Source organism: Nuphar pumila, chromosome 1 (genome assembly GCF_984573655.1).
Source record: "Nuphar pumila chromosome 1, dmNupPumi1.hap1.1, whole genome shotgun sequence".
NCBI classification, from domain to species: Eukaryota; Viridiplantae; Streptophyta; class Magnoliopsida; order Nymphaeales; family Nymphaeaceae; genus Nuphar; species Nuphar pumila.
Window position 1 is genome coordinate 92,220,384 of NC_143249.1, and position 123,893 is coordinate 92,344,276.

General features: G+C 38.4%; 2 pseudogenes across 1 annotated transcript; one reads left to right on the top strand and one right to left on the bottom strand.

The window, feature by feature from the left end:
* The first annotated feature begins 22,349 nt into the window (after nucleotides 1-22,349).
* LOC149849063 (pyruvate dehydrogenase E1 component subunit alpha, mitochondrial-like) lies at nucleotides 22,350-85,046 on the top strand (annotated as a pseudogene). The gene is made up of 6 exons (XR_016432001.1): nucleotides 22,350-22,598; nucleotides 77,266-77,470; nucleotides 78,082-78,148; nucleotides 81,637-81,714; nucleotides 84,647-84,712; nucleotides 84,790-85,046. The product of XR_016432001.1 is annotated as a pyruvate dehydrogenase E1 component subunit alpha, mitochondrial-like (transcript).
* A 7,760-nt stretch (nucleotides 85,047-92,806) lies between these two features.
* Nucleotides 92,807-94,237, bottom strand: LOC149849064 (putative galacturonosyltransferase-like 6 pseudogene; annotated as a pseudogene).
* Nucleotides 94,238-123,893: the final 29,656 nt, after the last annotated feature.

Sequence of the window (123,893 nt, forward strand, 5' to 3'; positions counted from 1 at the left end):
CTGAAAGATAAGCATTTTGATCAAGTCTCATGGGTGAGACAAGATCAGCCTTTTGGAATGACTCAGGTTTAGCCCTTAACCTGGATGGGACGAGGATAGATCAAGATAATTCGGATGGGGAAAGGAATATAAGTGAACCTCGATGGGACATTTTTTAGAGAAATGCCTCGTGAGATGAAACTTAAGTATGATCCTTTCCTGGATAGATGTACAGAGCATGGATTCCTTTGTGGGGAAAAACCATGATGGGACTGGAAGGATTACCTCGTCGAAATGAGGTTCAGGTTTAAACCAAACCTGAAAGGAAGATACCTCGTGGAACGAGGTTAAGGCTTAACCCTTAACCTGAAGGGGACGACCATACAGAATCCTCGAACGAAGGAAACCGTGATGGGACAACAAAATGCATCGCCAAAGCGAGATTCAGGTTTAACCCTTGTCCTGAGTGGGAGAAACTGTACGGAATCTTCGGATGAAGAAACCGTAATGGGACTAGAAAGGATATTCAGTCGAAGTGAAACTCAGGTTTAACCCTAACCTGAATGGAAAGATACCTCATGGAGCGAGGTTCAGGCTTAACCCTTAACCTGAAAGGGGCGACCACACGGAATCCTTGGGTGAAGAAACCATGATGGGACTCTCAGAATTTGGACGAACAAATCCCAAAAGGGGTTTGCGAGAAGGGAAAGATCAGGGATTCCCTAAAGCTTGGAAAGGGGATGATCTGGGGCGTCTCATTGCTGAGACTAAATCAGCTTTCTAAAACAGACGACCTCTCGCAGAAGTTTTTTGGGAGATACCTCGAGGAGCGAGGTAACAGGTTTAATCCTTAGCCTGAATGGATACAGAATCCTCGAGGAGCGAGGAAACTGTGATGGGACCTCTAGACTTTGCACAACAAGTCCGAGAGGGGTTTGCAAAAGGATGAAAATGGGTGTCCCTAAAGCTTGAAAAGGGGTTGTTTTTGGGTGCCTCATTGCTGAGACTGAAAATAGCTTTTGACAATAACAGACCTTTTGCAAAAAGTTCAGGTTTAACCCTTATTCTGAGCGGAAACTGTCTATGGCAGGACAGTGGGGAATGCAGGGAAGCGTGCGAATCTGAGAGCGCTCAGATCAGATGGAAGGAGAGGACTTTTCAGTCCTAAGGAGGGATGACGCCAGGATATGTTAAAATGAACATCAAACTCTTGCTTCATGTTGGGATAATGAGAAAATACTGCCAATAAGATGCCAAAATTGTAGTTGATTCAGAAATGATTAAATTTTGCATATATGTGTGAAAATATCACCTCTTTCTACCTAGAGTATTAGCTCCAATTGGGCTAACTCTGTAGAATCAAGAATTAAATTTAAAATTTTGTTGTTGTTGAGCTTCTTCAAGGAATATATCAATTTCCTTGATATGAAAAGAGAGGAAACATTCTTAGCTTCATAAAAGCAATTGAGTGAAAAAATATTGATGAAAGAATTTCACATAGATAAAGATGATTCCTGACCGTTCAGGCAGTTTGATATCCTGGGTATTTTTCCCTGATGATCTTTTCGCACTCTTTTGAGTCATGGAGTTTTCTTGGGCTTTTACATCATCCTTCATTTTGGAGATGTCCTGACTTTTCTCTCTTTTTTGGGGAAGGGTACGTCACAAACTCCTTCATCTTGGAGATGCTCCGATCCTTCTTTTCTTTCTCAGGAATTAGGCTTAATGATATTGGCTCATTGGTCAAAAAGGTCTCTGGATGATAGCAGAAATTAAATATCTTTTAGGGTTTTGTCAGGAGGTTCATTGCAGTCGCCTTCATCTTGGCGATGATTTAAACGTTCTTTAAAAGGATCCGTCACAAACTACTTCATCTCGGAGATGATCTAAATCTTCTTTGGCCCCGGGGATCTAGCTCGCATATTTTGTATTCATCTTAACGACAATTGAGAGATCCCTTTTGCGGATATTTGATTGCAGCCAAATGACTGAGGAGATATGGATTGGGTAGGTTCTTTTACTGCCCAGGGTATTTCCACTGCCTTACTGCAAGAAGAATGATCTTTTAAGAATGTGCCATAGCTATGATCAATATCAGTTCACTTATGGCTTTTTAACATCATTGAATTTTTCCTTTGCTGGTCATATCAAAGTTTTTTGTTCATCCTCTTGGTTGACCAACAGAAAAAGCTTGAATTCAGTTCTTATTTTGCAAAAGTCTTGCTCTTTTGGAAATAATACTAAAGGTAGTTTGAGGTAATTCTTTTATGATGAAAACTTTGAGATCAACAATGGTTTTTTATAGCAAATTAGCAAAATATTCTAGAAATCCTTGATGAAAGAAACCGCTTGACATTGAATTGACATGTCCATGACAAAATTCTCCTCTCTTTTTCCCCAAAAAGAGAGACTCAGGCTTATCCCTTACCTGAATGGGAAGTTGGAAATACTTCTCTCTTCCCCAAAGAGGAGGTGTTTGCAAAACAGAACCTTCGAAGAGAAATTAAGTTTTCGTCAAAACTCCCTATCTCTAGGCTTCTCTTATGGAAAGGCGGTCGAAAACAAAGTTGAGAAAGTATCACAGAGGAACGAGTCCATCACACTCTCCCTAGAAGAGGGCCCTCTGTAAAGGGGTTTGCCAAAGATGAGAAAAACGGGGGCCACAAAAAGAAACGAGCTTCTGTCGAAGCTCTCCCTGGAAAAAGGGTTCTTTTGTGTAAAGTTGGTTGTTGTTTTGCAAACTGTTTGCGAAAAAAATGAGTCCCTTCAAACTCTCCCTGGAAGAGGGTTCTTGCGAACGAAAGATGGTTGCATGCGAAAAGGAACGAGCTCCTTCGAACTCTCTCTGAAGAGGGTCCTTCGCAAGAGAAAAGGATTGATTTTTTGATAAGATGATAACCCGAAGGTTGAAATTGAGAATTTAGAGCTTGAATTGTTGATGATTGGTTAGTACAAAGATTGAACCTGGAGGGCTAACTTGATCAGTCAACCAGACACTAGCACGAGCACTAGATATACCAGTACTGGATTTGGAAATGTACCAGCATGAGCACTGGGTTTTGAAAAACACACCAGCACGAGCACTGAATTTCGAAAAATGCCCCAGTACGAGCGCTGGGTTTCGAAAATGCATACCAGCACTAGGTTTCGAAATGCGCACCAGCACGAGCACTGGGTTTCGAAATGCACACCAGCACGAGCACTGGGTTTTTGAAACTGCACCAGTACGAGCACTGGATTTTCAAAATGCGCCAGTACGAACACTGGGCTTTCCCATGGAGAATTAAGAAAGAGATCGACATCCAAAGATACTTGAGAATTAAGTGAGAATGGTTGTCGGTTGTTTCAGGATTATCCCTTATCCTAAAGGGGAAGTTCAGGTTTGTCCCTCAACTTGAAAGGAAAAAGGCAAGGAGAACTTTGATCCAATACGAGCATTGGATCCAAAAGGAAGTCCGAGTCGAAACCCGGAACTTCAGAAATAAGAATATACAAAAGGGAAAATCCGAGTCAGAACTCAGTTTTTTCAAAAATGAAGATAATGAATGAGAATTGAGTTTGAGAACTCGAATTCCCGACGTAGCAATTGGTTCCAATATGAGCGTCGAATCCAAAAGGAAGTCTGAGTCGGAACCTGGAGCTTCAGAAATAAGAATATACAAAAAAAGGAAAAATCTGAGTCAGAACCCGATTTTTCAAAATAAAAGAAAGAATGAGAATCGAGTTTGAGAACTCGAATTCTCGACGTGGCAATTGGTTCCAATACGAGCATTGGATCCAAAAGGAAGTCTGAATCGAAACCCGGAACTTCAAATGAAGGATAAAAGGGGAAAACCCCAGTCGGGACTCGGATCTTCCAAAAATAAAAATAAAATAAAATAAAAACAAAAAACTGAGTCGAAACTCAGACGGGAAGGAAATAACTCCTACCCAAGAGTCAGATTTTAGAAGGATTGACAAAAAACATGAATAGATTCTGACGATGAGGATGAGGAACTTATTCAAGGTCCTTGACCCAAGATGGCCTAAGATCTGAAATGTTATTTGTGATGGTTTCCAGGATCATCCCTGATCCTGAAGAGAATTTGACAAAGTCTAAACAGATTGATAGAAATTGATAAAGGATAAAAGGATTGATAAAAGAAATAAATCAATGAAATTGATAATAAGGATTTAGTAGAAATTGACAGAAATTTGAGGAAAATTTGATGATAGAAGAATTTAGGACTATCCCCCATCTTGAAAGAAAATAAAGGGCCTCGCGGGACGAGGTTTAGGTTTTCTCCCTTAACCTGAAAGGGAAATACTCCATTGGAATGAGGCATCAGGTTTGTCCCTTAACCTGAAGGGGTTAAAAAAAGAAAGAATACCTCATTGAAAAGAGGCATTAGGTTTATCCCTTAACCTGAAAGGGTTAAAGAAAGAAAGAATACCTCATTGAAAAGAGGCATCAGGTTTATCCCTTAACCTGAAAGGGTTAAAGAAAGAAAGAATACCTCATTAAAAAGAGGCATCAGGTTTATCCCTTAACCTGAAAGGGTTTAATAAAGATTTGATAAAGTTTAGTAAAAATCGATAAAACTTGACAAAAAATTGACAATAAATTGATGAAAACTTGATTAAATTGAAGAATGAAATGAATGTAATTTAATAAACATAACAAGATTAACCAAAAAAGTTGATAAGATTTTTAGAAAAAGATTCGTCTGATCCTGCCTGCATATGATGAAAGAAGACAAGTATAGATCAAAATAAAATGCCCCAGTATCAGGGAGAAGGATGTGAGAATTCAATGAAAGATTATTGTTTTATTGAAAAAGACTTTTGAAGAGTACAAAAGGCCAGGATGAAACAATTCAAGTGTAAAATCTCTTCAAATGTAGAGCATTGATAGGATCTGGCAGTTCCACCCCATCTACGTTGATCAGGCAATAGGAATTGCGAGGCAGCGCTTCCTTAACCACATAAGGGCCTTCCAAATTGGGTGACCACTTGCTCTTCGGCCGATGCTTGAGATGAGTTGTCGATCTGAGCACAAGATCATTAACTCGGAATCTTCTCTCAATAACTGACTTGGCATAGTGCCAAGCTATCCTCTGACGATAGGCTTGAGCGTGCTCTGCTGCTTTGAGCCTTTTCTCGTCCAACAGATCTTGCTGTACCAACCTCTGCTGCTGATATTGATCAAGCGGAAGTTCGATGAGTGATGCAAACTTGAGTGCAGGCTTCTGAACGTGGAGAGGTAATACCACCTCGGTCCCATAAACCAGCTCCGAAGGAGTAGCGTTGGTTGGGGTCCGAATGGTGGTTCGGTATGCCCAGAGTGCATCATGCATCTTCTCATGCCAATCGCGGCCCGTTTCCACAGTTCTTTCCAGAATGCATATTAAAATCTTGTTGGTGGCTTCTGCCTGGCCATTCCCTTAAGGATAATAAGGTGCTGAGAAGTGATGATGAATCCTAAACTTCGAGCAGAAGGTCTTCATCTTCTCATTCTTGAAGTGACTGTCATTGTCTGACACAATATCATGTGGGACGCCAAAGCGGCAAAAAAGATTCTTATGAATAAACGAAACCACATGTCGGCCTTCTAATATTCACAGAGTCACGACCTCGACCCATTTGATGAAGTATTCTGTAGCTGCGAGAAAGTATATGTGGCCATTAGAAGCTGAAGGAGTGATCGGACCCACTACGTCGAAGACCCACATCGAAAAAGGCCAAGGAGAAACCACGGACTGCAAGTATGCGGTTGGCGCATGAATGGATGGTGCATGCATTTGGCATTTCACGCACTTCCTCACAAAGTGATGGCAATCCTGCTGCATGGTTTTCCAATAATACCCTGCTCGGATAATCTACTTGACGAGCGTTTGGTAGCCGATGTGACCACCATAAATTCCCTCGTGTGCCTCTCGGATAACTTCCATGGCTTCAACTTTGTCTAAGCATCTGGCGTACTCAGAACTGAACCCATGACGGTAGAGAGTATCAGGGAGGATGAAATAACGGGCCGACATGCGTTGGATCGCACGTTGCTCTTTTCTTGGCATTTCCGGTGGAAGTTCACCAGTTTCGATAAAGCTTTTGATGTCTTGGTACCAAGGCTTCTCTTTTTGAGTGGCTTGGTTTACTTGCTCAGCTGGAATGTAGGCAGGTTGATCGAGTCTGCCAATCTCAAAGGAACGACAGGATTCGCTGTCTTTGAACGACAAAATGGAGCCTAAACAGGCTAGGCCATTGGCTATTTGATTGTATTCCCTCTTGACATGACTGAGCTGAAATTCCTCAAAGTTGCCTATGAGAGCTAAGGCAATCTTCTGATAGGGAATCAACTTTGAATCATTTACTTGCCATTCCGCATTAACTTGACTAACAACAAGTAACGAATCGCCAAAGGCATGTACTCTCTTGACGTTGAAATCTTGCAAAGTCTTGAGGCCTTGTATTAGAGCTTCATACTCGGCCATATTATGAGTACATTAAAAGTTGAGCTTGAGAGAATAAGGGATCATCTCTTTTTCGGGAGTGATCAACAAGATCCCAATCCCTATGCCGAACATATTTCTAGCTCCATCAAAGAAAAGGATCCACACTGGAGATTCTTGAATATTACAGATGCGATCATGGGGAAAGTCGTCTTCCGCCTTGATCTCTTCTGTCAACGGGAAATCTGCCAACTGATCTGCGATGGACTGACCCTTGACTGACTTCTGAGAAACATATTCCAAATCGTATTGCATCAGGAGGACTTGCCATTTCGCAATCTGCCCAATAAGGAAAGGCTGCTCAAGGATGTACTTGAGAGGATTGAGTCTTGACAAAATTTTGATTTCTGACACCAACAGATAATGCTTCAGCTTCTGACACATCCACACTAAGGCTAAACATGTCTTCTTCATCTGAGAGTATCTTTTCTCATAATCGATGCAGGTCTTGCTAATGTAGTAGATGGCGTGCTCTATCCGGCTGCCTTCCTCATACTGCACAAGAAATCCGCCACAAGCATTTTGGTTGACAGAAATATACAAGAGAAGTGGCTTTCCAAGTTTTGGTGGCTTCAGAATAGGTGGATTGAGGAGATACCGCTTGATGCGCTCAAATGAAAGCTGACATTCTGGTCCCCACTCAAATTTCACTTTTTTTCTCAGTAAGTGATTGAAGGGTTCGCATCTTATAGCCAAATTAGAGATGAAGCGCTGAATTGACTGAATGTGACCTTGAAGGCTTCATAGTTCCTTCAGATTGGTGGGAGGCGGCATATCAATGATCACCTTTGCCTTGGCAGGATCCTCTATGTCTTTCTTGCTGATCATGTAGCCTAGCAGCTTGCCTGACTCTACTCTGAAGACACACTTCTGCGGATTGAGTCTCAACTTGTAGAAGATAAGTCTTTCAAAGACTTGGCCGAGAGCATCTAGATGATCCTCTCCTTCTTTGGATTTGACCAAAATGTCATCCACATAGGCATCCATGTTCTTGTGCATCTGGTCATGGAAAATAACTGCCATCGCTCTCTGATAGGTTGCCCCAGCATTCTTGAGCCCAAACGGCATGACTGTGAATGTACAGGTTGATTTAGATACTTTAGCCCATTCAGTTGGATTATTTATTGACTATGAGTTAGGCAGTATGAATTAAACTCTCTTTTTCTTTTAATGGTCAGGTGTTTAATCCTCTGATATAGCATTGAATTCATGTTTTATCATCTCATTCTAAAAGATGTGCTAGCTAACTGGTCTTGTTTTCTTGTATCGTAGGCCAGCTGAAGCATGACTCGCTTCAGATATTCTCCTAATCTTATGCTTTCTTTAACAGACATTTAGGGGAGGAGCTGCATTTCTGTTTACATAATTTTATGGGCTCAAATTCTATAACAGATGTAAGCCCAGCGACAGAGCTTGAGATGGTTGGGACAAGTTTATATTGTTAATGAACAAAGAGGAGGGATCTCGTTGGCTCATGCTCTAATTTCTAATCCGGAATGTTGTGAGATAAGCCCACTGCTGCAAATGTTTATAATAAGATTGTGATTATTGTGCGTGTCCATAACATTGATAATTGGAGCATTTGGATGTAATTTTGCAAGAGAATTGCCTAGAAATTCAAAGGTGAGTCTCAAAGTTTCTATTAGTATTGCAAATCCACCTTCTTTGTTCTTGCAATCGGCTTCATCATGTTCTATTGATGGTTGTAATCATCTATACAGGTCGTTAATTCTTTTCAGCATCTCATTCCTTCGCACCACAGCATACCATCAGCACCCTCCAACACCTGATGTAGCAACACTGTGTATATGCTCCCAACAGATTTCCCCTCCCCTTTAATTTAGTTGCTTGATTTAGCATGTCATTAATTATTACTGTGAAAACAATTGGTTTGATAGCAGCATTTTCTGTAATAAAATATACATATATATATATATATATATATATATATATATATATATATATATATATATATATATATATATATATATATATATATTCAGTACATCGTGTAATCATGACCACCCATGCCATCCTTAAATCTTCTCTTACAAACACAAAAGGCAATCCTGATCTAAGAGATAGTTGGAATTATTGGTCTCTCACATATTCCATGTTTGATTGTTTGTGGTTTAAACTTTGGAGTAATTATTTGTGTACATTCATGTATCTGTATTTAAGCATGAACAAGTAGATCCAATATGTTATTTTATTTGCAATGGTTAGATTACAAGATGGAGATGGCGTAAAAATTCTATCATGACTAAGCTTGCTGGACTGGGTCGCTATGGAGGATCATTTTTAACAATCATGTACCACTAAACAACCACACCAGATAACTGTCATTAGCCCCTTTACTCTCCCTATTTTCCACACCCATACACTGTTATAATCACCCAGCACACACCAAATCACGCCAGCACTTTCAATATCACACAGCTTCACTTGTTGTTGTTCGTGGTGTTACTCCTCACAGCACATTATATGGTTGAGTGCCTGTAAACAAGCAGTCGTCTGCTGCCTCATCTCATCATTTATTGCATTTACAGCAACACTTCTACATTGCTGTGCAGTTCCCACTCATGGCACATTGTCGCCATCTTCAGCATGCTGCCATCATGGCCCTGCTGCAAACCACCAGTACCATCTATACTCAGCACCTTGCTGAGTTTTCACAGTGGTTCATAATGAACCACTGTGACTTCTTTTCCTCTATGGTAGTTCAACAATGGACTACCATAGTGGCTGTGTTTTCACAGTGGTTCACAACGAACCACTGTGCCTTCTTTTCCTTTATGGTAGTTCAATAATGAACTACCATAACTGTTATGTTTTCACAGTGGTTCACATTGAACCACTGTGTCCCCTTTCCTCTATGGTAGTTCACCAAGAACTATCATCGCTGTCATATTTCACGATGGTTCACAATGAATCACCTGTCTCTTCCTTTCTATAGTGGTTCATCAGGAACTACCACGTTTCGTGATGGTTCACCTTGGACCATCCTAGCTCTTGCTCTCATCCATCGCTTATACCTTCTCATATATAGGCTTTCGTTTGTTTATGGCATTGCCTATATATATATATACCTATATTGTAACGCCTCGAATTTCCAAAACAAAGCTAAGTTAAAATTTTCATGAATTTTTTTTTTTTTTCTTAAGCGGAACTTAGAAAAGCTTTTAGCAGTGGAATCAGACGATAAAGAGTCGTCAGTTTTAGAAAACCTCAGCACATTACAGGTATGTGGCCAAGCAACTCATTGACCACCAAAGTGTTCCATTTTATCGAAAACCACATGTTTATTACAACATGACTGCTTGAAAAAACAGTATAGGTTCAATAAAAGGAAGCAGTACAACTCTATCTAGAGAAACCCTGGAACTCGATGTCGCCTTGCTCCGCATATCACCACACAGGTACAACACCTGAAATTCCCATAAAATGGGGTCAGAACCACTGATGGTCTGGTAAGCATGCAGTCATACATCCATTCAACTCAAGTACAAATAATGACCACTCAGGGTCGCAGTTTGTAATAGTGACGCTCAAGCCTCCAAGACTTAGCGTATATCGCAAGAGCCTCCTCAGGGCTATGAGTTGAACATTCGCTCAAGTCTTCACGACTTGGCTTTGACCTCTTCTGGGTCTCAAAGTGACGTCTAGCTCAAGTCTTCATACTTGGCACATCCGTATCCCACGCATCTAAGGACAGCTCCTCGAACTTCGCTTAGTCGTGCGGATACAATACGGGTCTTTGCCCAGTCGGTCCAGTAGTATACCGAACATGACACCTTCACAAAGGTTATGCAGGACTGACTCAACAACGGCCATCCACGCATACATTCAAGCATCGCTGAACCTAAGCTAATGCATTGTTTCGATATTTAACCTCTTCCACCCTTGGTACGCGGGCGAAGCATTGTCCGGGCATCAACGCGACGTTCTGGGGGTTGATTATTCTATGTATTTTAGATACCCCAGATGCCTGTTGACCCTATCCATAGTAGGGCAGTGTGTTTCAACTGGGAGAACCCTACTAGGCCCATATTCGGATGCATCCTCTACTTGCAGTAGTTGGGTTCAATCCTTAGATCTTAAGGATAACCACGACCCCAAAACCCATGAGTGACTGAGGCCATCGTGGACTCTATCAAGTCCAAAGTAAAATACGTGTCACTCAAGGTTGTACCATCACTGTCATTCCACAGTGAGCATAATTCCTGAAGGGGTCTGCCAGTCTTACAATTACTTGGACAGAATCTGCATGCCATTTAGGCAGCCCGTGCCTTAGCACTACGGGAGTATGTACCCGACCCCATTCAGTCCGCCCCAACACAGTCATTACTGAGGGGGTACCCCTAACACGATTTTCAACCGCGGGGCATGTGCAACCTTAAGTCTTATTCATATGCATGCAGAACACCACTCTTGGCACTTCAGCCACCACGAGCATCACACCTCTTTGGGTGGAAACAACACACTCTGGCTCTTCGGCCCTTACGAGTCTGGTTGCGTAACCGTTCTCAATGAGCATGCATATGACTCGATCTAAATAGATCGGCTACTCGGCGTATTTTTACGCAACGAGTCCAAACCTAGCCAAGGCGCAACCTCTACTCCGGCTCAGCGGCCCTTACGAGCAAGGTGCCCTCGTAGGCACAAGGATACGAGCCGTTTTGGCATCGTTCCATCAACGGACATTATTATGCCATTCAACTGGTTTCGGCAGCTCTTCTGCCAACCATTTCGTCAGCACCTCCCCTGCTCTACCGGCAGCGGTGCGACGAACCCTTCTACGTTGTAGAAGGCATACCATGAACTGGGTAGCACTCTGCTATATGTCAGAGTATCCTGCTACGTTCTTTCTGAGCTATCAATAGCTTCTTTAGAAATTTCTGCAGCACTTCTTCTCTTTTACGGAGAAAGCGTGCATTTCTTTTATCCATTTCAGCGGCATCTCCTCTCTTTGGCGGGAAATCGCTACGCTTAATTCGGGAAATGGATGCGCACCATTGTGCGTACTTTGCATCCGTCAAGGTTGCAGGAACCCTGGGTCATAGCCAGGCCGTACGTAATTGACTTAGTTTTTACGTAAAGAGCATTTTGCCAAAAACCGAAGCCTTTCCAATAGGGGCTTCATTCGTCAAGTAGAATCTTGAACGAGAAGCGGTAAGGGAATCGCATTGGCGATTTGGAGTTTGATCTCCATTTGAACGCTCATTTACGCGCCATATATGTAGTATAAGCAGAAGCATGTGCTTTATACAGCGGCGGCGTAAAGGAAATGCATATACTATTGTTCAGGGTGTGTAACTGAACGAAACATTCTACATATATAACAAAACATGAGCCTTGGCGTCATTCAACGCGACGGCGTAAGTAAATGCATAATCAGAAAGTGCGTTAATCGGAAAGTGCAGAAAGCAGGGAGCCTTGGCATCATACGACGCGACGGCAAAGGTAAATTACATAGCCTGTGCGATATAGGACGCATCAGCAGAATCAGCAGATATACACCTAGATCTGTATCCAACGATAGTTACGAGGCGAGCGCGTGAACACCAAAGTGTCCTAGAGGGCTCAACCAAGAACTAGGGTGAGATACTATTTTGAAGAACGCATATACTGCGCATTCGAACATATATCTCCGACGATAGTTACGAGGCGAGCGCGTGAACACCGAAGCGTCCTAGAGGGCTCAACCAAGAACTAAAGCAAGATACTACTTCAGAAAGTATATGCTATATACAAACAATCAAATACTTGAGAGAGATGGATTAATGAAGCGAACTTACTTCAAATTGTGGAAGAAACGGCTCCGGGTTGCTTCTTTGGCTTCGAGCCTTCCTTCGAGAGGTCAGACTAAGTCAGATGAAGCTGACTTAGTTGAGAAAGAGGTAGAGTAGGTCAAGCTACTCAGCCTAAGTGGTTTGAACCAAACAGGGTTCGGTCCAAGTCAACTGGGTTCAGCAGGTTCGAACTCAGCTCAAGTAGGCTAAGCCTGGGTTCAGAAATCCAAACCGGAATCTAGACCAAAAAAGGACTTTGACTTTAAACCCAACTAGGTTCAAGTCAAGTCAACTAGGTTTGGACCAGGTCAAGTGGGTTCAGACCCAGGTCAGGTGGGTTAGGATCAGGTCAGGCAGGCTCAGGCTAAGTCAGGCAGGCTCAGACCAGGTCAGGTGGGCTCAGGTGGGCTAGGCTAGGTAGGGGAGGTTTAGGAGAGAGAGAGAAGGCAAGAGAGAGAGGGGGGGTCGAAATTATGAGACGAGAGAGAGTGGGGAGGGGTATTTATAGCCCAAGACCACCTCCTCTTGGGAATTTTGATCCCCCTTTTGCCCCTTAGCTTTATTTTAATTCCTGGAGGTTCCTTTTGAGGTGGGGCCCACAAGATATTTCCATAGGATATTTTGTGGGTCCTACAAGATATTTTCTGAGGAATATTTCTGTGGGTTCCACCAACATTTCCGTGGGTCCCGCAAAAATTTCGGGTTTTCGGCGATTTTTTTCCGAAAAATTCTGAGTACGCCATTCTCTTCGTATTGACGTAACTAAGAAAGTTGGCTCGAAGAAATCCTTTGATTTCGTTTAGGTAGGAAGTTATGGCTTCCAAAGTGTTTGAGCATATATTCGCAAAGCGACGAATATCTTAAGTATAACTGGCTCGCAGGAATTGATTCGTTTCGCATTCTGAGAAAGATGCTATTTTTACCGGTAAATGCCTCATGAATTTTATTCAGATATTTTCTGAAAAATTGTGGGTCTTACATCATTACCCCCTTAAAGGAATTTTGTTTGCGAAATTCAGCTAAGAGTACAAAGCGAAGAGTTCAGGATATCGGCGCTGTTCCAGGTAAGGATTGAATTTCAAATTCAACCTCATGAAGTGGCAGAAGTCCTGGCAATTCCTCAGGAAACACATCGGGAAACTCACGCACTACTTCCAAACTCTCAAGGGGTTGGTCGTTAGATTTTTCCACCGAGAGGCTCAACAGGAAGGCCACACAACCCTTCCTAAGGTATTTTTGTACCTTAAGTGAGGATATGAGCTTTTTCTGTGGAACTGGTTTGGATAACCGATATTCCATCTTAGGCAATCCGGGTCGAGATAGAATCACTCTGCCCTCGCGGCACAGAAACTTGGCATTATTCTGAGCCAACCAATTCATTCCTAGAATGACATCATACTGTATCATATCGATCATGATGGTGTCAGTAGGCAAGTGTTGCCCTGCTATCTCAATATCCAAGTTTTTCACACACCAGATACATTTGGTGCGTGAACCCAATGGGTTATACACTTCGATCATTTTATCAATCGGTTGCACCGAGGCGTGGAGTTGTTCGGTGAAATCGTCGGAGATAAACGTATGAGTAGCACCACAATCATACAAGACGTAAGCTGCATGTCCATTAACAGGTATGGTGCCTTCAATCAGGTCACTATTTTTGACTTGTTCAGTCGTTACAACATATACACGACCTGCAGCAGGCCTTTGTTCTACTCTAGGTGGAGGTCGTTGAAACTGAGAACGTTGTGGTGCTGGTCGAGAGGGTCTGGCATTACTTCTCTGTTCATCTGCAGCCTTCTTGGCACAATCCCTTATAAAGTGACCCATCTTGCCACAATACAAGCACCCACCAATGTCACGAGGACATGGCTTTCCGGGGTGGTTCACACGACACCTTGGGCAGCTGAAGTTGGACTGCTAACCATTCGGAGTTGTGTTCTGCCTTGGCCTCACTACTTGTTGAGTGTTGTTCCCTCCTTAGAACTTCTTTTGAAAGGGTTGTCGTGAACCCTGGCCATTTGGGAACGTCCTTTTACGATTCCCACCATTCACTATGGGCTTCTTTGCTACGATCACTTTAGATCGCGCCCAATCCTCTTGGATTTTTGAAGCTGCTGCCACTGCAGCCTGAAAAGTCGAAGGCATGCTCGTTACCACCCTCGATCGTAGCCCTTCGCGCAGACCATTCACATATTTGTCGGCCCTTTCTTGGTCTGTTTCGAACAACCGAGAGCAATAGCGCTCTAGGTTCTGAAATTTAGTGGTATAGTCCATCAGACTCATACCGCTCTGCTCCAACTTCAGAAACTCCATCTTTTTCTTGTTTCTGGAATGCAACGGAAAGTAGTTATCCATAAAAGTCCTCCGAAAGTCAGTCCAAGAAATGACTTCGACTTGTGAGAACTGGATAAGTTTAGTGGTATCCCACCACTTCCGTGCATTGTCTTTCAACCAATACGTGTCAAAGTTGGTCTTCTTCTCCTCTGATACTCCTAGTACCGAGAAGGCACGTTCTGTCTCTTCGATCCAACTCTCTGCGAGTTCTGGATCGGCTCTGCCAATGAAAACTGGCGGGTTAAGATTGAGGAACTTCTCATAAGTCACTCCTCCCAGGTGCTCGTTTCGTGGTGCGACTGGTTCTGGCCTCGTTTCACGGATGGCGGTAACCAGGTTGTTGAGCGTTTCTAGCAGGAATCCTTGAGTATGGGACTCCTCGCTCGGCATGGTTCTCCTCGTCGTAGGAGCCATTTATCTATCACATATAAGCAACGTGTTTTAGTTTCTCAATGTATATATCGAAGCAAAGCTTTATTTACTTAATATACATCACATTTACACGAGCAGTGCCTTAAACAAAACATCATGCCGCACTGGCAGACTTTTAGGCCTTGAGAAACTATATACATGAGTCTATTGACTCCAAAACACTACCAGTCTCTTCTAGGAACAAGATTTTTTTCTTGACCCAAACAACCCGAAGTATCGTTTGCTTCCACATTGCCTTGGTGCAGGCACTACTAGTTTTGGCTTGGGCAGCACTTCCGCACTCTCAAGCGAATCTTGTGGGTAGATCAGTGATGCCGGTCCACTTGCCCATTCAGTGGCATCATGGCTCAGGGACTCCGAGACCATAATGGGATGATATAGGTTGTATCTCTCTCCTTGGCCATTCAGGCTCGGCGTTTGTGAAGCCGCTCTGTTCCCCCATATAAGAGCACTATCATTCGAGGAATCTGAAATCATAATGGGATTATAGAAGGAGTTGTTGCATCCCTCATCCCGACTGTGCAAGCTATGCGTACATGATGCCTGTTGATAGCCTTGCGATTAACCGAATCCCTCAAGGAAGTTCAAGTCAAATCCTACCATAGACGGTAGTTCATCAGAAGTTGCTGGGGTACGGCTACTCCCTCTACTGGAGTAATGTGGCCCACTAACATGCGAGGTCTCATCCCTAAGACCAAGCGATCCCCGCCGACCCATATCGACGGTACATTTCATTTGGCATTCATTGAAGGAATGCCCTTCTTTGTCACAATATTGGCAGTCTTGGACTTCATACGGGCATACCCACTCATTGTGCATGATCTCGCAACGATAGCAGTACCCTCGCGAGTCATTAGTTGCCATCTATACAAAGATGCACCCAGATTAGAATAAAAAGTATAAAATATACTTACAGTGCGATATCGTGACATGACGGATCTTGAATCAGGTTTCTCAGACACATGCTCTGATACCAATTCTGTAATGCCCCGAATTTCTAAAACAAAGCTAAGTTAAAATTTTCATGAATTTCTTTTTTTTCTCTTTGCAGCGGAACTTAGAAAAGCTTTTAGCAGCAGAATCAGACGATAATGAGTCGTCAGTTTTAGAAAACCTCTGGCACATTACAGGTATGTGGCCAAGCAACTCATTGACCACCAAAGTGTTCCATTTTATCGAAAACCACATGTTTATTACAACATGACTGCTTGAAAAAACAGTATATGTTCAATAAAAGGAAGCAGTACAACTCTATCTAGAGAAACCCTGGAACTCGATGCCGCCTTGCTCCGCATATCGCCACGCAGGTACAACACCTGAAATCCCCATAAAACGGGGTCAGAACCACTGTTGGTCTGGTAAGCATGCAGTCATACATCCATTCAACTCAAGTACAAATAATGACCACTCAGGGTCGCAGTTTGTAATAGCGACGCTTAAGCCTCCAAGACTTAGCGTATATCGCAAGAGCCTCCTCAAGGCTATGAGTTGAACATTCGCTCAAGTCTTCACGACTTGGCCTTGACCTCTTCCGGGTCTCAAAGTGATGTCCAGCTCAAGTCTTTATACTTGGCACATCCGTATCCCACGCATCTAAGGACAGCTCCTCGAACTTCGCTTAGTCGTGCGGATACAATACGGGTCTTTGCCCAGTCGGTCCAGTAGTATACCGAACATGACACCTTCACAAAGGTTATGCAGGACTGACTCAACAACGGCCATCCACGCATACATTCAAGCATCGCTGAACCTAAGCTAATGCATTGTTTCAATATTTAACCTCTTCCACCCTTGGTACGCAGGCGAAGCATTGTCCGGGCATCAACGCGACGTTCTGGGGGTTGATTATTCTATGTATTTTAGATACCCCAGAGGCCTATTGACCCTATCCATAGTAGGGCAGTGTGTTTCAACTGGGAGAACCCTACTAGGCCCATATTCGGATGCATCCTCTACTTGCAGTAGTTGAGTTCAATCCTTAGATCTTAAGGATAACCACGACCCCAAAACCCATGAGTGACTGAGGCCATCGTGGACTCTATCAGGTCCAAAGTAAAATACGTGTCACTCAAGGCTGTACCATCACTGTCATTCCATAGTGAGCATAATTTCTGAAGGGGTTTGTCAGTCTTACAATTACTTGAACAGAATCTGCATGCCATTTAGGCAGCCCGTGCCTTAGCACTATGGGAGTATGTACCCGACCCCATTCAGTCCGCCCCAACACAGTCATTACTGAGGGGGTACCCCTAACACAATTTTCAACCGCGGGGCATGTGCAACCTTAAGTCTTATTCATATGCATGCAGAACACCGCTCTTGGCACTTCGGCCACCACGAGCATCACACCTCTTTGGGTGGAAACAACACACTCTGGCTCTTCGGCCCTTACGAGTCTGGTTGCGTAACCGTTCTCAATGAGCATGCATATGACTCGATCTAAATAGATCGTCTACTCGGCGTATTTTTACGCAACGAGTCCAAACCTAGCCAAGGCGCAACCTCTACTCCGGCTCAGCGGCCCTTACGAGCAAGGTGCCCTCGTAGGCACAAGGATACGAGCCGTTCTGGCATCATTTCATCAACGGATATCATTATGCCGTTTAACTGGTTCTGGCAGCTCTTCTGCCAACCATTTCGTCAGCACCTCCCCTGCTCTACTGGCAGCGGTGCAACGAACCCTTCTACGTTGTAGAAGGCATACCATGAACTGGGTAGCACTCTGCTATATGTCAGAGTATCTTGCTACGTTCTTCTTGAGCTATCAATAGCTTCTTCAGAAATTTCTGCAGCACTTCCTCTCTTTTACGGAGAAAGCGTGTGCTTCTTTTATCCATTTCAGCGGCATCTCCCCTCTTTGGCGGGAAATCGCTACGCTTAATTCAGGAAATGGATGCGCACCGTTGTGCGTACTTTGCATCCATCAAGGTTGCACGAACCCTGGGCCATAGCCAGGCCGTACGTAATTGACTTAGTCTTTACGTAAAGAGCCTTTCCAATAGGGGCTTCATTCGTCAAGCAGAATCTTGAACGAGGAGCGGTAAGGGAATCGCATTGGCGATTTGGAGTTTGATCTCTATTTGAACGCTCATTTACGCACCATATATGTAGTATAAATCGATTTTCACAAAACCTCTAGATTCTTTAGAAATCGATTTTCATTTTCCTCAGAAGTACTTTCATCATGATTCACGATTTTCCAAGTGACATTTTTTCCAAGAATTTTCCAAGTATTTCAATTATTCTAAGCAAACATCATGTTTTCAAATCTGCATTTTCAGAAATTCATAGCATATGCCTGATTCTTTGTGCATTTAGGAAATAGAACACGATTTAGACAAGTTGAGCAAAACTAAGCACACTCTTGATCCTTGGTTCAATTACCCCTGGTAAAGGCGCCAGGAACGGTTGAACCTCGTACCGACAGGCGAGTCCCATTCTTCAGAATTATCCCGCATTTTAAAAACGGAGGCGATTTATTTTCAAAAACTTTTTCAAAGGTCAGTTTGACTTGCAAAAGTAAAAAATTTGCGATGATAACACCTACTCTTTCTCTTTCTCAACCAGGTCGAACCCATCTGACCTAGTCTGACCTCTCAAAAGGAAGATTGAAGTCATCAAAGTCATTGGATTCTTCCGGAGCCGTTTCTTCTGCAAATTGAAGTAATTTCGCTTCGTTGATCCATCTCTTTCAAGTATTTGCTTTTTTGTATATATCATATACTTTCTGAAGTAGTATCTGACCCTAGTTCTTGGTTGAGCCCTTTGGGACACTTCGGTGTTCAACCGCTTGCCTCACAACTATCGTCAGGTATATATGTTGAATACGCAGTATATGCATTCTTAAAAATGATATCTTACCCTAGTTCTTGGTTGAGCCCTTCGAGACACTTCGGTGTTCACCCGCTCGCCTCGTAACTCTCGTTGGATGCTGAACTGCGTGTATATCGTCTGGTGACCGTCGTCGCATCTTATATCGCCAAGGTCTTATAATTTACCTTTGTCGTCATGTCGTATGATGCACTCCCTACTTTCTGCAATTTTCAATTATGCATTTACATTACGTCATCGCGTCGTATGATGCCAAGGCTCCCTGTTTTCTGCAATTTCTAATTATGTATTTCTGATTATGCATTTATATTATGCTGTTACGTTGAATGACGCCAAGGCTTCTGCGTTTTGCATATATATATATATATATATATATATATATATATATATATATATATATATATGTGTGTGTGTGTGTGTGTGTGTGTGTGTAAAATATTTTTTTCGGTTACACACCTCGAACAATAAGTATATGCATTTCCTTTACGCTGCCGCCATATAAAGCACAAGCTTCTGCTTATATTACATATATGACGCGTTAATGAGCGTTCAAATGGAGATCAACTCCAAATCGCCGATGTGATTCCCTTACCGCTCTTCGATCAAGATTTTGCTTGACGAATGAAGCCTCTATTGGAAAGGCTTCGCTTTTTGCGCAAAACCGCATTTTCGTAAAGACTAAGTTATTTGCGTATGGTCTGGCTATGGCCTAAGGTTTCAATCAACCTTGATGGATGCAAAGTACGCACAATGGTGTGCATCCATTTTTGGGTTAAGCATAGCGATTTTTCAGCCAAAGAGGGGAGATGCCGCTGAAAATGTTAAAAGAAACGCACGCTTTCTTCATCAAAGAGAGGAAGTGCTGCTAGAATTTCTGAAGAAGCTAGAAATAGCTCAGAGAGAATATAACAGGTTACTTTGTCATACAGAGGAGTTGTTACCCAGTTCGTTAGACACTTTCTACAACATAGAAAGGATCATCGCACCCCTGCCGTTGGAGCAGGAGAGGTGCTGACGAAATGGTGGGTAGAAGAGCTGCCAGAACCGGTTAAATGGCACAATGATGCCATTATTGGAACGATGTCAGATTGGCTCATCTCCCTGATACCTGTAAGGGCACCTTGCTGGTAAGGGCCGTTGTGCTAGAGTAGTGGTTGCACCTTGACTAGATTGTGGGCTCGTTGCATAAAAATACATCGAGCAACCGATCCATTATGATCGTGTCATATGCATGCTCATCAAGAGACTGATATACAACTAGACTTGTAAGGGTCGCAGAGCCAGAGTACGTTGTCCACCCGAAAGAGGTGAGATGCTCGTGAAGGCCGTAGTGCCGAGAGTAGAGTCAAGCATGCATATGAATAAAATGAAAAGACCCCATGGTTGATGATAGTGTTAGGGGTACACTGAATGGGGTCCGATACATACTCCTCAACGGTTGCCCTATAGACATGCATTAAGTAGCTTGTCAGATCGGCAAACCCCTTCAGAATCTCTCACCGAGGAAGACGGTGATGGTGTAACCTTGAGTGACTTATATTACCCTAGAACCTGATAGAGTTCATGATGACCTCTGTCACTCAGAGGTATGGAGGTCGTGGTTATCCTTAAATTCTAAGGATTGAACCCAACTACTGCAGTAGCAGAATGCATTTGAATACCTAGTAGAGACTTCTTCCGGTATGATTGTATCATCCTACTAGAGGGATGGGGTCAACAAGCCTCTGAGGTATCTGAAAATACATAGAATAATCAACCCCCAGATCATCGCGTTGGTACTCAGATATACCTCCCTTAAGCCTAGGGGGAGGGGTTAATTATCGAAACAAAGCAATAGCTTAGGTTTAGCGTTGCCTGAATGTATGAGTGGATAGACGTTGTTGAATCAGTCTTGCATAACCTTTGTGAATGTGTCAAATCGGCATACGACTGAACCGACTAGGCGAAGACCCATGTTGTATCTGCACGACCAAGCGAAGCTCGAGGAGTTGTCCTTAGATGCGTGGGATATGGATGTGCCAAGTATAAAGACTTGAGCGAGAAATTCAAATCACAACCCTGAAGAGGCTTGCGCTAAGTCATAAAGACTTGAGCGGATGTTCAACTCATAGCCCTGAGGAGGCTCTTACGATATACGCTAAGTCATGGAGACTTGAGCGTCGTTATTGTGAACTGCGACCCTGAGTGGTCAATGCATTTACTTGAGTTGAATGGATATGTGATTGCTTGCTTACCAGACCATTAGTGGTTCTGACCCTATTTTATGGGGATTTCAGGTGTTGAACCTGCGTTGCGATATACGGAGCAAGGCAACATCGAGTTCCAGGGTTTCTCTAGATAGAGTTGTACTGCTTCCTTTTATTGAACCTGTGTTGCTTTCCCAAGCAGTGATGTTGTAATAAATATGGGGTTTTTGATAAAATGAAACACTTTGGAGGTCAATGAGTTGATTGGCCACATACCTGTAATGTGCCCAGAGTTTTCTAAAATTGACGACTCATTATCGTCTGATTCCGCTGCTAAAAGCTTTCGTAAGTTTCGCTGAAAAGAAAAAGAAATTCATGAAAATTTAAACTTAGCTTTGTTTTGGAAGTCTGGGGTGTTACAGAATTGGTATCAGAGCCTATGTCTGAGAAACCTGGTTCAAGATCTGTTGTGTTTGTGATATCACACTGTAAGTATATTTTCTTTAAACTTGCTAATTTGAGTGCATATTTGTATAGATGGCAACTCATGACTCACACAGTTATTGCTATCATTGCAAGTTCATGCACGATGAGTGAATATGCCTGTATGAGGTTCAGGATTGCCAGTTTTGTGGCGAGGATGGGCATTCTGCCAATAAATGCCAAAGGAAATATACTGTTGATATGGGTCGATGGAGATCAAACGGTCTTAAGGATGAGACATCGCGCATCAGTGGATCGCATCACTCAAGTATTGGGAGTAACAGTACCCCAACAACTTCTGATAGATCGCGGAGTCTAAGAGACTTTGATTTGAACTTCCTTGGGGAAGTCAATCGCTCACCAAGCTATCACCCGGCATCACATATGCCAAGCTTGAATAATCCGAATGAAAGAGGGGATTCCTTTTATTCGCCAATCATAATTTCAGACTCCTCGAGTCTTGATACTGCTATTTGGGAGAGTGGACCGGCATCCCTCATCTACCCCCAGGATTCGCTTGAGAGTGCGAAAGTGTCGCCGAATCCAACTCTAGTGATACCTAAACCAAGTCGATGTAGCAACCGATGGACTTTTATGAGTTCATACTCGTTAAAGAAATCTAGTTCTTAAGAGACTGGTGATGTTTTGGAGTCAATAGACTCATGTATATAGCTTCTCATCGCCTATGTCTGTCAGTGTGGCATGACACTTGTATATGAAGCGATGCTTGTGTAATGGAATATATATATAAGTAAATAAAGTTTTTACTTCCCTATATACATCAAGAAACTAAAAACAAGTGTTTATGTGTGAATAGATAAATGACTCCTATGACGAGGAGAACTATGCCGAGCAAGGAGTCCTATACACAAGAATTCCTGCTGGAGACGCTCAACAACCTGATTACAACCATCTGTGAGACAAGGCCAGAACCAATCATACCTCGCAATGAGAAGCTGGGAGGAATAACCTATGAGAAGTTCCTCAAACTTGACCCGCTAGTTTTCGTCGGTAGAGCCGATCTAGAGCTTGCAGAAAACGGGATTGAGGTGACAGAACGTGCCTTTCTGGTATTGGGAGTACCAGAAGAGAAAAAGACCAACTTTGGCATGTATAGATTAAAGAACAATGCACGGAAGTGGTGGGATACCACTAAGTTGATTCAGTTCTCACAACTCGAAGTCGTTCCTTGGGAAGACTTTCGGAGAATTTTTATGGATAAAAACTTTTCATTGCATTCCAGAAACAAGAAAAAGATGGAGTTTCTGGAGTTAGAGCAGGGCGGTATGAGTTTGATCGACTATACCACCAAATTCCAAAATCTAGAGTGATACTGCTCTCAGTTGTTTAAGACAGACCAGGAGAGAGACGACAAGTATATCAATGGTCTACGGAAAGGGCTGCGGTCTCGAGTTATAACAAGCATGCCCTCAACCTTCCAAGCTGCAGTAGCGGCAACTTCAAAAATTCACATGGATTGGGAGCGATCCAAAGGGGTCATAGCAAAAAGGTTTGTAATCAATGGTGGGAACCATAAGAGAACGTTCTCAAGTGGCCAAGGTTCACGACAACCCTTTCAAAAGAGGAGGTTCCAAGGTGGGAACGTCGCTCAGCAAGTCATGAAGCCCAGGCAGAATGTGGCTCCCAACAGTCAGCAGTCCAACTCCAGCTATCCGTAGTGCCATGTGAACCACCCTGGGAGACCATGTCCTCGTGACACAGGTAGTTGCTTCTATTGTGGCAAATAAGCCACATTGCGAGACAATGTGGTAATAAGCTTGCGGATGAGCAAAGGAGGAATATCGGATCTGTCGGACCCCCTCGACAAGTGCCACAACGCCTCCAGTTCTAACGACCACCACCTAAAGTAGAACAAAGGTCTGCTACAGGTTGTGTATATGCTGTAACAACTGAACAAGTCGAAAATGGTGACCTGATTGAAGGCACCGTACCTGTTAATGGACATGTAGCTTATGTCTTGTTTGATTGTGGTGCTACTCATACTTTTATCTCTGATGATTTCACCGAACAACTTCACGCTTCGATGCAACCGGTTGATAAAATGATCGAAGTGTACAACCCATTGGGTTCATGTACCAAATGTATCCGGTGTGTAAAAAACTTGGATTTAGAAATAGCTGGGCAACACTTGCCTACTGATGTCATCCTAATTGATATGGTACACTACAATGTCATTTTGGGAATGAATTGGTTGGTTCAGAATGATGCTAGGATTTTGTGCCACGAGGGTAGGGTAATTCTATCTCGACCGGGATTGCCTAAGGTGAAATACCGGTTATCCAAACCTGTCCCACAGAAATGACTCATATCAGCTCTTAAGGCACAAAAATACCTTAAGAAGGGTTGTGTGGCCTTCCTATTAAGTCTCTTAGTGAAAAATTCAGATATCCGATCCCTTGAGAGTTTGGAAGTGGGGGGAGTTTCATGATGTATTTCCTGAGGAATTGCCAAGACTTCCGCCACTTTGTGAGGTTGAATTTGGAATTCAATCCTTACCTAGAATAGCGTCGATATCAAAGGCCCCCTATCGAATGGCACTAGCTAAACTCAGTGAGTTGAAATGTCAGTTGGAAGAACTGATGGAACAAGGGTTCATCCGTCTGAGTGCATCACTGTGGGGAGCCCCGGTGCTATTTGTAAAGAAGAAGGATGGATCTCTTCGGTTATGCATCAATTATCGGATGCTTAACCAAGCAACTATCAAAAATAAGTACTTGTTGCCTTGGATTGAGGATTTATTCGATCAACTCAGAACAGTGAGTGTGTTCTCCAAGATCGACCTCAGGTCTGGGTATCATCAACTGAGAGTTAAAGAGAAGAGTATACCTAAGACTGCCTTCAGAATGAGATATGGCCATTATGAGTTCGTAGTAATGCCTTTCAGACTCACTAATGCGCTTGCTGCCTTCATGGATCTGATGAATTTGATATTCAGACCATATTTGGACAGCTTTGTCATTGTCTTCATTGATGACATTCTCGTATATTTAGAGAACAAGGAACAACACAGTGAACACTTGAGAATCATCTTGAAGACCCTTCAGGATAATCAACTCTATTCCAAGCTTTCGAAATGTGAATTCTGGCTAGACAAAGTGATGTTCCTTAGCCATGTAATCTCTAAAGATGAGATCGCAGTGGATCCTGCGAAGGTGGAAGTTGTGATAGACTGAAAACAGCCAGAGAATAACACTGAGGTCCGTAGCTTCCTTGGACTTGTCGGATACTACCGGAAGTTCATACAAGACTTCTCCCGAATCGCCGTACCCATGACGAAACTGTTGAAAAAGGGAGTCAAGTTTGAATGGAACGACCAATGTAAGGAGTGCTTCAAAATTCTCAAAGAGAGGCTTACTACTGCCCTTATCCTTACTCTACCTTCTGGTCAAGGAGGATTTATAGCTTACACGAATGCCTCAGGGATGGGTCTAGGTTGCGTATTGATGCAGCACAGCAAGGTGATCGCCTATGCATCACGACAGTTGAGAATACATGAGAAAAACTATCCAACCCACGACCTTGAGCTTGTCGTGGTGGTGTTCGCGCTTAAAATTTGGCCACACTACCTGTATGGAGAGAAATTTGAGGTCATGTCAGATCATAAAAGCTTAAAATACCTCTTCTCTCAAAAGGAGCTCAATATGCGGCAACGGTGATGGCTGGAATTCCTCAAAGACTATGAATTCACGCTTTTCTATCACCCTGGAAAGGCGAATGTCGTAGCAGATGCCCTTAGTCGCAAGATTGTTGGCACTCTCGCCAGCCTCGTAGTACAATGGAAGCTAATGGAGGATTTCGTCAACTGGAGGCCATTCTTGGCTGATTTAGGCAAAATTTGATTATCATGCTTGACAATCCACATCGAGATCCTTGATTGAATTGTAGCCAAATAATTCAAGGACCTCCAGTACTTGGAATTAAAAGCTCGTGCTGAAAAAGATGACACTTTCTTCCATTTGAAAGAAGATGGAGGAATATGGATGGAAGAAAGAATATGGGTTCCAAATAACCCTGAGCTAAGAGAGGAAGTACTCCGTGAAGCTCATAGTAGCAAGTACACTATCCACCTTGGAGGTACAAAAATGTTTCGAGACTTGCCGAGAAAGTACTGATGGAGGAGTATGAAAAGAGATGTGGCCACGTTTGTCTCAAAGTGTTTGATCTGCCACCAAGTTAAGATCGAACATCAATGACCTGACGATAAAATACAACGGAGCGAAATTCTAGAATAGAAATGTGAGGATATTACGATAGATTTCATCGTAAGATTACCTCGATCTAAGAGACAACACGACTCGATATGGGTGATTATAGACAGACTCACCAAGTCTGCTCACTTCCTGCCAATCAACACTCGATATTCAATAGAAACGATTGGCAGAAATCTATGTTCGGGAATCGTCAGACTCTATGGAGTGTTGATATTGATCATATCTAATCGTGACCCGAAGTTCACCTCCCACTTCTGGGAGCAGCTGCAGAGAGCCTTGGGGACAAAACTTAAGTTCAGTACAGTGTTCCACCCCCAAACTGATGGGCAATCTGAGTGAACCATACAGACTCTTGAGGATATGCTAAGAGCCTATATGCTAGAATGAAAAGGTGATTGGGATTCCCACTTAGCGTGGACTGAATTTGCTTATAATAATAGCCACCACGCTAGCATTGGGATGGCACCGTATGAAGCCTTGTACGGACAGCCCTGTCGATGACCAATCTATTGAGGTGAAGTGGGTGAGCGAACCTTGGACTCGCCCATTATGTTGCAGCACTACACTGAGCAGGTCTATATGATCAGAAAGAAGCTACTGACTGCTCAGAACCGATAGAAGAGCTATGCAAATCAACAGCGTAGGGAGCTCACTTTTGCGGTTGGAGATAAGGTTTTTATCAAGGTCTCCCCAACCAAGAGTGTGTTCCATTTTAGAAAGAAGGGGAAGCACAGCCCCAGATTCGTTGGTCCTTTTGAAATTTTGAGTCGGATCGAAGAGGCCGCCTACCGAGTAGCATTGCCACCGTAATACATGCAAATACATGACGTATTTCATGTATCAATGCTTAGGAAATATGTTCATGATCCTTCCCACGTCATCCAACATGAAGACATTGAGATTCAAGAAGATATGACGCTGGAGGAAAGGCCAGTAAAAATCATGGACTGACGGGAGCAAGTGCTAAGATCGAAGGTCATTACACTTGTTAAAGTGAGATGACAACATCATGGAATCGATGATTGCACTTGGGAGCCCGAATCTGATATGCGGGACAAGTATCCCCAGCTATTCACTTTGTACTCTTAACTGAATTTTGCGGACGAAATTTCTTTAAGGGGGTAATGATGTAAGACCCACAATTTTTCAGTATGATTTCTAAATAAAATTCATGAGGCATTTACAGGTGAAAATAATATTTATACTCGAAATACGAAACAAATCAAATTTTACGAACCAGATACACTTAGGATATTCGTCGCTTCACGAATATATGCTCAAACACTCTGGAAGTCATAACTTCTTACCTAAACGAAATCAAGAGATTTCCATGAGCCAACTTTCTTAGTTACGTCAATACGAAGAGAATGGCGCACTAAGAATTTTTTGGAAAAAAATTGCCAAAACCCAAAATTTTTGCGACACCCACAGAATTGTTGGTGGGACCCACAGAAATATTTCTCAGAAAATATTTGATGGAACCCACAAAATATCCTATAGAATTTCTATGTGGACCCCACACCCAAGGGAACCTCTTGTCTTTATTTTAAAGCAAGGGGTGGTTTAGTAAATAGGCTAAACCTTATCCTTTAAAAAGATGAGGCTTATCCTTTAGAAAGCCAAGGAAGCTTTGCCTTCCTTGGCTTATAAATAGAGGAGCCCTCTGTAAACACCTCAAATTTTCACTCACCTCCCTGACATCCCCCTCAATTATCACATCTCAGTTCTCCGAAATCAATGAAGGTCAAAATGGTCATTTTCTGAGATTGAACCCTGCAGAAAGTCCTAAATTCCATGCTCGAGTCTCAAAATTTCTCTATTTAGACTCAGAAATATCTTCAAACTGCAAGATTTTCAAAATCCCATGCTTGACAAGAAGTCAGAGTTCCCAATTCCTGATTCAGAGGGGCATTTCAGGAAACATGTCTTTGCATAACATTGCATGAGCATTTCATATCATTGCACTACACAGCATGTCATTTTGAGATCCAGAACTCCTGATCTTCAAAATTGTCAATCCAGATTTGAGTTTTAAACTTTTCAAAATTGATTTTAAAACCCTGGATTTTCAAAATTACCAATCCTTCCTATTTTACCCCCAGGGCTTCGAATTATAAAAGATTTCTCAAGAAAACGATCTGAATAGTCTTTGATATTGATTTTCAAAATTTCGTCAGTTGGAAAGAAGGGGACGCAATTTTAAATTTAGAAGACCTTATTTCAAACTTTTACAAAAAGGGCTCCGAATTTCTCCGCATCTTTCTAAATTTTGCCCTAAAGAACCATTTTCTTATAAGATTTGAAACCGAACCAAAGTTCACTTCGTGTTTTCCAAACTAGCCTACTATTATGAAAATTCCAAAAAAAATTGCTTGGCTTTTATTTCAAATAAATGACGTGGGACCCACCTCGAAGTGGTGTCACACTCAAATTCTCAAATATTTCTCTTATTTTCAAAACAGTGCCCATCCGGAGGTGGCACCAATTTATAAAACTCTTTCTTTAGTTTAATTTTCAACCCTATTTATTTTAATAAAATCATCAGTGGGTCCACACATAGGTGGCGCCTCACTAAAGCTCCTTGCCAAGAAAGAAAAGAAAAAAAAACAAATTTATTTTCAAAAGATTTTCAAATCAGGATGAGGTGGCATCACCCTGAAATACCCATTTTTTATTATTATTTTATTTGTTTCATTCCTTCACTCGTTATTTTTTTTTTTAACAGTCCTAAATGGTGCCACAGCCGGATCTTCCTAAAAAATTGTTTACTTTACCTAAACATTAGGTAAAATAAACAAAAAAAAAATCAAAGGCTAGGAGGTGTCCCCTCTCAAATGGCGACATTTTAAAATTTTCAAAAGTTAGTTTTGAGATTATCAAAACCTTTCAAAAATGAAATTCGAAAATTTTCAAAATTCCTATTTTTTTGGCTGAAAGGATCAATGTTTTAAAAAGGGGCTTTGGCCACCCGAAAGGGGGGACTTTTCTTCGACTTTTTCTCTCCCCTTCTCACGAATCCCTCTGGTTTCCCCCTCTGTTTCCACTCCTCATTCGGCTTCATCAGAACCCACGACTTTCCTTTTCCCCTCACGGTTGCCGCCCCTTCAACCGAATGACCCAGGAGGGTCTAACAACTAGAAACTCTTGCTGGAGGTTTGCTGCCTTTCCTGAAATCTATCAAGTCTGCTCACCATCAAGCAAAACATCGTCTGTGACCCACAGTCGGAGATCATTCGGTCTGGGTAAATAGGTGAGAAGCTTTTGCTCTATTTGCGTTTATGTTAATTAATCATTCTATTTGTTTTATGCATGCTGTAAATCCATCATTTTAGAGGATGATATTTAGTTTCTGGGTTGCTGCATACCTTAAAGATCGATGATGCTCTACCATAGCATCACCGATCTCTCTGAAGACGTTATCTTTCTCACACCATGTTTTTTTTATAGACTGTCTCAGTGTCACAGCCCCCTTTCGGATGTCATTTCTTTCCAAAGTTTTTTCTTTTTTATTTTCCTTCTTTCTCTTTGCTCCTATATGGGTCATCTCATGCTGCATTTCAAGAAGGTTACAAAAAAAAATGTTCTTCTTTTCAGAAATGTCATTTTAGTTAGTCCCTGTATGTGCAGGGAATGAGATTTTAAGTAATGTTGTCCTCTGGTTTTAGCATCTTCTAATATTCCTTTGTTTTGATTTTTTGGATTTTATCATTAACAAGGATGTTTTCCAACTTCGTTGCCATTACTGAATTCTCAGATATAGTAGTTTGACCAGTCTGTGGCAAAACCACATAATCGATATCCGAGAGGGTTTATCGTACAGTAAATGATGCCCTTAACCAAGGCATTACATCCCAATTCAACACTAATCTTGAATTTTCTTTATGACATCTCATTACCTATCGCAATAATCATTGTTGACATCTATATATGTTAGCATTGTGTAGGCTGCTTTCAGAAGTTCACATTTGATCGGATATATGGCCAGTTGTCTATCACAAAGCATTGCTCACATTATTCACCTGATTATGTTTTGAATTGCGCACTATCAGTTGATTATCATGTGTAAGCTAAATCGTGATTGCAGAAAAACTCCCATCATCCCCAAAAGGCTACAGGCGATAAGCACTCGAATAGTTGGCATTGCATTTTATATTCTTTCATTGTAGATTATCCATTTGCTCTCCTTCTTACATTCTTACCCCATCAGTTGTCTGTATACTCTGTGGTAGATAGTGTGTTTCATCACTGTACATTGTCAGCATGCTACCTGTGTTATTTTCTGTTATTTAAGTTCACTCACAGTTGCATCCTGGGCTCTTCCATGGTAGCGTCTTGCCTTATTGCAAAGCCCATTCCCTATAGCTGTTCTTTTAGTACCTAGTAAATTGGATTTCTTATTCATTGATAATTGGCAGACCTGTGTAGGTGAGCCTGTGTAAATTTTCCTGTTGCATTTTATTCTGATATTATTAGTCCCTTTTCTCTTCTCTTACCTAATTATTCAGGATGTTTTGACATTGGTTTATGATTAATTTAAAAGCTTTGATCAACTGAATGTGTAACTTTTGCATGGAGTTTCTTCGTTGAGGTGACAGGTATAATCGGTTATTACATTCTTTATGTTGGATATTAGCTCAAGGTCACCCGAATTACCCATACTATCTCATGTCGCTGGTCGATAGTCCCGTCAAGATTCAAAACTGTGACGTTTGCTGTGTAAAATGTCAAATTTGGAAGTTGCATGTCTCCAGCCGCCTGGTTCTAAATGATCATTAGTCTGTTTGTTTGTTTGAATGATAGATACTTTTGATAAAACCAAAATCTTTTTTTTTAGTAATATGTTTCAACTGTTTCTGCACCTACGTCGATTCTTTGTCAATACATATGTGTAAAATATTTGACAAAGCTTAGTGTGTTCTCAGATGTTGTTTGTGAAAATCGTGGCTTTACACATCTCTTAATATAATCTCTTCTTCAACATCAACAGCCCTTGTCATGTTAGTGAGCTAGTTGTTCATGAATCAATCCTGATGTAATGATGCTAGATGAGAGTGAGCCAACTCTTGATAAAAGTAAAACCGCTACAGCAAAATGAACTACAATTGGTTTTCTCGTTGTTTTTGTTTTTTTTTTTCTATTGCCACTGTTTTTTTTTTAGAAAGGATGGTACTATTGTTACATAATTGTTATAACCGAATGGTCTGTCATTGGTTTTATCGTTGTGATTGTTATTACTATTGTTGTTGGTGCCATTTTGTTCTCATCATCATTTGCTACTGCCCTGCTTTTTTTTTTTACCAAATAAGAGCTTCAGCTTATTCTGTGTACCTGCTGTGTTATAGATAGCACATGGATATGATATATTACTATGTCACCTACTATATAGATATGTTCCCCATACGTCAATCATCCCTTATCATACATATGCTTCGCTTATTGCTTGCGAGTTACCCCCATTATATGTAGATATTGTCTAATTCCACATGTGTATATGTCTCATTGATTCAAACACTATTATATATTATGACATTCCATAGTATATCCTCCTGTTTCTAGTCATCCATATTCTAGCATGTATCTCATCTGTGCAACATAGGTGCAAATAAAATTTTTTTTAGACTTGCAATTATAAAAACATATATATACGTATATATATCTTCATGTAAATATATACATAAATATATATATATATGTATATATATATTTCCTTGGGTATCTTGTATGTCCACTCCTCGTATTAACCCACTTTTGCAGGTAAATTAGGAGGAAGCTGATTCTTTTAACTCTGTATTTTTTTTTTTTTTTTGCTTTATGTCAGAGATGTAATAATCAAATTTGGAATAATATTTACTTTTACTGCTTAGACTAGGATGCATATCATGTAGTTTTATTTATGCAATATCTTGATTATGTGGTTCATGCATTTTATTTCAAAATCACTGTGGATGAACACGAATGGCACGAGCACCAACTCTTAGAGAGTTGATGAACTCGGTGGAGTCCATATTTACGGCCCTAGTCGGAATATGGACGAGACCCAGATTTAGCATCTTTCTACTAGTCACACAGAGCCTACACTCTTAGGCTATCTTCAAAAGTGCACATCATATTTCCAATTTTTGCAAAATATTGTGAATTAAATCAATTGAACTCTGAACATGTTCATGGCCACAGTCAGAATATATGAAGAATTTACTTTGGCTTAATACACATTTTTCCTCAGAAAACCTTTTCGGTTCATCTGCATCATGGCATCATTTGCTTTTCTCATGATTTTCTCAAGAAAATTTCATTCCAAGGAAATCGATTTCTCAAGAAACTCTGAAAATTTTCAAAGTTGGATTTCCCAAGTCAAGTTTTCCTGTGATTTTCCTAAAAAAAATGTTATTTTCTTAAGATTCATTTTCAAAAGGAATTTCTTATCTTTCTCAAGAATCAAAATCAATTTCAAGTCTAATACTCTCAAGATTTCAGTTTCCTGAGTTTTGCTTTTCCTGCTCCTAAAGATTTTCCTATTAATTCCCAATCATTTTCCAAAGAAAGTTTTCAAAATTGGAGTTTCCCTGACAAATATTTTCCTTTTCAAATGTTTGTCTTTTCTCAAGAATTCTCTCCACTTTCTCAGGATTTTCTCATATCATCATAAACTTTCTGGTGATTTCCAAATCCTTTCATCTGAGTTTCCTGAGAGATTGATTTCCTGAGAAATGCTTTTCAACTCCAAATGTTTTCTAAGCATACATCATATTTTTTCAACTTACATTTTATAAAATCTCATAGCACATGCCTGAATTCTCTGTGCATTTAGGATAGAACACAATTTCGATGATTTAACTAAGTCAAGCATATTTTTGGTCCTTGGTTCGATTACCCCTGTTAAAGGCGGCAGGAATGGTCGAACCTCGTACCGACAGGTCGAGCCCCATCCCATGGATTTTCTCGCTATTTTCAAAAATGGAGGCGAGTATTTCAAAACAATTTCCAAAACTCTGGTCAAGTTTGACTCGCGAAAGCATTTTCCTCTCTTTCTCGCAAGGAAGGGAAGACGAAAAATTTTTGCGACGATAACAGGTTTGGCGACCGTGATGGGACCTGTCCTTGTCTGATCAAAAATGTGCTTGGCTTAGTTTAATTATCAAAACTGTGTTCTAAAAAATGTCAGCTCTTTTACTTTCTGATATCATGTAAACCTAGGAGCCTAGATTCTGACCTAGCTGACATCGATTGCATATAGACTAGGCATGGTTTGGTAGGACCAGATTGAGGAGAAATTTTCATGCTCACGTAGACTTAGGTCTAAATACAACTCTCCTCAATTTAGGATCTGAATGCAAACAATGTATGCTTCTACAAAAGTTTTCAAAAATCTATCTCTCTAGGATTTAGAGCCTTCTATTTCTTGCATGTGATCATTTTTTTAAACCTCCCTTACCTAATTTTACCCGGTCTTCACGTTGCTGGGCTCTCTTCCAGAACCCTTGTTCGGGACAGAGCCTCACAACTGGGCCACTTATTTGGGTTAACACCCCCCCTACCATGTACCGCGGGCCACAGTCCGAAGTATATCGGTAGGCGCTCAAGGATGTTGGAAAACCTTACCTTAGAATCGGAGTTGAAATTATATGCCATGTACCTTAGATTTTGGTTCGGGTATATCGGCATAACTGGATTGGACAAAGATGATCTGAACTTAGAGTTAGGATTAGGGTCCTACAGCTGTTTTCAAAATGATGTATCTAGAGTCAGCCTTTTAGGGAGTGTTGTGTGTGCATAAATGTTTGTGCAGGATGTGATTATTTGTTACCTTTATTCCTCTCATATTTTCCCCAAAATATTTTAAATATCCATATTCTCATCTTTTCCTTTTATTTTCTCAAACCCTGGATGATTTTTCCCAAACATCTAATCTCTTTCAAAACTCTAAGTGGTTTTCCATTCTCCCGTTCTACTGGATCTTGAATTCCAGCTGCATTTTATATCTTGCTCGCAAAATTTTTCAAAATTTCCTATATTATCCTAAATCTAATTTTGAGTCTTTCTCTGTCTTCAGTCCGATGGCATCCAGTCAAGTCAATCTTATCTTTCCTGAAGGTCACATCTCCTACGAGGTGCGACAAGGTCGTCCTGAACATCGAGCCCTTAGCATCGGAACTTTCATTCCCCGGTGGTATTATTTGTGGCTCAAAAGCTTTTCTCACATGTTCCCGGACCATTTGAGCGAGTGTGGATTAGAATTGGCATCAGCAGTCGGAAAGCAGACGGTGAATGGCAACCTGATTCATGCAATGGCGGAACGATGGAATCCACGAACCTGTACCTTCTAGTTCCCATGGGGAGAGATGATCATTTTAATTGATGAATTTTCAAAAATTATGGGATTACCAGAACCAGCCGGTCAACCAGGAGATCCATTAGAGCATCAATTCCTGATCAATGTCAAGGGTTTGGATCCCCGAGACTCATTAGCTTGTATGACAGGCCGCCGATCTTGGCCCTTGATCCAGTTAGACGAAAATGAATATGTCAATCTGCTTGAGTTGTACCATCAATACGGGACCTTCGTTGAAGTCAACTCACTATCAAGGACAGCTAGAGAAAGGATTCAGAATGCAATGGTTCTATGCACTGTAGGATTAGCCCTCTTCCCAGATGGACAAAACTACATGGACATCAGAATAATCCAGCTTATGCGAAGATGGGGAAGTCGATGGACCAGCCGTCTCTCCATAGCCATGGCAGCGCTCGCTTTCCTGTATCGGGGTCTGACTCGCTTCTCACTTGGAGAATCCATTTTAGTTGAAGGATACATCTATGCACTTCAATCCTGGTTCTTCCAACACGTTCCAGCCCGAGCAAATTCTTTTAGATACAATGGCCAAGAACTCCTCCCAGTGGCGCAGTACCGGTCCATGATTGACAGCATTCAAGAAGATGACATAGTTTGGGACTACTTTGATCAACAATTGTCTCCTCCCAGATATACGTACACTTATGGCAAGCGGTTCAAATTGCTGAGACCATTCTTCTGCACTTATTACCAACCAGAGCGGTGTGTTCGCCAGTTCTCCCAGAGGCAGCAGTACGTCGAAGCCCGATTGCTATCAGGAGCTATGGCAAAATTCGATCTCACTTCCGCACAATGGTCTGGGGCATATCATTCTGCTCGCTATGGTTGAGATTCCTTTGTTTCTCTTAAAATCTTTCTTGGTCCTAGAGTGTCTGCCAACTATCATGAATGGTGGCAAATTGTTTGTCCTCCACCTCTTTGTCAAGATCAATAAAAATTCAAAATTCATCATTCCAATAAAAATTTTCTCTCTCTATTATGGTTTGACGACCTCGCCTAGGTAACAAGGCACATTTTCGTTGTTCATTTTCCCTTGCAAAAAGAATGACAACACAATTGTCATGATTTCTGCGACGACTCAATCCCTAGTAATGGGATATCTTTTTCAAATTGTCTATCATATTTTCAACAAATATTTCTTCCAAAAACCAATTCCTTCAGAATCTAATCAGGTCTTTGCCATGCAGAGAGCATTCACAGCATTTGATGGTTCGGACAAGATCAGGCAGAAAAACAACGTCTTCTCAATACTTGTCAGCTTCAGAAGAAGAGATGGGCTCCCCGCGATCCGACAGGAGTCAAAATCAGCAACAAGAGGATGATGGCATAGACCTGCAAATGTATGCCATGTTCCGAAAGATGATAAACAAGATGATGAATGAGCAGCCCGAGACCAGTTCAGAAAAGAATCCATTTAGAGAGAAGTTCCACGGGCACAAGGATAAGAAGGCTTCCAAGAAGCAGGTTCAGCCAGAGGAAATTTCAGATGAATCAGAATCAGCGGAAGACGTCGATGAAGAGTATGAGGTGCCTCCGGCATTTCAAAAACATGGCCGAGAACAAAGGAAAATCCGCAAATCAAAAAGTCAGGTCACAGAAGAGCCCCTGCAGACACAATTCAGGGAAATGGCCAGAGTGGTTAAAGATCTGCAAGCCCGCGACAAGGGCAAGAAAGTCTTCACTAGCGAGGACTTTTATGATGGCTTAGAAGGTGATGAAGACCTGGAGAACCTTCCCCGTAAATTCATCAAGTTCGATGGTTCTGGCGACCCGAAAGCTCATCTCGCCACATTCTTTGTTGAGTGCTCAAGGTTCAAGAGGGACAACAGAGCACTATTCCTATGTTTTCCCCGCAGCTTGGAAGGAGTTGCAGCTAAATGGTATGCTGAGCATATCAACCCCATCGAGCTCAAGGAGTTCGATAAAGTGGTGAACTTGATTATTGAACGCTTCTTGTTCAACACAGAGGTGCTCCCGACACTAAGTGATCTCTGCAATCTAAGGCAGAATGAAAATGAAAAGGCGCAGGATTTTATTCATAGATGGAGGTCAGCCTGTAATAAAATGAGGGATCCTATATCAGAAAGACATGCCTTATCCCTAATCCTCAACAACTTTTTGCAACCACTAAGAGGATTAATCTCCACCGTATCATCCCGTACTTTCATTGAGCTGATCGAACAAGCTGAATGGCTCGAGCTGAGCGTGAAGAATGGAGTCTATGAAGGCTTCACGTTTTCCAAGAACAACCCTTAAGGTGAACAGAAGAAGAAAACTCATTTCACCTATTCTGCCAACAACAACAACAACAACAGCAGTGGAAATCATTACAAAGGGCAGAAGAAAGATTACTGCTATGGCACAGGCAATTCTAACAACAAAAGAGATCAGAAAGTAAAGCTTGCTCCTCAATATAACAAGTCTCCTCAACAAGATCAAGGGCTGAGACTGCGTGAGAAGACCAAACATGAAGGATGGAGCTATGACCGAAAATTCACTCCTTTAGACCAATCACTCGAAGATGTGCTCGAGTACATGTTGTCGAAGGAAATGGTCAAGTTGCCAAGACTGGCCGATCTCCCTGTGCCTATGGGGAAGTGGAAAGACCAATTTTGCAAGTTCCACAGGACAATGGGACATGATACTGAGAATTGTTTCATTCTCAAGAACATTGTGCAGGACCTTATTGATAAGAATCTATTGGTGGAAGGAGAAGAAGAAGAAAAAATGGATATTCTCAACCAACCATTTTCGCTGCACACTACGGCAGTAATCACTGAACAATCATTCCAGCCTCAGGAGCACATCAAACCATGCTTCGCTCAAGATCTCCAAGTACAGCATCAGGTCTTAGTACTGCGACAAGCAGCACCAGCCACCAAGAAGGTGGACATAATTTCAGCTTTTGATAAGCTAAAAGTGTCAGCGGAGCCAGTCAAAGTATTGCCTACAGCAACCAGTCAAATTCCAAGGTTGCCAAAACATTTTCTCAAATCCATCCCAAAAAAGGGAGAAGTCTCAAATCAAAAGCCACTGACTGCTTTGTCCAATATTTCAATTGTGGACTTGACCAAGAATTTCCGCAAGCACCAACAAGTATTGGATGATTTACTCAGAAAGATTAAAGTCAAACCCAGTACCACACCCGAAGACATGGCACAAATTGTGAATTCAGCCATGACAAATGTGCCGATCACTTTCTCGGATGAGGACCTTCCAAAGCCTCACTCCTTTCATAATAATGCTCTGTATAATGTCGTTCGAGTAAGAGGAATGACAATACCCCATGTGCTGGTTGATGGAGGCAGCAACCTCAATATATGTCCCGAAATGACAGTGAAGGCACTAGGGATCAAGGAAGAAGAATATATTCCAGATCCTATCACTGTATATGGGTTTGACAACCATGGTCAAACAGCTAAAGGCAAGATATTTCTGGAAGTATTCATCAACTATTCGGTACATTCAGTGCTTTTTCATATGGTCAATGTGTCACCCACCTACAATCTGCTGCTCGGAAGGATATGGATCCACAATGCAAATGAGGTACCTTCCACTCTTCATCAATGCGTAAAATGGTCCAAAAGTGGAATGATTACAACAGTATTGGGAGAGGACCCAGAAGAAAGGCTCCCGCAGCCCATGATCCCTCGACCATCATTTATAGCAGACATCCCTAGCATTAGGGAAAGTGAAGAAATCAGTCTCGGAGAAAGTCGAGAAATATTCCAGACAACACCAAAATTATCTTTGCACACTGTAGCCATGACCCGATGGAGAGGTCCTGAATTCTTCAAGATTGGAGGTCGGATCAACTACACTGCCATCAAAGATCATCTGTTGTTCCCACAATTCATAAAAGCAAAAAAGGGATTTATTTACTTCTGAAACATGGTTATCAACCCTTCAAAGGACTGAGCAAAAATGAAGATGGTCGTATCGAGCCAATAATTCAAAAGCATCGTCCCCACAGAGCAGGACTAGGGTTTTCCGGCGGAAGCTCACCAAAGAAGACTATTTTTGTCAAAGGGGAACATTGAGAACCATTTGTTATTTTCTTTCTATTCTTTCCCAAATAAATGTCTCATTCTATCAATGTCTTTGATCAGTTCAAAATCAATAAAAATTCAAGTTTCTTTGTCTATCTGGGTGTCATCTGTCTCCTTTCCGTCTATCTCCTTATTTTATAATTTTAATGCCATTTTATGCATGGTTCTTTTCAAATGATTGTTTGTCTTATGATGGGCAATTTTCCCTGAATCAAATTTCTTATCCAAAATTTCATAATGTCTTCCCGAGCAATCAAGAAGCTCGTTCTCAATCCAAAGGCTTTCTAGAAATAGGCAGCAATTCACCAAGTCAAAGCAAACACAAAAGATGACAAGGTTGTAAAGCAATCAGATGATTATGCAGAATTTGATCAGTCTCTTTAGGAATTACCAGAGTTCGCCTCATTTCAGAAGCAGGACGAACCATCTGCTCTAGTACAAGATCCAACTGAAGATGTCAATATCGGTTCAGAGGACAATCCCAAAATTCTCCAGATCGGAACCAGTCTGAGTCCGGAAGAGAAGGAAAGGCTTACAAATTTTCTCAAGCAACATGAAGAAGTGTTCGCATGGACATATGAAGATATGCCAGGTTTAGACCCCAAATTAGTCGAACATCGCCTCATTTTGAAGCCAGATGCTAAGCCAGTTAAGCAGAAATTGAGGAAAATGGATCCCAGAATAGAACAACAGGTCAAAGAAGGACTTGAAGATCTGCTCAAAGCAGGATTCATTCGAACTATTGACTACCTAGATTGGTTAGCCAATATTATCGTTGTTTCAAAGAAAAGTGGCAAAGTGGGGATTTGCATAGACTTCAGAGACCTCAATAAAGCAACTCCGAAAGATGATTACCCACTTCCAAGCATTGATCTTCTAGTCGACAGCACGGCAAGACATGCCATGTTCTCTTTTATGGATGGATATTCCGGCTAGAATCAGATTAAGCTGGCCGCCCGCGACCAATCAAAGACTTCCTTCACTACGTCGTGGGGCACTTTCTGCTATACAGTTATGCCTTTTGGGCTCAAGAATGCAGGAGCAACGTATCAACGAGCAATAGCCATTATCTTTCATGATCAAATGCTCAAAATCATGGATGCGTATGTCGATGATATTCTCGTAAAATTCAAAGAGGAAGAAGATCACCTCGAAGCCCTTGATCAAGTTTTCAAATGACTTATTCTTTATAAATTAAGGCTTAACCCCCAAAAGTGTGTTTTTGGAGTCGAATCAGGCAAACTGTTGGGTTTTCTGGTCAGCAAAAAGGGAATTGAAGTTGACCCAGCCAAAGCAAAGGCTATCATTGATATGCCACCCCCAACAAATCTCAAAGAATTGTGTAGCCTTCAGGGACGCATGCAATTAATTCGGTGATTTATTTCCAACCTGGCAATGAGATGCGAACCTTTCAATCACTTGCTCAGAAAAGGAGTGAAGTTCGAATGGGAACCAGAGTGTCAGCAATTGTTCGATCGGATCAATAAATATCTTCTCAATCCTCCAATCTTGAAGCCGCCCGAATTGGGAAAACCCCTTTTATTATATATCTTAGTCAATCAAGTCGCATGCGACGGATTCTTGGCGCAATACAAAGAAGGCAGCTTGATAGAGCACGCCATCTACTATGTGAGTAAGACTTTCATAGACTATGAAAAGAAATACTCTCAAATAGAAAAGACATGCCTAGCTCTGGTATGGATGTGTCAGAAGCTAAGACACTACCTGCTGGCATCTGAAGTCAAAATTTTGTCCAAACTCAATCCTCTCAAATACATCTTGGAACAACCTTTTCTCAGTGGACGAGTCGCCAAATGGCAAGTCTTACTGATGCAGTATGACTTAGAATACATCTCCCAGCAATCAATCAAAGGACAAGCAATCGCAGATCAATTGGCAGATTTTCCTCTGGCAGAAGAGGTGAAAGCCGAAGATGATTTCCCAGACAAGCAAATTTGCAATATCCAGCAATCTCCAATCTGGAATTTATTTTTCGATGGTTTCAAGAATATGGCTGGAATAGGCATTGGGATCTTATTAATCATTCCTGAGAAGGAGATGATTCCATTTTCTCTCAAGTTAGATTTTCAATGCACCCACAATATGGCTGAGTATGAAGCCCTGATCTAAGGACTAAAAATTCTACTAGACTTCAATATCAAGAGAGTGCATGCTTACGGCGACTCATTACTCGTTGTCAATCAAGTCCGAACCGAATGGCAAGTCAAAGATCAAAAGCTATTTCCCTATCAGAAAATCGTTTCAACTCTTGTCAGCAAGTTCGAAGAATTTCAGCTCTTCCATATCAAGAAAGATTTCAATCAAGTGGCTGATAGCCTAGCCAGCCTAGGCTCCATTATGGCATTCAAAAATGGAGAATCTTGTCGCTCTTTTAAAATCGGCAGACTTGACCAACCTGCCTTCCTTCCAACAGAACAAGTAAACCAGGCTGAGCAAAAGAAGAAGCCTTGGTATTACAATATCAAGAACTTTATAGAAATCGGTGAATTTCCTCCTGAACTCTCAAAGAAAGAGCAGTGAGCCATTCAGCGCATGTCTACTCGATATTTCATTCTGGCCAATATCCTTTATCGTCACGGATTCAGTTTAGAGTATTCCAGATGCTTAGACGAAGATGAAGCCAAAGAAGTCGTGTGAGAAGCACACTAAGGCATTTGTGGTGGCCACGTCGGCTACCAAACCCTTGTCAAGCAGATCATCAGAGCAGGTTATTATTGGAAGACTATGCAGCAAGACTGTTACCATTTTGTGAAGAAGTGTGTTCAATGTCATATACATGCACCTTCTATTCATGCTCCAGCAACATATCTGCAATCTGTTGTCTCTCCATGGCCATTCTCTATGTGGGCCTTTGATGTCGTAGGTCCCATCACTCCTTCTGCTTCAAATGGCCACAAATACTTCCTCGCCGCAACGGAGTATTTCACCAAGTGGGTAGAAGCTATCACTCTCCGCACAGTGGAAGGCCGACACGTGGTCTCTTTCATCCACAAGAGCATCCTTTGCCGTTTCGGCATCCCACATGACATCGTGTCAGATAATGGCAGTCATTTTAAGAATGAAAGAATGAAGACATTCTGCTCAAAGTTCAAAATCTATCATCATTTTTCCGCTCCCTACTATCATCAAGGGAATGGTCAGGCAGAAGCCACCAACAAAATTTTAATTCGTATCTTGGAAAGAACTGTAGAAACAGGCTGTGATTGGCATGAGAAGATTCACGATGCACTATGGGTCTACCGGACTACCATTCGCACTCCAACAAATGCTACTCCATCAGAATTGGTCTACAGAACAGAAGTAGTATTGCCTCTACATGTTCAGAAGCCCGCTTTGAAATTTGCATCACTTCTACAATTATCTCTTGATCAATACCAGCAACAGCGACTGGTACAGCTAGACTTGCTCGATGAGAGAAGGCTAAAAGCAGCCGAGCACACTCAATCGTATCGCCAGAGAATAGCCAGGCAGTACGCAAAGTCTGTCATTGAAAGGAGATTCAAAGTCAATGATTTAGTACTTCGATCCACAGCTCTTCTCAAGCATCATCTTGGCGGCAAATGGTCGCCAAATTGGGAAGGTCCCTATGTCGTTAAAGAAGCATTACCCCGCAACTCATATCGGCTCATCAATGCCGATGGGGTAGAATTGCCAGATCCCATTAATGCTCGACACTTGAAAAAGTTCTATACTTGAAGCATCTATTCTTCCTTTGTAATTCTCCTATTTTCTTCAAATAATGATCAAACTTTCTTTTCCCAGTTACACTGGGGTATTTTTAAAAGTTTATTCTGTATGCAGGCAGGGTAAACAAATCTCTCATTTTACACACTTGTGCATTCATGTGCATCAATTTGCATTCATTTGCATTCAACTGCATTAATAACAATCTGGTCAGTATTGGGATTTCAACAAACAGTCCCATCACAATTCCTAAACTGTTATTCAAAATTGAAAAACAACCATTAATACTGAACTAAAATCCAGTGCTCGAACTGGTATTATTTCAAAATCCAGTGCTCGAACTGGTATATTTTCAAAAATCCAATGCTCGAACTGGTATATTTTCAAAAATCTAGTGCTCGAACAGGTACATTCTCAAAATCCAGTGCTCGAACTGGTACATTTTCAAAATCCAACTTTCAAGTTGGTCTATATTTTCTTTTGAAAAACCGAGTTCCGACTCGGGTTTTCCTTCAAATCAATTTTTTTTTCTTTTGAAGACCTGAATTCCGACTCAGGTTTCCCTTTAAATTACTTTTTCTTTTGAAGAGCCGAGTTCCGACTCAGGTTCTCCCTTAAATTATTTTTCTTTGTTGATCCGAGTTCTGACTCGTGATCTCTTTACCTTATTCGAGCTCAGATTCGAGCTCTTCATTTTCCTTTGTTGATCCGGGTTCCGACTCGTGATCTCTTTACCTTATTCGAGCTCTGATTCGAGCTCTTCATTTTCCTTTGTTGATCCGGGTTCCGACTCGTGATTTCTTTACCTTATTCGAGCTTAGATTCGAGCTCTTCATTTTTCTTTGATGATCCGGGTTCTGACTCGTGATCTCTCTACCTTATTCGAGCTCTTCATTTTCTTTTGTTGATCTGGGTTCCGACTTGTGAGCTCTTCACTCGAGCCATTTATTCTACTATGCTGATCCAAGTCACTTCGTTCCTCAGGGTCAGTCAATTTCTCAAAATTGACATTTTGCCCATCAATTTCCAATTTAAATCTTCGGATCATTCAATTCCCCAATTTCGACATTTCGGTCAACCAATTTCCAATTTTTCAAATTCAATTTCTAAATTTCGACCTTCGGGTCACTCAATTTTCAATTTCGACCTCCGGGTCACCCAATTTCCGATTTTTGACCTTCGGGTCACTCAATTCTCAATTTCGACCTTCGGGTCACCCAAATTTCCAACAATCAATTTTCCAATTTCAACATTTAGGTCAATCAATCCCAATATCCAATTTCAATCATTTTCTCTTGCGAGAGACCCTTTTCATAGAGAGAGTTCGAGGAAGCTCGTTCTTTTCGCATGCTATCCAATTTGTTCACTTAGCCCCTTTTCAAGGAGAGTTTGAAGGGACTTGCGTCTTTGTGAACCGTTTGCAAAACAATTTCCAATTTCACACAAGGAACCCTTTTATAGGGAGAGACTCAACGGAGACTCGCTTTCCTTGTGGCCACCCCAATTTTTCTACTAGGCCATTTTCGTCATGAAGGACCCTCTTTTTAGGGAGAGTGTGATGGACTCGTTCCTTCAGGACCCAATTTTCCGACCTCACTACTATCGACCCCCTTTCTATAAGAGAAGCCTAATATTAGGGAGCTTTGACGAAAGCTTAATTTCTCTTCAAAAGTTTGTTTTGCAAACACCTCCTCTTCAGGGAAGAGAGGAGTAATTTTCATTTCCCATTCAGGTAAGGGCTAAGCCTGAGTCTCTCTTTTTGGGGAAAAAGAGAGGAGAATTTTCGTCGCGGAGTTGTTGAGCCGGATCTTAAATGCTCTCTTTCACTAAGGATTTCAAGAAAATTTTGTCAATTTGTCAATCAATTACTTGTTGATTTCAAAAACTTTATTCTACAAATCATTACCTCAGTCTACCTTCAGCATTACTTCCAAAAGAGTGAAGCTTTTGCAAAAAGAGATTCAAAATTCAAATTCTTTCTATTGACCAACCAAAAGGATAAACCCTCGATATGGCCAGCAAAGAAAATTCAATATTGTTGCAAAGCCATAAATGATTGATATTAATCGCAGTCAATGGCACATCTCTAAAGAACATTCTTGCAAAAATGAGGCAGTGGAAATATCCTGAGCGCTAGAAAAAGAGAGAATTCACCCAAGCCTTATTTCCTCAAAATCACCTAAGCTGCAATTAAATATCCGCAAAAGGGATCTCTCAATTGTCGTCAAGATGAAGGCGAATTAAGTGAGTAGACCCCTGGGGACAAAGAAGATTTGAAGCATCTCCAAGATGACGGAGTTTGTAACGGATCCTTCCAGGGAAAGTCCAAAGCACTATCGAGGTGAAGGCAGATGCGATGAACCTCTCGACAATCCCTAAAAGATATTTAATTTCAGCTATCATCCAAAGATCTCAAGCCAATGAGCCAATATCATCAACATGACCCCGGAGGCAAATAAGGATCAAAACATCTCCAAGTTGACGGAGTTTGTGACGTACCCTTTTCAAAAAGAGAGAGTGAGAGGAAAAAAAAAGAAAGAAAAGTCAAGACATCTCCAAAATGAAGGAGAATGTAACAGAAGCCCAAAAGAGCCCAAAAAGAGTGCAGAAAGATTATCATGAGAGAAGCTCCCAGGATATCAAACTGCCACATCTATCAAGAATCTTCTTTAAATTTGTGAAATTCTATTATCAATATCCTTTCATCAATTGCTTTCATGATATTAAATTCTCTCTTTCCTGTTCATATCAAGGAAATTCATAGCTTCCTTGAAGAAGGTCAATTGCAAGTAATTTGGATTCTAAATTTTGATTCTATGAAGTCAATCTCGTTTGGAGGTAATACTTCAAGCAGAAAAGAAGGAATATTTTTGCAACAATGTGGACCATTTTCAAATACATTGAATCAACAACAAAAGTCTCAACATTTTTTATAATATTTTCTAGCTATCCTGATGTGAAGTGAGAGCTTGATGTCCGTTTTCGATACATCCTGACACCAATCCCTCTTAAGGACTTGATTACGAGAGTTTTCAAGATTCCTTCCCTTCTTTTTATAATTTGAGAGCGTGAGCTCTCAGATTCGCACACTTCCCTGTGTCCCCACTGTTCAACCATAGACATTCCCATTTCGGTTTGAGGTCGAACCACCAATCAGTTTCTCGTAAAAGGCCAATTCAAAAGCTAATTTAGTCTCAGAAATGAGGCGCCCAAGATCAATCCCTTTTCAAGCTTTAGGGACCCCATTTTCCTTCCTTTTGCAAAAAACCCTGTCGGATCTATTGTGCAAAATCCGAAGGTTCTATCGTGGTCTCTTCTTTCGAGGACTCCATCCATTTTCCGCCCGATCAGGATAAGGGTACAAACCTGAGCCTCCTTTGATGAGGTATTCCATTTTCCGCCCGATCAGGATAAGGGTATAAACCTGAGCCTCATTCAAAGAGGTATTTTATTTTTCGCCCGATCAGGATAAGGGTATAAATTGTTACGACAATGAAGCCATACATTATACTTCAAGTACAAGGTTTTGATGATGAGCAAGTGGAATCAACTGCATTTCAGCTAAGGCTATGAAGAAATTGAAGAATTCGATGAAGAATCTTTGAAGACTAGTGTGCAAATGTTTAATTCATTAAAAGTCTTAGATTCTTGTAAGAGTCTTACTTAGAGTGCATATTTAGGTTGCATTTCACCTTAAAAGTCTTTAGAAAAACTTTTCTAAAAGAAACACTCTTGAAAATCTTTTTAGAAAACTCTTTTCTTAAATTTTCATGTTTATTCGACCAATCGACTTACCAGTCGACTAATCCTTTCGCGCCATATTTTCTAAAAAGACATTTTTGTCAAATTAGTCGACCGAAGGTTTTATCAGTCGACTGGACAGAATGTCTGTTTTCTGGAAAATTAGCAGCAATCGACTAATGGTTTTATCAGTCGACTGAACAGAACATGTGTTTTCTGAAAATTTAGCAGCAGTCGACTAATGCTTTTATCAGTTGACCGAACAGAATGTTTGTTTTTTAGAAGATTTTAGCAGCAGTCGACTAAAAGGTTTTTTTCAGTCTACTGATGATATTATCAGTCGACTAACTTTTCTCAAGTCGACTAAGTTTCAAAAGTTCAGATTTTCAAACGGCTCAATTAACAGATCAGTCGACTGACGATAACTGTCAGTCTACTAATAACTAACTATTAGTCGACTAACTGATGTTTCAGTCGACTAATTTTCCGTTTTCCTGAAACTTCAAAAAGGCGTGTCTTTTTGTTTTTCAAACATTTTGATCATTCAAAATGGACAGTTTTGACACCCTTTCATACTCTCAACGTATGGAAAACTTTAACTATAAATATGAGTGCATTTTACACTAAAAAACACAAAAATTCAATTGATTTGAATCATTTACTTATTGCTTTTCACTCCTATTCTGTCAAGTATTTGTTTTCTCACTCACTTGATATTTTCACTTCAGTTTTTCACTCAAATCACTTTGAGAGATAGTGAATTCGTGAGTAGAGTATTTCAACAACCTCAAAAGCCAATTGCATCTCATTCGCATTCAAAAGAAAGGCTCATAGGTTGTATTGTAAGTTGTTATTTCTTTTCTGTAAAAAGAAGGACTCCTTGGTGTAAAGGAGTTGTTTGCTTTCAGTAGGGTTGTTACTGAAAGTGGGTCCGGTTTTGGTCTGTGTGATCTTGTAGTTAACAAGGTTGTTAGTGGAAATCTCAAGCGGGTTTTGCTTGGGGACTGGATGTAGGTCGGGTTAGACCGAACCAGGATAAAATCTTGTGTTCTTTGTGTGTTTGCTTTTCGATTTGCAAAATCCTTCAATATTCCGCAGACAATTTTTAAAAACACTATTCACCCCCCCCCCCCCCCCTCTAGTGCTCGTTGCCTCGATCCTAGTGCACTTTCATTTGGTATTAGAGCACAGGTTTGCTATTACTTTGATTTGACCATCATCTAGCATGGCAACTACAACATCTCAGCACAAAGAAGGAAGCTCCTCTGTTCGACCTCCTCTCTTTGACGGAACAAACTATGGTTACTGGAAAGTAAGAATGACAATATTCTTGCAATCCATGGATCTAGATATTTGGAGAGTTGTTTCAGAAAAGTACCAAACTCCATCAACTGATTTCAGTCAATGGACCGATGATGAAAAGAAGACTGCTTCACTGAATGCCAAAGCCATGAATGCATTGTACTGTGCCGTTGACAAGGTAGAATTCAATCGCATCTCTCAATGCTCAACAGCAAATGAAATATGACATACTTTTCTCGTGACTCACGAAGGTACGTCAAAGGTAAAGGAATCTAAAATTGCTTCTTTAGTTCATAAATTTGAATTGTTCAAAATGAAGCAAAATGAATCTATATCGGACATGGTAACTAGAATGACCGATATAACTAACACTTTGAAAACCCTTGGAAAAGAATATTCACAAGTGAATTTAGTCAGAAAAATTCTAAGGTGTTTAACTCCTGAATGGGAGAGAAAAACCACTGCTATTGAAGAAGCAAATGATCTCAATACTCTCACTCTTGAAGATTTAGTTGGTAACCTTATGGCATATGAAGTCCAACTTCAAGACAGACAAGAAGAAGAGCCCAAAAAGAAGTCTCTTGCTTTTAAGGCTACTTCTGACTCAGAAAATTCAGAAGAAGATGAAGATGAAGATATTGCCCTCATCACAAGGCAATTCAGAAGATTCATCAAAAAGAGAAGATTTTAAAGAAAGGTAAAGAAAGCAGATTCTTCCAATCCCAATGAAGTTAAATGCTTTAACTGCAAAAAGGCAGGACATATCAAGAAAGATTGTCCTCTTCTCAAAATCAAGCCCAAGGACCAATTCAAGAAGAAAAAGGCATTTCAAGCATGTTGGGATGATAGTGACTCCTCTTCCGATGAAGAATCAAATGAAGAAGTCGCCAACATGTGTTTTGTAGCACAAGAAAATTCGGTAAGTCAATTTGACTATGATGAGTTATTTGAAGCGTTCAATGATTTATATGCTAAATTTAAGAGTCTAAATTCTAAAAATAAAGAGTTAAAAACTGAAAATTTAACTCTTAACTCTCAAAATAAAGTGTTACTTCAAGAGATAGAAGATCTCAAGAAGGAAAACTCTTGCCAAGCATTTGAAATAAAAGAAATTGGAGTTAGAACCAATCTCTTACAAAAAAAAATATCTAGTCTTAAAGAAAAATCAAATGATCTTCTTTCTATAGTGACCAAATTCACAAATGGTCAAGAGAATCTAGAAAAACTTCTTGGTTCTCAAAGATGCTCGGTTAATAAAACCGGATTGGGATATAGCTTCTTTGATACTCAAAATAGACCAAACTATGTGGTGAAAAATCAAAGACATTATTCTCAACTATTTGTTCATAGAACTAAACTTTCTAGTTCTAATAAAAATGCATCTAATCATGGAAACTATAATGCTTATATGCCTAGACATGATTATGATAAATCCTTTTATAGAAAGAATATTTATTATCAAAGGAAACCAAAATCCAAATGGATATGGGTTCCTAAGACTAACTTTCATGGACCCGAAAATAGAAAGGGGTCAAATGCTCTGTTTTCTACTTTTGTTGTAGGTACACAACATAAGGAGCAAATGGATATTGGACAGCGGTTGTTCCAAACATATGACTGGAAGGCCAGAGTTATTTTCCACCCTCCAAAATAAGGATGGAGGAACCGTCACCTTTGGTGACAATAACAAGGGAAAAGTAATAGGTATTGGTAATATTGGTAATCCAAAATTTCCCTTGATAGAAAATGTTCTTTTAGTAGATGGTTTAATGCATAATTTAATATCTATTAGTCAATTATGTGATAAAGGTTTTCATGTTTCTTTTGAAAATGATTTATGCTTAATTTCTAATTTTCAATTTAAAAAGATCATTTTTAAAGGTAAAAGAAGGAACAATGTGTATGAACTATATCTAGATGAATTACCCACTTTTAATGAAAAATGTCTTATTGTTTCAAATGAAATTCAATGGTTATGGCACAAGAAACTTGGACATGTTAACTTTAAAATTATTTCCAAGTTATCCAAGAATGATCTTGTAAGAGGCCTACCTAGAATACCATTTAAGAAAGATCACTTATGTGATGCTTGCCAAAGGGGTAAACAAATCAAGAGTTCTTTTAAAGCAAAAGATATAGTTTCAACAAAACGTCCTCTTGAACTTTTACATTTAGATCTATTTGGACCATCTAGAATTCAAAGTTTGAATGGTAGCAAGTATGCTTTTGTTATAGTAGATGATTATTCTCGGTTTACATGGGTAATTTTTCTAAAAAGCAAAAATGATGCTTTTTCGGAATTTTCTAAACTTTGTAGAAGAATTACAAATGAAAAATCTACATCTATTATTAAAATTCGTAGTGATCATGGTGGTGAATTTGAAAATGAATCTTTTCTAAAGTTTTGTGATTTACATGGTATATCTCACAACTTTGCTTTTCCTAGAGCGACTCCACAAAATGGAGTTGTTGAAAGAAAGAATAGAACTTTGCAAGAATGTGCTAGAACCATGCTTCAAGATAAAAATTTACCAAAATACTTTTGGGCTGAAGCAATTAATACAGCATGTTATGTTCTAAACCGTGTTCTTATTCGACCAATTTTACATAAAACATGTTTTGAATTGTATTATGATCGTATACCAAAGATCTCATATTTCAAAATTTTTGGTAGTAAATGTTTCTTGTTAAATACCAAAGATAATCTTGATAAGTTTGATTCAAAATCAGATGAATCAATATTTCTTGGATATTCTTCTAGAAGTAAAGCTTATCGTATTTTCAATAAAAGAACATCTTGTATTGAAGAATCTTTACATGTTGCATTTGATGAGAATTGTGAGCAGGTTATACCTCTAAGCGAAGAAGAAGAAGTAATACTTCAAGAAGAACCCTTGATAGAGAGTACTTCTCAAGAAAATATTCCTCTTCAACCGGTTTGGAAAGAAGTTCCTAATCATCCACGTGAACAAGTTATTGGTGAAATAAAGAGTGGTGTCCAAACTAGAAGGCAATTAGAAAAATATATTGCAAATGTTGCTTTCATATCTAAATTAGAACCAAAGAATATCAATGAGGCTTGTGATGATGAATTTTGGCTTTTGGCCATGTCTGAAGAACTTAACCAATTTACTAGGAATGATGTTTGGGATCTAGTTGATAGACCAAAGGATCATCCAGTAATTGGAACAAGATGGGTCTTCCGAAATAAGCTGGACGAAAATGGTGAAGTCATTCGTAACAAAGCAAGGCTAGTAGCACAAGGCTATAATCAAGAAGAAGGCATAGATTTTGATGAAACCTATGCACCAGTGGCTCGATTAGAGTCAATTCGAATGATGCTTGCTTTTGCTAGTTACATGAACTTCAAGTTATATCAAATTTATGTTAAGAGTGCATTCTTAAATGGACACATCAATGAAGAAGTTTATGTAGAGCAACCTCCAGGCTTTGAAAATGAGAAATATCCAGAAAAAGTCTACAAATTGAAAAGAGCTTTGTATGGACTCAAACAAGCACCAAGAGCGTGGTATGAAAGACTACGAAATTTTCTAGAACAATCTAGTTTTTCTATTGGTCGGGTAGACTCAACTTTATTTATTAAACATCTTAATGCAGATATTCTGTTTTTGTAAATTTATGTTGATGACATAATATTTGGTTCTACTAATGATTCTCTTTGTAAAGAATTTGCTAAAGCTATGCAGGAAGAGTTTGAAATGAGCTTGATGGGCGAATTAAACTACTTCCTTGGACTTCAAATAAAGCAAACTGAAGAAGGAATCTTTATCAATCAGGCTAAGTATACAAAAGAACTTCTCAAGAGATTTGGGATGGACTCATCGAAATCAAGAAGGAATCCTATGAGTACAACTACTTCTCTTGATAAAGATGAAAATGGTAAAAGTGTAGATACTAAGCTCTACAGAGGTATGATCGGATCTCTATTATACTTAACTGCTAGTCGACCTGATATTATGTTTAGTGTGTGTATGTGTGCAAGATTTCAAGCTAATCCAAAGGAATCTCATTTAACTGCCATAAAACAAATTCTTCGTTATTTGAAAGATACTTCAAATTTCGGTTTGTTTTACCCAAAATCATCTTCCTTTGATTTAGTTTCATATAGTGATGCAGATTTTGCAGGAAGTAAATCTGATCGCAAGAGTACTAGTGGAACTTGTCATTTCTTAGGAAATTCCTTAGTCTCTTGGTTTAGTAAAAAGCAAAATTCAGTATCACTCTCAACAACTGAAGCTGGATATATAGCGGCTAGTTTAGCATGTTCACAAGTACTTTGGATGAAACGGACCTTAAAAGATTTTGGTTTGAATTACTCCACAACAACTATTTATTGTGATAACACTAGTGCTATAAATCTTTCGAAAAATCCTATTCAGCACTCAAGAACTAAGCATATTGAAGTTAGACATCATTTTTTAAGAGATCATGTGTTAAAAGGAGATATTTCGTTAAATTTTATTTCCACTAAAGAACAACATGCCGATATCTTCACTAAACCTCTTAAAAATGAAGATTTTATGAGAATTAGGAGAGAACTAGGTATTTGCTCATTTTTAGATTTGTAAAAATGCTGATTTTTGAACAAAATCTCAAAATCGCACTTTATTAGTTGACCGATAAAATTCTAGTCGACTGATGTTTTAGAATTTAAGAATGAATCGCACCATATTAGTCGACCGATATATTTCTAGTCGACTGATGATATTTTTAGAATGAGTCGCACAATGAGTCGCACATTTTAGTCGACCGATAAAGTTTTAGTCGACTAAAATTTTTAAAAATTTTAAATGAAGGGACCCGATACCCCTTGGATTTTTTTTACCCGTTCTTTTTAAATAGGCATCGTTTCACTTCGTTTTCATACTTTTTCGTTTTTCTTAAAAACGAAACCCTTAAAACGAAAACCCTCTTTCTCTTTTGCCTTTCTCTCTCTTTCGAAAAACCCTCGGAGTGTCGTTCGATCCCATCCTCGCCGGGATTTTCTTGCCGTGACAAGGAGACGCCGGAGTCTTCTGGCCGTGATCTTGAAACGCCGGAATCCTCTTGCAGTAATTGGCGCATCTTCAAAACACGCCAGAACTCTCTTGCCGTGACAGTGTTTTTTTCGCCATTGCCGGAATCCCCTTGTGGCAGCCTTCACACTCGCCGTCAGCCATCGTATCCTCTGTTTCTGTTTCACAACGCTGGACAACGTTCTCATTCTGCCGGAAATCGTTTGGAAGCCGACATTTTTTTTGGTAACTCTGTTTTTAACCATGCCTCGTACGAAGTCTGCATGTGCAAAAGGTTTAGGTTCTCCTCCTCCTACACCTACTTCAAGACATGGTTTTTCACTCAGATTACTCTGAAATCCTCTTTTGTATGATACTTTTGGATCAATTTCTGCACTACCTATTTTACCAGGCCGAAATGTTCTATTTCACTTATTTTCTCATTACAACATAAGAGAATTATTTCTTGGAATTTCACATCTCTTTGATGCTTGTGCAGATACTCTTCACTATCCTTTTCTTATTCACTTGTTTTACACGAATTTACAAATGGATCATGAAACTGGAATTTTGTCCTCTCTTGTTCGTGATGTTGAAATCGAGTTTGATTCGAAACTACTTGGAGAAATTCTTGAAATTCCACCTTCAGACACTCTTTTCAACACTATTGAATTAAATGATGAAAGAGTTTTTGAACAAATTCTTCTTCCAGGCGCACCTCACTGCCCTCCTTTCAAAAATACTAATCTTCAAACTCGTGCACGCATTGTTGGACGAATCCTTGCCCATAATGTTCTACCTAAAACTGGTTCTTTTGATTATTATTCCACGGATCTTTCTATGGCTCTTTATGTTTTATTTGGAAATATTTCTGTCAACTGGGCCAATGTGTATTTTACAAATTTGTGGAAACAAAAACCATTTCTTCCTTATGGTTGTCTTTTAACTCGTATTTTTAGACATTTCAAAGTTCCCTTAACAAATGAAAAATGTATTGAGCAAAAAGAGTTCTTTGATCAAACAATTTTTAAAAGAATGAAAATTAAATATCTGCCTCCTTTAAATGTTGATCAAACTGAACCATTTGATCCTATTGAACCATCAATTTCTGAACCTTCACCTTCTGCGACACCTTCATCCCATGCAAAAAGAAAGAAATTTTCTACAAGTCAAGACCATGATGAAGTTATGCAGAGACTGGAACCTTTGGAGCAGCATCAACACACTTTTCGTGAAGATGTGACTCAACAACTATCTTCGATTCAGAAAGAGATTACTTCAATCAAGGATTTGCTCAACTCACTTTTCTGGACTATGTTGTCTAAACTTTCATACTTTATGGGTTGTAATATTTTAAACTTGTATCTCTATTTTGCTTATGCTATTTCTGCCCTTATTTTTTTTTTTATTCTGACAAAGGGGGAGAAAAAGATAAAAGATAGCATTACATTGAATTTGCAGGAGATCTTGCAAGAGAAATGCGAAATTAGGAGAAAAAGATAAAATGCATGAAGTAATGATAAATGGAAATGCAAACCAATCAATATGTGATATATGTGCTTTAAATGTGCTAACTTTTAATGTTTTGCATCATATTGATAGGGGGAGTAAAATCTCCATCTATGCATCTAAATGCTTCATCTTTGATTAAGTTTGTCATCATCAAAAAGGGGGAGATTGTTACGACAATGAAGCCATACATGATACTTCAAGTATAAGGTTTTGATGATGAGCAAGTGGAATCAACTACATTTCAGCTAAGGCTATGAAGAAATTGAAGAATTCGATGAAGAATCTTTGAAGACTAGTGTGCAAATGTTTAATTCATTAAAAGTCTTAGATTCTTGTAAGAGACTTACTTAGAGTGCATATTTAGGTTGCATTTCACCTTAAAAGTCTTTAGAAAAACTTTTCTAAAAGAAACACTCTTGAAAATCTTTTTAGAAAACTCTTTTCTTAAATTTTCATGTTTATTAGTCGACCAATCGACTTACCAGTCGACTAATCCTTTCGCGCCATATTTTCTAAAAAGTCATTTTTGTCAAATTAGTCGACCGAAGGTTTTATCAGTCGACTGGACAGAATGTCTGTTTTCTGGAAAATTAGCAGCAGTCGACTAATAGTTTTATCAGTCGACTGAACAGAACATGTGTTTTCTGAAAATTTAGCAGCAGTCGACTAATGCTTTTATCAGTCGACCGAACAGAATGTTTGTTTTTCAGAAGATTTTAGCAGCAGTCGACTAAAAGGTTTTTTTCAGTCTACTGATGATATTATCAGTCGACTAACTTTTCTCAAGTCGACTAAGTTTCAAAAGTTCAGATTTTCAAACGGCTCGATTAACAGATTAGTCGACCGACGATAACTGTCAGTCTACTAATAACTAACTATTAGTCGACTAACTGATGTTTCAGTCGACTAATTTTGTCGTTTTCCTGAAAATTCAAAAAGGCGTGTCTTTTTGTTTTTCAAACATTTTGATTGTTCAAAATGGACAGTTTTGACACCCTTTCATACTCTCAACGTATGGAAAACTTTAACTATAAATATGAGTGCATTTTACACTCAAAAACACAAGAATTCAATTGATTTGAATCATTTACTTATTGCTTTTCACTCCTATTCAGTCAAGTATTTGTTTTCTCACTCACTTGATATTTTCACTTCAGTTTTTCACTCAAATCACTTTGAGAGATAGTGAATTAGTGAGTAGAGTATTTCAACAACCTTAAAAGCCAATTGCATCTCATTCGCATTCAAAAGAAAGGCTCATAGGTTGTATTGTAAGTTGTTATTTCTTTTCTGTAAAAAGGACTCCTTGGTGTAAAGGAGTTGTTTGCTTTCAGTAGGGTTGTTACTGAAAGTGGGACCGGTTTTGGTCTGTGTGATCTTGTAGTTAACAAGGTTGTTAGTGGAAATCTCAAGCGGGTTTTGCTTGGGGACTGGATGTAGGTCGGGTTAGACTGAACCAGGATAAAATCTTGTGTTATTTGTGTGTCCTCTAGTGCTCGTTGCCTCGATCCTAGTGCACTTTCATAAACCTGAGCCTCATTCGAAGAGATATTTTATTTTTCGCCCGATCAGGATAAGGGTATAAACCTGGGCCTCATTTTGATGAGGTATTTTGTTCCCCAATCAGGTCAAGGGTCAAACCTGAGCTTCGTTCTATACGAGGTATTTTTTGTCCCATCCAGGATAAGGACAAAAACCTGAACTTCGCTCTCATAGATTGAATCTTTCCTCTTCATTCTCTATTTCATATCTACCATCTTCATCCAGGCTAATATTTCTATACCCAGACAGACACTTCTAACTGGGGCATTTTATATACAGCCCAAATTTGGTGTGTTTTTCTTTGCCACTAAGCTCGGCCACAAGCCGGCTTAGTAGCAAAGAGGGGCATCTGTAAACACCCCAAATTTTCACTCACCTCCCTGACATCCCCCTCAATTATCACATCTCAGTTCTCCGAAATCAATGAAGGTCAAAATGGTCATTTTCTGAGATTGAACCCTGCAGAAAGTCCTAAATTCCATGCTCGAGTCTCAAAATTTCTTTATTTAGACTCAAAAATATCTTCAAACTGCAAGATTTTCAAAATCCCATGCTTGACAAGAAGTCAGAGTTTCCAATTCCTGATTCAGAGGGGCATTTCAGGAAACATGTCTTTATATAGCATTGCATGAGCATTTCATATCACCGCACTGCACAGCATGTCATTTTGAGATCCAAAACTCTTGATCTTCAAAATTGTCAATCCAGATTTGAGTTTTAAACTTTTCAAAATTGATTTTAAAACCCTGGATTTTCAAAATTACCAATCCTTCCTATTTTACCCCCACGGCTTCAAATTATAAAAGATTTCTCAAGAAAACGATCTGGATAGTTTTTTATATTGATTTTCAAAATTTCGTCAGTTGGAAAGAAGGAGACGCAATTTTAAATTTAGAAGACCTTATTTCAAACTTTTACAAAAAGGGCTCCGAATTTCTCCGCATCTTTCTAAATTTTACCTTGAAGAACCATTTTCTTCTAAGTTTTGAAACCGAACCAAAGTTCACTTCGTGTTTTCCAAACTAGCCTACTATTATGAAAATTCCAAAAAAAATTGCTTGGCTTTTATTTCAAATAAATGACGTGGGACCCGCCTCGAAGTGGTGTCACACTCAAATTCTCAAATATTTCTCTTATTTTCAAAACAGTGCCCATCCGGAGGTGGCACCAATTTATAAAACTCTTTCTTTAGTTTAATTTTCAACCCTATTTATTTTAATAAAATCATCAGTGGGCCCACACATAGGTGGTGCCTCACTAAAGCTCCTTGCCAAGAAAGAAAAGAAAAAAAAAATATTTTCAAAAGATTTTCAAATCAGGATGAGGTGGCATCACCCTGAAATACCCATTTTTTATTATTATTTTATTTGTTTCATTCCTTCACTCGTTATTTTTTTTTTAACAGTCCTAAATGGTGCCACAGCCGGATCTTCCTAAAAAATTGTTTACTTTACCTAAACATTAGGTAAAATAAACCAATAAAAAAATCAAAGGCTAGGAGGTGTCCCCTCTCAAATGGCGACATTTCAAAATTTTCAAAAGTTAGTTTTGAGATTATCAAAACCTTTCAAAAATGAAATTCAAAAATTTTCAAAATTCTGATTTTTTTGGCTGAAAGGATCAATGTTTTAAAAAGGGGCTTTGGCCACCCGAAAGGGGGGACTTTTCTTTGACTTTTTCTCTCCCCTTCTCACGAATCCCTCTGGTTTCCCCCTCTATTTCCACTCCTCATTCGGCTTCATCAGAACCCACGACTTTCCTTTTCCCCTCACGGTTGCCGCCCCTTCAACCAAATGACCCAGAAGGGTCTAACGAACTAGAAACTCTTGCTGGAGGTTTGCTGCCTTTCCTGAAATCTATCGAGTCTGCTCACCATCAAGCAAAACATCGTCTGTGACCCACAATCGGAGATCATTCGGTCTGGGTAAATAGGTGAGAAGCTTTTGCTCTATTTGCGTTTCTGTTAATTAATCATTCTATTTGTTTTATGCATATTGTAAATCCATCATTTTAGAGGATGATATTTAGTTTCTGGGTTGCTGCATACCTTAAAGATCGATGATGCTCTACCATAGCATCACCGATCTCTCTGAAGACATTATCTTTCTCACACCATGTTTTTTTTTATAGACTGTCTCAGTGTCACAGCCCCCTTTCGAATGTCATTTCTTTCCAAAGTTTTTTCTTTTCTTTTCCTTCTTTCTCTTTGCACCTATATGGATCATCGCATGCTGCATTTCAGGAAGGTTACAAAAAAAAAATGTTCTTCTTTTCAGAAATGTCATTTTAGTTAGTCCCTGTATGTGCAGGGAATGAGATTTTAAGTAATGTTGTCCTCTGGTTTTAGCATCTTCTAATATTCCTTTGTTTTGATTCTTTGGATTTTATCATTAACAAGGATGTTTTCCAACTTCGTTGCCTTTACTGAATTCTCAGATATAGTAGTTTGACCAGTCTGTGGCAAAACCACATAATCGATATCCGAGAGGGTTTATCGTACAATAAATGATGCCCTTAACCAAGGCATTACATCCCAATTCAACACTAATCTTGAATTTTCTTTATGACATCTCATTACCTATCACAATAATCATTGTTGACATCTATATATGTTAGCATTGTGTAGGCTGCTTTCAGAAGTTCACATTTGATCGGATATATGGCCAGTTGTCTATCACAAAGCATTGCTCACATTATTCACCTGATTCTGTCTTGAATTGCGCACTATCAGTTGATTATTATGTGTAAGCTAAATCGTGATTGCAAAAAAACTCCCATCAGCCCCAAAAGGCTACAGGCGATAAGCACTCGAATAGTTGGCATTGTATTTTATATTCTTTCATTGTAGATTATCCATTTGCTCTCCTTCTTACATTCTTACCCCATCAGCTGTCTGTATACTCTGTGGTAGATAGTGTGTTTCATCATTGTACATTTTCAGCATGCTACCTGTGTTATTTTCTGTTATTTAAGTTCACTCACAGTTGCATCCTGTGCTCTTCCATGGTAGGCGTCTTGTCTTATTCCAAAGCCCATTCCCTATAGTTGTTCTTTTAGTACCTAGTAAATTGGATTTCTTATTCATTGATAATTGGCAGACCTGTGTAGGTGAGCCTGTGTAAATTTTCCTGTTGCATTTTATTCTGTTATTATTAGTCCCTTTTCTCTTCTCTTACCTAATTATTCAGGATGTTTTGACATTGGTTTGTGATTAATTTAAAAGCTTTGATCAATTGAATGTGTAACTTTTGCATGGAGTTTCTTCGTTGAGGTGACAGGTATAATCAATTATTACATTCTTTATGTTGGATATTAGCTCAAGGTCACTTGAATTGCCCATACTATCTCATGTTGCTGGTCGATAGTCCCGTCAAGATTCAAAACTGTGACGTTTGCTGTGTAAAATGTCAAATTTGGAAGTTGCATGTCTCCAGCCGCCTGGTTCTAAATGATCATTAGTCTGTTTGTTTGTTTGAATGATAGATACTTTTGATAAAACCAAAATCTTTTTTTTTAGTAATATGTTTGGACTGTTTCTGCACCTACGTCGGTTCTTTGTCAATACATATGTGTAAAATATTTGACAAAGCTTAGTGTGTTCTCAGATGTTGTTTGTGAAAATCGTGGCTTTACACATCTCTTAATATAATCTCTTCTTCAACATCAACAGCCCTTGTCATGTTAGTGAGCTAGCTGTTGATGAATCAATCTTGATGTAATGATGCTAGATGAGAGCGAGCCAATTCTTGATAAAAGTAAAACCGCTACAGCAAAATGAACTACAATTGGTTTTCTCGTTGTTTTTGTTTGTTTGTTTTTCTATTGCCACTGTTTTTTTTTAGAAAGGCTGTTACTATTGTTACATAATTGTTATAACTGAATGGGCTGTCATTGGTTTTATCGTTGTGATTGTTATTACTATTGTTGTTGGTGCCATTTTGTTCTCATCATCATTTGCTACTGCCCTGCTATTTTTTTTTTTTACCAAATAAGAGCTTCAGCTTGTTCTGTGTACCTACTGTGTTATAGATAGCACATGGATATGATATATTACTATGTCACCTACTGTATAGATATGTTCCCCATACGTCAATCATCCCTTATCATACATATGCTTCACTTATTGCTTGCGAGTTACCCCCATTATTTGTAGATATTGTCAATTTTCACATGTGTATCTGTTTCCTTGATTCAAACATTATTGTATATTATGACATTCCATAGTATATCCTCCTGTTTCTAGTCATCCATATTCTAGCATATATCTCATCTGTGCAACATAGGTGCAAATAAAATTTTTTTTAGATTTGCAATTATAAAAACATATATATACGTATATATATCTTCATGTAAATATATACATAAATATATACATAAATATATATATATATATATGTATATATATTTCCTTGGGTATCTTGTATGTCCACTCCTCGTATTAACCCACTTTTGCAGGTAAATTAGGAGGAAGCTGATTCTTTTAACTCTGTATTTTTATTTATTTATTTTGCTTTATGTCAGAGATATAATAATCAAATTTGGAATAATATTTACTTTTACTGCCTAGATTAGGATGCATATCATGTAGTTTGATTTATGCAATATCTTGATTACGTGGTTCATGCATTTTATTTAAAAATCACTGTGGATGAACACGAATGGCACGAGCACCAACTCTTAGAGAGTTGATGAACTCGGTGGAGTCCATATTTACGGCCCTAGTCAGAATATGGATGAGACCCAGATTCAGCATCTTTCTACTAGTCACACAGAGCCTACACTCTTAGGCTATCTTCAAAAGTGCACATCATATTTCCAATTTTTGCAAAATATTGTGAATTAAATCAATTGAACTCTGAACATGTTCATGGCCACAGTCAGAATATGTGAAGAATTTACTTTGGCTTAATACACATTTTTCCTCAGAAAACCTTTCCGGTTATCTTTTTCAAAGTGCATTCATACATTCAAATCATCTGCATCATGGCATCATCTGCTTTTCTCATGATTTTCTCAAGAAAATTTCATTCCAAGGAAATCGATTTCTCAAGAAACTCTGAAAAAATTCGAAGTTGGATTTCTCAAGTCAAGTTTTCCCGTGATTTTCCTAAAAAAAAAATGTTATTTTCTTAAGATTCATTTTCAAAAGGAATTTATTATCTTTCTCAAGAATCAAAATCAATTTCAAGTCTAATACTCTCAGGATTTCAGTTTCCTGAGTCTTGCTTTTCCTGCTCCTAAGGATTTTCCTATGAATTCCCAATCATTTTCCAAAGAAAGTTTTCAAAATTGGAGTTTCCCTGACAAATATTTTCCTTTTCAAATGTTCATCTTTTCTCAAGAATTCTCTCCACTTTCTCAGGATTTTCTCATATCATCATAAACTTTCTGGTGATTTCCAAATCCTTTCATCTGAGTTTTTTTAGAGATTGATTTCCTGAGAAATGCTTTTCAACTCCAAATGTTTTCTAAGCATACATCATATTTTTCTAACTTATATTTTACAAAATCTCATAGCACATGCCTGAATTCTCTGTGCATTTAGGATAGAACACAATTTCGATGATTTAACTAAGTCAAGCACATTTTTGGTCCTTGGTTCGATTACCCCTGTTAAAGGCGGCAGGAACGGTCGAACCTCGTACCGACAGGTCGAGCCCCATCCCATGGATTTTTCTGCTATTTTAAAAAATGGAGGTGAGTATTTCAAAACAATTTCCAAAACTCTGGTCAAGTTTGACTCGCGAAAGCATTTTCCTCTCTCTCCCGCAGGGAAGGGAAGACGGAAAAATTTTGCGACGATAACACCCCCCTCCTTGAAAAATCGTGAACCACTTTCGCCTCTTCTCTCTCCTAAACCTCCCCTACCTAGCCTAGCCCACCTGAGCCTACCTGACCTGGCTTGAGCCTGCCTGATCTGGTCCTAGCCTACTTGACCTGGTCTGAACCCACTTGACCTGGTTCAAACCTAGTTGACTTGACTTGAACCTGGTTTGGTTTGAAGTCAAAGTCAAGGTCCTTTTTGGTCCCAGATTCTGGTTTTGTTTTCTGAACCAGGCCCAGCCTACTTGGGCTAAGTTCAAACCTGCTGAACCCAGTTGACTTGGACCGAACCCAGTTTAGTTCAAACCACTTAGGTTGAGCAACTTGACCTACTCTTTCTCTTTCTCAACTAGGTCGAACCCATCTGACCTAGTCTGACCTCTCAAAAGGAATATTGAAGTCATTGGAGCCTTCCGGAGCCGTTTCTTCTACAAATTGAAGTAAGTTCGCTTCGTTGATCCATCTCTTTCAAGTATTTGCTTGTTTGTATATAGCATATACTTTCTGAAGTAGTATCTGACCCTAGTTCTTGGTTGAGCCCTTTGGGACACTTCGGTGTTCAATTGCTCACCTTGTAACTATCGTCAGGTATATATATTGAGTACGCAGTATATGCGTTCTTAAAAATGGTATCTTACCCTAGTTCTTTGTTGAGCCCTTCGGGACACTTTGGTGTTCACTCGCTCGCCTCGTAACTCTTGTTGGATGTCGAACTTCATGTATATCGTCTGGTGACTGTTGTCGCGTCTTATATCGCCAAGGCCTTATAATTTACCTTTGTCGTCGCGTCGTATGATGCCAAGGCTCCCTGCTTTCTGCAATTTCCAATTATGTATTTACATTACGTCGCTGCATCAAATGATGCCAAGGCTCCATGTTTTCTGCAATTTCCAATTATGCATTTACATTACGCCGTCGCGTTGAATGACGCCAAGGCTTCTGCTTTTTGCATATATATATATATATATATATATATATATATATATATATATATATATATATATATATATATATATATATGTTGAATATTTTGTTCGGTTACACACCCCGAACAATAAGTATATGCATTTCTTTTACGCCACCGGCATATAAAGCACAGGCTTCTACTTATATTACATATATGGTGCGTTAATGAGCGTTCAAATGGAGATCAACTCTAAATCGCCGATGTGATTATCTTACTGCTCTCGATCAAGATTTTGCTTGACGAATGAAGCCCCTATTGGAAAGCCTTCGTTTTTTGCGCAAAACCATATTTTCATAAAGACTAAGTTATTTGTATATGGCCTGGCTATGGCCTAAGGTTCCAATCAACCTTGATGGATGCAAAGTATGCACAATGGTGTGCATCCATCCCCGGGTTAAGCATAGCGATTTCTCCACCAAAGAGGGAAGATGTCGCTGAAAACGTTAAAAGAAACTCACGCTTTCTCCATCAAAGAGAGGAAGTGTTGCTGGAATTTCTGAATAAGCTAGAAATAGCTCAGAAAGAATGTAGTAGGTTACTCCGTCATACAGAGGAGTTGCTACCCAGTTCGTTGGACACTTTCTACAACGTAGAAAGAATCGTCGCACCCCTGTTGTTAGAGCAGGGAAGGTGTTGACGAAATGGTGGGCAGAAGAGCTGCCAGAATCGGGTAAATTGCACAACGATGCCATTGCTGGAATGATGCCAGATTGGCTTGTCTCCTTGATACCTGTAAGAGCACATTGCTTGTAAGGGTCGCTACGCCAGAGTAGTGGTTGCGCCTTGACTAGATTGTGGGCTCGTTGCGTAAAAATACGTCGAGCAACCGATCCATTGTGATCGTGTCATATGCGTGCTCATCGAGAGACTGATATATAACTAGACTTGTTAGGGCCGCAGAGCCAGAGTACATTGTCCACCCGGAAGAGGTGAGATGCTCGTGAAGGCCGCAGTGCCGAGAGCAGAGTCAAGCATGCATATGAATAAAATAAAAAGACCCCGCGGTTGATGACCGTGTTAGGGGCACACTGAATGGGGTCGGGTACATACTCCTCAACGGTTGCCCTATAGGCATGCATTAAGTAGCTTGTCAGACCGGCAGACCCCTTCAGAATCTCTCACCAAGGAAAACGGTGATGGTGCAACCTTGAGTGACTTATATTACCCTCTGATGTCTTCTTTTAAATCGTTGTAATTTTGAAAAGATTTTTATATGTAAAACATGTGAAAACCAGACATCAAATAATAAAAATCGGTTCTCACTAGTGGATGAGACCGGGTCGAACTCAGGGAACGGGAATATTTCGTATTCAAACACACAAATCTAAACTAATCTTTATTGTTGTATTATTAAAATGTAAAATGTTCAAGAAATGTAAAAACAACTAACTATTACAACAAATGAATACCCTTCGCAGAGGGTGTAAAGTGCAATATTTACAAACCCAATTAAATTCCTAATTCTAAACTGAAAAGTAAAAAAAAGCTTCTACTCTTGTGCTCCCCTGTCGCGTATGCGCTTGAGCTCCAATCCTGCACAAATCAAAAGAACACGAGCAGTACAAAATAAAAGAATAAAACTATACTAAAAAAATTATAAAATGTAAATGACACTTCAAATTAAAAATGATTACTAACTACTAATTGACATGAAATAGAATGCTAAAGATGCTAATTAAATCTAACTACTAACTAATTGATTAATCTAATTACTAACTATTAATGAACTACACTAACAATTGGTAGATTAAACTAAACAACTACAAACTAATGAATTAATACTCTTTAAAACCAAGCATCATCCATTAAGACTCAGCACTTCTCAGCAAAACTCAAATTTGCTCCAGCTAACACTCAATAAAAACATGCAATGAAATTCATTGGAAATCAACAGTGAAGTTCATAAAAAATATACTGTGAAACTTAGCATTTCATGCATTTGAAACTTACTGGATTTACACAACATTATCATTCACGGATATTTCAATTTCACTCAACCTCAGCTGCCGGAAGAATATTGCCGAAAACATTGAACATCAGTGAAGTTCAACACTTTCTTTTGTAAATCACGATTAACCTAGAGGAATCACGATTCCTCTATAACTCATGGCTGAACTCATGATTTCACAGCTTATGCAGGAGATTACTGGAGATGCAATGCTCAAACCAACGCCAAATCGTCGGATAGATTAGGCGATCTATTCCTGGCAAAACATAGATGGCAAAAATCGGGATTCCGGCCAGCAACAGAGCTCAACAATATTTCAATTGGCTGGAGTTATTCCAGTTCTCTGATTAATACAGGAAATCAGTTCGGTCGATTATCGTCGGTAATCAAGTTCGATTGATTTGGGATACAATAGTCACCGGATTTTCAGTCACTGTTATCACTCGAATTTAGATGGACATTCAATCCAGAATTCCGATCAATGCCGGAGCTCAGTAGATCGGTGATCAATCAAGCCTAAAAACTTCAGACAATCAATCAAAAGATTGATCAATGCTCACACAGGCCAGGTTTCAATCGCCGGAAGTCAGATGATCTTATTCCACCGTGAGACAGATTTTCACGGTGACTGGAAAAAAATTATTGTGAAGAAGAGTGAATTCCGGTTACAGCATATCAAAACCATAAAATGATTCCGGCTACAACAAAGTGGATTCCGGTCAGTTACAAATCCTTACGATTTCGGTTGGCTGGAATGGATCCAGATTTTTGCTCAATACCAGATTACGATTCCGGTTGCTAGAGTTCCGTTGATCATCAAACAAATACTCAAATGAAGTTCAAGCAAATCAAAACCAGAATCAATTGGATGTAATCGATCAGATGATCGATTTTGCTTTTTCAAATTGCTATCGATCATCGAAAAGAAGAAAAACAGTAAATCGAAATCAAGAAAAACAGTAAATCACAATCAAGAAAAATTGGAATCAAATGCAGTAGATCAAATGCAGTAGATCAAATGCAATAAAACCTTCAGTAAAAATTAAAATGCAGAAAAATATTAAACAATGCAATCTGGAAATTTCTGAATCTACATACAGTAAATCAAAACATGAAATATGAATTCCAAAACATGAGTTCAAATGAAAATTCAGCGAGGAGAAAAGAAGAAGAAGAAGAGAACGAAAAGAACTTACCAAACCAGAGGGGTTAGAAGAGAGGTTGGAATCCTCTCTCTTGCTTCAGCCGTTGTCGGAATTCTCCACCGGAAAGAGGATGAGAAAAAGAGAGGAAAATAGGGAGAAGGAGAAGAAGAGGTAAGAAGAGGTGGAGAGGAAGGGGAAGAAGAGAGGGCTTGGGCAAAAAAGAGAAGACAAGCCTCTCTTCCCCCTACGTATCATATTTAAAGATTTGAACTTTTGTCCATAAATCCATCTTCTTTTTAAAATTGCATTTCAAAACCTCTCTTCAAAAAGCTATTTACAAAACAACTCAAAATGACTATGTTTTAGAAAATACAAAACTAAGTCTATTTTAACTCTAATTTTTTTATGATTTTCAAAAACTAAACTACTACAATTATGTCAAACACTAAAATATGCATTAAAATGTAAAATAACACCATTTTTCATGCATTTTCTATTCTTATATTATTTTAGCACATTTACTTGAAACTAACATAAAATTGGGTTTTTAAATCATTTTCTCATGAAATCATGCATATTTTTATATGAAATATTCCTAAAATATATGCATGATCACCCTCGAACCTGATAGAGTTTATGATGGCTTTCGTCACTCAGAGGTATGGAGGTCGTGGTTATCCTTAAATTCTAAGGATTGAACCCAACTACTGCAGTAGCAGAATGCATTCGAATACCTAGTAGGGACTTCTTCCAATATAATTGTACCGTCCTACTAAGGGGATGGGGTCAATATGCCTCTGAGGTATCTAAAAATATATAAAATAATCAATCCCCAGATCATCGTGTTGGTACTCAGATATACCTCCCTTAAGCCCAGAGGGAGGGGTTAATTATTGAAACAAAACATTAGCTTAGGTTCAGCGATGCTTGAATATATGAGTGGATGGACGTTGTTGAGTCAGTCCTGCATAACATTTGTGAAGGTGTCAAATCGACATACGACTGGGCGAAGACCCATGTTGTATCTGCACGACCAAGCGAAGCTCGAGGAGCTGTCCTTAGATGCATAGGATACATATGTGTCAAGTATAAAGACTTGAGTGAGAGATTTAAATCACAGCTCTGAAGAGGCTTGCGCTAAGTCATGAAGACTTGAGCGGATGTTCAACTCATAGCCCTGAGGAGGCTCTTGCGATATACGCTAAGTCATGGAGACTTGAGCGTCGTTATTGTGAACTGCGACCCTGAGTGGTCAACACATTTACTTGAGTTGAATGGATATGTGATTGCTTGTTTACCAGACTATCAGTGGTTCTGACCCCGTTTTATGGAGATTTCAGGTGTTGAACTTGTGTTGCGATATGCGGAGCAAGGCAGCATTGAGTTTCAGAGTTTCTCTAGACAAAGTTTTACTACTTCCTTTTATTGAACCTGTGCTACTTTTCCAAGTAGTGATGTTGTAATAAACATGGGGTTTTCGATAAAATGGAACACTTTGGTGGTCAATGAGTTGCTTGACCACATACCTGTAATGTGCCCAGAGTTTTCTAAAACTGACGACTTATTATCGTCTGATTCTGCTGCTAAAAGCTTTTGTAAGTTCCGCTGCAAAGAAAAAAAAGAAATTCATGAAAATTTTAACTTATCTTTGTTTTGGAAATTCGAGGCGTTGCATTCCTCTTCAAGAAAATGGATCGTCGGGAAAATTAGTCTATTTAGAATGTCTACAGAGGCGAGAAACCTCACCCCAAGTACCCCCTTCAATTACCTCGAACTTGATCCCAGAGAAATCCACCAAAAATAGTTGCAACTCGCCTCCATGACAGAATCTGTGAAGGAGCCTTCATTGTCGAAAGAGGTCAATGCTAATTATGACCAAGGACCAACTTCACTGTACGCTCTCCCATGAAAATCTTGAGTTGGAATGTATGTGGTATGGGTAGGAAGGGGGGGGGGTGTCAGCACATCGCCAAAACGTTACAACAACATAAACCCAAAGTCGCATTCTTTCTCGAGACCAAGGTCAAGTCTCTAAGGAAGTGTAAGTTTTCGTATGTATAAAGTAGTTGGAAACTTTGAAAGCTCGCCCTCTAGCCGAATTCTATGTTTATGACATTCACATTGAGTTCAGGTTGAGTTGTTGTGAAGCTCAGACTAGGTAGTGAAGCAAATGTTTATATATAATCTATGTCATATTGGTGACAGTAGCCTTTGGCAACTAATATAGCTTTGTATCTTTTCATTGAGACATCTGCCTTAGTTTTGATCTTGTAAACCAATTTGCACCTTACTACATTCTTTCTAGGTGGTAATTTCACAAATTCCCAAGTTTGCATTGTTTCTAATGCATCCAACTCCTCAACTATTGCTCTTTGCCATTCCATTAAGCCATCTTAAGAGGTTGCCTCATCATAAGAATTGAGCTCAACATAGGAATGAATAAGAGATAAGAATGCATGATGTTTTAAAGAAATGAAACACTAATCTGACCTCAATGATTGTTATATTTATTGCTAGTTGATCTCATATTGTAATATTTGTTGATAGCTATTTTTCTTTATGCGTTCATCTTGCTTATGCAACTATTAAACTCTGAGTCCGTGAAGGCATAATATGATAGATGCCTTGGTATTGTTTATTATCTATATGATTGTGATTTATTTTACTTGCTCGAAAGAGTCTGACCCCGTTTTATGGCATGCAGATGATGTTTGGGAAGCAGTGTGATGACATGATGTGGCAGAGGCCAGGAACTATATTTTTATTTGTCTTGTCAATCTTTGGACTTTTGTGTATCTCAGCTGGACTAAGATGTTTGAATTTAATTTAGAAACTTGTTGTTTTAAATTATGAACAAATGATATGATTTTGAAATGGATATGCTTTTCCTTATAACGTGAGTGGGGGTGGATCTAGTTTTAAGTTCTAATAAGAACTGGATCCAGTCCAGTTCAGCTTTCTCATATCTGTTACCTGCTCACGGTTGTCCAACCTCTAAACCCAAACTATTTTTGTGGTGTTATATTTAAAAAAAAATGGGTTAAAATTTTTACATATCCTAAGTTAGAAATTTTGGGTCGCTACAAAGATGGTTGATCACGTTTTACCAACTGGGATGAATCATACTAAGATAAAACGTATGTTGAATCATAAGGAATACATGCAAGGCTATAATCATGTTTATCATATATATATATATATATATAAATATATATATATAAACAAATTTATTATAAAACTAATCAGACCCATTTACGTTTTCAAATCAGGTATGATCCAAGCCTATTAGGGCCTTGCACAAGTGACTGGTCTGTCAAAGGACCAGTTCATGTCGATGTTTAACCACTCGTCAGTGATGCAACCGTGCTCGTCACTTACAATATTTAACGCCTGATCAAAAAATATTTTTTTCTCAGAATTTGAATTTATATAGAACAAACCAGATTATATCGTGGTTGAACTCGATTAGGTCTGAAATCAAATTTGCCCAAAACCTAGTTTGGTAAAAACCTTCCTTTTGCACTAAAATCAAGGTTTTTCCCAAAACCGATTTTAGTGTTCGAAAATCTTAAACTAATATGAGTCTCAGTTGTGTTTAGACTGATATACGAGTTTAGTAAAAGGTTTTAAATCAAAGTATGCTTGTGCATGCGGGTTCTAGTCTACATGTATCAGATTAAAAACCCTACCTTGATCATCAAAAGTCATCGGACACCAACTCGCTATTCGAGAGCTCAAACCGAATGTCACCTCTGACTAGGACCACACCTCTTTGATCTGCAACTCCACCAAAGAAGTTCTGATCTCCAAACGTATGGAGAAAAGAAGGAGAGACAAGAGAAAGGATTGAGAGAGAGACTAGAGGAGAAAGAAAAGGGTGGGGTGTGTGACCCTTCTCCTTAAATAACTATTGAGATTCTAAAATCTGAATAGTTTCCTTTTGTTTCCCCCCTTTTCAGCCCACTTTATTTCCAAACTAATCTTTTTATTTTTTGGCTTATTAAATTCTTAAATTAGAAACCTTGAATTATTAGCCTGTATATATATTTTTTTTTAACTTTTGATTTTACTTTGGCTTACCTCTTGTAGAGGTTTTAGCCATGGTCAAGGGGCCCACTAGGGTGGGACGTCACACCCTTTGGTGGCCTTTTACCAAAAACATAACTTAGGAAATCTCTAAGCTTATATGCTAGGATAGTTTTTAATTTTATTTAGGAAACCTAAAAAAAATCTTTGAATTAGCTTAGGAAGGTTTCCAAACTAAAATTTAAAATCTTAACCTCATTTTAGGCAATATAGATACCCATTAGGCTGGTGCACATAGGGGGAATGTCCAGCCCATGGACTACTACTTTTCATTAAATTGTGTTTTAATTTAAATTTTCATTCCATTAACCAATTACTTTTAATTCTCACCCCCAAAACCTTCAGCCAAAAATTAGGAGATTTTTTTTAAATACTTTTAAAGTTTACAGTGGAAAACCATTTGCTCAAATGATCGGTTAAAGAGATTTAGGCGGATTATAGAACTAACAAGCCATTTACTGAATTGAATTGAATTTATCAATCACATAATTGTCTTTAATTAGTCCAACAAACTTTAAAATAAATATTAGAGTTTAATAACAAAACACATCCAAAACGAAAGTTCCAACAAAAGAGGAAAGACTTGTCTTTGGCCCCGTCGCAACATCCCACCATCGCAAGGCCTCTCTACTCAGCACCTGCATGATATTTTTAGGGTCAGACTCACTGAGTCCTCAATAGGAGATGCTAATCCAACCTATACACAAATCAAAATCGAAATTCACATCAAATTGTACTCGAATTAGATTCAATTCTAAATGTAAATTCACTCCAAATAAACTTAAATTTTAAATTCAATTTTAAACCTTACTTTAATTGTGATTCAATTTAACATATAAATTCAATTTCAAGTTGTCATTATTAAAATTTACACTTAATTAAATTTAAATTCAAATAAAATATAAATTAACATACAATTTAAATTTGAATTGTCATTCAATTAAATCCTAACTTAGATGAAAATTCAAATCAAATCAGAATCCAACTATAATATTTGAGACCTATTTATTAAATTTAAATTAAATCTAAATTGAAATCCAATTTCAATAAGACTCCAAATTCAAATTCACACTCAGTACCAAACCAAATAGAATTAAATTGAAACTAAAAATTCAATTCAAAATAAACTCCAAAATTAAATCCAAATTAAGTCTAACTTAAATTCAGATTAAATCTAGTTTAAAAATCAAAACCTGATTCAAAATAAATTAATTAAACTATCTTTAAATTCTAAGCAAAATTCAAGTCTATTTTAACTTTATATCCAACAAATTCTCAAAATCTACTCAAATGGTAACATGTAATTTACACTCCATATTGACATTAAATCTTAAAAATATATATTTTAATTTTTAATAATTTTATAAAATCACAGTTACTACATCCTTTCCTCCTTAAAAAAAAATTGTCTATGAAATTTAATTAGGGCTACTTATCGAATACATTATTTTTATTTCTCATAAAATTATAAAAAAAATTTAGGTGATACATCTTTACCAAAAAAAAAATCATCCTCAAAATTCGATATCAAATCATCAAACCCAAGAACTATAAAAAAAAAATCATTCTCACTTTCATTGTGCCACTCTACTTACCACAATATATAGAAAAGGGTTTAACCAACAACTAACAAAGTACCTATTTTAACTTATAAGATCTGTGAGGTCCTACAATCTTTTTTCTTGTTTCACAATTACAAAAATAAATTTCTATCAAACAATCACACTATAGTTAAATCAAATAAATAAATATGAACTTACTGAGCGATACCTGACTGTTGGATGTGTCATGACCAATACTTTCTTCCTGCTCTGATACTGATTCTGTAACGCTCCAAAATCTTTACCAGAAACCAAGAGAATACTTTTTTTAAATACTTTTATACTTTTAAAATTTACAACAAAAAATTATTTGCTTAAAAGATCGATTAAAGAGATTTGCGTAGATTACAAAACTAACAAACCATTTACTGAATTGAATTGAATTGAATTTATCAATTACATAGTTGACTTTAATTAGTCCAACAAACTTTAAAATAAATATCAGAGTTTAATAACAAAACGCATCCAAAATGAAAGTTCTCGGGAAAGAAGAAAGACTTGGTGATCATGAATAATTTCTGCATTTTATATACATATTTTTATGCATGATCCATCAAAAAATTGAATTAAAAACTCATTCTTGTCAATGTTTTCAAGAAACTGCTCTAAAATCAAAATAAAGATGAAAATCGCACATTCAAAACCTTCCCTACGTTTTTATAGAGTTTTGATTAGTTTAAAATTTTTAGTTTGTAGTTTAAGAGTTTTTAACTAACATTTTATTTTGTTTAGAAGTGTTTTTTTTTATGAAACACATTTTTGTTGAGGGTGTCCTTTTGGAATTTTTAGAATTTAAGAGAGTTTTTCAAAAAATTATGTGACCTAAATTTCTAATATAAAAAACAACTTTTCAGCAGAGAGGGGATCTTTCTTCTTGAAATTCACACCCCTCTGCTTTCTCCCTCTCTTCTCTTCTTCTCCTATTTCGTTCTTGGCCAGTTTCTTCCTCGGTTCTTCCTTCTTCTTCATTTCATCTTGCTTTTAACATTTGCTATCGTCGGCTTCTTCTTATCCCCATCATTGGAGGCATGTACAACCCAGAGAAAGACCGCGTTCTTCTTCTCAACCCCTCATTCAGAGGTAAACTGTGATGTTTGCTTCTTCTCCCCCGTCTCTCCATAGTTTCTTAGTTATATTAGTGCTTGGTTATTTCGTAAAATACATGCATAATATTTCATCATTGCATATAGTATAATTTAATCTTTGCATAGTCGTTGCATCTAGTTTAGATTTTTGTTTTCTAATACAAAAACATAAAAAAAGATATGTATATCACGATTAGCATCGCATATAGTGTAAAATAATTTATGCAGCTTGTCGTAGGTAGAATAGTGAGAAATCACTATTTTAATATCATATAGTGGATTTCCTTTTGTTTTCACAATTTAGTTTCTTTTAGTGTTTGTTGCTTGCTACTGCAATTTGTGTGAAAGAAAAATCAAATTTGTCATCGTTGACAGATCTGATCGTTCTTTATTATTGAAGCAATATTGGTCCGATCAAGAAACTAGAAGTCGAGGTGCAGATTTGAAATTTTTTTTTTAGGACAACACAATATCATGTTACAAAGCTGAAGCCAGATACAATTTTATAGCAGACTTGTGAGATGCATGCGAAAGTATCTGAGTGCACGTGGGTCTGCACAACTCGGTTCACACGTTGAATCATGAGAACCGATTTGCGCAGAAATTCTTTTTGGTAACTGCGTGATCAGTAGTATCAGTTTTCTTGTAATTTGGGTTTCAATTAGTTAGCTCTGAAGTTTTATTTGTTTTTGTTTTTTTTTTAGTCATGTAATCAATTCATTAAAATTTAGTCATCATCTTCGGTAGTTTATTTTGTTTTGAGGTGTTCTATAAAAGGTAGTTAACATAGTTTTAATTTTTGATATAGTTAAATTTTTGTTTTCATTCAGTTAGTGTTTAGAATAATCGTTGTTCATCGATCGAATACTTTTTCTTTTGTTATAATTAGTCATATCTTAAATCGGGTTTTCTTGTTATTTATTAGTTAGTCATCTAGTAATTCGGTCTCTAGGCTAAGCATTGTTTTTAGTATAATCAAGTAGATTAGATTCATTTATAAGTTTTAATTAGTAGTTGTTAAGTTCCTGTTTTCTTGAATTAAACTTAGCAATTGTTTATTTTATTTCATATTTAGTTAGCCTTTATTAAGTGTTAATTTAGTTAATTTAGATTCACGGTTTTAATGTTCAAGATTAATTAGTTATAGTTTATTACATGTCAAGTTATTTGTTTTGAATTAGTTAGTTTCTTTCTTGTTTCAAGTTAGTTTGTTTGTTATCAAGTTGTTATTTAGTTTGTTGCTTAGTTAGTTTATTTGTTACATGTTAGTTTGTTTTAAGTCTGTTAAATTAAGTTGTTAGGGTCTTGTTTTCTTGATTTTTTTTTAACTAACATTAGATTTTGGCATAGTTTTCTTCGTTTATTTTATTTTTATTTTGTCTCTTTTTGTATTGTAGGGAACGTTTGCATGTGCGATAGACCCTCAAAAGTGCCCCTGAAGAGCCCTCTAAGGTCCCTAAAAGATCTCTTGAAAAGGCCCTTCGAGCCCCTCAGAAAGCCCTTAAGTATTTATCATATTAAGATGCATAAGAAACATAAACAGTGAAGATCAAAGGGACTAGAGCTCAAGCAAGAAGACCCTTTTCTTTATTCTTTTTCTTTTCTTCTAGCTTTAGGTTTATTTATTTTTTAATTTAGATTTGTAATAAGGCATGTATTTATTTTTATTCTTTGAGCCCTCCTCATAGAGTAGCACTCTCATATTGATTAGTTATTTACTTTTATTTTAAAGGCAATAAAGCTTGCATTTCTATGGAATACAAAGTTTTTTTCTCTGTTCCCTGAGTTTGACCCAAAGTTCACCACTTGTGTGAGCCAGTTTTTATAATTTGATGCATGATTTACACAAATGATTTTATTGAAAATTATCTTTTAAAAATACTTTATTGAAAAAATTGCATCACTTGGCTCTGGTCCCATCGCAACATCTGCCATCGCAAGGTCTCTCTACTCAACACCTGCATGATATTTTTAGAGTCAGACTCACCGAGTTCTTAATAGAAGATGCTAATCAAATGCAGGTAAATCAAAACCTGTAGACAAATAAAAATCCAAATTCATATTAAATTGCACTCGAATAGATTAAATTTTAAATGTAAATTAACTCTAAATAAACTTAAATTTTAAATTCAATTTCAAACCCTACTTCAATTGTGATTCAATTTAACATGTAAATTCAATCTCAAGTTATCATTAAATAAAATTCCAATTTTATCTTGTTTAAGCATAAAATTCATATTTTATTTATTTATTAAAATAATTAAAATTCATATTTAATTAAATTTAAATTTAATTAAGATTTAAATTAATGTATATTTCAAATTTGAATTAACATTCAATTAAATTCTAACTTTGACAAAAATTTGAATCAAATTTAAATCTAATTATAATATCTGAGACATATTTATTAAATCTAAATTAAAATCTAATTTCAATAAGACTCCAAATTCAAATGCACACTCAATACCAAACCAAATAGAATTAAATTGAAACTAAAAATTCAATTCAAAATATACTCAAAAATTAAATCCAAATTAAGTCCAATGTAAATCCAGTTTAAAAATCAAAACTCAATTCAAAATAAATTCTCAAGCTTGAGATTCATCCCAAATCTATTAATTAAACTATCTTTAAATTCTAAGTGTAATTCAAGTTTATTTTAACTTCGTATCCGACAAATTCTCAAAATCTACTTAAATGGTAACATGTAATTTAAATTCCATATTGACTTAAATATTAAAAAAAAATTATTATTTAATAATTTCAAAAAATCATAGTTATTACATCCTTTTCTCTTTAAAAAAATTTTGTCTGTAAAATTTAATTAAGGTTATTTATCGAATAGATTATCTTCACTTCTAAAAAAATTATCAAAAATTTTTAGGTGTTAAATCTTTACCCAAAAAAGAAAAACTTTATTCTCAAAATTTGATATCAAATCATCAAACCCGAGAACTATAAAAAAAATAATAAATCATCGCGCTTCTACCGCGTCACTCTGCTTACCACAATATATAAAAAAGGGTTTAACCAGCAACTAACAAAGTACCTATTTTAACTTATAGGACTTGTGAGGTCCTACGATCCATTTTTTAGGTTCACAATTACGGAAATAAATTTCTATCAAATAATAATACTATAATTAAATCTAATAAATTAATTAAAACTTACTCACCAAGCGAAGCCAGACTGTTGGATGTGTCATGAGCCAATATTTTCATCCCGCTCTAATATCAATTTTGTAACGCCCCAAAACGTTTACCCGAAGATCAGGAGAATTTTTTTTTAAATACTTTTATGCTTTTAAAGTTTACAATGAAAAACTATTTGCTTAAAAGATCAGTTAAAGAGATTTGGGCAGATTACAAAACTAACAAATCATTTACTGAATTGAATTAAATTGAATTTATCAATCAAATAGTTGACTTTAATCAGTCCAACAAACTTTAAAATAAACATCAGAGTTTAATAACAAAACACATCCAAAACGAAAGTTCCAAGAAAAAAAAAAGACCTGGCTATGGTCTCGTCGCAACATTCGCCATCTCAAGTCCTCTCTACTCAACACCTGCAGGATATTTTTAGGTCAGACTCATCGAGTCCTTAGTAGGAGATGCTAATCAAATTGAGGTAAATCAAAACCCATAAACAAATAAAAATCCAAATTCATATTAAATTGCACTCGAATTAGATTAAATTCTAATTGTAAATTAACTCCAAATAAACATACATTTTAAATTCAATTCATACCCTACTTCAATTGTGATTCAATTTAACATGTAAATTCAATTTCAAGTTGTCATTAAATAAAATTCTAATTTCACCCTGTTTAAGCATAAAATTCATACATTTAATCAAATTTAAATTCAAATAAGATTCAAATTAATGTACAATTAAAACTTGAATTGTCATTCAATTAAATTCTAACTTAGATGAAAATTCAAAGAGCACTCAGATTATGCCTTAGAAGACACCGAAGAATCAAAAGACACATCTCACTTCATTATCAAGAAAAAATGTTGATCAATATAAACATTTCAATGATCATATTATATGTTTGTTATATTTCCATAATTGTTGTTCATAATTGTTTGTTATGTGTGTGTATATATATATTCATACTGAAACATGTTTCGCTATTTTGCGAATGAGTTCCACAGGTTTCAGTTCTGTCTAGAATGTTACATGAGGTTTTTTTGCACATAACTGAGTTTTGCTTTTATGTGAATAAGTTTCACAAGTTTCTGTAATGTCCATACATGTTAAACTGAGTTTCGCTACTTAATCACAATTAGTTTCACAGTTCTATTGCAGTAGAGTCTCGCTTTTCCGTGCAATTAGTTTCACTACTTATCATCTCAAAGTTTCGCTATTCTTTGAACACGTTTCGCAATTCCATGACAAAGGATGTTACTTTCACTTTTTTGTTCCTTAGGTGAATCTCAATTACGCTTTTCAGATCGAGTTCCGCTGGAACAATAAGGTTGCAGTTTCATTAGAGAATTTGTAAGCGAAAGCAACTTTTTACTCTCTAGCAAAAGGGTAAAAATCATAAAAAACCCTCCAATTTAGCAAAAAAATCTAGCAGGTGGGTATACAAGAAATATTGCGATATGTTGTCGCTATTTTGTGAAATAACATTATTCTTGGGGTAGTACAATTATTTTCTACGAATTTAAACATCAAGTTAGTCCTTAGTTGCATGGTGTCCCCGTAAAGAAATTATAAAACTAGAATAATACAGATCCAATATGGGGATTTGATTGGCTTTAAGGTTGTGTTTGGATTGAGTGAAATGATATGCTCTTGAATTTATTTTCTCTCAAGATATAACATGGTGAAATTTGTTAGAAACATCCCTATTAGGAAGCGAGACGTCTTCTTTTTTTTTGTGTTGACAAGTTTCTTATAAAGGGCCACTAGAACATGTTAGCCAAGGAGTGAACTAGGCATTTCCACCACTTTTTTAGTAAATCCCACCCTGCAGATGAGTTTGATATTGTCTATTTGCTAGGAATCAATTGTTAGATATTGTCTATTTGCTAGGAATCAATTGTTAGATATTGTTTTTTCATAAAAAATTAAATAATTTTTTTGGATGTTTAGATATTTACAAAAAATTCAAGCCTTAAAAGATTATGCTTATGCATCATATAAACCAAGCATGTATACATTCACATGATTAAATTTAATAAAAAAAACATGACAATCTCTAGTAGCATTATAGATATATAGAGAGTTATTAGAATATGTTTATCGGAGTGTCGACCATGTATTTCCAACTTTTTTTGCGACTCCGACTCAGCAGATGTGTTCGACATGGTCCGTTTGCTAAGATCATATTTTGATGAAAAATACTACTTTTGGATGCTAGAATAGTTACAAGAATTTTGAGCCATCAATTTTCAATCCTTAAACATCATACTTACGTGTTGTAATTGGCTGATCCGAGATCCGGTTTCCATAAAATCGAGCATGTAGATCGCATCCATATGGTGAGATTTAGGAAAAAAATCCATTAAAATCTCAGTTCAGACTGTGGACCACATATCCTAGTGATGCGATTTCCTCTTAAATATATTCTGAGTTGCTCCTTTATATGCCATTTTCCTCATAAACATGCGATTCTACGAGTAGGGGTTCTATGGCGGCCACGGAATCGGCGGCGCCCAGGTACCCCTCGGCTGCGGCCTCGCCTTCGCTCAGAGGTACGTGAAGGAGGAGGCGGTCACGTTCGCGCTCTACCGCGATGGGGCGGCGAACCAGGGGCAGCTGTTCGAGGCCCTCAACATCGCCGCGCTCTGGGACCTGCCCGCCATCCTCGTATGCCAGAACAACCGCTGTGAGCGTCTCCCCACCCTCTCTCTCCCAATTGTTCCCCTCTTTCTCCGTTCCCCTTTTTTTCTTTTTCTTGCTTTCTTCATTTGGTATTTGAATCTTGGGGTGAGTGGGGACTTGGTACTGAATGGTGTTTCGTTGGTCGTTTGCGAATTGTTACTCGTTTTCGTGACTGGGAGAATTGAACTCGTGGTTTGATGATTCTAAGGTTTTATATTGGTTTCGTTGGTGATTCTTGAAGGTGGAATTTTGAAGGAGCTAGTGTTTTCAGGATTGCTTTTCGTTTGCTAGTCGCAAATTCTACGTATCTAAGGTTTCCAGTACTTCGATTGAGTAGTTTTTGAATTAGTTTTTGTTTGGCCATCAAGAGTGACCGAATTTTATTCGGTTGCATGAAATTTTTGGTTTCTTACGTTGGATCTATTCATGTCTATTGATGGTTTCTGTTGTGACGTCAATATCTGGAAGCCCTAAAGTGATCCTAAAAATTCATTTTGGTTTTTTTGGGATTTCTCTTTTTGTGTATTTCAGGTGAATATTTTCCAACTTTTGATCATGTAGCAGAATTAAATAGGGTCTCTATTTGTTCTGATTGTTGGATTTCTTTGGTTGTAGATGGAATGGGGACAGCAGCAAAGAGTCCGCTTACCACAAGCGTGGGGATTATGTTCCAGGGTTAAAGGTTAACTATTTTCTTTATAAATTCTTCTCTTTTTCTTTTTGGTGTAGACTAAAGTTACGGCCAACTAGTTGGTAACTACTCCATCCTTGCCCTCTATGGTGTCATCGAACTTGTTAGATCTCAACATGTTTTTATCACACTTCATGAGAACTGATGTGCACATATAGTTTCCACTCATTTACGAGATTAATATATGATACATATTTGAGACGTGTTTAATTAGTTAGGATGTTAATAAATGTAGATATCTCATGTGATGAACTATTTGAATTGCAATACATGAACTATTTGAATGCTGGTACAATATTTGTGTTGGGAAAATTTCAAAGAATTTTCATCTGAACCATTGATGGAAGCGTCATATGAGGTTTTGTGATGTTGGAAGAATTTAGTAGGTATTTCTCTGAACAAGTCATTATTTCTGGCTTTACATCAGGTTTGCAAATTTTGGTCTACATTGTGAGGATGTTAGGTGCTAATGCTCTCTGCTTGTTGTCATCACCAGAGTTAAGGTTTTGAAAATAAAGTTTGGTGTTCTGGATGTGCCTGGCTGTATATGCTTATTTTATGACTAAGGGATGTTACCATGTCTTTTTCTTTCCTGTTTTGAAAAAGTAGCAAATCATAAGTATTAGCACCTTTGATACTTATCTTCTTTTATGTAGTCTATTGTGCGTGCTAGCAGTCAGCTCAGCCATTAGCATTTGGGGTTTTGACCATCTTCATCTAGTTCGTTAACCTCTGCTGGAAAATGAAAGAGTCGTTGGATCTAATTTTAGACTTTCTCTTTGTCGAGTTTCTTCCATGCCTACTTATACATTTGCAGTATGTAAATGTAAAATATTGGTCTTTGGGTGCAATATGGTCATCAATCTTGGAGGAGCTGACTGCTTCTCAATGAATCTAAAAAAATATAATGGGATCAATTGTAGTTGTAATATTCACACCTTTGTTTTCAAATAAGCATGTTAATAGTGAGATCTCTAATGTTTTAGAGTTGTAGTTTTGCCTATCGAATTCTTAATATTACTTTTCATTTTGGGCGCAAATACATAAGGAGTGCACAAGCACTAATTCACCAAAATATAATACAAAGTGAGAACAATCTCAAGAACATGACACATACACAATAGCCACTATGGGCGCATACAACACAATGTAAAAAATATAGAATTTCACTAAGAAATGCATAGAGAATACAAGGGAATTCATCCCTTATTTATAATACGAGAGAGAGAGAGAGAGAGGGAGAGAGAGAGAGAGAGAGGCAGCCCAACTAGACATTGGGCTAGCCCCCAACGGTCATATTTATGACCGTTGGGAGCAGCCCAACAGCCACAAAGTACAAAACAAAAAAGAAAAGAAAAGAAAAAAGAAAAGGAGACATAAGCCTCTAATAGGCTGACACCTATACATGAGTAAAATGACAGAAATACCCTTGATGGGTATTTCAGTTTACATAAAACAAAATATATATATGTACATAATTTAAGGTTATACCATTTGCTTTCTACATACGTTATTGACAATTTGATTGAAATCTTTCTTCCAAAAGTTGAAGTCTTAGGCAGCGGAGTGCCGTGGTGGTAGGTCAGTCTATCTCCAGCCCCCATCTCTTAGAAGAGAGTTCTTTCTCACTCTCATAACAGTGCCAGTTCTGCATTTTTGGGATTGGAGAAAGTGGAAACAAGGGGCTGGACTTTCAAGAAGTCCGAGCTACAACCCTCACTTGCTTGGTTGGTGCCAGTCTAGAACCATATGTTTGTATGTATGGTGAAGCCAGGCATACTCATCCATATAGGTAGGATGAGAGGGGGGCGGGGCAGGAATAACACCCACGATCGCCTATTCCTTGGATGGAACAGTCCTTGTCAATAGTCATCAATGCAGTTAAAAGGGTTAGAGGCCATCGGTGTTTTGCTGACTTCAAGTCAAAACCATATGCATCAGTTACATTCTTTAGACGATCTAAAGGTTGAGTCTACCCTTGTCGAGCTCTATCCACTGATGATATTCTGCTACTTGTGGAAATTGTTGAAACTTGGAGCTACCCGAGCCTAAGAGACAACTTTTAGTCTCTCCCCCATGTTCTCATACGAGTTGGTTTATGGGGCACCAAACTGGCTTGCAAAGAGAAGTGAAAGAGAAGTTGAATCATAAAGATCGAGACTGCACTGACTGGGCTCCACTAGCTGCCAAAGGGACCTTTCTATTACGCAGGTCTCCGGTTGAGCACGTGTAATCCACTCACCATCTTTTTCCAGTCATGAAATGTGCTATGCCAAAAGCAACAGTTGCTTTTGACGCATTGGTTGCATGAAAACTGTAGTGTTGGATGATCTGACGTGTCATCGTTAGATCTATCGGGGGCAACAATGGGGGCTGCTTGATTAGAAGGTTCTAAGTATCAAAACATCTAAGCATGTTCCCCAACAACTTGTTTACAACTTTCGTCTGAACATAAAAGGATGATTCCCACTGCTAAAGTGAAACCTCCGCGTTGTTTCCAGTAGGCTCGGTTGCTTGCTTGGGAGAGAGCATTTATACAACTTATTGATAGGGAGAGAGTGATCCTCTATTTGCAGAGATCTTGGTTTCCCACACTCATTCATTCAAAGGTAACGATCACAACCTAATGAATGGAACAAATTGGAAGAGATAAGTATTTGGTTTCTCTACCGATACTGGAAGGTGCTTGGCAAGACCTTTCTATGGATTTCATAGAATCTTTGCCACCTTCTAGAGTACGGAGTTTCCTCCTTTCCTAACAGACAAAAAAATGAACTAGAACTAATAGAACCAGAAGCAGGACCAAACTAATAGTCAGCAGTCTCGTAGATGGAATGTTGCTATTAGGATAGGATTAATATGCATCCCTTCCTTTCTAAGAGGGACTGCTACTCCAACGGATGGAAGAGGTTAAGGATTTTGTGTAAGAGGGGATTTTTGCAAAAGGCAAGAGACGGCATAGCTCGATTAGAGCTAATAGTTTCGAGGAACCCCGAGGTAAGCAAGGAATTCTGAAAATAAAGAATTTGTTCTGCTGCTCTTGAACCGGGCAGATCTGCAGCGTAAGGAAAGATCCGCAGCTCACAAAAGAGAGACCAAGGGGGTCCACACAGTAGGTCTTGTAATTCAAGGCTTCTATGATCTCAATTTTCTCATCATGTTTAGAGCCCTCAGTTATACACCTTTTTAATGATATGAGTGAACCAGATCCCCTTTTAAACTGAATAGCCTCAGATCAATAGCACAGGAACTAACTGTGGAACAGGCTGATGCTTTACATGAAATGCTTGGTGAATGACATTGATGACGAATGTCTTTTGATTCTGGTTTAGCATTAGTTGGTTGTTTATTGATGGTATCATTTACATGAAATGCTTGGTGAATGACATTGATGACGAATGTCTTTTGATTCTGGTTTAGCATTAGTTGGTTGTTTATTGATGGTATCATTTCACCTCTATTTGATTTTCTTGCAACAGATGGATGGGATGGATCCTCTTGCAGTCAAACAGGGATGCAGATTTGCTAAAGAGCATGCTATGAAGAATGGGCCGATAGTGAGTGTATTTACAACACTATGTTTCATTTCTTTCCTCATTAAATCCACTCCTCATCCACAATCATGGAGGAACTTTATACTAGTTGGTTCCTGATATTGACAATGCACTTCATGTTTGTAATGTAGATGACTTATGGATTTTATCCTTCATTTTTAACCTGTTTGGGCATTACACGTGATTATTGCTTTTGTGCTAAGTCGCACGGACTCGGCTAAAAGGCCGACGCACCCACGTCGACCATATCCAACACGGGTGCGGCTTTGGACACGGTCAACGAAGTGTCGGACTCGGTCAATGCACTGGGGCTGAGTCCGTTCACATTTTGGATTCGGTCAACTTTGACCGAGTCTATTTTTGTCCATTTATGATTGTTATATATATATATATTTATTGTTGTTATTGTAATATATATATATATATATATATATATATATATATATATTGTCAACTTTGACCGGTCAACCTATTGCTTTAAAATTTACAATCTTATTATTGTTATATATATATATATATATATATATATATATATATATATATATATATGTATATATATATATATATATATATATATATATATATATATATATATATATAGCCGTGTCCCCGTGTCCAAAATTTTTGAAATTGCTCTGCACCCGTATCGCACCCGTACCCGCACCCATGTGACATAGCTTCTGTGTCATTCTCTTGTTTAGTTCTTCCAATTGAGCATGAAAAAACTAGACCTTGCATTTCTTTGAAATCTCACGCATGTAATGTGCAATAAGCCATCCATCACAGTTGGAGCATTGACTGTTTTAGCATTTTATCTTCTGGCCTATTATAGTTTGTATTTGGCCATTATCTTTGCCCTTTCTGCGTTATCCTTCTTCTCTTGCTCTTAAACCTTTATAGTTATTTTATCAAACTTGTTGCATCCCATCAAATGCCCATGTTCCTTTAGTGTGAAACAGCATATTAATGTGCTCCACTTTGTTATTTATCGCTTTCTCTGCCAATCATCAATAAATATATCAGAAAAATCTGTTGACATTATAGAATTTTGTGGATGCTCTGAGAGGTTTGTGAGTGTAAGCATGTAATCAAGCCTCAGTTGCATCTTGTGTATCACCTGGTAATGTCTCTGAGAGAGCACTAAGTGTTGTGAAAAGCGTTGAGGCGTAGTGAGGCGCTCCACCAAAAACCGAGGCGAGGCGTAAAGCGTAAGCCTCAATTTTTTTTTTTGAAAACTTTAAAAAAATTATAAAAAATATCTAAAAATACAAATAAATAAAGAAATGCTTTATTGATGAAATACCGACCAATAAGAAATAGAAAATCTCAAATAAGTACTAAAAAATATGAGATTAACATATAAAAGTAACTAAAAACTGATTATATAACTGGAAAATATACGAGATTAACCAAAAAAAGTTAAAATTTACTAAGAAACTGATTACATAACTGAAATAACTGGAAAATATATGAGATTATTGTAAAAAATATGAGATTAATATATAAAAGTAACTAAAAAAATGATTACATAACTGAAAAATATATGAGATTAACCAACAAAAGATAAAATATACTAAGAAACCGATTACATAACTGGAAAATATATGAGATTAACCAACAAAAGTTAAAATATATGAGATTATTCTAAAAAATATGAGATTAACATATAAAAGTAACTAAAAAACTGATTACATAACTGGAAAATATATGAGATTAACCAAAAAAAAGTTAAAATATACTAAGAAACTGATTACATAACTGAAATAACTGAAAAATATATAGATTAACCTACAAAAGTTAAAATATATGAGATTATTCTAAAAAATGTGAGATTAACATATAAAAGTAACTAAAAACTGATTACATACTGGAAAATATATGAGATTAACCAACAAAAGTTAAAATATACTAAGAAACTGATTACATAACTGAAATAACTGAAAAATATATGAGATTAACCAGTTAAAATATATGAGATTTTTCTAAAAAATATGAGATTAACATATAAAATTAACTAAAAAACTGATTACATAACTGAAAAATATATGAGATTTACCAACAAAAGTTAAAATATAGTAATATACTAATAAACTTATTACATAGCTGAAATAACTGGAAAATATATGAGATTAACCTACAAAAACTTTGTTGATTATGTCTCTAAAATCTTGTTATAAAAAAAAAATCTTTTTTTTGTGCCTTGTGGCATAGAGGGCCGCGCCTCAAGGCGAGGCGTGCCTCAAGGCACGTTTTTGATAACACTGCTTATATATTTTTCAGTTATTTCAGTTATGTAATCAGTTTCTTAGTATATTTTAACTTTTTTTTGGTTAATCTCATATATTTTCCAGTTATGTAATCAGTTTTTTAGTTACTTTTATATGTTAATCTCATATTTTTTAGAATAATCTCATATATTTTAACTTTTATTGGTTAATCTCATATATTTTCCAGTTATGTAATCGGTTTCTTAGTATATTTTATCTTTTGTTGGTTAATCTCATATATTTTCCAGTTATGTAATCATTTTTTTAGTTACTTTTATATGTTAATCTCATATTTTTTACAATAATCTCATATATTTTTCAGTTATTTCAGTTATGTAATCAGTTTCTTAGTAAATTTTAACTTTTTTTGGTTAATCTCGTATATTTTCCAGTTATATAATCAGTTTTTAGTTACTTTTATATGTTAATCTCATATTTTTTAGTACTTATTTGAGATTTTCTATTTCTTACTGGTCGTTATTTCATCAATAAAGCATTTCTTTATTTATTTGTTTTTTTAGATATTTTTTTTATAATTTTTGTAAAGTTTTCAAAAAAAAAAATTTGAGGCTTACGCTATACGCCTTGAGGCTTACTTCTCGCCTCGGTTTTTGGTGGAGCGCCCTCAACACTTTTCACAACACTGACTGGCACCTTTGCTTTAACAGGAGAGCCCAATGCCTGATCCGTCTGCGCTATTCGAGCATGTCTATGCAAAGGGACTTGGAGCTCAGGTACATTGAGAATTATTGTTTATGCAGTCTTTTATCTTACGCATCATCTGTGCTAAGTTGTAATCATTAAGTTGCAGTCCTTTGGAGCTGATAGGCAAGAGGTCAGGTCTGTCCTACCATGAGTCAAGCCAACCCATCACATACTTTTTTTCCATCTGATTCACAAATGAAATAATAAAATTGGCAGGAAGCTTTAGGGCTCTGCAATTGCTTGCTATCAAGTCCTGTATAAAGAAACACCATTTGTTTGCAGAGTCTTCTGTTTCCACTTTCTGCATCGACTGAAAATTTTTGTTGGACACAAGTTGCATCTCTGTATCCTCTTTTTTCTCCCTTCAAAATTCAAGGGGGGCCGGATTTGTATTTGCATGTATTAATCATTGGTTTGCATCAGGGTTGTTGACCATATGGTGCATATTTTACTTCTGGAAGAAGTGAATGATCGTCTTGAGCTAAAGTGTATCTGGTGAGGGCATTTCTCTTTCCAGATCGTTCACTTTGGCTCTCTTGGATTGGCACATGCTGTAAAGGAGCTGCCTGCATATTATATCATGTAAACCAAAAAAAAAAAATCAAGCGTGCACTGGATACATTGTGCACTGCCCATCTGTTTTGTTTGTTTTCATGACAGATCTCCAAATCTGTATGGGCGGGTTCTCTTGTTAATTTCAAAGCACGTAGTGCAAGCAAGCGCTAGGATGCTTGCATATCTGTGAGTGCGAGCCCATGCATGTGTTGACTCTTAGGCCTCCAACATCTATGAGGTTCAAATTTTGAAAATGTTGGTCATGTAGCTGTACTGAGCTTTCTCTCATGTTAGGAAGATGGAAGATGGATATTGTGGCTTTGATGAAAAGTTTCTATTCTCGGCAAAGGAAATTTAGATACTATATACTTCTGACAAAATGTTCAAATTGATAAACTATGCGTTAAAAATCAACTCATTGGTACTTTGTTGAAAGCTTTTATTATTGAAACCATGGGATTTAATAGACCAGTATCTGTATTTTGAGAGAGAGAGAGTTCTAAATAGTCTTTATCTTTTAAATCATCCTAAATTTCCATATCTTGCTTATTAGAAGACATCTATTAGTTTAGGTATTTTTTTCATATCAAGATGTGTTTTTAGAATGATAAAAAACCAAAGGCTTGTATTGCACTAAAAACTTAAATAAAGATTGAATTTTATTCATTTATTTTAGATCATTCTTTGAACCAATAAATTTTAATATATTATATTTATAATAAGGATAAAAGAGGTTCATATTGCACCAAAACATAGCAATGAAAAAGAGATTGTCACATTGAAATTACTAGGTTAAAAACATGATTTGTACTAAATAAGCATTCTAAACTCATTCCCACACACGCACACACACCGGGGGCTTCTCTGTCGTATGGGTGATTGAATTCTTTCTGATGGCTCCACAGCTTGAGTTTGCCTCACCATTGTTTTTTGGGATAGTCCAAGGGAAAAAACCCCTTGATCACGCCCTTGAGGTCCATCCTGCCTGCCGGGGAGTACACCCAGCTTTGACCTTGCAGCAACTTGGTGACATTCACAAGTCACCCCTACCAGACGTGTTTGCCTCACCAATTAGAAACTGTGGGAGGTCTGCATTTCTGAGTCTACTTGGGTGTTTGTAGAGGCCCAGACGTGCCATTAGACCCTTGCACGTCTAGTTGACTTGGGCTGCCGATGTCCATTGTTTAGAAGTCCACTGAGGTTTCTGTTTGTGTCCATTGAAAGCGTCAGTCAACTTTTTGTGCCCTAACCTAGCTGGTTAAACTGGATTCTGCCCCATGTTTGGTGTTCCCAACTGTCCAGTTAGGGGGAGTTCGAATCCCCGTATGTGGGGCACACCGAGGGAGTGCCCCATGTGCACCCATGCAAAACAGCAGCGGATGGGCAAGCATGAACACCAAAAAGACATTCTTTTATGGAGCGTGGACAGGGCAGGAAAGTGCACCCTGTCATGTTCGCAGACAGGTCGGGATGTCCCATGCTGTCCTGTCCACCACTGTCTGCAATTCAAACGCCCCCTTAAGGCCAGATTATTTGAACAAACTCTTTGGAAATTGACTAACTATAGTTGGACCTGAATGCTAAAATAATTGCTTTGGTGATAGAAAACTTAGGTGCCTGATAACCTTACTCCTTTGGGCATGTGGAGGCTTGGAGCTGGCTCCACCACTAGCAGTAAGTGCAATTTGGCAACCCGGAGATTCGCTTAATCATGTACTGACTCAACTGGTAGAGCGTTTCTTTTCCCCATAACAAACTGGTCTAACCTATTAAGAACAGAGATTGATAATGTTCCCTTGCGACTTACAGTGTACAGTTGCGCTTAGAGTCTGTTTTGCTTTTGTTGAGTCTGATGTAAGCTGTCCGGTTCAGGTGAATTAATACCCCGAAGGGGCAGCCCGTATACTTGAACTGTAATAGCCTGCGGGCAAAATTGTGAATGAATCAAATGCGTTGAGCTTTCTTTTGTTCACCCTCGTTGTGATTGCTTCTTGTGATTGCAACTTCTCTCCCTCTATTCTCTCTCTTGCTCTCTTGCACTCTGATCATAAGCTTCCGCGACCGACAAGCGAGCTGACGAGTAGGCTTGCGGCGGTAAGGAAGGACCGTCGCGCCGCGCTGGCCCATTGAAGGAAATAGGCCCGTGACAAGTGGTACCAGAGCCCGTTCTCGTGCTGGGGAAGGGACTCCGGAGTCGGTGTCGACAGACACGCCGACAGGCTGCGATTTGTGAGCAAGACATCGTGGCGCCTTATCAACACTTGCGCAACACCAGAGGCAAGGCAGTTGCCGAAGCTGAGGAGATGGGTTCACCTCAGGGCCAAGAAGAGTTGGCTGCAACTGTTAATAAACTGGTGGAAGATGTGACTTCGCATGATGAAGCGATTTCACGTGCATGTGAGTCATTCAATGGATTGAATGATGTGGTGGCGAGCCTGCAAGAGCAGGTGAACTTACTAATGGGGCAGGTCACTTCGTTGACGACTACAGTGGCCGATCTTGAGTTGAGAAACCGTACGTTACAGCGGACGGTGACCCTGAATGGCGGAAATGGTGAGAGATCGTCAAGGATTGATGTACCTAGACCCGCAAAATTCAATGGTTCTCGCGACAACAAGGCCATTGAGAACTTCTTGTTCCAAGTAGAAGACTACTTGGATATCCAAAATGTGACCCTTGAAGATCTGAGGATCAAGGCTGCAGCGGTCTTACTTGATGGTGATGCTATCGCTTGGTGGAGGCGGAAGCGCAATGACATGGAGAGGGGTCAATGTGTGATAGACACCTTTGACGACTTCAAAGTAGAGTTGCGCAACTACTTCATGCCAAGAAATGCGCAGAGACAGGCTTACCGGATGGTTCGTGAACTCAAACATACTGGTTCGTTGCAAGACTATGTCCGAACGTTCCAGAAGCTTATGCTGGAGATACCTAACATGCCAGAAGACGACATGCTCAACTGGTTCATTGTGGGACTTCAACCATGGGCACAGTCCGAAGTGGAAAGGAGCAACCCCCGTATTTTGGAAGATGCATATGTGGCGGCGGAGCGCTTAGTTGATACTCAGCGCAAACCTTTCACCCCATCAACCAAAGTTGGGAAGAAGCCTGACCACGGAGGCAAGAAGGATGAGCAGCGCAACGATAAAGGTGAGGTGTCGACACGCCATCAATCCGAAAAGAAACAGAACTACACAAAGCATAACAACAGCAACAAGGGTGCGGTTGTGACATGTTGGTTCTGTGGTGATAGACATATCGCCCGGCAATGCCCAAAGCGCCTTGTAAAGGACGACGGGCAAGCCAATGCTGCACAGGAAGAATGCAGTGATACTGAAGGCAGTGACACTGAGACCATGCAACCGAGGATGGGCGTCATGCGATCGATTAACGCAGCTAGAAGTTGCGCAGCTAAGAACATGCAGGTCAGTAAGGAACTTATGTACGTAGAAGTCATTATGAATGGAAAGTCTACTTCGGCAATGGTAGACTCCGGGGCCACACACAACTTTGTCTCGCAGGAAGAGGCAGAGCGATTGGGCTTGAAAACTGGGCCAAAGCAGAGGACTATCAAAACAGTAAACTCTGAGGCCAAGCCCATTCTTGGTGAAGCAAGAGATGTGGCTACTCAAGTGGGGAGTTGGGTCGGCAAAGCTAACTTCTCTGTGGTGCCCCTGGACGATTTCAAGGTGATTCTGGGTATGGAGTTTCTGCAAAGCCAGAATGTGATGATGCTGCCAAAGTTTAACACGTTGACGATCATGGGATCAGACCTGTCCCACACAGTGCAGTGCCTTACGCAGAAAGGCAAGTCTTCAGTGTTATCAGCAATGCAACTGAAGAAGGGTGTCAAGCATGGGGAGCAGACATTCCTAGTTGCAGTGCGTGCAGATGAAGGGAAGGTAGAAGCAGCAGTGCCGCCGACCCTAGCCCCTCTATTGGAGGAGTTTCCGGGGGTGATGCCTCCGGAATTGCCAAAGCGTCTTCCGCCAAGACGCGAGGTCGACCACAAGATTGAGTTGACCCCGGGAGCAAAGCCTCCCGCAATGGTTCCATACCGTATGGGGCCAGCAGAGTTGAAGGAGCTACGCAGGCAGCTAGACGAGATGTTGGACGCAGGCATTGTTCGTCCATCAAAAGCCCCATTTGGTGCCCCGGTCCTTTTTCAGATGAAACATGATGGCTCTAAACGGTTATGTGTGGATTACCGGGCCTTGAACAAGGTCACGGTGAAGAACAAGTACCCATTGCCATTGATAGCAGACTTGTTCGATCAGCTAGGCAGTGCCCGTATCTTTTCCAAGCTAGATCTGCGATCGGGTTACTGGCAGGTGAGGATTGCCGAAGGTGATGAGCCGAAAACAACTTGTGTCACCCGCTATGGTGCTTACGAATTTCTAGTAATGCCATTCGGGTTGACAAATGCTTCAGCCACATTCACGACTTTAATGAACCAGATTTTCTACCCTTACTTAGACAAGTTTGTGGTAGTCTATCTGGATGATATCGTGATCTACAGCAGTAACATGGAGGAACATGTCGGGCACTTGCGAACAGTGTTTCAGGTGCTGAAGGAGAATGACCTCTGTGTTAAACGAGAGAAGTGTCTCTTCGGGCAGGAGGAGATCAGCTTCCTTGGCCATGTTGTGGGGCGTGGTGTGCTGCGTATGGATGGGCAGAAGATAAGGGCCATCCAGGAATGGGTTCCGCCAAGCAAAGTGTCAGAATTGCGGTCATTCCTCGGCTTGGCAAATTATTATCGGCGTTTCATCGAAGGTTATTCCCTCATTGCTGCGCCCCTCACAGATTTGTTGAAGAAAAATCGGGTATGGCTCTGGACAGGAGCGTGCCAAGATGCCTTCGAGGGCTTGAAGAAAGCCTTAGTGAGAGAGCCAGTGCTGCGACTGCCTGATCATTCGAGACCCTTCGAAGTCCACACTGATGCCTCAGACTTTGCCATTGGCGGAGTTATTATGCAAGACGGGCATCCGATCGCATATGAGAGTCGTAAGCTGAAGGATGCAGAGAGGCGGTACACAGTGCACGAACGTGAGATGACCGCCATTGTGTATTGCCTCAGGACCTGGCGGCACTACCTTTTGGGTGCCGAGTTTGTCGTCAAGACGGACAATGTGGCCACGAGCTATTTTCAGACGCAAAAGAAGCTGACGCCCAAGCAAGCTCGATGGCAGATGTTTTTGGCTGAGTTCGACTTTGCCTTGGAGTACAAGGTTGGAAAGACCAATGTTGTGGCGGATGCCCTGAGCCGTAGGGCTGAACTGGCAGCTGCGCGTGCGGAGTCTTCTGAAGTGCATTTGGAGGGTGCACTGCTGAGCCGCATCCGCGAGGGTACGCAGCAGGATCCGACCGCACAACACCTTGTTTCTCTAGCGCAGGCAGGGAAGACTCGGCGATTTTGGCTACAAGATGGCCTCCTCATAACAAAAGGGGGACGCATCTTTGTACCACGGTGGGGAAGCCTTCGCCGAGAGCTACTCAAGGAGTGCCATGATACACTATGGGCCGGCCATCCTGGTCAGGAGCGGACCTTAGCACTCCTTGAGCGCGGCTACTATTGGCCGCAGATGAGAGACGACGTTGAGGGGTATGTGCGGACATGCCTCATCTGCCAGCAGGATAAGGGGACAAATCAGAAGGTTGCCGGTCTCCTTGAGCCTCTACCAATTCCAGAACGTCCATGGGATAGCATCTCCATGGACTTTATTGTTAGTCTGCCAAAGGTAGAGGGCCTCAGTTCTATTCTAGTTGTGGTGGATCGTTTTTCAAAGTATGCCACCTTCATCCCGGCTTCTAAGGAGTGCCCTGCAGAGAAGACTGCAGAGTTGTTCGTAAAGCATGTGGTGAAGCACTGGGGCATACCAAAGAGCATTGTGAGTGATCGTGATGCTCGCTTCACGGGCAAGTTCTGGCGTGAAGTATTTCGGCTACTGGGCTCTGAGTTGCTGTTTTCAACTAGCTTCCATCCGCAGACAGATGGGCAGACAGAGCGCATCAACGGGATCCTGGAGCAGTACCTTAGGCACTTTGTTAGTGCCAATCAGAAAAATTGGGTGAAGCTCCTTGATGTGGCACAGTTTTGTTATAATCTGCAGAAGAGCGAGTCTTCAGGCCACAGTCCGTTCGAGATAGCCACGGGGCAGCAGCTACTGACCCCGCACACTTGCCACACAGGAAAAGGGAAGGCCATCATTCGCCTATCAGTTTGTTCGCGACTGGCACGAGCAAAATGAGTTAGCGAAGGCATTCTTACACAAAGCGGCAAAGAGAATGAAGAAGTGGGCAGACAAACACCGTCGGCCCGCAGGGTTCCAAGTTGGGGACCAAGTGTTGGTGAAGTTATATCCTGGTCGCACAGGCATCTTCCGCGGGCGGCACCGCGGACTACTCAGAAAGTATGAGGGACCCTTCACCATCACAAAGAAGGTGGGCAAGCTAGCCTATAAGCTGGAGTTGCCCCCAGACTTCAAGGTGCACCCGGTGTTCCACGTGTGCAACCTCAAGCAGTTCCATCCAGATGATGGAGACCCGGAACGCAATGTGCCGCAACGCGCTCCCATCATGCAGAGGGCCCCGGCAGCACAACGGGCCGAAAAGCACCTCAGTCAGATCCTTCGCCACAAGGTCAACTACTTGGGGCAAGCGAAGAAATACTTGGTGCAGTGGGAGGAAACAGCGGAACCAACGTGGGAGCCTGCATTTCGAATGAACAGCCGCTACCCGGCTGAAGTCAGGGCTTACCACGAAACAGATGGCGTCGAGGACGACGCATGATTTGAAGGGGGGAGCATGTTCTCTTGCGACTTACAGTGTACAGTTGCGCTTAGAGTCTGTTTTGCTTTTGTTGAGTCTGATGTAAGCTGCCCGGTTCAGGTGAATTAATACCCCGAAGGGGCAGCCCGTATACTTGAACTGTAATAGCCTGCGGGCAAAATTGTGAATGAATCAAATGCGTTGAGCTTTCTTTTGTTCACCCTCGTTGTGATTGCTTCTTGTGATTGCAACTTCTCTCCCTCTATTCTCTCTCTTGCTCTCTTGCACTCTGATCATAAGCTTCCGCGACCGGCAAGCGAGCTGACGAGTAGGCTTGCGGCGGTAAGGAAGGACCATCGCGCCGCGCTGGCCCATTGAAGGAAATAGGCCCGTGACAGATAATGACCCAAATGAAATGCATGATCACAAATCTTTCACCATACCTTGGTCTTGGCAACCTACGAATCAAAGAGTTGGGACTTGGGAATGCGATCAAGAGCTCAAACAGCCCAACTGGTCTAACCTACTCATGGTGGAAAAATGAAAATGGTACCACCAAGATGAGTTGCCAAGTCGAACTAAAGCTATATAAGCTAGAAACTTAGTAGGATTTCACTGACCCAGCTGTCCAATTGTGCATGCAGATCAAAACTGGAGTCTTAACCCATTTTGCCCCATATTCTGGAATTGGATGCATGAGAGAGAGAGAGAGAGGTCAATTGCCAAACAGACAAGAAAGCACAGCAACGCGGGAAGAAATGAACTTGGATGTGCCAAATAACAGAAAGCACATCATAGAAAAAGAATCAAATTTTTTTGTTCTCATTATTATTCATTCATCTATAGTTCCTTGTATACATCCAGCAAATTATCATCTTGACACAAATGATCGCCTCCAGATTATATCCTGTATCATCTCATCCTCAGCACCACCGCCACCACCTATTAGAAGCGAGGGAATCAAAAGAATTCCCCCAACCCCATCATGCTAGCGCTACAGCAACAAAAACACCTACTTGCTCTCTCATCTAAAATCATAATCCTTATAAACGAATCAAATAAAAAAGAACCTAAAATCAATACAAACTTTCGCCGGACTCCACAAGCTATCCAACGGGCACCACCCTCACACCACCCCCACCCACATAGAGATCGTACGGACTCCACAAGCTATCCAACGGGCACGGCTCCCGGGCGTCGACCCTCGCCCAAGGCTTCCCCTTTCCGCTCCAATGCAACAGACTCACGGGCCCAGGATGCAACCCCCTGCAGCTCCCTACCACGTTGTCCCCGCCCAGGCCGTGCTGGTTCCACCGGTGGTCCAACGCCTCCACCTCCCCGGCGAACACCAACAAGAAGGGAGGCAGCGACCCCAATTCATAGATCCTCCTCTCCTTCTGCACCTCCATCCATCCTTCGATACGCTCCCTGGGCCCCTCCCTCCTCCACGATCCCAATTCCATCACCATCACCCCGGTGTTAAAGTAGCACGGCTCCCCGTTCCGGCCGGCGAACGCCGAGGCCTTCGCTGGATCCCCCCAGAAACTCGCCGTGAAATACTTCGTGAAGTTCGCGTGGCAATACTCCGGGGCGGCGACGGGCTTGCCGGCGGACGCCGAGCCCCAGAGCGTCGCGATGTCGTCGACGACGATAAGGTCCGAGTCGAGGTAGACGACGCGGCCGACGCAGGGCTCGAGCAGGTCGGCGAGGTAGGTTCGGGCGTAGTTCAGCGGCCGCTCCAGCGCCTCCCGGACCGACGGCGAGACGAGCGACCTGACCCAGTTCTCCTGCCGGAACCGGTACATCCTGAACCCGAGCGACGGGAACACCGACCGGACGACGCTTTTCAGGCGATTGCCGTCGCCGGAGAACACGAAGTGGAAGAAGACGTTCTCCGGGCAGGACGCGTGCTTCAGCACGGAATGGACGGCCGCGATCGACCCGCGGAGGTACTCGTCGTCGAGCGTCATCGAGATGTGCACGCGCGAGTGATCGCACAGCCCGGCTCCCAGAGACGGGCATCCCTCGCCGTTCCGGTAGTCCGGAGCCTCGGCGTACGCCGGAAAAACGCCCTCCGGGAACATCCGGATGGCTTCCGTCAGCGGCGGCGCGCAGAACGCGAGGATCAGAAAGAGCAGGACGCACGGTAAACGGAACATTATCCCTCCGCCGTTAGAGTGACGGAAAACCGGAATCGGTTAAGAAACGCAGTTTTCCGTCGGACTCAGCGGCGGAGGATCGTGGGGGCCGGTGCGCTTGCATGCAGATATATAATACATATCGGACAATAGATGAGGGGTATGTTGGGTATTCTGAAGATTGGGAATTGAGCTAATTGTGGCCGCACAACTGGATTCGGCATCCGGCTGTGCTTGACGGCGACGGCACGTGTGGGACCCGCGGGGCATGTGGGGCACGTGCTCGTTGTTCGCTGCAGAGTTACAGATCACCGGCGACCAGCGTCCGAGTCTGGTTGGGAAACGGAGACGGGTTTTGGCTTTAGTTAGTGCGAATGGGTCGGGTATCCGATCCATCAGAATGTACCCAAACTGGTCAAGAAAATGAGACGTCAAACCCGGACCCATATAATTTGAGAAGCTCAATACACAGGTCAATCCCCATTGGCTCAAATATCTGAACTGAACAAAATCATAACCTAAACCTGACCCATGTACTACTTGAGTTGACCCGGATCGGCCATATTCATGTATTCAAGTTCGGGTAGAATCGGGTACCCGGTACAAACCCGACCCATTGGTAGCCACTGGTTCCGCTTGGACGAGGTGGGCTGGCTACGTTGAGTAAATGGTAAAGCCTGGAAAGTTTTGAGGTTAGGTTCGGGATTTTCGCTTTTAATCTCATTTATCCATGCTAGTAAATGGCAGGGCTCCTGGCATTAATTGGCGAACACTGTGCTGCAGATCTGCCGCACCGTACCGTGGTGCGGTTGTATAGTACATATAGAGAGCTGCGCCCTATGGTGCGCCAGTACGGCCTGCAGCGCAACTTAAGCGGCTCGGATTTTCCAAATAACCGGTTAAAACACATAAAATAAAGAAGAAAGGACAGGAGTCTAAAATCAATTTTTACTAGCGTGACATATCTTGGTAAATTGAAAATATCGTGATGTTAGTTTTTCTCCGTACAAGTGGAGTAGCACAATCATCACCAAGGGTCTCGGGTTCGAACCTTATTAGTTTCATTTTATGATAGGGTGAGGTGCACGCAACGGTTCTGGTCTGTGTCCTATCAGAAATCAAGAACCATGCCCAATAAAATCTCCATTTTAAATAACTTTGCATAAAAAAGGTTTGGGATATTAATCAGATCTCGGGTCGGACGTATCTAATTTATAAACTTCCAAACCAAACTTGCACCTATACTAATGGGATCTTGTAGGTCCGACCCAATTGGCAAATTGTACCTACATTAATGAGTCCAGATCCTGGTAAGGAGACCGGTCAGGTAAGACACGATCCATTGGTCTTCATGTCTCAAGTGATGCCCAAAACAAGCACACTTTGAAGAACAAAAGGGCATTTAGTTGGGGATGCTTGCTGGGGTGGTGATTCTCGCGTAAATTCTTAAATAAGTTGGGCCCCAACCAATCCCAGTTTGAATTCAATCTAAACTTGACAGTTTGGCAAAAAGCATACAATCTCGATATTTTCCTTTTTAACGTGATATATCAGACACGGACCGTGTTTCATTTCTCTCTCTCTCGTATCAATGAAGGGGCATTAATATGCACAACGAGACATGCACCTTATTAATTAAATAATAAAAACGTAAATTCCAAGTCTTGGAGAACTCATGTTTAGTTTCGAAAAGTGTAGCAGTCTTAATAATTAAATAATAAAAACGTAAAACAGTATTTACTTCTTTCTTGCATGTCATGCACTTTTGGAATCCACTGTCATTATCTCGCCTTTAAATGCATTTAAAAGATAATATTTTAATGTTAATATCATGGTTTGCTCGAACGACAATCTTCGGACAAAACTTTTTTGTAATTTAAGGCTGGGAAGCGGACCTCCTGGCTTTCCGGCTCGTAAAGAGCTTATTCCAACTCGTGAAATAGGCTCAGCAAGCCCAACGTAGGGGTGTCAACGGCTCGGGTTTTGTTCGGACTGAGGTGAAACCAGACCCAAACCTCATTTGAGATGATGGTACCGGGTCCGGACTCGGGTCTAATTGGACTCATCATAAGAGAAACCATACCCAGATCCTACAAAAACTACATGAAACAGACCCAGATCATACCCGGTAAAATAATAGTTTTTATCATTTTTACATTGAAAATTTGAGGATCTTAATGGAAACTCTAGTCGGGCTCAGGTTTGGTATGAAATTTCACAAACCATACCCGACTCCGTATATTAATCGGACCCTTCGGGTCTGACCCAGATTCTAATCGAGCCTTCTTATTTATCACCAAACCTTGACCCTATAAGGTTTGTTATCGGTCGGATCTGCATCAAACCCGACCCATTGACACCCCCTACCAACACCGACAGCAAAGGTTTGGCTCAGCTTGACTCATATAGGCTCGTCAGCTAGTAACACATTTATTATATATATATTTTATATCATTAATGTGTATATAAGTGTTTGGCTTTCAAGCAGTAAATTTAGGGTTCAAATCTATTACTTACAGCAGTGAAACAATGTATTTGTTTTGGGATGAGTTAGTCGGAGCAAGGCTAAGCAGGTCTAGAGTTTAAATTCTACCAATTCTAACATCAAGAAAGTTCTTTTTCTTAAATGAATCAGCTCAAACTTGGCTCATTTAACTCGGGCTTGCCATGAGCTCCAGCTCGACTTGCCACAACAACGAGCCAACCTTGAACACCTTCTGTTCAGTTTGTTTGGTGCCCTAATTGCAATTCTTTTCACATGTTTTAAATTCTATTTTTAAAGTTTAAAATTATTTTTACTGATAAAAGAATGAGAAAATATAAAATTTGCAATATCTCACTGCTACAGATAAATTGCCATTTTAAGCTTTTGTTATTGTGACAATCTCATCTAATCTCTCTCTCTCTCTCTCTCTCTCTCTCTCTCGTATCATCGACGAAAAAAAAATCAAGCAGGAACGCTCTAAGTTAAAAAAATGACCTTTGCAACCACCGCTTGAGGGTTTTTTTTTTCCGCAAGTAGCTTTAGCGCAGTCTAGAACCGCTGCTGAAGCCCTTTTTTTTCACGACAGTTGGCATGCAATGGGTGCATGGGACATTGTTCGATTATTTGGAGGTTCGATGATACTCCCAACCGCACGAGCGTGGGTGTGTGTATATATATATATATATATATATATATATATATATATATATATATATATATATATATATGGTACTCTTATGGGTAAGGAACCCTTAATATATATATATATATGGTACTCTTGTGGGTAAGGAACCCTTAATTAGAGCTCATAGTGAGAGGTTGTTTTGACTAAATCCAAACCCATGAATGTGTTCATATGGTCAAAATAGGAGTAGATTCTTGGAATGTATTTTTTTATGTAAAAAATTGATTTTATGATGATTAACAATCTAGTAAACTGGAGGTCGTTGATTATGCAACCCCTGCAAAATCTTACATACATGTCGGGGTAACATGATCGAAACACTGATTTCCATTATCCCAAACATGTAGATCACATCTTGAGTGTCAAATGCGAACTGATTTTCATTAACCCTAACATGCAGATCACATCTCCAAGGTCGGATGTGCAAAAAAACATCAAAAGATTAAAAATATCAGTCTTTTAACAGGGATTTCTTTATCCATGAGGCTTCTTAAATTCAAAGGAAGAAGTGAGGATATCAATGGGTCTGACTGAGTCAGGTTTGGTGAACATCTCCAAATGCTGCCCAAACCGAATACGAATCCCTCAGATTATCTGACCCAATTATGCATAGTATACACCAGATTAGCTAATCAGATTGGATTGAGTAGTCTTTTCCCATCTGATTTCAAATCTTATTAGGTTAGATATGATAAGGTCGGATTCAGTAATGCCTAGAAACCGCCCCAGTTTGACCCGTTCACTTCACTAGGAAGAAGGAAAAGCAATGGGCCCCATACCCTTGTATCTTTATAAGCTTTTGCATATATAAAGGCAGGAAGGAAACCTTTTCCCAAACCCAACAAAGTTGGTGTATAAATGCTAACCAATGTTTCATACCATATCATGTGAACATATGTTAATTTTTTTTGGCACATTACTGGTCCAAGCCTACAAGCTGTCTAAGACGAACCATTTCTTTGTTTCTAGAACACAAGGAAACAAACAACTATAAAGGGTACGAACGGGGGCTCCGCTTGTTTGGTAGGAGCAGCTAGTGCATGTCACCTTGTGTTGGAACTTTGCAGGTTCAAAATCCAATGGTATAGAGTTGTATTATCTGGTAGGGGTCTGCCTAACCCCAGCTTGCCTTTCAAAAAAAAAATGGCTATTAATTTTGCACCTGAGGCTGGGCGATATTAATTTTGCACAACTAATGGCTATTATTTTAAGATATTTTCTTAACCGTAGCCTGAATTTTGTGAGTAGGGTAGCTCTGAAACCCACCTAATCTAACAAGTAGACTGGGTCCAAACGAGCAAACCGTAAGACCTACCTAGCTTCATAACATACCAAACGTATTTTATAAGGATGATACGGAGACATGATCAATTTGATACTTGAATTTAGAGCCGAATTCAATGGTTTCTCAATACAACAAATCATGGTTTAAAAAATGGCTGGGTTGACCTGGTGTCTCAGTTGACTCGGTCCGGATGGCTCAGTCACCGGGTCAAAAACCAGGTGTAACCTGGCTTTAACAAAACTCGGCCGAGTCATGGGCGAGTCATGCATATATATACATATATAATATATTTTATATATACTTACATATATCATATAAAATATAATATAAATATTATGTATATTATATATAAAAATACGATTATACATGTATTAATATAATTTCACATTAAATATATTATAAAAAAATAACATATAATATATATTATATATAATATATTAGTAAAATACTATAAAATATCGATAATATAAACATATATTTATATATTTTATATAAAATAAAAGTTAACATGACCCGGCTGAGTCATGAGTCAGTTAAAGAAGAGCCGAGTGGCTAGTCACCAGGTTTTAAAACACCGCAACAAATAGAGTATGCTTACAAAAAAGCCGCCAACATATCAGTTATTTGCATAAAGCCTTCTAACATTTCTTTCACTATGGTGATCAACAGGGGGTTGTGACGGTGCTGAGATGAAAGCACTGGGTCTAACCCTATTGGCACATGGGTATGTTTGTAGCTTTTAGAGGTGGTCGACGTAAGGTAGGGTGGGGCCTTGCTCGGGGTTTTTCTCTCTTTGGCAAGGGTTCCTCGTCATCAAAAAAATATTTCGGTCACTACATTTAACCACTTACTTTTATCTGAAACCCACTTAAGGTATAAAACAACATTTTTATCATTTTTTAAACCATGACGGGGTGGTCGTGTCTTCATCTCGAAGATTTACCTTGCAAGGAAGCCGGTCCATTAAGTTACCCGTTCTCGATGAGGGCTCCTTCGTCAAAAAAAAAAAAAAAAATCATTTTTTGATCATTTCTAGACAATCAAATACTGGTAAGTTCAGGTTGGCACTTGGCATTGGGTATTCCGGCTGCTAGTAGGAACTGCAACTACTGGTAAGGATCAAGAGCTAAATGTTCGCATAGGGTTTATTTGATAGCTTGTCTACGAAATGAACAAAATAACTGACTGTTAGTTCTGTAACAATTGTACTAAGATCAACGTTCGTTTGTTTCGACTGCACAAGGGGTTGTGCTCTTTGTGTCCAATGTTTGTTTTACGTTGTGTGCAGACAACATAAACGCACATGGAACACATGGATAATGGGTCGGATAACTTAGTTTTGGATCATTCAACTCAATCCATCCGACCATATGAATGTTTATAGATTTTAGCCTCAGATTGGATCTAAAAACTAAAAAATATTTATAATTTGAGTCATTTGAGAAAAAATAAGAAATGATATTTTTTTTATATATAAATGATTTAATCAATGTCATAGCATATCTAATTGTGCAATGTCATAGCACATCTAATTATGAAAGTTTATTATAAAGATATCAAACCCTAAAAGCAAATTAACTTTAAAAAATCAAATTATCAAATCCTATTAAATCATAAAACCTTAAAATGTAAAACCATAAATTATAAATAAATCGAAAAACCATAAACTATAAGAAAAAAACCATAAAATTAAATAAAAAAACATAATTCAAACCCTAACCAAAGAAAATAAAAAAAATCCTAGTCAAATAAAAAAGATCCTGAATCAAATTTTAAAACCTTAAAATACAATACAACAAATCATAAAAAACATTAAACTATAAGAAAAACCATAAAGTTAAATAAAAAAACCCTTAATTCAAATCCTAATCAAAGAAAATAAAAGAATCTCTAATCAAATTATAAAACCTTAAAATACAATAAAATATATCATAAATAAACCAAAAGCCCTAAACTATAAGAAAAAACCATAAAGTTAAATAAAAAATCCTTAATTCAAAACCCTAACCATTGAAAATTAAAACCTAAACAATGAAAATCAAGAAGATGAAGAAGAAAAACGAAAAAAAAGGTTGTTGGTGGCATGGCTTCGCCAGCTGCTGGTGGCCACCTTCTGCTTGCACATGGGTGAAAGAGAGGGAGAATGAGAGCGGGTCAGGGGTACACCCCTCCCCCATGTTTTTTTTCAACACTGCCCCCGGCGTCCTGTTCTCAAAGCAAAATTTACCCTCAAAATAGGATGTGGCAGTTCACCACATCCAAGTTTTGATGGCAGCAGCATCACGCGCCGTCATGGCATCCCATGCATGCGTGGGACATGCCATCAAACATACATACCCTTATGGCATTTGTTTAGGGTGCCATCCCGATCGTTCTACATTGCCTAGAGCACAACTTTAGGAAAATGAACGATTGTAATAGTTACCCATGTGGTGAGTAGGGTTTTGTGTCAAGCTGCACTGAAGGCTCAGGATCAAATGTTGTTGGCACATTGAGGCAATTATTGCTTCATCAACGGTTGGATCAGGGAGGGTGTTGTGTGTTCTCCCCCTAAGATGCATTGTTTGCTGCAGTGAGTGTTCAGGGGTCCGAATGAGCGCCACGTATATAAGCATGTGGGGCTCGTATCCCTGTGTGTGTCGGCATCACTTAGCATCGGAGTTTGGTGCGGTTGCAAAGACTTAAGTACCCTTTCTTGCTATTCTCACCATGAAACCATAGTTCAAGAAAAGGACAAAAATATTCTCCATCCAAAAAAGGGAAACGACGGTTCGAGAAAAGGACAAAAATGTCCTCCATCCAGAAAGTCGAGGATGATATTAACTCTTCAAAGTCCAAATGTTCCATTTTTGCCCTAAGCAATAAAATTTTGCACCATCTATTGTAATAGGAGCTCCCTTTGATGACGCACCCTTTACCGTCGCCTGCTGTCGTCGGAGCAACCTTTGTCGTCATCTCGAGTCTAGGTTCCCGCCTTGGTTTTTAGCTTGTGTTACAACACATTGCCACCTTCTCGTTCCTGCCTTATGTTACAAAACATTCTTGGGTTCATTCCTACCTCGTGGAGATAACTATAAATCGATCGTCTGGTTTGATCATTGGTGGGCGTCATAGGGGCATTTGTCGGCCATCTCTTTTTACAGTTTTCTCTTCTTTTTTATTGTCGTTAGGCAGTATGGAAGAAAGCAATGACGCACAAACATTTCAACAAGTGTCATTAAGATGTCGTGAGTACCTTTTCATGTCATCATGCTATTGTTGAAGCACGTATGTCGTCGTGAGTGCCATTAATGCGTTGTTTTGTTATTGCAGGTGGATCTTGTCCTTTTGATGGTTGGAAAATCAAAGATATTTGTAATACGCTGGGATCTGTTGACAAGAATGTTTGTTTACAGATGCAAGGAAGGGCCTCTACCCCATTCGGTATCGCCCATTCACTCAGTATATGCAATATATTGCAAATCGCGGTTGTAGTAACATACTTCCGATTTGTGAGATATTATTTTGTTGTTAATATTGATTTGTAAGCTATTATGCTGAATTTCCGTATCGATTTGAAATATATTTTGTGATATGTATATCGATTTGTAAGATATTATGTTTTGTAGTGTCAATTTGTAAGCTATTATGCTAAATTACCGTATCGATTTATAATATATTTTGAAATATGTATATCGATTTGTAAGATATTATGTGTTTTATAGTCTCGATTTGTAAGCTATTATGCTGAATTGTCGTATCAATTTGTAATATATTATGCGATATGTATATCGATTTGTAAGATATTATGTGTTTTTTTGTATCAATTTGTAAGATATTTGTAGAAAGAATTTTAAAACGTGTGTGTACGAAAATACATTATTGCGTGCATGCGGTGGTGATTTTTGTATTCAAATCACTGCTCATTTAGCGATTTCTATTGAAATCGCTTCACATCATCGTAGATATGATTAAATCACTGTCACGTGAATCACTATCGTAAACACAAATATACGACAAATCGTTTATTTTATTGGCATGATAAGTAACCACTCGATGCATAGTATAAGCAAATAAGAAATCGTTGTTGTTTTTATATTGTAATTCATTCAATCGTTTCTTTGACTTGCTTAACCTTATCGGTATTCGTTTAATGCAAAATGATATCTTGCTTATGACAGTGGTGAGCTTATCACCTGGTTGCAGTGAAGATGATCTATCTCAATCATTGGAAAGTTATGGAGAAGTAAACATGTGCACTAATGATGCACACGATAAGAAGGGTGCATACATTGGATTCACTCTTGACTTGAATGCTCCAGCAGAAGAAATGCAAATCGATAATGAGGTAGACGATCATGACAGTATACTTGATAAAGGTGTAGGCACCAGGAATGTACATGATAGTACACTTGACTCTGTTCCAGTAGAAGGAATGCAGTTTAATAATGAGAAAGTTGCATATAAATTTTACAATGATTATGCCTTAAAACTTGGCTTCAGTGTTAGAAGGTATTCTTGGTCAAAAAATGCACAGGGTGTCATGGTGAGAAAGACATATGTTTGTTCTAAGGAAGGTTGGAAGAAGTCAAGTGGAAATCCAACAAGGAGCAAGCCAGATTCAAGATGTGGATGTCCAGCGAGAATGGTGTTAAGAAGTCTTCCGAATGGGAAATATGTAGTTTGTACTTTAATCAGTGATCATAACCATGATTTAGAAGCTTCATTTATGACTTTTATCTTAAGATCACATCGTAAAGTAACTAAAGTGCATGCTGCAATTGCTGAAATAGCTGATAGCACTGACATTGCACCAAGGAAGACATACAATTTATGCACGCAAATAGATGGTGGACGCAAGAATGTGTCATTCACACCTATGGATCTAAGAAATCACTTAAGAAGGAAGAGGACAGATAACATGAAGAATGAAAAAATATGTTCTTTGGTTGATTACTTACAGAAGAAACCAAGCATTGACCCTGGTTTCTTTAGTGTAATACAACTGAATGAAGATGGATATGTTGTGAATCTGTTTTGGGTAGATTCAAAGTCAAGAATTGATTATGAATGTTTCAATGATGCGCTTGTTTTTTATACGATAACGAAGATTAATACTGAACAATGACCATTTGCACAGTTTGTTGGAGTGAACCATCACTCACAGAGTTGTATATTAGGCGGTGCTTTTTTGTATGACTAGACCAAGGAAAGCTTTGAGTGGTTATTCAGAGTATTTACACAAGCAATGAATGGGAAGCAACCTAAAAATGTACTTACAGATGGTGATCACTCAATTACGGATGCAGTGTCTAATGTATGGCCAGATGCACATCATCTGTTTGTGGCATATCTTTCAAAATGCAGCAAAGAACATAAGACACATATTTAATCAAAAGATAAGGTTTGACAAAAAGTTTATAAGGTGTGTACTTGAGAGTGTAGACGAGGTCACCTTTATGTCTGTTTGGGAGGAAATGATTCAGATGTACGATCTTGAAGACTGTGTGTGGTTACAAAATTTATATGCAGAAAAAGAGAAGTGGGCATTGGCATATGAAAGACAATACTTTTGTGTAGGTATGATAAGCACACAAAGAGTTGAATCTATGCATGTCACACTGAAAAAAAAACTCTGTATTCATGTTTAACAATGTTTCACTTCATGGAACAATATGAATTATTTGTAGACGGTCTTAGACAGAATGAGCTTGAACAAGATGTGAAATGCTTCAATACACGCCCTGTAACTTTGAGCATGAAAATATTGATGCGACCTGCAGATTTGTATACACTAACTGTATTTGAATGGATTAAGAAGGAGGTTATACGGGTCATGAATTGCAACATAGAAGGACGTGTGCAAACCGAGAATATTCACAAATACCATATTATATGGGAGGGCAAAGAGCATCTGAAAAGGCAAGAAGCGCATGTTACGTACAATGTTGACAACAAAATAGTTGAATGTACGTGCAAAATGTATGAATTCAAAGGTATTTTATGTCATCATACATTAAAAGAACTGAATCAAGAGAAGATACAAGAAATACATGAGTCATATTTAATGCGAAGATAGACGAGATAAGCAAAGATTGAACTGCTAGATACAGATAATATCAGTCAATCTGTTGTTGATAAGAAGTGTCACATAGCCTCCTGTTACCAACAACTATGTAGGTCACTTATGCATGTTGCAGATTTGGCATTGAAAAGTGAAGAAGCCTATGTATGCATGAGAAAAGTGTCAAGGGAGTTACTTGAAAACATGCAGTTAATTCACCATCAGTCTGTTGCAGCTCATGAAGACCAGTCCAAGAAAATGAGAGCGAACAACGGAGGTAAAAATCATGCTTCCCTTGACACTCATGAGAAGTTGCGCCGAAGTGTAAACATCATCTTCAACAAGTCAGGAGTGAATGTTGTAGATTATGACGAAAAAATTCACCTAGCAAAGGGTATCAAAAGAAAACTTGCCTCTTATCACAGTCGTCGGAGGACAAATTGTGCACTAGAATTGGTTGGCAAGAAAAGGTACACTCATGAGAAGTTGCGTCGAAGTGTAAACATCATCTTCAACAAGTCAGGAGTGAATGTTGTAGATTATGATGAAAAAATTCACCTAGCAAAGGGTATCAAAAGAAAACTTGCCTCTTATCACAGTCATCGGAGGACAAATTGTGCACTAGAATTGGTTGGCAAGAAAAGGTCTAAGAAACAACCAACCTCTAAGCAAAAGAAACCAAGCCCTTCGCATGAACAGGTATGTAATACATTATATTGCTTCCCATGTAAATTATATTATGTGCAGCTTATCAATATCTAACTTGTGTAATTTCCAACATGCAACAATACCCTACAGACGTGCACTACAATGTTGTAACCTTCAATCCTCCCAGCCAGTTTTTTCGAAATGATAGCTTTAGTTTTATAAGTCTTTTGGTATGTAATCAATGTTGGGAGGATATTTGCATTTTTTGTGAAACTTCATGTAGTGTCTTATATTATTTTGTTTCATGACAGACTCAGATCAATTCGAAAGCGAGCTATGAAACACAAGAATCGTGTGTGAATTATGTTTAAGTCTTACCATAAAGTTAGTTGTTATGCATCTTTGCATGACCCAATTTCCACATTGTCAGATTTGTTAAGAGTTTAACAAAACAGGAGGTGAATATGCTTATACATTGGATGGTCTTATTAAGAAAGAGTTTTTAGATGAAGCCATTTTCACGAATCGATTTGTAATATATTTTGCCATATGTATATCGCTTTGTAAGATATTATGTGTTTTATAGTATCAATTTGTAAGCTATTATGCTGAATTTTTGTATCAATTTATAATATATTATGCGATATGTATATCGATTTGTAAGATATTATGTGTTTTCTAGTATCGATTTGTAAGATGAACACACACATGTAGTGTCCTATCGCGATCTATACAATGACGTCTATGTCAGCCACAACTAGATGAAAATCGCGATAAAAGTGCAAAAACAAATCGTTGTCTCGTCTAGCCTTCAAATATACACATGATTGTACAACCCAATCCACTCACTCCCCCAACCTAAACCCATAAATACAAATCGACATAAAATTCAACAAAAAAAACTGAGATAAATTCGAAGTGATATATAGCATGATACCGATTTACGTTTTATACAAAAACAATATATTAGTAACAATTGAAAATTGATGAGTAAATCGCGATATTATATATCGATATCGTTCACAAAGACAAACAAAGATATATCGTTGTCGCAGTAGCTTCTTAAATACAAATCGATGTTATTTACAACCACATTCATTTACCAAAAATATCGTGTCGATTTGTGTACACGTGCGTAAAACCCTGCAAAATGTAAAACCCTAATATAGATCTATATAAAACCCTACCCGACCCGACCGCACCCGTTGTCCAGGTCTAAAACCTTAATCTATTAAACATCTCTTCCTCTTTTCTGCGGCAGCGCAACTTCTTCTTCTTTTTTCTCCTCTGCCTTTGTCTTCTTCTTCTTCCTTGTATTTTTCTTTCTTCTTTGTTCTTCTGTGTTCCTTCTACTAGTGCTTGATAGATGGGGTTTGATGCTGATAACGTAGTTATTTCATACCGTGAGGAAAGATTTGTATAATCTTCGATAATGATCATGGTGGTTATCTTCTGTGTATACATACGACTATGACATATTTATCGTGAAGTATATCGAACCTTACGCAAAATATAATGACCATAATCATCTTCAATCGTTGCCACCATACCGAATCAAGCACAGATATTCTGTATGATAGACAGGGGGTGATGCTAATGTCCATCTATTTAATCTATTCCTACTGTCAGACCCTCCATTATTCGCAAACCATACTTCACAGTTGAAAAAATATCTGCCTAATCTTCGATATACTTTATGATAAATACCTAAAAGCAATTTATCATGTAGCCCATCGGCTCCTTCAAGGGTACAATGTCTGAGCTAAAGTTTATGAAACATATTCTTAAGAGTACACCATTGCTAGAGTCTCTAAGAATCAGCCTCAGTCCCAGGAAAATGGTGCAGTGGGCTATCATTACTAATGAGCTCATTTTCTTGGAGAAGATGTACCCTCAGGTGCACATAGAATCGCTTTACAACATGAAATGAACTTGACGATGAACAATATGGATGTTTTGGTGATCTCTTTTGTAAAAATATTAGTTGCTATGCCTCTTTGCATGACCCAATCGTGTGTGAAATCTTTCACATATATAAATCGTTGTAATATATATAAATCGTTGTAACATGTATAAATCGTTGTCTCATCTAGCCTAGAGAGCTGCAATTTTGAAATCGTAGGTAAATCACCATTGCTCATTGCTTATACAATTAGTGAAAATCGGTCTCATCTAGCCTTCACATATACAAATTGTTATACATGAGTACAAATCGTTTGTGCATGAGTACAAATCATTTGTGCAATCGTTTAAGCCATTTATCAATGTTTGCAAATCGTTTCAGCCGTTGATCAATCATTGTGTAAATCACGATGAAAACACAACTTGTAAAAGCATATCAATGGCATTTTCACTGTACACAATGCTAAACACTTCAAAAAAAAATTCTAAGGCCGATCATTACAACGATTTGTTTAGTGGCATTTATGTGCTACACTTATTAAAATAGATTTATACACTTATAAAATGTCACGTTACAGAAAAGAATTATAGAATTACAACACAGAATTATAAAATCCCAAAAATGATTATCAGGACGATGATTTATACTTATGAAGTTACCGCGACAACGATTTTGATATGTTTGTAAAACCCTAATATCTGTGTAAAACCTTATTTTATGTAAAATTGCTTTTACGAAGGGCGAACATAACGATGATTTGCCTTTGCTATAAATAACAGTCCAACTTATTGACGTGTTTAGTAAAATTAAAATTTTATTTATTTCAACCCAGAGAGATTTTCATAATTTGTATACACAATCTTACAAAATTTGGTTGTACAGTCTATAAAATCCGTTAGAAGTCGATGTACATCATATTACTCCTGGGGGGTCGCGTTGTTCATTGCCTTCTAGGTTTTCTTGCCGACTGAGTTTTTTTCTCTTCCGCAATTAGAAACTCTGTCATTTTTTTGCATAGTTCTGTACGGAATCTAAGTATATCATCCTGCAACAAAAAGGTAATGTGACACCAATATATAAATTGAGTCCCCAATAATAGAGGATAATAAAGAGCATATAACGTCAAAATCAGGTTCTCATCTATTGTATATTGCTTCAATATACTTCATTACAAATATGCCACAATCGACGCCATTATTTTGTAAAGGAGCAGTGTGTGTTGAGCGAAACCTCTACTCACCAACGTCGACACCCAAAATGTCTTTGACGAATCCCACCTGTGGTTAATGCAGAAGCAAGTAAATTCTGGGCCACCGTACATGATATGATACCCTTATAGATGGAAACTTACCAAATGCAAAATGTCACGTTGTACACCAGTGTGAAAGTCCAATGAGTTGTAGAGCCATATTTGTTTTTTCTGTAAATCCATCACGTATAAGACCCAATGCTGAGAAGTTTGCCAGAGTGTAGGAATCAATATCTGCAAATCGATACAATATCTTACAAATTGATAGGACAAATCATGTTAGGACTGTTATGCCTAAACCTTGGACAAGAGGTTTCTTCACTTACCTTTTCACTTGACCAAAAGTATCCGTAGTGATCATCATTACCCTAGTATGGTAGTCCATCTTGAAATCCAATGGAGTATGGCAATCGCCGAACGAAACTTTGTTGAACAAAACAGTGATGATAGTAAGGTTAAAACACAAAGCAACAAGAGTAAATAAAAAAAAATAAACATAAAAGAGAGCCGTTATACCATGAAATAAGGGGTAATGACACATCTAGTATTGGTTATTGCATTGCTTTGAATATACATGATGAAATCGGATATAGTCTGTTTGCAACAAATATGCACGTGTTAACATACATACCTATGGTATAAGTAATATATAACTGATAATGGTTTCATACGTACAAAATTACTGATAGTGTTTCCTTCTTCAAATTCGTATTGCAGCCGATTGATGTTATCTTGGTGCTCTTTGCCAAGTTTTTGGAAATCACTTTTTATGGAAGTTCCACTAACATTAGCAGAATATTCAATAAATGATATTGAAATTCTTTTCTACAATACACAACACAAATCAAATATACGCCATAAAAGAGACAAAATTTGAAGAAACTCTTCACGAGGTTTAGACAATATATGCCTGATTCGCCATCACTGGTCGTGTAGCTGTCGTCGTCTCCTTCCTCGCCATCGCTGGTCGTGTAGTTGTCGTCGTCTCCTTCCTCGACATCGATACCCCCTTTGCGACGAAGAAGGTTATATGTTCGATTCACGGATACGTTATTTATAAAGAAAACATCGGTTTGTCTGTTCCTTAATCACGAAGCAAAGCGAAGCAACACCCTCCTGAACTTGTGCGACGTGTCATTCATATATAAAGGAAACGTTGTTTCACATACTGCCCATTTTCAAAAACCGTTGCATAAATAAATTGCATTGTGCATTAATTAAATTAAAAAATGTCATTTCATTTGCCTATTACAGAACTAGTCAACACGATAGGACATATCAAGCAAATCGCATTAGCACGTATCGTTACAGTGAAATTGATTTACAACTAGGTCTCGATTTGTAGTTTACTATGTCTACACATCGTTTCGATTTGTCCCATGATTTTCTTCACATATCGTTCACATTGACAAAGCTCATAACAACAAATCGCGATCAGACAAATATTGTTATATTATGAAAGTTAAGTCTTTTGGTTATAAGTCGATTTATATTTATCAAGTTAACTAGATTTGTAGTTTTCCAATAAACATCATCTCGATTTATTTTTTCTTTCTCTTTTTCATTTTTAGCAGTCATTGTGTAAATCGTGATAGAACAAATTGTTAACATAGACAAAGCTCGTCAACGTAAATCGCTATATGACAAATTGTATTTATGAAGTTACCTCGATTTTTACTTTATCTAGTTCACCAAAACCCCAAACCCCAAAACCTAAATCCTAAAACCCAAAATCCTAAAACCCCAAACCCTAAACCCTCCTGAACTTGTGCGGCGTGTCATTCATATATAAAGGAAACGTCATTTCACATACCGCCAGTTTTCAAAAAATACCACCAATTTTTAAAAAGTGTGATCAAATAAATTATATTGCACATTAATTAAATTAAAAAATATCGTTTCATCTACCTTTTACAGAACTAGTCAACGCGATAGGATGTCTCAAGCAAATCGTGATAGCACGTATCGTTATAGTGAAATCGATTTGCAACTATGTCTCGATTTGTAGTTTACTATGTCTATACATTGTGTCGATTTGTCCCATAATTTTCTTGACATATCATTCACATTGACAAAGCTCGTAACAGTAAATCGTGATAAGACAAATAGTTCACATTACCAATAAACATCGTGTCGATTTGTTTTTTCTTCCTCTTTTTCGTCTTTTAGCAGTCATTGTGTAAATTGTGATAGGAAAATCATTAACATAAATAAAGCTCGTCAAAACAAGTCATGATAGGATAAATCGTTACAGCGAAATCGATTTGCAACTGTGACTTAAATCAGTATCAAGTTATACATCGATTTGTATTTATGAAGTAACCACAATTTTTACTAAACCCTAAATCCTAAACCCTAAACCCCAATCCCTAAAACATAAAACCACAAAAACCTAAATCCTAAACCCTAAACCCCTAAAACCCTAACCCTAAATCCTAAAACTCTAAATCTTAAACCCTAAACCCCAATCCCTAAAACATAAAACCCAAAAATCTAAATCCTAAACCCTACACCCTAAACCCCTAAAACCCTAAACCTAAATCCTAAAACGCTAAACCCTAAACCCCAATCCCTAAACCCTAAACCCCTAAAACCCTAAACCTCAATCCCTAAAACATAAAACCACAAAGACCTAAATCCTAAACCCTAAACCCCTAACCATAAATCCTAAAACTCTAAATCTTAAACCCTAAACCCCAATCCCTAAAATATAAAACCCAAAAACCTAATTCCTAAACCCTACACCTAAGCCCCTAAAACCCTAAACCCTAAACCCTAAACCCATAAAACCCTAAACCTAAATCCTAAAACCTAAACCCTAAACCCCAATTCCTAAACCCTAAACCCTAAGCCCCTAAAACCCTAAAACCCTAAACCCTAAACCCTAAACCCTAAACTATAAACCCTAAACCCTAAAACCTAAACCCTAAACCTAAATCCTAAAACCTAAACCCTAAACCCCAATCCCTAAAACATAAAACCCTAAACCCCTAAACCCCTAAACCCCTAAACCTTTAAACCCTAAACCATAAACCCTACAACCTAAACCCTAAAACCCTAAACCTAAATCTTAAAACCTAAACCCTAATCCCTAAACCCTAAACCCCAATCCCTAAAACATAAAACCCTAAACCCTAAACCCCTAAACCCTAAACCCTAAACCCCTAAAACCCTAAACCTAAATCCTAAAACCTAAACCTAAAACCTAAACCCTAAACCCCTAAACCCTAAACCCTAAACCCTAAACCCCTAAAACCCTAAACCTAAATCCTAAACCCTAAACCCCTAAAACCCTAAACCTAAATCCTAAACCCTAAACCCTAAACCCCTAAAACCTTAAACCCTAAACCGCAAACCCCAAACCCTGAATCTTAAACCATAAAGCCTAAACCCTAATCGTGATTGGGCATATGATGATGTCTGTTTTCTTCGATTTATAGTTTACTAAGTCTAAACATCGTGTCGATTCGTTTATGAATCAGTCATTGTGTAAATCACGATATGACATATCATTCACGTAGAAAACGCTCGTAAAAGCAAATCGTAATAGAACAACAAACTCTAATCCTAATTCTTACTAATATAGCATTATTGTGTAAATCGTGATTTTTATTTATCAGTGCTAAACGTGAGTTGATGATTTATAATAATGGGTTCTTACTAATATAGCATTGTATAAATTGCGATAGGACATTGTTCACATAGACAAAGCTCATAAACGCAAATCGCAATAGGATAAATCATTTCCGCTTTATGTTTGTTGTTGTACAAATCATGATAAAACACCTTCTATAAAATAGTGATATATAGTGATTTGCAACTTTTACTTAAATATTTATATCAAGTTGTAAATTGATTTGTACTTTACTAAGTCTAAACGTTGTGTCGATTTGTGTACACGTGGGTAAAACCCTATTCTATGTAAAACCCTAATATAGATCTGTGTAAAACCCTATTCTATGTAAAACCCTATTCTATGTAAAACCCTACCCTACCTGACGTGACCCGTTGTCCATGTCTAAAACCCTAATCTATTTAACCTCTCTCCCTCTAATCTGCGACAACGCAACTTCTTCTTCTTCCTTTTTCTCCTCTACTTCCACCTTCTTCTTCTTCTTCTTCTTCTTCTTCTTCTTCTTCTTTTTCTCCTTCTTCTTCTTCTTCTTCTTCTTCTTCTTCTTCTTTTTCTCCTTCTTCTTCTTCTTCTTCTTCTCCTTCTTCTTCTTCCTTGTATTTTTCTTTCTTCTTTATTCTTCTGTGTTTCTTCTACCTGTGCTTGATAGATGGGGTTTGATGCTGATAACGTAGTTGTATAATCTTTAATGATGATTATGGTTGTTATCTTATGTGTATACATCGATATATTCATGACACATACGACTGCGACATATTTGTCGTGAAGTATATCAAAGCCTACGTAGAATATAACGACCATAATCATCTTTAATCGTTGCCGCCATACCGGAGCAAGCACAAATATTCTGCATGATAAACAGGGGTGATGCTGATGTCCATCTATTTGATCTATTCTTACTGTCGGTCCCTCTATTGTTCGCAAACCATACTTCATAGTTGGTAAAATATCTGCCTAATCTTTGATATACTTTATAACAAAATAGTGCAGTGTAATGGGAGTATCCTCAGTTGCACATAGAATAATTTTGAGCTCATTTTCTTGGAGAGGATGTACCCTCAGCTGCACATAGAATCATTTTGCAGCAGGAAATGAACTTGATGATGAACGATATGGTTGTTTTTATGATCTCTTCTGTAAAAATGGGAGTCTCTAAAAGATGGATATGCGTTTGACGAAAATGTCCTCCCATAAATAGCTTTCCATGATGTATTATAACTAGCGAAGGCCACTCAGTAAATTGAAGGTGCTAGTCATGCGGGCTGCATCTTCTCTACCTGTTGCAATCCATACCTTTGATATACTTCAGTTCTGCCTGAAAGCAAGCTGGATTTCATGTGCATCTGGATTGCACTTGAAGCACATAACTATTTGGACGTGGGGATGATGCTGATGATGATATCTATTTTCTTTGATGATGATGGTCATGTATTGTAACTAAATACTCATATATTTTGTAAATGAATGTGGTTGTAATGTATCATTGAAGTTAACTCAATTTATAGTTTACTAAGTCTAAACATCGTGTCGATTTGTTTTTTGTTTTTTCTTTCTGCCTTTTATGAATTAGTCATTGTGCAAATTACAGTAGGACTTGTTGTTCACATATACAAAGCTCGTAAAATTAATTCATGAGAGGACAATCGGTATCAAGCAAATCGCTATAGCAAATATCATTACACTGAAATCGATTTGCTATTATTTCAAGATTTGTAGTTTACTGAGTCCAAATATCATGTCGATTTGTTTATTGTTTTTCTTTTTTGCCTTTTATGAATCAGTTATTGTATAAATCATGATGGACATATCGTTCACATAGACATAGCTCGTAAAAGCAAATTTTTAGAGGAAAAATATTATTATATTATGATACTTAAAGAATTGTGGTTCTAAGTAGATTTATATTTATTCACCTTTTATCAATCAGTGTAAATCGCGATAAGACAAATCATTGTACATATAATGTATCTAAATCGTTATACCATATATTATCCTAGAGCGATTTACACAATGATGTTTGTATCTTTGAAGTTAACTCAATTTTTTCTTTACTAAGTCTAAACATCGTGTCAATTTATGTAAATCGCGATGGAACGTATCATTCGCTTAGACAAAGCTCATAAAGGCAAATCACGATAGAATATTCAAACGTATTTGGTTTGATTATTTGATAGGTTTTGGTGGCATGGTTGTATAGATCATGATATAGCAAATCGTGATAGTACGTAGTCTTTATACGTATAAATCGTTTCATCTTTTTATCAATGTTTGTATAAATCATGATATGAAGAATGCTCGTAAAAGCAATTCATAATTTGTGCAGTACACAACGCTAAACGCTTCTTCAACTTTTTTTTAATGAAGGTGAACATTACAATGATTTGTTCAGTGGCACTTGTGTGTTACGCTTATTAAAAAAAAAATTATGCATTTATAGAATATCACCTTACAAAAAAGAATTATAGAATTACAACAAAAAATTATAGAATTACAATAAATAAATATCGGGATAAAAAAATTATATAATATTTATTCAGGGGCACTTGGCGACTCAGATGGAATTTGACATACAAATCGTCTCTTTCTTTTTCTTGGTGGACTCTCTTTCCTCGGTGGCCTCTTGGTTCCCACGATCTTATTAAAACCACTAGTAATTAGCTCTACCAGTGACCACATTTGTCTTCCCAAATTCCTCACATGCTTTCGTAACTCTTTATTTTCCCTCTCCAGCATCTCAAACCTTGTGGCAGAGTCTACCTTCTTTTTTGTGAGTTGTATTCGCTCCTCATAGTGTATTGTAACTGAGAGAATCATTATTGTAGCCAGAGAGACACAATGGACGTATTTTCTATGCTGAGAGATGACATGATGGGGGACAGGAGGGACACATGGGTTCCCAAAATTTCTACATTCCTTATTCTCAATCTCCAGATTTTGACGCATGGGTTTCCAATAATTTTTGAAATAGTTGGGGTCATATTGTCGTTCTTTATAATCATACGCTATAGCACGAATACCTCCTTTGTTCCAGCTATCCAATTGTTCCCTAAAGCGATCGTGCTAATTCATGTTCCTGGCCCCACCACTTTTCATCTTCCTTCTCACTTCCATAGGTTGCTTTGGGGTAGACTGTCCCAAGTCAGCTTGTAGGAGAACTCGACTACCATGCTGCAACTCAGCTTCATAATTGCTAAACAGCCAAATATCTCAGGCAGACAGTTTCGCAGCCTGAGGAACAATCTCTTGGTCCTCGTCTTCCCCATCTTCATACGGTCTCCACACAATCTGTACATTAGAGATTATGGTTTAGGTATAGACATACTTATTCATGCTAATGAATGCTGAATATTAAAATGATTTATAATAATGAGTGCTAAATATATTATGACTGTTACTAATAAGCGCTTTGTATTAAAATGATTTACACTAATGAATGCTACATATTACAATGATTTACAATAACGAATGCTAAATGCTATAAAGATAACACTTTGTACTAACGAAGAAATAATCCTGCAATGATCATTACTTAAGAAAGCTAACGATTATAACGATTTACACATGATAATGATTTGTACTAAGGAATACAAAATCCTGCAATGATCATTACTTAAGAATGCTAATGATTACAACAATTTACACTAATGAAAGTTAAATGCTAAAGTGATAACGATTTGTACTAAGGAATACAAAATTCTGCAATGATTATTACTTAAGAATGCTAACGATTTACACTAATGAAAGTTAAATGCTAAAGCGATAATGATTCGTACTAAGGAATACAAAATCTTGCAACGATCATTACTTAAGAATGCTAACGATTACAACGATTTATACTAACAAAAGTTAAATGCTAAAGCAATAACAATTTGTACTAAGGAATACAAAATCTTGCAATGATCATTACTTAAGAATGTTAAACATTAGAACGATTTGTACTAACAAAGTGAAAATCCTGCAACGATGATTACTTAAGAATGCTAAACATTTCAACAATTTATACTAATGAATGATAAATACTGCAATAATCATAAATGATTTTAAACCATTTACCTCATTTAATTGCAGACCATCTAAAATGAACTTAGCATTATCTTGCTTTACATTTATTCTAGCCCATTGACCGATTTTTGAAAAACCATAAATCGCAGGGCCACACTGAGGACGCAAGGTGACAATATGCTCCCACAACCAGGCCTACAAAATCATATATATTAGTAAGACTATAACCTTCAACTATCTTAGTCTACAACTACAAAATATGTAATAAACAATTACCTGGACAAATGGCCAAAACCCTGTGATGGTTTTTGTACCATTACTCGTACGGTAAAGTTGACTATACAAGTGTGCGAGCATAGCAGCACCCCATGCATAGTTATTGACTTTTCTAAGTCTTCTAAGAATTGCAGCCACAGGTAACTTATTCTCGAACCAGACAAATCAGAAAATAAAGTAAGTCCAAAAAAATAAAGAAGGAAGCTGCGCAACTCTTGGTCAGCTGCTTTAAATGTACATGTAGCAAACCGGCCTTCCCATTTATTACAAAAAGAATAAACTTTCATCGATGTGAAATTTCTTCCATCAGAAATACATTGCCTCCAGTCCTCCATCGACATTCCTAGAAGAGCCATGCACTTGTCCCTTGCACTACAATTTGAATCTTGTATTAGGACAGAACTTCCATGGCACTTAAGGCTCGTAATCTTTGCCACATCTTCTAGGGTCACGATGATCTCAAAAGAATCAAACTGGAATGTGTTTGTCTTATTATTCCACTTATTTACCAGGTGGGTCATGGTGTTTCAGCAATTTCAAATGATGGTCCAGAAGGCCGCCGAAGTGCATATTTTGCAATCGATCCTTTTGATATTCACTCAGTTGTCCATACCACAACAGAACTATAGGCCACTGACACCGCCCTCTGAGCTTTTCACCTGGTTCTCTACTTCTCTTATGACCTCCCTATAACACAAAATAACATATTATTCGTATCAAATCAAAATTAGTCTCACTTGTACTTTTACACGTCATTGTACACAGTCATCACTATAAATAATAATCGTTGCACACTCGCTATACATAGTAATCGCTATCACAGTAATCACTATACATAATCATACTTATAATAGTAAATCGTTCACAGTAATCGCTATCACAATAATCACTATACATAATCATACCTATAACAATAAATCATTCACAGTAATCGCTATCACAGTAATCGCTATACATAGTAATCGCTATCATATTAATCACTATACATAGTAATAACTCTCATAGTAAATCGTGACAGACAGAGTCGATTTACGTACCTTGGTCATACTTTTTTCACTACAAGAAAAATGCATATTAGCGACAGACGATATTCATCACAGACTTCATCGCTAACGTGTTTAGCGATGGATTAGCGATTGCTAGCATCCGTCGCATAATCCTGGTCGCTAAATTGTGACAGAATTTATTTGTTGCCACTCCATCGCTAATTAGCGACAGATGATGTTCGTCGCTAATTAGCAACGACATAGCGATGAATTATATCTAGATATAAACCATCGCTAACTTTTGGTCAGCAATTTAGCGATGGATTAAATTCCATCGCAAAACATCGTCTGATTTTAATTGGCGATGGTTTAGCGATGACAAATATTCATCGCGAATCCGTCGCTAATTTTAATTTTTAATTTTTAATTTTTAATTTTTTTAATATGAAACTCGAGAAAAATTTCTTGTTACACAATTCATATAACCTGCTTATAAAAAACAAAGTACACACAAAAAATACATATACAGGTGAAACAAATTTAACATAAATTCTAAGTTAAACAACCAAATACAGTCTTTGCTAAGTTATAATTAGTTAAAAGTACGTCAAACAAATTAAATACATGAATCTAATCGTCGTCAAGATTCGGGGCATCATCCTCTTCATTTTTTCGATCTACCCCTCCCTCCATACCTCCATTAGCTCCTCTACGCTGATCATCTCCAGCATCCTACAAGAGAACCAAAATGTTAGTATTTATAAACAAAATATAAACAAAATGCTCATATGTGTTCTAAGGCAGTCAAAAAACTTTCATAGTGATTCAATCATGCTCATATGTGTTCTAAGGCAGTCCAAAAACTTGCATATTGATTCAATCATGCTTATATGTGTTCTAAGGCAGTAAAAAAACTTTTATAGTGATTCAATCATGCTCATATGTGTTCTAAGGCAGTCCAAAAACTTGCATATTGATTCAATCATGCTCATATGTGTTCTAAGGCAGTAAAAAAACTTACATAGTGATTCAATCATGCTCATATGTGTAATAAGGCAGTAAAAAAACTTTATATGTGATTCAATCATGCTCATATATATTCTAAGGCAGTCAAAAAACTTTTATAGTGATTCAATCATGTTCATATGTGTTCTAAGGCAGTCCAAAAACTTGCATATTGATTCAATCATGCTCATATGTGTTCTAAGGCAGTCAAAAAACTTGCATAGTGATTCAATCATGCTCATATGTGTTCTAAGGCAGTCCAAAAACTTGTATAGTAATTCAATCATGCTCATATGTGTCCTAAGGCAGTAAAAAAACTTGCATATTGATTCAATCATGCTCATGTGTGTTCTAAGATAGTAAAAAAAATTGCATATTGATTCAATCATTCTCATATGTGTTCTAAGGCAGTCAAAAAACTTGCATATTGATTCAATCATGCTCATATGTGTTCTAAGGCAGTAAAAAAACTTGCATAGTGATTCAATCATGCTCATATGTGTTCATGCACACCTGTATTTGGATGGGGTTAAAATGTGAGAATCTGAATAATTCTTCATAAATCTCATTTCCAACAGCAGTTACAGGTAGAGGTTTCAAATCCAGGAGTTTTGTATGTGTAGTGTATGTCTGCAGTAACCATGAAGTACTTTTAGAAAGACTGACTGGCACTATAAAAAATCTCTTAGCTACTGGCAATACTAAAGATGGAATAAGCTAGTTAACTAAATACATTTTATTCAACGGTACACTTTCGCATATCACCTCAGGCAAGGTTAGATTTATGAAGGAAATAGCATGAACAACCTCTGCATGCAACCGAGAATCTGAAACAACACGATTGTAATATTGTGCTGGATGTGGTTCAAAAAATGGTACAGTAAAAGAAAGCTTCTGAGACTCTCCTCTTGCCATCTGCTTGGTCAAGGTGAAGAGCTTAGAATGATAAATGTGGTCAGTCTCAGAGTCCTGTAGAAAGAAAATAGAAGAATCAACAATAACACATAAAAAGTGCATATGCACACAAGCAACAACCGAAACTAAATCCCACTCATATACACAGACAAACAATGCGCATGTTCAAGGTTGACTGGTGCTGGTCTATAAACTGAATGAACCAAGTAGGATCTACCTCAACATGCATAATGAAACCAAGAACATTGTTTCCAAAACAATCAAAGCCACACAAGATGCCTCCAATGTAAGATGGGTGAAAAAGATCTATAATAGATGAGTGAAACAAAATTTGGATCTACACTAAAGGAACCTCATAAATAACTGTTTGTAGAAGCCCATACTGATCGAGTTGGAACAAGTTCAAGACCTTAAATGTGTCTGTGTAACGCCCCGAATTTCCAAAACAAAGCTAAGCTAAAATTTTCATGAATTTTTTTCTTTGCAGCGGAACTTAGAAAAGCTTTTAGCAGCAGAATCAGACGATAATGAGTCGTCAGTTTTAGAAAACTCAGGGCACATCACAGGTATGTGGCCAAGCAACTCATTAACCACCAAAGTATTCCATTTTATAGAAAACTACATGTTTATTACAACATCACTGCTTGAAAAAGCAGCATAGGTTCAATAAAAGGAAGCAGTACAACTCTGTCTAGAGAAACTCTGGAACTCGATGTCGTCTTGCTTCGCATATCGCAACGCAGGTTCAACACCTGAAATCCCCATAAAACGGGGTCAGAACCACTGATGGTCTGGTAAGCAAGCAATCATGCATCCATTCAACTCAAGTAAATACGTTGACCACTCAGGGTCGCAGTTCACAATAATGACGCTCAAGTCCCCATGACTTAGCGTATATAGCAAGAGCCTCCTCAGGGCTATGAGTTGAACATCCGCTCAAGTCTTCATGACTTAGCGCAAGCCTCTTCCAGGCTGAATATCGTGCTCAAGTCTTTATACTTGGCACCTCTATATCCCACGCATCTAAGGACAACTCCTCGAGCTTTGCTTAGTCATGCGGATACAACATGGGTCTTTGCTCAGTCGGTCCAGTCATATACCAATCATGACACCTTCACAAAAGTTATGCATGACTGACTCAACAACGTCCATCCACTCATACATTCAAGCATCATTAAACCTAAGCTAATGCTTTATTTCGATAATTAACCCCTCCCCCTGGGCTTAAGGGAGGTATATCTGAGCATCAATGTGACGATCTGGGGTTAATTATTCTATGTATTTTTAGATACTCCAGAGGCCTGTTGACCCCATCCCCCTAGAGGATGATACATCATACCGGAAGAAGTCTCTACTAGGTATTCAGATGCATTATGCCACTGCAGTAGTTGGGTTCAATCCTTAGAATTTTAAGGATAACCATGACCTCCATACCTCTGAATGACGGAGGCCATCATGAACTCTATCAGGTTTGAAGGTAATATATGTCACTCAAGGCTGCACCATCACCGTCTTCCTCGGTGAAAAATTCTGAAGGGGTCTGCCCGTCTGACAAACTACTTAATGCATGCATATAGGGAAGCCGTTGAGGAGTATGTACGCGACCCCATTCAGTGTGCTGTTATCATTGCAAAATTTTTTCCCCTACCTGTGCGAGAGAGGAATGATTCTGCGAGTCAAACTCGACCAAAGTTTTGAAAATGGTTTTGAAAATTACTCGCCTCCGTTTTGAAAATTTATGGGAAAATTTCATGAAATGGGATCCGTCTGTCGGTACGAGGTTCAATCGTTCCTGATGCCTTTACCAGGGGTAATTGAACCAAGGATCAAATGTGTGCTTTGACTAAGTTAAATTATCTAAATTATGCTCTATTTTCCTAGAATACACAAAGAATCAGGCATGTGCTATAGAATTTTGAAAAATGCAAGTTCTGAGAAATATGATGTTTGCCTTGGAAAATTGAGATGTACTTGGAAAATGATTGGAAAAGTGTTTGAAAATGGAATTCTTGGAAAAATAATTGAATTTTATTGAAAATAAAAAATTGTATTGGAAAATGACTTTTGAAGAGAAAATTGATTCTCAGGAAAACTTGGATTATGAGAAAATCGATTTTGAGATTTGGACTACTTTTCTGAGAAAATGGATTTGAGAATTCTGAGAAAAATCAATTTCATAAGTAATCTAAGGATTTTGAGAAAATCGATTTTGGGTTTTGAAAATGAAATTGAGAATATGGAAATCATGATTTGAACTTGGGAAATATTGGAAATATCATTGGGAAACTCAGAGTTTTTAAGAAAATCAAATCCTGAGAAAGATTTAGAAAATCTTGAAAAAATCGATTTCTCTGAAATAGAATTGGAAAATGAGTTTGAAAATAATGCAAATTGAATGGATGAATATGAATTTGAAAGAGAATTCTTTGAGGAATTGGGAAAATTCTTTTGAAATTTGGAGAAATGCAGTGCATTTTTTAAGTTAGCCTAAGAGTATAGGCTGAATGTGGCTAATACGAAGATCACAAATCTTGGTTTTCTTCGTATTCTAACTATGGCCATAAATACGAATCTCACCAAGTTTATGAACTTCCTAAGAGCTTGTGCACGTGTCATTCATGTCAACCATAGCGATTTTGGAAAATGTGCATATGCATCATGCATCAGATATTGGAAATTGCAGAAATTAAGCTATATGCAATGCAATCCTATTCTAAGCTGAAAAGTAACTCTTATTCCAAATTATTACATTAGATATTACATTGAATTGAAATAAAATAAAATAAAAGTCTTCTTCCTGGATATTCTTGCAAAACTAAAAAACATGTTAGCACAGAAATGTAGGTTTATTTGGATTTATCCAAAAATATTGTAAATTATCAGATATTATTTAGATATAAACCCAAATTCATACCCCCTTTGATATAAACATGAGAAATAAGTAATCAAATTTGAAAATAAACTTGGAAATTTGAATTTGGGATAAAAATGACCAAAATACCCTTGATGACCTTGAAATTAGGGTTTTCTGAAAGAATTTTGATAAAATTTAGAAATTTGAAAATCAAATGAAATAAAATTAAACATGAGACGATGAAATATGATGATATGCATGAAGATTTGGAAAATTGAAGTTTGGAACTTCAAAATTTAGGTCAAAATGACAAAAATGCCCCTGATAACAAGACTATGGCCTTGAAACCAGGGTTTTCTGAAATAAATTTTGCAAAAAGTTGAAATGTGAAATGAAAATGATATTAAAATTAACCCTAATGTGATATGATATGCTTATTCACATGATAAAAACCCTAAAATGGCAAAAATATCACAAATTATCAAATTTAACTTGATTTTCGCCTGATTTTTGCTTCTGAATTTAAAAGTAAACTAACATACAAGGTAAATGAACTTGGAATTGAGCCAAATTTGGCATGGACACCTATACTAACTCTAAAAACAGAATGGAACTCGAAAATATATTTTTTTGATATTTTTTTTAATATGGAAAATTAGCTATAAATCCTAAAAATCAATATTTTGCCTAAAATTCTAAATCTAAATTGAATTTTGGGTACTAAACTACCATATAAATTCCTAAAATTTTATAGGATGACAAAGGATAGTTAGACAAGGATTTTTTCTTTTTACAGATCCTGGTTTTGACCTATGGTCGGAGCTTGATAGCTCCGACAATTCAGATCAGAATTTGGCGACTCTAGGATTTAGGACAGACTGACAAGTTTCGGGGAAAATTAAGAGAAAAATAAAAAACAGTGAGCAAAATGTCTGAAATTCTAGTAAAATGTCTCTGACAAACAGAGAAAATTTTTCTCTTTTTACAGTTTTAGGATTCGAGCTATGGTTTGGAAGAGAGCAGAGGATTATCAGAGATCTAGATCTCTATAATTCTCAGACATTGGAATTTGACAGACAGAGAAGTTAATTTTGAGAAAAATACCTAGAAAGCTCTTAAAATTCTCAAATTTTGGGGAATGAGAGAGGGAATGATAAGGAACAACTTCTCTGTTGGAAGTTTTGACATCTAACCTACAGGTTGAAGCATCACAACAGGTTAGAGTCGGTCTAGACCCTGACAAGGAAAAATCAAAATTTTTACAGGTTTCATGAAAAGTCAATTTTTAGCAGAACCTAAATCTTATTGGAAAAATCTAAAAAAAAAACTAGGAAACAATAGGTTCCAACAGAGACCCACTGTATTTTTTGAGGAGGATTTGGATCATCCATCTGGGAGATCTCGGATGTTCTTGTCTGCTAAAACAAAACCTTGAATTTCTAGAAGGGTGAAATCCCGATCTGGAATTTGGTTTGTCCAATAGGGTTCCAAAACCCGATTTAACCTAATTTTTTTGCAGAATATTCAGCATGCCTGCATCCTTTTAGCATTAATTTTTTTGAGATTTATTGAAGAAACATCTGACATGAAAAAACACTTATATTGAATACACAAATCAAACTTACAAAATAACAAATAAGAACTTAATGATCTAATCTAAATACCCAATGTAAACCTAAAACAAAATTGTAAATCTAACAATGATGCATTTGAGAACATGAAATATGCAGGAAAAACATAAAATAAATAAATAAATTGGAAGGCATGATTCTCTCT